Source organism: Muntiacus reevesi, chromosome 18 (assembly GCF_963930625.1).
Source record: "Muntiacus reevesi chromosome 18, mMunRee1.1, whole genome shotgun sequence".
NCBI classification, from domain to species: Eukaryota; Metazoa; Chordata; class Mammalia; order Artiodactyla; family Cervidae; genus Muntiacus; species Muntiacus reevesi.
In genome coordinates, this window is record NC_089266.1 from 53,979,882 (window position 1) to 54,123,638 (window position 143,757).

At 44.3% G+C, this 143,757-nt stretch overlaps 2 protein-coding genes, 1 long non-coding RNA gene, 1 other non-coding gene and 1 pseudogene across 6 annotated transcripts; 3 read left to right on the forward strand and 2 right to left on the reverse strand.

The window, feature by feature from the left end:
- The first annotated feature begins 18,616 nt into the window (after positions 1–18,616).
- On the forward strand, positions 18,617–30,328 carry LOC136149293 (uncharacterized). Its single transcript, XR_010659655.1, has 3 exons — positions 18,617–20,544; positions 20,662–20,882; positions 30,207–30,328. It is a non-coding gene; the product is annotated as an uncharacterized lncRNA (long non-coding RNA).
- Positions 30,326–53,949, reverse strand: DGKE (diacylglycerol kinase epsilon). Of its 2 annotated transcripts, XM_065909454.1 has the most exons (12): positions 53,763–53,949; positions 52,879–53,355; positions 45,105–45,264; positions 43,403–43,522; positions 41,135–41,278; positions 40,739–40,896; positions 40,316–40,367; positions 36,497–36,610; positions 35,407–35,478; positions 31,637–31,764; positions 31,301–31,412; positions 30,326–30,924 (listed from the first exon to the last, which is right to left on the reverse strand). In XM_065909454.1, the coding sequence occupies exons 2-12, from the start codon at positions 53,331–53,333 to the stop codon at positions 30,745–30,747; spliced, it is 1,695 nt and encodes a 564-aa protein (XP_065765526.1). In that variant the 5' UTR covers positions 53,334–53,355; positions 53,763–53,949; the 3' UTR covers positions 30,326–30,744. The 2 variants fall into 2 exon arrangements, with proteins under 2 accessions (XP_065765526.1, XP_065765527.1); XM_065909455.1 differs by lacking the exon at positions 31,301–31,412 and having other exon boundaries at positions 30,790–30,924.
- A 12,583-nt stretch (positions 53,950–66,532) lies between these two features.
- On the forward strand, positions 66,533–97,229 carry C18H17orf67 (chromosome 18 C17orf67 homolog). Of its 2 annotated transcripts, none has more exons than XM_065910771.1 (4): positions 66,533–66,620; positions 67,538–67,638; positions 93,645–93,782; positions 96,814–97,229. In XM_065910771.1, exons 1-3 carry the CDS (start codon positions 66,566–66,568, stop codon positions 93,759–93,761), a joined length of 273 nt encoding a protein of 90 aa, XP_065766843.1. In that variant the 5' UTR covers positions 66,533–66,565; the 3' UTR covers positions 93,762–93,782; positions 96,814–97,229. The 2 variants fall into 2 exon arrangements, with proteins under 2 accessions (XP_065766843.1, XP_065766844.1); XM_065910772.1 differs by having other exon boundaries at positions 96,817–97,229.
- LOC136149413 (sorting nexin-7-like) lies at positions 80,941–93,604 on the reverse strand (annotated as a pseudogene).
- Positions 97,230–117,496: 20,267 nt separating the features above from the next.
- On the forward strand, positions 117,497–117,569 carry TRNAF-GAA (transfer RNA phenylalanine (anticodon GAA)). The gene has a single exon. It is a non-coding gene; the product is annotated as a tRNA-Phe (tRNA).
- Positions 117,570–143,757: the final 26,188 nt, after the last annotated feature.

Below are 143,757 nucleotides of genomic sequence, written 5' to 3' on the forward strand. Positions count from 1 at the left end.
TTGATTGGGTCATTTATTTTTCTGGAATTGAGCTGCAGGAGTTGCTTGTATATTTTTGAGATTAGTTCTTTGTCCGTTGCTTCATTTGCTGTTATATTCTCCCATTCTGAAGGCTGTCTTTTCATCTTGCTTATAGTTTCCTTTGTTGTGAAGAAGCTTTTAATTTTAATTGGGTCCCACTTGTTTATTTTTGCTTTTATTTCCAGTATTCTGGGAGGTGGGTCATAGAGGATCCTGCTGTGATTTATGTCGGAGAGTGTTTTTCCTATGTTTTCCTCTAGGAGTTTAATAGTTTCTGGTCTTACCTTTAGATCTTTAATCCATTTTGAATTTATTTTTGTGTGTGGTGTTAGAAAGTGTTCTAGTTTCATTCTTTTACAAGTGATTGACCAGTTTTCCCAGCACCACTTGTTAAAGAGATTGTCTTTTTTCCATTGTATATTCTTGCCTCCTTTGTCAAAGATAAGGTGTCCATAGGTGCATGAATTTATCTCTGGGCTTTCTATTCTGTTCCATTGATCTATATTTCTGTCTTTGTGCCAGTACCATACTGTCTTGGTGACTGTGGCTTTGTAGTAGAGTCTGAAGTCAGGCAGGTTGGTTCCTCCAGTTCCATTCTTTCTCAAGATTGCTTTGGCTATTTGAGGTTTTTTGTATTTCCATACAAATTGTGAAATTATTTGTTCTAGTTCTGTGAAAAATACCGTTGGTAGCCTGATAGTGATTGCATTGAATCTATAGATTGCTTTGGATAGTATACTCATTTTCACTATATTGATTCTTCTGATCCATGAACACGGTATATTTCTCCATCTATTTGTGTCCTCTTTGATTTCTTTCATGAGTGTCTTATAGTTTTCTATATATAAGTCTTTTGTTTCTTTAGGTAAATATATTCCTAAGTATTTTATTTTTTTCATTGCAATGGTGAATGGAATTGTTTCCTTAATTTCTCTTTCTGTTTTCTTATTGTTAGTGTATAGGAATGCAAGGGATTTCTGTGTGTTAATTTTATATCCTGCAACTTTACTATATTCATTGATTAGCTCTAGTAATTTTCTGGTGGAGTCTTTAGGGTTTTCTATGTAGAGGATTATATCATCTGCAAACAGTGAGAGTTTTACTTCTCCTTTTCCAATCTGGATTCCTTTTATTTCTTTTTCTGCTCTGATTGCTGTGGCCAAAACTTCCAAAACTATGTTGAATAGTAGTGGTGAGAGTGGGCACCCTTGTCTTGTTCCTGACTTTAGGGGAAATGCTTTCAGTGTTTCACTGTTGAGGATAATGCTTGCTGAGGGTTTGTCATATATAGCTTTTATTATGTTGAGGTATATTCCTTCTATTCCTGCTTTCTGGAGGGTTTTTTTTTTTATCATAAATGGATGTTGAATTTTGTCAAAGGCTTTCTCTACATCTGTTGAGATAATCATATGGTTTTTATTTTTCAATTTGTTAATGTGGTGTATTACATTGATTGATTTGCAGATATTGAAGAATCCTTGCATCCCTGGGATAAAGCCCACTTGGTCATGATGTATGATCTTTTTAATATGTTGTTGGATTCTGTTTGTTAGAATTTTGTTGAGGATTTCTGCATCTATGTTCATCAGTGATACTGGCCTGTAGTTTTCTTTTTTTGTGGCATCTTTGTCAGGTTTTGGTATTAGGGTGATGGTGGCCTCATAGAATGAGTTTGGAAGTTTACCTTCCTCTGCAATTTTCTGGAAGAGTTTGAGTAGGATAGGTGTTAGTTCTTTTCTAAATTTTTGGTAGAATTCAGCTGTGAAGCTGTCTGGTCCTGGACTTTTGTTTGTTGGAAGATTTCTGATTACAGTTTGAATTTCCGTGCTTGTGATGGTTCTGTTAGGATTTTCTATTTCTTCCTGGTTCAATTTTGGAAGGTTGTACTTATCTAAGAATTTGTCCATTTCTTCCAAGTTGTCCATTTTATTTGCATATAGTTTCTGATAATAGTCTCTTATGATCCTTTTTATTTCTGTGCTGTCTGTTGTGATCTCTCTATTTTCATTTCTAACTTTGTTGATTTGATTTTCTCCCTTTGTTTCTTGATGAGTCTGGCTAATGGTTTGCCAATTTTATTTATCTTCTCAAAGAACCAGCTTTTGGTATTGTTGATTTTTGCTATGGTCTCTTTTGTTTCTTTTGCATTTATTTCTGCCCTAGTTTTTAAGATTTCTTTCCCTCTACTAACCCTGGGGTGCTTCATTTCTTCCTTCTCTAGTTGCTTTAGGTGTAGATTTAGGTTATTTATTTGACTTTTTTCTTGTTTCTTGAGGTAAGCCTGTATTGCTATGAACCTTACCCTTACACTGTTTTTACAGTGTCCCATTGGTTTTGGGTTGTTGTGTTTTCATTTTCATTCGTTTCTATGCATATTTTGATTTCTTTTTTTATTTCTTCTATGATTTGTTGGTTATTCAGCAGCGTGTTGTTCAGCCTCCATATGTTGAAATTTTTAATAGTTTTTCTCTTGTAATTGACATCTAATCTTACTGCATTGTGATCAGAAAAGATGCTTGGAATGATTTCATTTTTTTGAATTTACCAAGGCTAGACTTATGGCTCAGGATGTGATCTATCCTGGAGAAGGTTCTGTGTGCGTTTGAGAAAAAGGTGAAATTCATTGTTCTGGGGTGAAATGTCCTAGATATCAACTAGGTCTAACTGGTCTATTGTATCATTTAAAGTTTGTGTTTCCTTGTTAATTTTCTGATTAGTTGATCTATCCATAGGTGTGAGTGAGGTTTTAAAGTCTCCCACTATTATTGTGTTAATTGTTAATTGCCCCTTTCATACTTGTTAGCATTTGTCTTACATATTGTGGTGCTCCTATGTTGGGTGCATATATATTTATGATTGTTATATCTTCTTCTTGAATTGATCCTTTGATCATTATGTAGTGTCCATCTTTGTCTCTTTTTACAGCCTTAGTTTTAAAGTCTATTTTATCTGATATGAATATTGCTACTCCTGCTTTCTTTTGGTCTTTATTTGCATGGAATATCTTTTTCCAGCCCTTCACTTTCAGTCTGCATGTGTCCCTTGTTTTGAGGTGGATCTCTTGTAGACAACGTATATAGGGGTCTTGTTTTTGTATCCATTCAGCCAGTCTTTGTCTTTTGGTCGGGGCATTCAACCCACTTACATTTAAGGTAATCATTGATAAGTATGGTCCCGTTGCCATTTACTTTGTTGTTTTGGGTTTGAATTTATACACCCTTTCTGTGTTTCCTGTCTAGAGAAGATCTTTAGCATTTGTTGGAGAGCTGGTTTGGTGGTGCTGAATTCTCTCAGCTTTTGCTTGTCTGTAAAGCTTTTGAATTCTCCTTCATATCTGAATGAGATCCTTGCTGGGTACAGTAATCTGGGCTGTAGGTTATTTTCTTTCATCACTTTAAGTATGTCCTGCCATTCCCTTCTGGCCTGAAGAGTTTCTATTGAAAGATCAGTTGTTATCCTTATGGGAATCCCCTTGTGTGTCATTTGTTGTTTCTCCCTTGCTGCTTTTAATGTTTGTTTTTTGTTAATTTGATTAATATTGTGTCTTGGGGTGTTTCGCCTTGGGTTTATCCTGTTTGGGACTCTCTGGGTTTCTTGGACTTGGGTGATTATTTCCTTCCCCATTTTAGGGAAGTTTTCAACTATTATCTCCTCAAGTATTTTCTCATGGTCTTTCTTTTTGTCTTCTTCTTCTGGGACTCCTATGATTCAAATGTTGGGGCATTTCACGTTGTCCCAGAGGTCTCTGAGGTTGTCATCATTTCTTTTAATTCTTTTTTCCTCTCGGTTTCATTTATTTCTACCATTCTATCTTCAACCTCACTTATCCTATCTTCTGCCTCCGTTATTCTACTGTTGGTTCCCTCCAGAGTGTTTTTGATCTCATTTATTGCATTATTCATTATATATTGACTCTTTTTTATTTCTTCTAAGTCCTTGTTAAACCTTTCTTTCATCTTCTTGATCCTTGTCTCCAGGCTCCTTATCTGTAATTCCAATTTGCTTTCAAGATTTTGAATCATTTTCACTATAATTATTCGAAATTCTTTTTCAGGTAGACCCCTATCTCCTCCTCTTTTGTTTGGTTTGGTGTGCATTTTTCATGTTCCTTGTGCATTTTTCATGTTCCTTTACCTACTGAGTGTTTCTCTGCCTTTTCATCTGTTTATATTGCTGTGTTTGTTGTGGCCTTTCTGTATTCTGACAGTTGGTGGTTCCTCTTTATTGTGGAGGTTCCTCACTGTGGGTGGGGTTGGACCGGTGGCTTGTCAAGGTTTTCTGGTTAGGGAAGCTTGTGTCGGTGTTCTGGTGGGCGGAGCTGGATTTCTTCTCTCTGGAGTGCCATGAAGTGTCCAGTAATAAGTTTTGAGATGTCAGTGTACTTGGTGTGACTTTGGGCAGCCTGTATATTGAAGCTCAGGGCCATGTTCCTGTGTTGCTGGAGAATTTGCGTGGTATGTCTTGCTCTGGAGCTTGTTGGCCCTTGGGTGGTGGTTGGTTTCAGTGTAGGTATGGAGGCTTTTGATGAGCTCCTATCGGTTAATGTTCCCTGGAGTCAGGAGTTCTCTGGTGTTCTCAGGATTTGGAATTAAGCCTCCTGCCTCTGGTTTTCAGTCTTATTCTTACAGTAGCCTCAAGACTTCTCCATCTATACAGCACCGATGATAAAACATCTAGGTTAATGATGAAAAGTTTCTCCACAATGAGGGACACCTGGAGACGTACCCAGAGTTACATGGAGAAGAGAAGAGAAGAGGGAGGAGGGAGATAGAGGCGACCAGGAGGAGAAGAGGGGGAATCAAAAGGGGAGAGCAAGCTAACCAGTCATCACTTCCCTATGTGCTCTCCACAGTCTGGATCCCTCAGAGAGGTTCACAGAGTTACACAGGAAAGAGAAGAGGGACGAAGGAGACCGAGGTGGCCAGGAGGAGAAAAGGGGGGATCAAAAGGAGAGAGAAAGATCCAGCCAGTAATCAGTTCCCTAAGTATTCTCCACAGCCTGGAACACACAGAGATTCACAGAATTGGGTAGAGAAGACAAGGGGGAGGGAGGAGATAGAGGCGACCTGGTGGAGAAAAAGGAGAGTCAAAAGGGGGAGAGAGTAATCAGGCCAGTGACCCTGCTCCCAAGTAAAAATGGGTACTGAAGATTGGGTTCTTAAAGGTACAAAGTTGATAACATATACCGAAAAGCAAAGATTAAAAATCTTGAGTAGAGGTTAGATTCTCAAAAATACAATATTAAAAAAAAAAAAACCCGAAAAAAACAAAAAGACAAAAACAAACAAAAAACACCACAAAGGCACAGAAATTATAAAATATATATATATGAAGTTTGCTTTAAAAATAGGGTCTTTCTTTTTTTTAATTTTTTTTTGCAAGGTAATAGTAGGTTATAAAAATGAAAATTAAAGGACTAATGGGGACTTAAAAATAACAAAAAAATTAAAAAATAATTTATTTTTATTTTTTTTAATTAAAAGAATGATAATAGTAAAAATACATCTAAGACTTTCTCTGGAGCTGTTGTGGACAGTGTGGGCTCAGTTCATTTTCAGATAGTTCTTTGGTTCAGCTTGTACTTCTCATGGTCTATAGGCCCCTTCCTATGTGGTTGGTGGTAACTACAGGGTTTTAATCTATTGCACCTGTACCTTCCAAAGTGGTTCCCTCTGTTTATTTTAACTGCTTCTGTTTTCTGGTCTCTTCAGTGTCTAACTTCCACCCTTACATAAGGGGTGCAGTGGTAGTCACTTTTTCTTTTTTTTTTTTTTTTAGGCTAGCTTGTTCAGTCGTGCTGTGGGGAGGGAGGAATACTACAAACAAATATCACCGGCGTATGTGGGCCATGCTCACAGTGTCTGGGCCACACTGGCTTTGCCCCCACTCACGGTGTGTGAGCTTTCCCAGTCTACACTGCTCAGGCTCCAGGTTGCTCTGCCGGGAACTGTCTGATGCAGGCTCTGGTTTACATGCACTTCCCAGGTCTAAGCCACTCAGGTTCAGGTTCTCGGGTACTCCGCAAAGGCGCAGACTTGGTTGGGCCTGCCTTTTGTGCCCGTCCCAGGTTCAAGCCGCTCAGGTGACCAGATCCTTATCGCGCATAGTCGCCCCCAGTTGAAGGCTGTGACTTCTCCCCTCCCTCGTCCCAGCCTTTCAGTTTTCTGGGTGTACAACCGTAGCGCCTTCTTCTGGGAAGCTGATCTCTGGTTGCGACCCTCCCGGCGGATGGCGGATGTTGACCGTCCAGAATCCCAGGAAGTCTTGGTTAGCAACGAAGCCTGCTTGCAGTTTGGTGTAGGATGCCTCTCTGGGTCCACGATTGCCCCCTTCTGGCTCTGGCTGCCCTTGCCTGCCCCAGTCCGCTAGCTCTGCTCAGTCCTTTGTCCTGTGAGCCTGCCTGGCGATGTCTTAGGTTAGGGCTTTTTGCGGGATCGCGGGATAGCTATCCTACAGCCTGGGTTGCTATCTCAAGCTAGTTCCCTCAGATTGCCCTCAGGGCATTCAGGCCTGGTCCTTATCCTAAGCAATGCCACCCGCTCCTCCCTGTCCCTCCCCCTCTTACTAGTGGGGGATGCGAGCATCTGGGCTGTTGCACCGCTAGCAGTTGCTGTCAGGCACTTAATCTGTGGGTTTTAATTATTTATTTATTTTTCCTCCCGGTTATTTTGCCCTCTGAGATTCCAGGGCTCGCCACAGATCCACCGGAGAGAGTGTTTCCTGGTGTTTGAAAACTTCTCTCTTTTCAAAGAGTCCCTTCCCAGGACGAATCTCTGTCCCTACCTCTTTTGTCTCTCTTTTTATCTTTTATATTTTGTCCTACCTCCTTTTGAAGACAATGGGCTGCTTTTCTGGGTGCCTGATGTCCTCTGCCAGCATTCAGAAGTTGTTCTGTGGAATTTGCTTCATGCACAAATGTTCTTTTGATGAACTTGTGGGGGAGAAAGTGGTTTCCTCATCCTGTTGCTCTGCCATCTTAGGACCGCCCTCTACGTTTATTTCTTTGTTTGCTTTTCCTACTGATCTTTTCCCCTTGCAGTTAATCTTTAATGTATATAAATCCTCTTCATCTACCTCTATTTAACTTTGCATATGTATTTTTTCTTTCCTTTCCTCTCAACTTATTTGTTAGTTTTATTTTCACTGCTTTATTCTCCACTTGACACCTTGCTTTAGTTTTGTTTTCCACTTTGTGCTTTAGTTAGTTTTGTTCTGGTAGACATAATTTTGGTTTGCTTTTTTTTGCTGGGTCAATCCATTGTACTTTATTTTCGTTGGGCTGTTTTGATTTTTCTCGTAGGTGTATATGTATGTGTTTATGTTCAGTCACACCTTTTATTGTTGTTATAAACCTCTGCCTTTATGTTGGGCTTTTGCAGTTCTGTGGAGTTTTCCTTTTTTCCCCTCTTTTCTTCTTCCATTTTTTTTCTTTTTATATTTTTAGTTTTTTAAACCTATATTTTTCCTACATTTGTTCCTTTGTTTGCTTTTCCTACTGATCTTTTCCTCTTGCAGTTAATCTTTAATGTATATAAATCTTCTTCATCTACCTCTATTTAACTTTGCGTATCTATTCTTCCTTTCTTTTCTTTCTCTCCTTTCCTCTCAATGTACTTGTTAGTTTCATTTTCATTGCTTTATTCCCCACGTGGCACCTTGCTTTAGTTTTGTTTTCCAGTTTGTGCTTAAGTTAGTTTTGTTCTGGTAGACATAATTTTTGGTTTCCATTTTTTGCTGGGTCAGTCTATTGTACTTTATATTTGTTGGGTTGTTTTGATTTTTCTTATGGGTGTATATGTATATGTGTATATTCAGTCACACTTTTATTGTTATAAACCTCTGCATCTACGTTGGGTTTATGCAGTTCTATAGAGTTTTCCTTCTTTCCCCCTTTTTTCTTTCTTTCCATTTTTTTTCTTTTCTCTTTTTTATAATTTTAACTTTTAATTTTTTAAACCTATCATATTTTTTCTACATTTATTCCTTTGTTTGCCTTTCCTACTGATCTTTTCCCCTTGCAGTTAATCTTTAATTTATATAAATTTTATTTATCTACCCCTGTTTAACTTTGCATATGTATTTTTTCTTTCCTTTCCTCTCAACATATTTGTTAGTTTTGTCTTCATTGCTTTATTCCCCACTTGGCACCTTGCTTTAGTTTTGTTTTCCACTTTGTGCTTTAGTTAGTTTTGTTCTTAACTGGTAAATATGATTTTTTATTTCCTTTGTTCACCAGGCCAATGTATTGTACTTTGTTTCCATTGGATTACTTTAACTTTGCCCATGGGTGTCTATGTATATGTGTATATTTAATTATTTTAATTATCATTTGCCTGATTTTGTAACTGCCATTTGTCTGGAGTTCATCTTTGGTTGGGCTTCCCTGGTGGCTCAGAGGTTAAAGCGTCTGCCTGCAATGTGGGAGACCCAGGTTCGATCCCTGGGTCGGGAAGGTCCTCTGGAGAAGGAAGTGGTAACCCACTCCAGTATTCTTGCTTGAAGAATCCCACGGACGGAGGAGCCTGGTAGGCTACCAGTCCACGGGGTAGCAAAGAGTCGGACACGACTGAGCGACTTCACTTTCATCTTTGGTTTCTCATTTTTGGATATTTGTTTTAACCTCACTTAATGTCATAACAAACCACTTGTGGAATCCTCGTTTCTGACCAGAGATCAAGCCCTGAGCCTTTGGAATGGGAGCACTGACTCCAAACCCTAGACTACCAGAGAACTAACGCTAGGGAATATCAGATAGTGAGAACTCACACAAAGGAAACCACTTGAATATAAGACCTGGCATCACCCAACCACCAGTAGCACCCTGTGCAGGATGCCTCATCTAAACAACAAACAAAACAAAAATACAAACCAAATCATCAGCCGACAGGACTACTACCTCACTCAGGCTTGCCCATCAGAGGAAAAACAAACAAACAAACAAAAACTCAGCACACATCTCATCCTATACGAAGCTTACACAAACCACTGGGCCAACCGTGAAAGAGAAAGTGAAGTTGCTCAGTCGTGTCCAACTCTGCGACCCCATGGACGGTAGCCTACCAGGTTGCGCGGTCCATGGGATTTTCCAGGCAAGAATACTGGAGTGGGCTGCCATTTCCTTCTCCAGGGGATCTTCCCAACCCAGGGATCGAACCTGGGTCTCCTGCATTGCAGACAGACGCTTTACTGTCTGAGCCACTAGGAGGGCAGAGAAGAAAAAATTCAACCTTGAAACCTGGGAAAAAGAGACCTCAACAAGAGACCTCAAAAAAAAAAAAAAAAAAAGAGAGAGAGACCTCAAGTTAAAAGGCAGAGAAATACTACACAAATGAAGGAACAAACTAGAAACACAGAAGTCCAAATAAATGAAGAGGAAATAGGCAATCTACCTGAAAAAGAATTGAGAATAATGATAGTGAAGATGATCAAAAACCTTGAGAACAAAGTGGAGAAAATGCAAGAATCAATTGACATAGACCTAGAAGAATTAAAGGATAAACATAAACAGACAACCACCACAATTACTGAAATTAAAAATACTCTAGAAGGAATCAATAGCAGAATATCTGAAGCAGAAGAACCAATCTGTGAACTGGAAGATAAAATGGTGGAAATAACTTCTGAAGAGCAGAATAAAGTAAAAACAATGAAAAGAACTGAGCTGAGGATAGTCTCAGAGGCCTCTGGTATGATATCAAACACACCAGCATTCGAATCATAGGGGTCCCAGAAGAACAGGAAAAAAAAGGGTATGAGAAGATTTTTGAAGAGATTGTAGTTGAAAATTTCTCCAACATGGAAAAGGAAATAGTCAGGTTCAAGAGGCACAAACAGTCCCATACAGGATAAACCAAAGGAGAAATGTACCAAGACACATACTAATCAAAGTAACAAAGACTAAGCACAAAGAATATTAAAAGTAGGATGGGAGAAGCAACAAGTAACATACAAGGGAAACCACATACACTTAACTGCTGATCTTTCAGCAGAAACTCTGCAGGCCAGAAGGGAATGGCAGGACATATTTAAAGTACTGGGAGGGAAAAATCTACAACCAAGATTACTGTACCCGGCAAGGATCTCATTCAAAATTGATGGAGAAATAAAAAGCTTTTCAGACAAACAAAACTTAAGAGAATTCAGCACCACCAAACCAGCTTTACAACAAATGTTAAATGGAATACAAGAGAAGAAAAAAGAACTACAAAATCAACCCCAAACAATTAAGAAAATGGCAGTAGGAACATATATATCCATAATTACTTTAAATGTAAATAGATTATATGCTCCAACCAAAAGACACAGACTGGCTGAATGGATACAAAAACAAGACACACATATATGCTGTCTACAGGAAACCTACTTCAAACCTAAAGACATATATAGACTTAGAGGACGGAAAAAATATTCCATGCAAATGCGAAGCAAAAGAAAGCTGGAGTAGTAGTCCTCATATCAGACAAAATAGACCTTAAGATAAAGAAGAGTACAAGAGATAAGGAAAGACACTACATAATGATCAAGGGACCAATCCAAGAGGAAGACATAACATCATGAATATCTATGCACCCAACATAGGAGCACCTCAATACATAAGACAAACACCAAAAGACAAAAGGAGAAATTGACAGTAACACAATGATAGTAGGAGACTTTAACACCCCACTCACACCAATGGACAGATCATCAAAACAAAGTAAAGAAACACAAGTCTTAAATGATACAGTAAATGAGATGGATCTCATTGATATCTTCAGGACATTCCATCCAAATGCAGAAGAATACACCTTCTTCTCAAGTGCACATGGAACATTCTCCAGGATAGACCACATCTTGGGTCACAAATCAAACCTCAGTAAAAAATGGTATCAAACATCTTCTCTGACCGCAACACTATGAGACTAGATATGAATTACAAGAAAAAAATTGTAAGAAACACAAACACATGGAGATTAAACAACATGCTTCTAAATAACCAACAGGTTACTGAAGAAATCAAAAGGGAAATAAAAAAATTTTAGAAACAAATGACAATGAAAACACCACAACTCAAAACCTATGGGATGCAGCAAAAGCAGTTCTAAGAGGGAAGTTTATAGCAATATAATCCTACCTCAAGAAACAAGAAAAACATCAAATAGACAACCTAACTTTACACCTGAAACAACTGGAGAAAAAAGAACAAAAACCCCCAAAATTAGTAGAAGGAAAGAAATCATAAAGATCCGAGCAGAAATATTATGAAAAAGAAATGAAAGAAACAGTAGTAAAGGTGAATAAAACCAAAAGCTGGTTCTTTGAGAAGATGAACAAAATTGACAAACTTTTAGCCAGACTCATCAAGGAAAAAAGAAGAATCAAGTCAACAAAATTAGAAATGAAAAAGGAAGGTTACAACAGACAGTGCAGAAATATGAAAGATTATAAGAGACTATTATGAACAAATATATGGCAATAAAATGGATAACCTGGAAGAAATGGACAGATTCTTATAGAAGTTCAATCTTCCAAGACTGAACCAGGAAGAAATAGAAATTATGAACAACCCAATTACAAGCACTGAAATTGAAGCTGTGATCAAAAATCTCCCTAAAAACAAAAGCCCAGGGCCAGATGGGTTCACAGGAGAATTCTATCAAACATTTAGAGAACAGCTAATGCCTATCCTTCTAAAACTCTTTCAGAAAATTGCAGAGGAAGGAACACTTCCAAACTCATTCTACAAGGCCACCATCACCCTGATACCAAAACCAAAGATAACACAAAAAATGAAAACTGCAGGCCAATATCACTGATGAACATAGATGCAAAAAATCGTCAACAAAATGTTAGCAAACTGAATTCAGCAACACATAAAAAAGCTCGTACACCGTAGTCAAATTGAGTTTATTTCAGGAATGAAAGGATTCTTCAATATATGCAAATTAATCAATGTGATACACCATATTGACAAATTCAGATTGAAAGATAAAACCATGTGATCATCTCAATAGATGCAGAAAAAGCCTTTGGCAAAATTCAGCACCCATTTATGATTAAAATTCTTGAAAAACTCTGCATAGAAGGAACCTACCTCAACATAGTAAAGGCCATATATGATAAGCCTACAGCAAAGATTATTCTCAATGATGAAAAACTGAAAGCATTCCCCCTAAGATTAGGAACAAGGCAAGAGTGTCCACTTTCATCACTATTATTCAACATAGTTCTGGAAGTCCTAGCTCCAGCCATTACAGAAGAAAAAGAAATAAAAGGAATCCAGATTGGACAAGAAGAAGTAAAGCTCTCACTGTTTGAAGATGACATGATACTGTACATAGAAAACTATAAAGATAGTATCAAAAAATTATTAGAGCTAACCAGTGAATTTAGCAAAATTGCAGGATATGAAATCAATACACAGAAATCACTTGCATCTCTATATACTAACAATGAAAAATCAGAGAAATTAAGGAATCAATCCCATTCACCACTGCAACAAAAAGAATTAAATATCTAGGAATAAACTTATCTAAGTAGACAAAAAATTATAAGACACTGATGAAAGAAATCAAAGATGATTTCGAGAGATATACCATGTTCCTGGGTAGGAAGAATCAATATTGTGAAAATGACTATACTACCAAATGCAATCTACAGATTCAGTGCAATCCCTATCAAATTACCAATGGCATTTTTCACAGAACTAGAACAAAAAATTTCACAATTCATATGGAAACACAAAAGACCCCAAATAGCCAAAGCAGTCTTGAAACAGAAGAATGGAGCTGGAAGAATCAACCTTCCTGATTTCAGATTATACTACAGAGTGGCAATCAACAAGACAGTATGGTACTGGCACAGAAACAGAAATATAGACCAATGGAACAAGATAAAGAACCCAGAAATAAACCCATGTGCCTATGGGTACCTTATTTTTGACAAAGGAGGAAGAAATATACAGTGAGGCCAAGACCCTATTCAATAAATGGTGCTGGGAAAACTGGAGAGCTACGTGTAAAAGAATGAAATTAGAACACTTCCTAACTTCATACACAAAGATAAATTCAAAATGGATTAAAGACCTAAGTGTAAGACCAGAAACTATAAAACTCTTAGAGGAAAACATCGGCAGAACACTTGATGATGTAAATCAAAGCAAGATCCTCTATGACCCACCTCCTAGAGTAATGGAAATAAAAACAGAAGTAAACAAGCGGGACCTGAGTAAACTTAAAAGCTTTTGCACAGCAAAGGAGACTGTAAGCAAGGTGAAAAGACAATCTTCAGAATGAGAGAAAGTAATAGCAAATGAAACAACTGACAAAGGATTAATTTACAAAATATACAAACAACTTGTACAACTCAATGCCAGAAAAACAAACAAGCCAATCAAAAAGTGGGGAAAAGACCTAAGCAGACATTTCTCCAAAAAAGACATACAGATGGCTAGCAAACACATGAAAAGATGCTCAGCATCACTCATTATTAGAGAAATGCAAATCAAAACCTCAATGAGATATCACCTCACACTGATCAGAATGGCCATCATCCAAAAGTCTACAAACAATAAATGCTGGAGGGTGTGGAGAAAAGGGAACGCTCTTGCACTGTTGATGGGAATGTAAATTGATACAGCCGTATGAAAGATGGTATGGAGATTCCTTAAAAAACTAGGAATAAAACCACCATATGACCCAGCAATCCCACTCCTAGGCATATACCCTGAGGAAACCAAAATTGAAAAAGATACATGTATCCCATTGTTCATTGCAGCGCTATTTATAGTAGCTAGAACATGGAAGCAACCTAGATGTCCATTGACAGATGAATGGATAAGAAGTGGTGGTATATATATACAATGGAATATTACTCAGCCATAAAAAGGAACACATTTGAGTCAGTTCTGATGAGGTGGATGAACCTAGAATCTATTATACAGAGTGAAGTGAGTCAGAAAGAGAAAGATAAATATCGTATTCTAATGCACATATATAGAATCTAGAAAAATGGTACTGAAGAATTTACAGGGCAGCAGTGGAGAAACAGACATACAGAATAGACTTGTGGACATGGAGAGAGAGGAGGAGAGGGTGAGATGTATGGGAAGAGTAACATGGAAGCTTACATTACCATATGTAAATAGATAGCCACCGGGATTTTGCTGTATGGCTCAGGAAACAAACAGGGGCTCTGTATCTACCTAGAGGGGTGGGATGGGGAGGGAGGTTTTAAAGGGAAGGGATATATGTATACCTATGACTGATTCATGTTGAGGTTTGACAAAAAACAACAAAATTCTGTAAAGCAATTATCCTTCAAAAAAAAGAATAGAAACATTTTCATCTTACATACCAAGTTATCCCAAGGAAGGGAAATTCCAGGATTGGCTGACTCAGTGACTTAACATTGTAGTCACTGGGTCTTTCCACCTTCTCAGTGGTCTTGCCATTCTTGCCCTGTGAGTTTTGTCCTCAGTTTTGTTAACTTCCTGGTTAGAAAATGACTGCGGTGGTAGCAGGCATCCCACCATCTGTTTGTGTCTGTATCTCTTTTTAAGAGCCAGGGAGTCTTTTCTAGAAGCAGATCTCCCCCTTAAGATTGATTGGCCAGAACTGGGTCATATGTCCACCTATAACTGCCAAGAGAATGGGATTCCATGTTGGTTATCCCTGAGCTGGGGTGGGGTCACCTTCTCTGAGTACTTGGTTATTCTTTGGGGCACAAAGATGAAAAAGGGAAATGGGATCTACAGCTGTCAGCTGTACATGTGTCCTGGTTATCTACTGCTACGTAAAAGCACAAAAACTTAGAGATGAAAACAATACCAGTTTTGCTCTGGACGCTGTGACTTGCATAAGGTTTGGTTGAAACAGCTCATTTCTGCTTCACTTGGCATCTGTGGTGGTGGCTTGAAGGCTGGGCTATAATTGTCTTCAGGCTGACTCACTCACAACATCCGACAGTTAATGCTAGGAGGCCTTTCCTGGCAGCAGGTGGATTTTCTCTGTGTAGGACTGAAAAAAGGGCTGAGTTCCAAGGGCAAGTGTCTCAACAACCAGGCAAAAGTCATATCACCTTTTATGCCCCATTTTGGCTGCTTTCTCTTCAGTGGAAGCAAGTCACTAAGGTCAGACCATGTAAGTGGAATTCGACTTCAATTTTTGATGGGAGGAGAAGCAAGGAGTTTGTACATCATAATGTGTATTATCTGATTAAACCCTTCAGGCAGCCCTGTGAAGTAGGTTCCATTCTTTTTTATGGATGAGAAGACAGGTTCACCTTAGAACCTTGAAAACATTATGCCAAGGAAGAACAAGCCAGCACAAAAGGACAAATAGTGTATGGATTCCGCTTCAGTGAAGTACTTAGAATACGCACGTTCATAGAGACAAAAAGCAGAACAGAGTTGACTAGATACTGGAAGAAGTGAGAAATAGGGAGCCATTGTTTCATGGGTTTGGAGTTTTTGTTTGGAATGGTGAAGAGGCTCTGGAGATGAGTAGTGGTGATAGTTGCATTATGTTTGTGAGTATACTTTGTTGTTGTTCAGTTCGACTCCATTGACTGCAGCACGCCAGGCTTCCCTGTCCTTTGCTGTCTCCTGGAGTTGGCTCAGATTCATGTTCATCGAGTCAGTGATGTTACCTAACTATCTCATTCTCTGCCACTCTCTTCTTTTTCCTTCAATCTTTCCCAGCCTCAGGGTCTTTTCCATTGAGTCAGCTCTTCGCATTAGGTGACCAAAGTATTGGAGCTTCAGTTTCAGCATTAGTCCTTTCAATGAGTATTCAGGGTTGATTTCGTTTAATCAGCTCTCGAGTTGATTTCCTTGAGAGTCCAGGAGACTCTCAAGAGTCTTCTCCAGCATCACATTTCAAAGGCATCAATTCTTTGGCGCTCAGCCTTCGAAAAACCATAGCTTTGACTAGACAAACCTTTGTCAGCAAAGTGATATCTCTGGTTTCTAATACACTGTCTAAATTTGTCATAGCTTTTCTCCCAAGGAGCTGGCATCTTAATTTCATGGCTGCTGTCCCTGTTCACAGTGATTTTGGAGCCCAAGAAAATAAAATCAGTCATTGCTTCTACTCTTTCCCCATCTGTTTGCCATGACGTGATGGGACCAGATGCCATGATCTTAGTTTTGTAAATGTTGAGTTTTAGGTCAGCTTTTTCACTCTTCTCCTTCGCCCTCATCCAGAGTTTCTTTAGTTCCTCTTCACTTTCTGCTGTTAGAGTATATCATCTCCATATCTGAGGTTGTTGATATTTCTCCCTACAATCTTGATTCCAGCTTGTGATTCATCCAACTTGGCATTTCTCATGATGTACTCTGCATATATGTTAAATAAATAGGGTAACAATATACAGCCTTGACGTACACCTTTCTTGGTTTTGAATCAGTCCATTGTTGTATCTGGTTCTAACTGTTGCTTCTTTTTTTTTTTTTTCCTTTTGGAATTGGAGTGATTTATTTAAAATAAACAAAAAGTATTAAGATGTGTGGATCTCTCCTCATTTGTCGCATTTCTACACAAATATTTCAGGCTGCACTTCAGCAATTTTATGAAGTGGTTCCAAATACTACTGCTTAAAAATGCAGTCACAGTCCTACACACCTACTGGGTTATTTTGATGTAACACAAGTAATGAGATGGGTCAGATACTTCACAATTTCTTTGTTGCTAAGCACACACTTTCTTTGGTCCTTGTCAGCCCTGGCAGAAATTTTTTTTTTTCATTTATTTTTATTAGTTGGAGGCTAATTACTTTACAATATTGTAGTGGTTTTTGTTATACATTGACATGAATCAGCCATGGATTTACATGTATTCCCCATCCCGATCCCTGCTCCCACCTCGCTCTCTACCCGATCCCTCTGGGTCTTCCCAGTGCACCAGGCCCGAGCACTTGTCTCATGCATCCAACCTGGGCTGGCGATCTGTTTCACCCTAGATAATATACATGTTTCGATGCTGTTCTCTCGAAACATCCCACCCTCGCCTTCTCCCACAGAGTCCAAAAGTCTGTTCTGTACATCTGTGTCTCTTTTTCTGTTTTGCATATAGGGTTATCATTACCATCTTTCTAAATTCCATATATATGTGTTAGTATGCTGTAATGTTCTTTATCTTTCTGGCTTACTTCACTCTGTATGATGGGCTCCAGTTTCATCCATCTCATTAGAACTGATTCAAATGAATTCTTTTTAATGGCTGAGTAATATTCCACGGTGTATATGTACCACAGCTTCCTTATCCATTCGTCTGCTGATGGGCATCTAGGTTGCTCCCATGTCCTGGCTATTATAAACAGTGCTGTGATGAACATTGGGGTGCACGTGTCTCTTTCAGATCTGGTTTCCTCGGTGTGTATGCCCAGAAGTGGGATTACTGGGTCATATGGCAGTTCTGTTTCCAGTCTTTTAAGAAATCTCCACACTGTTCTCCATAGCGGCTGTACTAGTTTGCATTCCCACCAACAGTGTAAGAGGGTTCCCTTTTCTCCACACCCTCTCCAGCATTTATCGTTTGTAGACTTTTGGATAGCAGCCATCCTGACTGGCGTGTAATGGTACCTCATTGTGGTTTTGATTTGCATTTCTCTGATAATGAGTGATGTTGAGCATTTTTCATGTGTTAACCATCTGTATGTCTTCTTTGGAGAAATGTCTGTTTAGTTCTTTGGCCCAGTTTTTGATTGGGTCATTTATTTTTCTGGAATTGAGCTTCAGGAGTTGCTTGTATATTTTTGAGATTAATCCTTTGTCTATTGCTTCGTTTGCTATTATTTTCTGCCAATCTGAGGGCTGTCTTTTCACCTTGCTTATAGTTTCCTTTGTTGTGCAAAAGCTTTTAAGTTTCATTAGGTCCCATTTGTTTATTTTTGCTTTTATTTCCAATATTCTGGGAGGTGGGTCATAGAGGATCCTGCTGTGATTTATGTCAGAGAGTGTTTTGCCTATGTTCTCCTCTAGGAGTTTTATAGTTTCTGGTCTTACATTTAGATCTTTAATCCATTTTGAGTTTATTTTTGTGTATGGTGTTAGAAAGTGTTCTAGTTTCATTCTTTTACAAGTGGTTGACCAGTTTTCCCAGCACCACTTGTTAAAGAGGTAGTCTTTTTTCCATTGTATATCCTTGCCTCCTTTGTCGTAGATTAACTGTTGCTTCTTGACCTGCATACAGGCTTCTCAGGAGGCAGGTAAGGTGGTCTGGTATTCTCATCTCTTGAAGAATTTTCCAGTTTGTTGTGATCCACATAGTCAAAGGTTTTAGTGTAGTCAATGAAGCAGAAGTAGATGTTTTTCTGGAATTCACTAGCTTTTACTATAATCCAACAGGTGTTGGCAATTTGATCTCTGGTTCCTCTGCCTCTTCTAAATCCAGGTTGTACATCTGGAAGTTCCCCGGTTCACATACTGCTAAGCCTAACTTGAAGGATTTTGAGCAGCTTACTCACTTAGAAAATTGAAATTATTATCTGCTCTGCCTTGTCAGTTGGGTTTTGTGAGGAATAAAGAAAATACTTCATATAAAATTGCATTATAAATGATCAAATGCTCTACAAATGTAAGTTATCATACTCCTTGATTCCAGACCGTATGGTTCTTAGTTAATATATTCCAGTTTACTTACTTTCTTACCACTCTTCAAATAACAGGTTCTTACTAGTCTTATTTCTTCCCCCTGCTGTCCGGGTGTTTCACTGGTCCAGGGTCTATTGCCATTACCTGAATCATGTTCACAAGCTTTGGTGTCAGATCCAAAAGGTCACTGCTGCTCTTACCAAATTAAAGCAAGCCTCTTGCATTATTTTAGAGCTTATTTTTTTTCTAAGGAACAGGAACTGACTGCAGCTCAGCCGCTCCTTTCCCAAAGGAAGAAAGCAAGTTATTTAAAACAGTGCTTCTTAAATCACTTGTAGTGAAATAACAGTTGTTTTGTTTCTTTTTAAAAATTTCCAATACACTATAAATATTAATAAGTACAGTCAAGAGACAAGAAGGGAGAGCTCTGAGACCCTGCGATGATAGCAGAGCCCAAGAGGAAGAAGAAATATTCCTCTTTTTTCCTGGTTAGGATTCAGCCTTTGAAAAGCCACGGAGTCTTTGTTGACTACAGCCCTCCCAACTTCCTTCGCCCCCCACCCGCCCCCAATAAAAGTGTGTTCCTTGTCTTCCTCATGGTTGTAGACCTTGAGTTGCAATTCTCTACTGATTGTGTATAAATGTATCTTTGCTGGAGAACTATCTGGTAGTTCAGTTTTAGATCAACAGCATCATTTATCAATATTTTAATAAACTATAATAGAAAAATGGCATAAAGAGACGTGCACAATAAAGGACATGATTTTATTAGGATTAGATCCGATAGCCAGCTGTCAAAATAGCTATACAAATTTAAACTCTTACTCTCAGTTTCTGCACTGATTTCCTGGTAGATTGAAAGAAAATAGTCTAAAATAGTCTGTGGGTGAAAATTTGAGGAGGACAGATTTTAAAGGTTACAAAAGGGACTTCCCTGGTGGTGTAGTGTGTATGAATCCTCCTGTCAGTGCAGGGGACATGGGTTTGATCCCTGGTCCAGGAAGGTTTCACATTAAGCTCAGGTACCATGACTGCAGAGCCCACGTAGTATATCCACACACCTGGAGCCTGTGCTCTGCATCGGGAGAAGCCACCACAACGAGAGGCCGGAGCACCACCACCGAGAGTACTGCTTGCTGCATCTGGAGAAAGCTCAAGCGAAGCAATGAAGACCCAGTGCAGCCAAAGATAAGTAAATAAAACAAAATTCTTTTAAAAGTAAGATTACAAGAGCATTTTGTGAAAATGAAGCCCAGTGGAAAATCTGATTGCTTGCTGGTTGGTGGATGGGCTTCCTGGGTCCAATCAACTGCAAGGGAGGAATTGTGACATGTCTAAACATGGCCGTAGCAGTGGGAACATTTTCCCCTCTTGACTCTTCAGCTGGTCTAGTAACTAAATTGATAAAAGATTAACAGAAAAAACAGATAAAGATTAACAGAAAAACACAAAATTATGTGCATATGGGGCCTAGTAAAGATATGGAGTCCCAAAGACAGTTGGGTAATTGAAGCTTCTGTAACATGCTAAGCTAAGGGAAGAGGCAGAGGTCGGGGTACAACGGGGAGGAAGGCCATTTGTAGGAAGGCAGAGGAGATGCTTGAAAAACAAATGTCCTGTTACGCTAAGTTTCTTAGGTAATAAGGTATAAATCTGCTAATTGCTCTCTTTTTGGTACAGGCTCCTTTCCAACGTAAATTTAGGCAACTGAGGCGGATGTAGGGGCTTCCCAGGTGGCACTAGTGGTAAAGAACCTGCCAGCAAAGGAGACATAAGAGATGCGAGTTTGATCCCTGGGTTGGGAAGATCCCCTGGAGGAGGAAATGGCAACCCACTCCAGTATTCTTGTCTGAAAAAAATATTGTGGACAGAGGAGCCTGGTGGGCTGCAGTCCATGGAGTCGTGAAGAGTTGGACCCCACTGAAGTGACTTAGCATGCATGCACAGGAAAGGTAAAGAAATTTTCTTGAATCTATTGGCTTTTTGACTACTGTTAGCCCAAACTAAAACTCATGCTAAAGTGGCATATATGGGATACACACCCTGTTCCTGTTCTTGGTCCTTGGCAGAGCTTTGGCTGGAGCATTTCCCAGAGAACGGAGCCTGAGATGTATGCAGCCTGAGATGTACGCAGCCATGCTCCACGAGCGCACACGGGATCCAGGAGCCCACATGGGCCCCGCGAGCACACAGCACTGCAGTTTGCCTGGGTTGCTGAGTGCAGCCCCTCAGCAACTTCATATGTTCAAATACTGCTGGGCCCCCACCTGTGCTGGAAACTGGAGGCTGAGTAAGTATTCCATAATTCATATGCAAATACTCACCAGTTTGAATGCAAAGATGACCGGGGTGAGCAACCTGTCATCAAGAAGCTCAGTGTACACAGATTTCTCTTAGATGACTTTACCTCTGTCTGCTCACATGTAATACAAAATTTTTATTTTCTAGTTCCCACAAATTAAATTTCTACCTATAGGCAACATGTAGCCCTTTCAGCTCCTTTAAAATCTCTTAATTCCTTCCATGTGTATCATCCTTGTTTCTTTGTTTGGGGGAGTCCCTTTGAGGACTGTGCCCAGCACAATGGTGAAAGTGAAAGTCGCTCAGTCGTGTCTGACTCTTTGTGACCCCATGGACTGTACAGCTCATGGAATTCTCCAGGCCAGAATACTGGAGTGGGCAGCCGTTCCCTTCTCCAGGGGATCTTCCCAACCCAGGGATTGAACCCAGGTCTCCCACATTGCAGGCGGATTCTTTACCAGTTGAGCCACGAGGGAAGCCCTAGCACAATGGTATATCTGCCTATACTCAACTTTTAAAAAATAATTACATTTATTAATTTTTGGCTGTGCTGGGTCTTCAGTGTTGTGTGAGAGCTTTCTCTAGTTGCAGAGAATAGGGTCACTCTCTGGTTGTGGTGTGCAGGTTTCTCACGGCTGTGGCTTCTCTTGTTGCAGAACACAGGCTCAAGGCCCACAGACTTCACTAGTTGGCGCTTGTGGGCTTGGTAGTTATGGCTACTGGGCTCGATAGTGGTGATGCATGGGCTCAGCTGTTCTGCTGCATGTGGGATCTTCCTAGATCGGGGATTGAACCTGTGTCTCCTGAATTGGTAGGCAGAGTTCTTTTTTTATAACCGAACTAAAAGGGAAGTCCCTATATTCAACTTTTTTAATACTGTTGGTTGTGATGTTGATGATGAAAAAGCAGCAGGGATGAGGACCTGGGATTAACATCCAGCCCTGAGTTATTAATCTGTAAAATGAAGTTCATAGTGTCTACCTCACAAAATTGTGTATTATGAGATAAGAGTAAATAAAAGCCTATGGCACAATACTCAAGTGCCCAAGCTGTAATTTCAGAAGTCAAAACATGAGGAGTTCTTTGGCAGTCCAGGGGTTATGATAGGGTAGAATAGGATAGTTATAAAGACAGTTGTAGAAGTCCCAGTAGGGGACTATAGATAGAGAAACCCAGGAAGCTTTGGGAGACCATTCTATGTTAATGATCTCTCAAGAAAGCTATCAGAACATCATGGAACAAAGCAGGCTTGCTTAACTATAAAGCCATAAATAAAAGCACAAGATATGCCCTGGGACATTAGGTGAGAGGAAAATGTCACCACCCTTCTGATTTAATAAGCACTATGGCTGGGACTTCCCAGGAGGTACAGTGGTAAAGAATCCACCTGCCAAGGCAGGAGACGCAACAGACATGGGTTCAGTCTCTGGGTTGGGAAGATCCCTTGTAGTAGGAAGTGGCAACCCACTTCAGTGTTCTTGCCTGGGAAATTCCATGGACAGAGGAGCCTGGTGGGCTACAGTCCAGGGGGTCTCAAAGAGTTAGACACAACTGAGTGCACACTCACCAACATGATAATCCTAGTTTGACCTCATAGGGTCAGACACTTTTCTGCCCAATTCGAAGGAAGTGTTAGTGATGTAAAGCCTGATGTCTCCTCAGAAGAAGGTTGTCTTTTCGCCTCCCCTAATTTCCTTTGATTATAAAATTGAAGCCCACTTAATCCTTGGGGTAGAGCTCCGTCACCTGTCCACTTGCATCTCTTACAAGCGTCCTATATTAATAAACCTGAAAGTGTTAGTCTTTGTGACCCCATGGACTGTAACCTGCCAGGCTCCTCTGTCCATGGAATTCTCCAGGCAAGAATACTGGGGTGGGTAGCCATTCCCTTCTCCAGGGGATCTTCCCGACCCAGAGACTGAATGTGGGTTTCCTGCATTGCAGGCAGATTCTTTACTGTCTGAGCCACCATGGAAGCCCTGCTTCTTGCCTGTCACTTTGCCTCTTGCTGAATTCCTACTGCTCTGAGACACAAAAAACCTAGGCCTCAGTAAGTCCAGACACCAGTTAAGTTCAGTTGCTCAGACATGTGCAACTCTTTGAGACCCCACGGCCTGCAGTACGCCAGGCCTCCCTGTGTTTCGCCAACGCCCAGAGCTTGCTCAAACTCACGTCCATCGAGTCGGTGATGCCATCCAACCATTTCATCCTGTCGTCCCCTTCTCCTCCTGCCCTCAATCTTTCCCAGCATCAGAGTCTTTTCCAGTGGGTCTGCTCTCTGCATCAGGTGGCCAAAGTATTGGAGTTTTAGCTTCAGCATCAGTCCTTCCAATGAATATTCAGAACTGATTTCCTTTAGGTTTGATCTCTCCTTGCTGTCCAAGGGACTCTCAAGAGTCCTATCCAATATCACCATTCAAAAGCATCAGTTCTTCAGCACTCAGCTTTCTTTATGGTACAACTCTTACATCCATACACCACTACTGGAAAAACCATGGCTTTGACTAGACGGACCTTTGTTGGTAATGTCCTGCTTTTTAATATGCTGTCTAGATTGGTCATAGCTTTTCTTTCAAGGAGCAAGCGTCTTTTAATTTTATGGCTACAGTCACCATATGCAGTGATTTTGGAGCCCCCCAAAATAAAGTCTCCCACTGTTTCCATTGTTCCCCATCTATTTGTCATGAAGTGATGGGACCGGATGCCATGATCTTTGTTTTTTGAATGTTGAGTTTTAAGTCATCTTTTTCACTCTCCTCTTCCATTTAATCAAGAGGCTTTTTAGTTCCTCTTCGCTTTCTGCCACAAAGGTGGTGTCACTTAATCAAGAGGCTTTTTAGTTCCTCTTCGCTTTTCTGCCACAAAGGTGGTGTCATATCAGAGGTTATTGATATTTCTCCTGACAATCTTGATTCCAGATTGTGCTTCATCCAGTTTGGAATTTCACATGATGTATGTGCTCTGCATATAAGTTAAATAAGCAGGGTGACAGTATAGAGCCGTGATGTACTCTTCCCCATTTGGAACCAGTCCATTGTTCCATCACAACAGGTATGTGATTCTAATTAAAAGACTGTAGGGGACTTCCCTGGTGGTCCAGTGGTTAAGAATTTGCCATCCAATGCAGGGGCCTATGGGTTTGAACCCTGGTCGCGGAACTGAGATCCCACATGCGTTGGGGCAACTAAGCCTGTGGGCCATGACTACTGAGCCTGAGAGGCACACCCAGAGAGCCCAGATACCAAGATCCCTCATGCTGCAACTAAGACCGGACACAGCCGGAAAAAAAAGACAAGACCGTGGGTTCATGGCCTGAGCAGTTTTGGCTGGGTCCCAGTCCTGGCCACATGGGTTCAAGTCCAAATCTGGGGTGCACGGCTTGTCTGGACTTGCTGCTTTCACTGCCATGGCCTGGATTCAATCCCTGGTTGTGAAACTGGGATCCTACAAGCTGGGTGATACAGCTGGAAGTTAATAAAAGAAGGTGAAAACGTGGAATTGTCAGGGGCTAGTTTCTTAACAGAGAGGCTTCCTTATGAACTTCTGTTAAGTATAATGGAACTCATGTTTAAAATCATTGATCCAGAAAATGTGCATTATGATTGGCATTGTTAAGAAAAAAGGCACATGAGCAATGAGTTTTAAGTTATTTTAAAAAAACTGTAAAAATGGAATTTTTGTAAAGATGACTGCTTCAGCTGGACTGTAGACTCTCCTTCCTCTAATGAAATGAATAAAAAATGTTATTTGCCATAAAATGTCATGTGAAAGCCAGATCACAGTTATTAAACAATAAAGCTTTATAAAAATTCAAATGGGGACTTCCCTGGTGGTCCAATGGTTAAGACTTTATTTCCAGTGCAGGGGGCCCAGAGTCCATCCCTGGTTGGGGTGCAGGCAAAAAAAAAAAAAAATCAAATGGAAGGAAGTGCAAATTTCTGCCAGGTATATGATACCTTCACTTTTCCCCCTATTAAAATCATAAGTCAGTGGGAGGCTACAGTTGCCTCCCATTAGTTGGGAGCATAATTAGTTGCCAACCCATATTTTATTATTTTTTTTAACTTTTTATTTTGTACTGGGATATAGCCGATGAACCATGCTGTGATAGCTTCAGGTGAATAGCTGAGGACTCAGCCATACATACACTTGTATCCATTCCCCCCACCCCGGAGCCTCCCTCCCACCCAGGCTGCCACATAACATTGAGCAGAGTTCTGTGCGCTACACAATAGGTCCCTGGCCAACCCATTATTTTAAAATTGTGGTTAATATAAGGCCCACGAGTTCTGCACTCACTGGGCCTGCTGCCCTGTGGTCAGCGCTCTAGTCTGTACAGTTCCACCACCCCCACTTTCGTCACCTGCCTCTCTCCTCTAAGCAGCTGAATCTGCAACCTCTGTGTTGGCATATCTCCCACTTCCACAGCGGCCTCATGCAGAATAAGTAAGTTGCCTCATGTTAAACAGTGGCAGAGGCTGAGTTTTCAACCTAGACACTGCAAATAAATTATCTTCTTCCACTGTATCAGCTGAAAATGAGACGACTTCACCTCATTTATTTGGCTTCCTTTACTGCTCTGCTCTGCCCTGTCAGTCTGTATGTACCTTTTCTTCCATTCAAGTGGATCCGACCCTGGACTTGTCACACACTGTAACTCTGCCCTGCTGTGCAAGTGCCATCTTCTGTGAAACTAACTCAGACCTGGTTTTCTCATTGTTGTATCAAAAAACAACACAGAATCAGACTTTTCAAACACTATGCTTTACATTTTATTAAAAAACAAGCAAACATCTTCAACATCAAATGCTTTAATTCACGTTTCTCTGTCAAGCATTGACCACATTACAGACCCAACACAACGAAAGCAGTTAACACAGGGTGACTCATGATAGGGACGCAGTACGGAGGCCAAGGGGGCAGAAAGTGCGCAGGACCAGCTGGCTGCTTGAGCTGCTCGTCCTTGACGCTGTGGTTCAGTAGAGCCAGTTCAGGCCGTTCACCTGCAGTCATCAGGGCCAGGGATCCGGCTGCTCTAAACTTGCATAAAACAGAATTAAAGTCAGGGTTCCCATTTATGCTGGGCTCATTCAAGTTGATCAAATTGGAGAGAAAGCGTGCCAGAACGGGAGTGCTAAGAACAAGTGTTCTCAGGAGCCGTCGTCACCCAGGTACACAAAGTGCCCTTCCTTACTGTAGGAATCTGTTCAGACAGCCCGGGCTCCTCATCTGATCAGGAAGGCCCTCTGCCTGGACAGCGGCAGAGCAAGAGGGAAAGCAACCTAACTTTCTAGCTCTCTTCCACGTTTTCGGTCAGTCATCAAAAAACCCCACGAGATGGCGACTTCCTGTAGTTTACCTTCTAAAGCGCATTCTGCTTTGACATTTCCCTTTAGCGGTGAAGTGGCTTGGGGGATGTTTGCAGAGACTGAGGAAGTGTCCTAGGTCTACCATCAGCAGTACACTTAAATTTATAGCCTTTAGGTGACATTTTCTGCAGACATTTCTGTAGACGACTAACCTTAATAAGTTTTGTGAACGTCCATATTAGAGGGTGACTTTTTGATTCTTTCTCCTGAACCGAAGAATATACCTTTTTGAAACCTGTGAGCCTCATGTACTGACTGTACTGTCAGGGCCATGAAGGTAAATGTGTGTGTATTTACAAAACTAAAATGAATTAAATACACGACCATCTCTATACTTTACTAAAATTAGAAGGACGAGGAACAGAGGCTAAGTCAGTGCTTTACTATTCAACAAAATGCCTTCAAAATGTGAGAAGTAGCCAAGTGGCCATATTCCAACAGCAACTAGACATCCAAAATACTTTTTAATGTAAAAATCAGTAGAAAATTAACCAGGTGACAAAATCATTATAATGGCTTACAAACTCTTTGAAAGAATATTGGAATTTTTTTTTTTTGAAAAAAGGAAGTGCTTTATCTACTGAAATCCGATCTAAAGCAGCACCTCAGCATGGGGAGAAAGCAGGGGCCCTCCAGGGGTCCATTCCACTGGCCCCGAAGCACCGCCTGTCCTCCAAGACTCCACGGATCACAGCCCCAAACCCACACAGCTCCACAGGAAAACCTGGGGCTACCAACTTTTATGTAATACAGCTTATCAATTTGGATAGGATATGAAGACGTTTTTCAGAGTTCCTTTAAAGGAAAAACAATTTAAGAATATCCAATTAATTCAAATTTTCTGCATGGTATCTTATCAGGCAAAAGCCCCAGGTGAACACAGGAGGTACAGATGAGTAACTTTAACGTTTCAGTTGCATAAGAAGCACCACGGGTGCAGACGTCCCTTATCTCCAGAGACCCTGCTTCCTGAAGTCAAGGGCTGGTTGCTGGGCTCAGGCAGCCACACTGTCAGCCAGCTCCCATGGTGATTCTGATACTACAGACAGCCTGCAGAGCGAATTCTGAGGAACCGGAGACAAGCCTCCAAGGGAAAATCTGAGAAAGGCAGGGATATACTTTTACAAGGCAAAACCAAAACAACCTCTTCTGTCTTGTTGCTGAGAATAGACCTTCATTCAGATTGAGATAGAGTAACAACACTACTTTTTCTTTTTAAATTTCTAGAAATTTTTAATAAATCTACCTATGTTCCTATCCCAAATTAGGTATAATTTCTTTAAAAAAGTCTGAATATAAAGTGCTGGTTCTTGTTTCAGTATTATCAGCTTGAGGGAAAACCACATAAAATTATCACCCATTCTGTTGACCTTTTCGGCTGAACAAGTACAAATTACGTATTCGGATCCACGTGTATCTGTAAATTAATATCACCTTTAAATTTTTTGGTCAGTGCAAATTTAAAATTCCATAATATACATTAAGTACAATTTTACTTTATATTACAAATGCACACTATTTTTCTTTTGACATGCTGGTAGTATTCATTTTTACAGCAAAAAGGACTGTTTACAATTTCTGAGTCACAGTATATTTTCCAACTCTAGGTAGGCAAACATATTTCAAAAAGCAAATACTACATGTTTTTGACACATCCTAAAAAAATAAAAATAAATAATTTTGACTATAAAATTTTATAAACATTAGCTACAGTAAGGGTTCACAGTTAATAGCTGCAGAAAACTTAAAACACCTTTAGCATCATGTAATCTTACCATTAGACAACTTGTATGTTACAACATAAGTCAGTTTGATTTCCACTAAACAAACAAACAAAAAAAATTAAACTGAAAATTCTCATCATCTACTTATGGGATCCCTAAGAGCTGCCAGGCATTCAGTATTTAAGCTACTAAGCAAGGAGCTAGGAACTGTATTAGAACAATAAAAGGAGAAATCTGAAAACAGACATGAAGACAAGCTTTAATTCACATATTTCTTCCTGAGAATTTAGAAGTTACTATTTTTTTTTAATCAGAATAGTTTAAAATGGAACAGAAAAATTCTATGGCAAATCATTTTTTGTAAAGTGTGGACTCTGGTAGTGTCAACAATTGCTACCCTAATATGTAACTTGCAAACATGAATCTTATAAATTGTATTTATTTAAAACAAGGTACATGCCTATACTTTTATTTGAAATGCTGGGTAAATGTGCCTAAAAAGTTAAAGAATTTTTCTAAAATAGGTTTTATGATATGATATTCTGAAGTAACTTTCCTAAAAAAGTTAAGTCTGAATGAGTGAATAAGGTTAACAGATAAACTTCGTGAAGGTCAAATTTCAGTGGATTATGAAAATGAAAGACCAATTTTTTTTTAGTAAATAAGGGTGTTTTATATGACTCTGTTTTAAATCCAATGTAACATTATAGCTAGAATACAGTTTTAAAAATAAAAAAAAAACTATATAGTTATTTTGATTATTTTAATTCTGATACCCCCTAATAACTATTTACTTTGATTATTCTATAATTAGCACTATGAATTATAGATAAAATATAGCCTAAAGCAAAGTGAATCTAACAGTAGATTTGTAAAATGTGATATCGGTAACAATTTTGATCACGAATTAAAGAATGATGCTCATTATACTCAAAACATGACCAGCCCATCTGCAGACTCTCCCACCACCACCACAGGTAACTACTGTGAATGGTGTTTGAATAAGGTGAAAACAGATCTTCTCACAAAATCTTACAATACTAGAATTTAGCTGCTCACATTGAGATCTGGAAGAGACTACTTTAAGCAAAATAAAAGCATTCTAATGTAACTGACTACTACTGTATACATTTCTTAGTTATTCCTTCAGAACATGGCCTGGGCCTGAAGGTGACTGAAATTTAAGTTTCTGGCAACTCATAATAGACAACACAATTCATAAACAGATCTTTAAGGGGAGCTAATGGTGTTTGGTGGAAGATACATTCTGATTCTTCAGAGATTAATGGCATAAAAGACACCAAATCCACAAATGGGCCATCTGTCCTAAAAATACCAGGCTGGAGGCCCCCTGGGGCAGCCTCGCTGTGGAACCTGAGGGAGCAGGTTGGGGAGCAGCAGAAGTACACCCTTGGAATATTTCTGAAGAATGAGAATATCCAGATAATATATCTATCAGAAGAATTAAATTAGGGTTTTAATTATTACTTAGGCTACATTTCTATCTGCGAGTAGCAGAATTTATGATCAATTTAACTTATTAAATAAAGTAACATATTGTAAACACTAAACACAGGTATACCACAGTGAAGAAAATAAATAAGTAAAAAAAATATATCTCTCATTTTAAAATAAATACATAAACATTTTAGCAGAGGATTCTATATCCATTTCCCCAAGGGAAAATTCTGTTAAGTACTCTTGTATTTCAAAATACTGCAAGACCACCAAATTTTTAAAATGTTATCAATCAATACTGAACTTGTTTTGAGCAATTAACCTGACTGGTAAATTTTCCTTAGTACATTTTGTTTGAATTGTTGACACTGTGTTTTAATCAAGAGAAGTTGGTGAACAGTCCGATTTGAAACTTCTAACTTTTTTTGTTTTTGACTGCCACCCGGCAGGTGGGATCTTAGTTCCCTGACCTGGGATTGAGCCCCATACCCTCTGCAGTGGAAGCATGTTGTCCTAACCACTAGAATGCCAGGGAAGTCCTGAAACTTGTAACTTTCAATGCAAAGTGCTCTGAATGTTGATCTTTATAATTCCCCTAGGTGGTTCCCTTTCAGCTATACTGGAGTGTAACAAGATGGCAGATTTCAGCTCAACTCGGTCAGTAACAGTTAACCAAACAATAGGAGACTGAAAGTGTCCTTAAAGTAAAATTTAAAACAAAAAAATCTGAGTGTTGCCTTCCTTTTACATTTCTCCTTTTAGGGTTTCCTGGAGATAGATATTTATGTGTCTACTTGGTGCTGGGCTGCAAGAAGTCTTAAGAGGCGTGCTGCAGGAGGATGCCCAGCATGAACCATGCTGGTTTGACACCAACCATCTCCTTTCAAAAAAAGCAAGTCATTTTTAAATGTTACAGTGTCATCACATTAAACATTAAAATGGCAATGATTTTCCACCCACACCTTGCTGGATATACGTGTCCAATCCACTGTGTGGTTCAAGAATAAGGAATGGGAGGGAGCGCACATGTCAGCGAGCCTACCCTCAGACACAGAGCCTTTGTGGAACGTTCTGTGACTTTTAGCTAGTGCTGTATGGTCAAAGTATTTGCTGCAGAAAGACCAGGCATTTGTAAACAACCGGAGGTCTGGCTGTTTTTGGAATGCTATTTACATAAATGTATACCCACTCTACTATTGATGAAATGAAGACTAAGCTAGTTGACAGAGTTCTATTTTGGATGAATGGGTATCTGGTTGTTTGCGAGGATTCTACACTAAGTCCTCACATCCTCCTCCATCTACTCAGTTTCCTTTGTATCCTCTTGGTCTGAAGTACTAGAGACGTCGTCATCCGTTTGTTCTCCAGAGAAATACAACATCAGTGCGTGTGTCTTGTGGGTTATGGTGACAGTGCAGGGCCCCTGGGCCCACGGCTCCCCATCTACCTGCATTGGCATCATCGAGCACTTCAAGATCAGCTAGAATTATGGGTAAAAATGAGAAAACAGTTAGTCCCCAGAAAGCTCAGAAAAATCTTCGTTAATAATGTCTTGAGTCCTTTAACCCTTCTTAGGGACATTTCTTAGCATTTCACTCTTAGAAAATTAATCTGAAATATATTTTATTCTTTAATTGTTTAAGGGATTCCTTTTCACTGAACACTTCACTTCTTCAACTGGACTGAGGGCCATGTTTCCTGTCTTTCCCCATCCTACTCAGCCCTGGTAGAGAAGGACTGATAGCATGGGTTGTAAACAACATGTTGGTTTAGGGAAAGCTATAGTGTATTATCTTCTAAACCTCAATGGCTTAGAAATGGGACAAATTAGTCCATTGTAGCAATATTTCACCTACTCGCACTGTATGTGCTTGTCCTATTCGAAAAGGATTCGCCAGTTTCACTTGAATCTGAGCGCAGTGGAAAGACCCATATACTCCAACAACTTCCAATAAACCGTCATCATGCCTAAAATTGGACAAAGGAAATATGGATTATGTGATGCGGTAAAATAAAACCATCCACAATAGGACAATTACTTTTCAGCATAGGTGGACCATCAACTTATTAACTATTGATATTAATGAGGTATACAAAAAAGAAAATCCGTGGTAAAAATGTTAAAAGTCTACAAAGAACAGACTGCTTTAAATAAACCAGTGACATAAAAAACCACTTGCAAATGTACATACCTGGCTAGAGGGTAGGTCTCGTCTCCCATCCCTTCCCACAGTCTGCAGCCGCCACCCCAGTAGCCGATATTCAGAACGATAATGCCTTCCAAATTCGGCAGTTCTACTCGCTCACCATCCAGCTCTAGCTTTAAAGAAATACAAGGAGTAAGTGACTTTAGGGCGCACTACTTTCAGACACAGCCACTCAGAATCCTGTCCACTTTCACATACATGTGAGAGCTGGTAGGAAGACTGCTTCCTACCCAGGTAATCTAGCCTTTCTCATTTGTTCCATGTTTGTTGTAATAAATGAATCAACAGTGAATTTTTTAAAATCAAAGATATCCTTTTTCTTACATCCCATTAGTTTTTTCAGGCTTTATCTAACTTGCTGTTTTAATAGCATCTCACACTGCCAACCCTTCCTCTTCCCCTGAAATATTCTCTTCCTTTGCTTTCTGGGAACCAGACTACTTCTCTGGGCGCCCCTCTGCCACTGCTGAGAGCTCCACTCCCAACCTCACACTGAAGGCATTTCACACAGCTATGTACTGGGCTTCCTTCTCTTCTCTACATACTCTGGATTGAAACCTGAACCACTTCTGTCTTGCTAATTGCCATCTCTGTGCTGACGGCTCTATTTTTTGTTGGTGCAGAAAAGTGTACGGGGTTAGATCTGTATATCCAACTGCCCACAAAACGTTTCCCACTGACTGTGGCTCCTAAAGCTCTCATGCACAAAGCTGAGTTAAGCACCTTCTCTGCCATCTGCTTTGCCAGAAAGGGTGGCAGCAGTGGTCCTCACCCGCACTGCCTCACTGGAAGCCTGGAGATCACCTCTGACCTTTGTCTCCACCTCCACACCGATCAAGCGCTGCTTCCGCGTCCCCGGCCCTCGCCGACACTCCTGGCTGCTTCTCTGGCTCTGCTATCCCCTGACTTGCCTCCCAGAGGCTGCTGGATTGACGCTTATCTCACTACGTCCTTCAGTGGCCGGGCTGTGTGCACCATGAACCCAAGTGCCTTAACGGTTTCTCTGTCACCTTGGCCTCTGCCTAGTTCTCCAGCCTTAGCTCTTGTCTCTGTCTCTCCTGCAGGCCACACTCCAGCCTGCACACACTCAAATATGCTATGTTCTCTCCTGCCTCTGGGCCTTTGCCCATGTTGTTCTTAGCACAGAATAATTTTTAACTCCTTCATTTAGCTAAGTTTTAATTTGCAGATGACACTTTGTAACATCTTCCAGAAAGACTTCCTAGTCAGTCACTTTCCCTAAACAGTTTCCAATCTGTGAGTTATGTTTAGTTCAGTTTCAGTTCAGTCACTCAGTCATGTCCGACTCTTTGCGACTCCATGACTGCACCACGCCAGGCTTCCCTGTTCATCAGCAACTCCTGGAGCTTGATCACACTCAAGTCCAACGAGTCGGTGATGCCATCCAACCATCTCATCCTCTGTTGTCCCCTTCTCCTCCTGCACTCAATCTTTCCCAGCATCAGGGTCTTTTCCAATGAGTCGATTTTTCACACCAAGTGGAGAAAGTATTGGAGTTTCAGCTTCAGCATCAGTCCTTCCAATGAATATTCAGTATTGATTTCCTTTAGAATGGACTGGTTGGATCTCCCTGCTGTCCAAGGGACTTTCAAGAGTCTTCTCCAACACCACAGTTCAAAAGCATCAATTCTTCAGTGCTCAGCTTTCTTTGTGGGCCAACATCCATACATGACATGGAAAAACCATAGTTTTGACTAGATGGACCTTTGTTGGCAAAGGAATGTCTCTGCTTTTTAATATGCTGTCTAGGTTGGTCACAGCTTTTCTTCCAAGGAGCAAGCATCTTTTAATTTCATGGCTGCAGTCACCATCTGCAGTGATTTTGGAACCCCCAAAAATAAAGTCTCTGTTTCCACTATTTCCCCATCTATTTGCCATTAAGTGATGGAACAGGATGCCATGATCTTAGTTTTCTGAATGCTGAGTTTTAAGCCAACTTTTTCACTCTCCTCCTTCACTTTTATCAAAAGGCTTTAGTTCTTCTTCGCTTTCTGCCATAAGTGGGGTGTCATTTGCATATCTGAGGTTACTGCTATTTCTTGCAGGAATCTTGAGTCCAGCTTGTGCTTCATCCAGTTTGGCATTTTGCATGAGGTATTCTGCATATAAGGTAAATAAATAGAGTGACAATATACAGCCTTGATGTACTCCTTTCCCGATTTGAAACTAGTCTGTTTTTTGTCCAGTTCTAATTGTTGCTTCTTGACCTGCATACAGATTTCTCAGGAGGCAGGTAAGGTGGTCTGGTGTTCCCATCTCGAATAATTTTCCACAGTTTTGTTGTGATCCACACAGTTAAAGGCTCTCACATAGTCAATAAAGCAGAAGTAGATGTTTTCCTGGAACTCTCTTGCTTTTTCTAGGATTCAATGGATGTTGGCAATTTGATCTCTGCTTCTTCTGCCTTTTCTAAATCCAGCCTGAACATCTGGAAGTTCATGATTCATATACTGTTGAAGCCTGGCTTGGAGAATTTTAAGCATTACTTTGCTAGCATGTGAGATGAGTGCAATTGTGCGGTAGTCTGAACATTCTTTGGCATTGCCTTTCTTTGGGATTGGAATGAAAACGGACCTTTTCCAGTCCTATGGTCACTGCTGAGTTTTCCAAATTTGCTGGCATACTGAGTGCAGCACTTTCATAGCATCATCTTTTAGGGTTTGAAAAAGTTCAATTGGAATTCCATCACCTCCACTAATTTTGTTCGCAGTGATGCATTGTAAGGCTCACTTGAATTCACATTCCAGGATGTTTGGCTCTAGATGAGTGATCACACCACTGTGGTTATCTGGGTCATTAAGATCTTTTTTGTATAGTTCTTCTGTGTGTTTAATTCCTCCAAGACTGCGTATTTTTCTTACATTATTTCTTATGCCATATTAGTGTGGTTTAAATGTTTTTCTTCTCTCCAGACTGCAAACTCAGTGACAGTGAGAGATTTGTCACTGTATGTCTAGTACCTAGAACGCTGCCTGGCATTTAATGGGTGGTTTCACAGGTGATTTTTGTATAAACAGACAACTAGACAAAAAAATGTGCTACCTTATACGCTTCACTCTACCCAAGTAATACAAGTCCAGGAAAAAGAAAATACGATACAGCAGAAGGGAACATCCTTCCCGGCCAGCCTCACCACTCCCCCTGTGCTGTGAGCTCAGAGCCCGTCCAGCTGCAGCAGCTTTCCGGGCTGAGCGTGCAGTCAGGCTCCTCCCCTAGCTCACTTCCGACTCTCTCCCTGAGCTGTTTGCTGTTTGGCTCTTTCCTTACTTTGTTTGGCCATGTTGCACGGCACAGAACAGATGCATCACAACCACAACAGGAATTAAACTTTGGGCTCCATCTTCCTGAGAGTCCATGACTCAGGCACCGCTGTCATAGGGCTTCACACTAGTCATTGCGCATGAGCAGACGCTGTTCAGTGTAAGAGTCAAACGGACTCTGGAGTTACATAAACCTGGGTTCAAATGCTGGTTACCTGTATCCTTGGGCATTCTGTGAACCTGGGCAAGTTATTTAATTTCAAACAGCTTCACGAGTGATGGGAACACAGTAGTATCTGCCTTACAGGCTGTGGTGAAAATTTAGTGGGAAAATGTGTATAAAGCACTTAGAAGTATCTGGTACACAGTAAATACTCCATATATGTTATATCGAAATATGTTAATAGAAAATTCAGCATTTTTGTTTAAAAAAAGTTCATAGTCCAGAGACCACCTAAAAGTTTAAAAGCTTACCTCAACTTTTTTATTCAAATCTTTACATTCTTGCACTAAACAATCTTTGGTTCCATAAAATAAGTAAACAGCCTATGAGAAATGGACAGAAAATATGATATTACAGCAATCTAACAAGCCTTGTAAGCTAGAAAAAGACACTGAACCAAAGCTCCCTGATGTGATGACTGAGTCGTGTATCTAAAGAGTGGACTAGAGACTGATGGGAGGAGGCACCATTATTACTACAGAGTTCAGCCCATTTTTTCAGGGGAGTGTAGGATTAGGTGGTTTGTGCTTAAATGGTGTTTTCTCCCAGTTTATTCCAAAAGCTACACCTTATAAAGAAAATTTCACCTTTTCCTAGTACTTAACATTACTTAATGAAAGTAATACAGGCAAATGTAGCAAACATTTTATAATCACTGTTGAATATAGAAAGGTTGATGGAAGCATTGAGATGCTAATTACTATACTGTATAAACAGCAATACTATTGCCTTGGTAACTATATTAATAAAAGGGAGCTATTTGTAAATTTCAAATATTTGTAAAACAGAATCAGGAACAGATAATTGTAAAACAGAATCAGCATCTATTTGTCACATCCTGTTGCTCAATCACCAAGTCATTAAAAAAAAATTCCAAGACAAATGCTCCACCAAAGGAATCAATTATACTAGAAACCAGAGATGATCTCAGTTAAAACTGTGGTTAAACAAACTGCTCCTTTTTTTACCTCATTTGCCGTTTAGTTTTTTCAGGCCTATGGAATCTATTTTTCCACTAATGACTTCATCAAAAATTTATCCTGCCTAAATTTATTTCCAATTCTAGTTGCCATTTAAGTAAGATAAGCTATCATATATTCCATTTAGTATGCTCTAAAACATTGCAACTCTGAGTTAAAAAATTTTGTCATGGTTATAAAATACTTTAATAAAATACATTTAAAGATCTAATTTGACAGTCTTACACAAAACGGAGCAGGTAAATGTTTCCGTAAGTTAGTTCTATCTCAATCTAGTTGAAAGAGTGCTAGGTATAATTGAACTATTGATTTTTACTGTACCTTAGGTGATAAGCAGGAAATGTTATTTTATCCAACACACCTTATTAAGAATTCTGCTAGAAAACAGAGATGGGGCCTTCTCACGATGAGCGTGAAAATTGAGGGCCATGAGAGCATCAGGTCCAATAGAAAAATAGTTGTTCATTGTGAATTCCTGTGGAAAAGGGTAAACAACAGATTAGGCTTCCATCCATGCCTGTCATTTAATAAATGTATAAATCTTAGTCTTTATGATCTTTATGAAAATTGAGTCATTTACTTTTTGCATAAGCTATTTTATGCTATTCAGTGATGTTCCAGAGATAAAGCTTCAGTTTAAAGGCTGATTCTTTAAGACAAAATTTCACTTTGCATTTCTGGTTAATATGCTACATCTAAACAGCTCTACTCTACACCTAGGCTTCCCCATCGTGTGTTCTCATTATACTTGCTTGTTCCTTCCAGCACTTCTCAGGATCTCAGCCTTGTCAGTCTCCATTAGGCTATTGGTCCCTGCTCAATTTTTCTTACTTCCCAAGCCAGCCTGGGTTCCAAGTCAAGCTGCACTTGGTCTTCTCCCTGAGCAATAGCTTGCACTTCTGACTTCTTGTTCACTGGGTCACAGACTAAAGGTTGACATGCCCCAAATATTAACGCATTTTCTTCCTATTCAAACCTGAAACCCTACTTTTCTTATTTTGGTTAATGTCATTTTCACACATGCTGTCATAAAAACTAGAAATCTTGTAGTAAAGTTTTTTTCCCTGCTTCCCCTAATAGCAATCAGTTGCCAAGTCTTGATCAATACTACTTCTAAAATGTCTCTGAAGAGGGAACATGCTGAGTCATGGTGAGGAAGGTGCTGAGTTATGGTGAGAAAGTATGTAGTCCTCCTTCTAAAATTCCCTTTGTTTTGTCATGGTGCAGGTTTCTTACCTATTTTCACATTATCTCCAGTATTTTTTTTTTTAATTATTTTCTTTCTTGTTTTTATATATCATTAATTTTAAGTTGGGGTTTAGCAGCTTTACAATGTTATATTAGTTTCCGCTGTACGACCAAGTGAACCAGCTGTATGTATGCACACAGCCCCTCTCTCTCGGACATCTCTCCCCATTGCCACTCCCCCACCCCACCCATCTAGGTCACCACAGAGCACCAAACTGAGCTCCCTGTATTGCACAGACACTTCCCACTGCCTAGCTATTTTACACATGGTAGTGTGTATACACGTCAGTACTAATCTCTCAGATCACCCCACCCTCTCCTCCCCTTGTGCCCACAGCACATGTCTGTCTGTCTCTATGTCTGTATCGCTACTCCTGACTTGCAAATCAGGATTTGCAAGGTTCATCAGTACCATTTTTATAGATTCTACATATATGCATTAATATACAATATTTGTTTTTCTCTCTCTGACTTACTTCACTATGTATGACAGACTCTAGGGCCATTCACATCTCTACAAATGACCCAATATTATTCCTTTTTATGGCTGAGTATAGAAAGAGTGCCTGAAGAACTATGGATGGAGGTTCGTAACATTGTACAGGAAGCGGTGATCAAAAGCATCCCAAGAAGAAATGCAAAAAGGTAAAATGGCATTTTTATCTTCTCTGAGGAGGCCTTGCAAATAGCTGAAAAAATAAGAGAAGTGGAAGGCAAAGGAGAAATATACCCATTTGAATGCAGAGTTCCAAAGAAGAGCAAGGAGAGATAAGAAAGCCTTCCTCAGTGATCAATGCAAAGAAATAGAGGAAAACAATAGAATGAGAAAGACTAGAGATCTTTTCAGAAAATTAGAGATACCAAAGGAACATTTCATGCAAAGATGGGCACAATAAAGGACAGAAAAGGTGTGGACCTAATAGAAGCAGAAGATATTAAGAAGAGGTGGCAATAATACACAGAAGAACTGTACAAAAAAGATCTTAATGACCCAGATAAACACGATCGTGTGATCACTCACCTAGAGCCAGACATCCTGGAATGTGAAGTCAAGTGGGCCTTAGGAAGCATCACTATGAACAAAGCTAGTGGAGATGATGGGATTCCAGCTAAACTATTTCAAATCCTAAAAGAGGATGCTGTGAAAGTGCTACACTCAATATGCCAGCAAATTTGGAAAACTCAGCAGTGACCACAGGACTGGTAAAGGTTTGTTTTCATTTCAATCCCAAAGAAAGACAGCACCAAAGAATGTTTAAACTACCACACAATTGCACTCACATCACACACTAGCAAAGTAATGCTTAAAATTCTCCAAGCCAGGCTTCAACAGTACATGAACCCTGAACTTCCAGATGTTCAAGCTGGATTTAGAAAAAGCAGAAGCAGCAGAGATCAAACTGCCAACATCCACTGGATCATAGAAAAAGCAAGAGAATTCCAGAAAAACATCTACTTCTGCTTCATTGACTATACTAAAGCCTTTAACTGTGTGGATCACAACACACTGTGGAAAATTCTTCACGAGATGGGAATACCAGACCATCTTACCTGCCTCCTGAGAAATCTGTATGCAGGTCAAGAAGCAACAGTTAGAACTGGACATGGAACAACAGACTGGTTCAAAATTTGGAAAGGAGTACGTCAAGGCTGTATATTGTCACCCTGTTTATTTAACTTATACTCAGAGTACATCATGCAAAATGCCGAACTCTATGAAGCACAAGCTGGAATCAAGACTGCAGGGAGAAACATCAATAATCTCAGATATGCAGATGACCACATTCTAATGGCAGAAATCGAAGAGGAACTACCGAGCCTCTTGATGAAGGTGAAATAATAGAGTGAAAACGTTGGCTTAAAACTCAACATTCAGAAAACTAAGATCATGGCATTCGGTCTTATCACGTCATGGCAGATAGATGGGGAAACATGGAAACAGTGACAGACTTTATTTTTGTCGTCTCCACAAAATCACTGCAGATGGTGACTGCAGCCATGAAATTCAAAGATGCTTACTCCTTGGAAGAAAAGCTATGACCAACCTAGAAGCATATTAAAAAGCAGAGATATTACTTTGTCGACAAAGGTCAGTATAGTCAAAGCTATGGTTTTTTCAGTAGTCCTGTATGGATGTGAGAGTTGGACCATAAAGAAAGCTGAGCACCAAAGAATTGATGCTTTTGAACTATGGTGTTGGAGAACACTCTTGAGAGCCCCTTGGACTGCAAGGATATCAAATCGGTCAATCCTAAAGGAAATCAGTCCTGAATATTCATTGGAAGGACCGATGCTGAAGCTGAAGCTCCAATACTTTGGCCACCTGCTGCGAAGAACTGACTCACTGGAAAAGACCCTGATGCTGGGAAAGATTGAAGGTAGGAGGAGAAGGGGATGAGAGGATGAGATTGTTGGATGGCATCACTGACTCAATGGACATGAATTTGAGTAGGCTCTGGGAATTGGTGATAGACAGGGAAACATGGTGTACTGCAGTCCATGGGGTCACAGAGTTGGACACGACTGAGCGACTGAACTGAAATAATGTTCCACTGTACACATTTACCACATCTTCTTTATCTATGCATCTGTCGCTGGACATTTAGGTTGCTTTCATGTAAATAGTGCTGTAATGAACACTGGCATGTATCTTTCCTAATTATGATTTTCTGCAAGGAAGACAATACAGATGGCGAAGAGGCACAAGAAAAGATGCTTAACATCACTAATTATTAGAGAAATGCAGACCAAAACTACAATGAGGTATCATCTCCCACTGGAAAGAATGACCATCATCATAAAATCTACAAACAATAAATGCTGGGGAGGGTGTGGAGAAAAGGGAACCCTCTTGCACTGTTGGTAGGAATGTAAACTGATACAGCCACTATGGAGAACAGTATGAAGGTTCCTTAAAAAACTGAAAACATACCTTGGGTTTTCTTAAGTTGTAGTATCCTTTATTTGTTACTTGAACTTTCCATCTAAAAAACAAAAGTTAAAAAAAATCAGTAATTACTAACATATTGTCAGTTAATTATAATTATTACCAATCAACTCTGGATGCCTGGTAGATAAGGTTCTTCTATTAAAATAGCTTTTGGGAAGTAAATACATTTAAATTACCATGTAAATCTTGAGAGGAGTACTCAGCCTAATGTATGACCTAACTTATGATTTACATAACAACACAGTATACAGCAATAAAATAAAACACCAGTGTCCATAAGTACAACTGACATAGTCTTTTACATTTAAACTACATTTAACTTTATAACTACACAAGTCTTCATTTATAATTCAAGTAATATTCCCAAAGCTCAAGAAATCACTTTTGAGGGTAAGTATAACTTACCTATCTAGTTTAATTCCATCTGCTTCCATCACGTTTCTTAAGACTTGTGCAACTGGGATTTCTCCTGCATAACCTGTACCCCACCCCAAGGTATTGGATAGATCATTGCCTGTTCCCAGAGGCAAGACTGCAACTTGTGGAATGTATTTCTCTTGTCCCTACAATACAGAAGATTATTTTAGATTTTTCTCTTCAGACTATTTGGAGGGTAATAATATTTGGTAAAATTTAAAGCCAAAGCAATAAAGATACAAATAATAACTGCTCAATTACAATATTCAAAGCTGGCAAGATCTTCTAATATTCACCTGCATAATAAAAAATATAACCACAAATACTGTGTAACTTTCTTGGAAGTGTTTCTGTGAAAGGCAAGGAGATCTTAAGGATGGATACCTTAATCTTCATTTCGTCAAGGGCATCCAGGACCCAGCCAACAGTCCCATCCCCTCCACAGACAAGGACTCGAGCTGAGTCATAGGGAAGAAGAGTACAAAGTTGTAAGGCTTTGATGGGGGGAGTTTTAGTAACATCAAAAACCTGTAACGTGAAAGAAAAGGAAAAAATTATTTTACCCAACACTGTCACCCACCTGTGAGGATACTTTCCCTCTAGATGAGGACCTAGATGTGCTTAAGTAACAATGCTGGCATTTATCTTTATGCTGGGCAGTATACCAGACTATAGTCACTGTGGCTCATCCTGAGTGAAGTGAGTGAAAGTTGCTCAGTCGTGTCCGACTCTTTGCGATCCCATGGACTATACAGTCTATGGAATTCTCCAGGCCAGAATACTGGAGTGGGTAGCCTTTCCCTTCTCCAGGGGATCTCCCCAACCCAAGGATTGAACCCAGGTCTCCCATATGGCTGGCGGATTCTTTACCAGCTGAGCTACAAGGGAAGCCCTAATGCTGCCCCTGAAAACACGAGTAAACAGCATTCTACTGGAAATGGAGACACAGGAAGGTTAAATAACTTGCCCATGCTTCCTCCGATAATTAAGTGCTGACATAGAAATCGAATCCTATATTCTATCCACTATACAATACTGCCACCTTTATGTTCACATAAAACCAGGCTGTGCTAAGTTCACTTTAACTAGTGCTTCCTATTCTATATGAGATTTAAAAAATCCATTACTAGTGCTAAAGTTAGTACACATTTCTGAAAAACAATTTTGCAATGAGTAAAATGACATAAAGATGAAAGGATCCATGATACCTATAATTCTATAAATGATCTAGGAAAATATTTCAAAAGATGAAAAACCTTGTGTATAAAGATATTCAGTTTAGCATTATTTATAATCATACAACTGTAGAGACAAACTCGACTTCCATCAACAGGAGACTGTATAAATAATGGATACATCCACTTGATGATTTCTTAGTCATCACATATATAATTATGAGGACTAGGTTGCAACATGGGAGAATATACTTTTAGGTAAATGCAAACTTAGATTACTTTTAAAGAAATGCCAACATATAAATGTATGCACAATTCATGAAAAGAACACAGACAAATGAAAACAACTTTGTGTATTTGTGTAGAGGTACTCAGGTGGTTTTCTCTTTTTATTTTTAAATTTTATTTATTTTGGCCTTGCTGCAAGGCTTGTGTGATCTTAGGTCCCCAACCAAGGATTGAGCCCCAGGCCATGGCAGTGAAAGTGCTAAGTCCTAACCACTGAACTCCCAGGGAACTTCCCTTTCTCTTTCCTTTAAAAATTATTTTTATATTTTCTTAAGTTGTATAATGTTGAAAGGGAAAATTACAAATTAGAAAGAATGATTGCTGCACAATGGGTTGTTTAGTTTTTCAAAGTAAAAGTTGCTAGCATGTCATCTCAGTCTCAATGGCGTGAACCTTTTATTCTTACTTTTAAAATTGAGGTATAACTTACATATAATAAAATTCACTGATTTAAAGTGAACAATTAACTGACTTTTAGGAAGTTTAGTGAGCTGTGCATTATTCAATTTAGAACATTTTCGCTACTCCAATAAGATTTCCCAATGTCCATGTGCAGTCACTCCTAATTTCCAGCCCTAGTCTTAGGCAATCACTGATATACTCTCTGGTTCTATAGATTTACCCTTTCTGAACACATTGTATAAAAGGAATCATACAATATTGATCCCCTGCATTGTGCTTCTTTCACTCAGCCTGTTTTTGAGGTTCATTTAATTTGTAGTATGTGTGTACTGGCATTCCTTTTTATCACTGAATATTCCATTCATATGGGTACGTCACATTTTGTTTCATCCAGCCACTGACTAATGGGCAATAGTGTATTTTCACTTTTGGGCTATCATGAAAAATGCTGCTATGAACATCTGCATAAACGTATTTGTGGGATATATGTTTTCATTTCTGTTGGGTAGATTCCTAGAAGTGCTATGTGGTATGGGAAATTTAAGTTTGAATTTTTAAGAAACTGTCCAAGTATTTGCTAAAGTTACTGCACCATTTACATCCCCACCATGAGAATCCCTCTTTATCCACAAATTCAGATGGCTCGATGCTATTTTCATAATTATTATTCTTCCCTATAGCCAGGTGATTACTGGCTTAAAGCATTAACAACCATTACAATTTAGGGAAAATGTAAAACTAAAAATGAAAAGATTACTACAGAAAGAAAGGTCTCCTCTTTGGTTACCTGGACGGGATTTAGAAGGATCCTGAATTCTCCCAGCAATCCTTCTCCCATGTTAGTTCCACTACGAGAGTTGGCCAGAATTATTAATGGAGTCCATTGCTTTCCAAGTTTAGAGGCTAGCTAAAAAAATTAATGTGAGTTACAAAGACCTTAATATCTCAAAGACAGTTTTTCATTTCTTATTAACAACAGTGCTGTAAATCTGCTGAGAGAAAAATCAACTATCCCAATCAGTACAATATAAAATTCAAAGAATTCTAAGAATGGAAAGAGATGAACTAATTTAATTTCTGCTTAATATATTAATTTAAATCTCTTCTACATTATTCTAGATAAGTTATCCAGTATACACTTGGGTACTCATGTAAGAAGGAACTCACTTAACAAGGAATTCCACTGCTAAATCAAATTACTAGAAAGTTTTGACTTAAATTGAGTTAAAAATCTGTCTTTCAGTAACTTTCTACTTTTGATTCCTGAAGTAAGGAATAATCTCATTTGTTTTTCCATATAACTGTTGTGTTCAATCACCTGAAGCATTATAACATTTATTAGTCGTGCCTCTCAGGCAACACATTTCAGTCCTTCACAGAAGGGACATTGATCTTCTCTGCTCTTTTAACCCTGACTGTGCTTTTCTGGATGTACTCTAATTTTCAACCTTCTTAATTTTTTTGAATGGTGTATTCAGAAATATATTCAAGAATCCAGATTTGTACAAAGCCCTAAATCAAATTAAATTCATGTTTCTCTAATCTAACCAGTTCTTTCCTCTCCCCTTCTTCTTGTGGGTATAAACATTAATGAAGATGTTCCCTGGTTTTACTTAGCGATCCTCAATCTCCTATGATGTCAGACTGAATTCAGATACATAAGGGGTTGTGCATTTTTTAAAAGAAGTATCACAATAGCATTAAACATAATGTTTTTAAATTTTAAAATGTCTATTTTGGACTTCCCTGGTGGGAATGTTCACTATTATTTGTGGGAGGATCTAATGTGCAAAGTAAATTCTTATCTTCAGGCACCCTATATGAGGTTCCAAAGGAAAACATTCTTCAGAACAATGTGTGAGGAAAATCTGTTTTCTTTTTACTGACAATAATCATGAGTCCCAAACCTGGCTGTTCATCAGTCATCTGAAAACTTAAAACAAATACAGATTCCTGGGACTTATGGCTACCTGCTCCAGTATTCCTCCCTGGAAAATCCCACTGACAGAGGAGCCTGGAGGGCTACAGTCCCTGGGGTCACAAAGAGCTGGACACCACTGAGTGACTAACATTTTCACTTTCACAATATGGGGTGGTGGTTTAGTCGCTAAGTTATGTCCAACTCTTGCAACCCCATGGACTGTAGCCTGCCAGGCTCCTCTATTCATGGGATTCTCCATGGAAATGGGTTGCCATTTCCTTCTCCAGGGGATCTTCCCGACCTGGGAATCGAACTCGGGTCTCCTGCACTATAGGAAGATTCTTTACCAACTGAGCTATGAGGGAAGCCCAAAATATAACACATCCCCATTTCTCTTTAGACCTGAAAGAACTCAAGTGCCAAAGTTCATGGCACATCTTTAGGAAATTGGTAGGGTATTATGGTTTACCATAATGATTCTTTGCACACACACAGTTCTCAGTGTTTTACACTGACTTAAATAACTTTGTGGAAATCAACTATGTAAAGAAAAATAAACTCTGATTACCATTTCATAATCTGTTTTTTTGTCTTTACGCATATGATTAATGGAGGTTAAATAACTTGGTGGAACGATGAGGTTTTTGAATTCTCCAAAATCACACTTTTCATTCCTTAAGTTATTTTTCATACACTCATCATGTACTGTTTTCTGACACCAAACGCACCTGAGGGAAGGAAAAAAACAGATAATTAACTGGAAACTATAATCACACTAATCTGCAAACCAATCATTTTTGTCAAAAAAACAAATTGTAATCTTATCACCAATGAAAAAGTTGGCAAATAAAAATTTATAATGGCTTTCTACACAGTGAAAATAGAGCAATAAACTTTGAATAAACTTGTTTAACAGTAGTTCTTAAAGCGTGGTCTGGGGAAGATCATTTCAGGGGCTCTGAGGTTGAAACCATTTTAATAGTAATATAAGATGTTATTTCACCTTCATATCTATCAAAAGCATCCAGTAGAATTTTCTGGAAGCTTTGTGATACGTGCCAAGCTGAATGTAGAAAGAGATACAAGCCTCTAGCTGACTTCTACACCAAAGCAATGTACCAAAAATATAAAACGATGCCACTTTTCTCTATTTTCACAAAATATTTTGTTACCAGTATTATTTTTAAAGTGAATATTTTAACCGTTTCTCAGTTTTAATTTATAATGTGGTAAATATCAGTAGATGTAATTCACATAAGCAAAGCTGGTCTGGAATAATGGTTCTATGTACCATGTATTTGGGCTTTGGCTGGAACAGGGTAATTAGGCCTAAAGACCTGCAGCTTAAACATCCCACTGGTCCCAGTACTTGAAGGGTTTCTCAAGGTCCAGTTTGAAAACCTCCTGATTTATAACCATCTGTGAACACTTCAGCAAAGATAGCAAAACAGTCAGTTTCTTATTGGTAGTTAATATGAAACTAATCTATATGTTTACATCTAAATTACAGGCAGAGACATTTATGTTCAAATTTGTCTCTGTGTTTAAATCATATTTGAAACGAGAATAGTGCTGGCAAAGGTTTTAGGTTTCTATTATTAACCTGCTAAGTATTTAATCCACTCACGGATAAGGCAGATCTGACTGTACAGACAAGAGCAGGCCAACAGAAAACAATGGCTATAACTAAATAAATTTTAAAAAAAAGAGGATACAAACTCTTCCACCCCAAGGTCATCTCTCTTGGAGTTCTATTTTAAGGTTGTTTTTTTCCGGTTGGATGTTCAGTTTTGTCAAGTAATTACTGCTATTAATTCAAGAATCCTAATTACTGCTGAAATTATAATTATCTGCATGATCTGTTAAAGGGAAAATGTAAAATAACTTGCAGCATAGACTTTGTTAACACTTGCTTTCAACCTAAGCTTGAGAAATTACAATTTGGCTTATGTAGCCAAAGTATGTTACCTCCACCTACAGCTCTACGATACACTTTAAACTAGTGTATTGTTATTGAAAATAATCTGAAAGGAAACCCCACTGAATTATTTCACGGTTTCCTCTGGCAAGAAAAGTGGGACTGAGGAAGGAGAAGAACACTCACTTTTTACTCTACGTTCTTCTGTATTGTTTGAGTTTCTAAACATCAGTATATATTCATAAACTACTTGAATAAATTTTTAAAAGTGTATTTTAGGTGATATTGGCTTGAAAGTGATAGTGTTAGTCACTCAGTCGTGTCTGACACTTTGCAACCCCATGGTCTGTAGCCTGTCAGATTCCTCTGGCCATGGAATTCTCCAGGTAAGAATACTCTAGTTGGTAGCCATTCCCTTCTCCAGGGGATCTTCCTGACCCAGGGGTCAAACCCACATCTCCTGCATTGCAGGTGGATTCTATACCGCTGACCCACTGGAAGCCCAAATTAAACTAGTATCTGCAACAAAGCACAAACCAAATTAAGGAATAATTCACCATATCAGTGGAGGAGTTTTGATTTTAAGAAGACTTCTCGATTTTGAAGAGAGAATAAAATTTTCTGGTATGGGAGGCACTGCATGCAAGTGTGTATTCTAGAATCTAGATCTTCCCAACCCAGCAATTAAACCCAGGTCTCCTGCATTGCAGGCAGATTCTTTCCTGTCTGAGCCACCAGGGAAGCCTGTTATGCTTGAGAATTTAGAAAATATAGAAGGACATAAAAGTCATCTAGAGATAGTTACTCTTAACTTTTTGATATATTTAATCTCAATTTTATAGTCCTCATAACAATGTATATATGTCTGGAGGTACTTTTCCTCAGAAATTGTATCATGAATTCTATCTTAGGCCATTAAGTATTTTTTTAAAAAAACATGGCTTGTAAAGATGTATCACATCACATGGACATAACATAATTCACTTAATCCTCCCCCCTCTAAAAAATTTAGATAGTTTTTCTAAGTATAAACAACATGATGCACAACCTTAAACATAAATGAGGTTATTTCCCTGGAATCTTTAAAAGTCAAATTACTGAATCAAAGGGCATGCATTTTCCTAAGTTTCTTGAGATGTCTGCCCAGAATGCTTGATACCAGCAAACAAAGGTGTCCATCATATTTAATACTTGCTCAACACTTTTCCTTGATAATTTGAGTGGAAAAGTACTTTGTTGTTTCAATTTGGAGATCTTTGATCACTAGATGAAGCTGAATATTTTTCTGCCTTCTTTTGTGAACTGATTCATAGCCCATCTTTTACTAGGTTTTAATAACTGCACACACTGTTAGTTACATAGGATATCAACTTCTTTTCTGTCATAGTTCCTGCAAATATTTCAGTTTTCTCTTAAATTTACTATTTAATGTACTTAAGTTTATTTTTTGCTAGACAGATCTATATTCCCATGGTGGTTTATTTAAATGCTTTCAAGCTTTGAAGACCTTTACCTTTCCAAATTAGATAAATATTCGCCTATAGCTATCTTCCCCCTCACAATTCAGCTTTAATCCAGTGCTTCTTAACCTTCTGGGGCTACAGATTCCACTGAGAATCTCATGAAAGTGTTAGGCTTCCTGGAACCTTATCTATGAACTAACAATTCCTGCTTCAATCCGTTTGGAGTTTATTTTGGTACAGAGTGTGATATGAAGAGTTAACTTTTTTCCCCTAAAAGAGCACTTGTCCAAGCACGACTGATGAAGTTATCTTTCCTATCCTACTGATTTGTGACACCTTTATCATTCACTAAATTCTCATAAATTTCAGAAAAGACTGTTTTAACCAAGATGATGGCTATTATCAGCCTTTACTCTGTATAAGTAAAGCCAACATACTCACTCCTTCAGCAGCACTCTATTTTTCCTGAGAAATACCATAATCAAAATCGAGACCTGTTCTCTTTATATATTTTGCGCCTGGTGTTTTACTTGATCTAGATTTCAAATCTGATAGGAAAATAAGACATTAATAGCAATATTTTGATATTTTAGTTTTAGTAGTCATGTTTTTGAGTGATTGTTTATGATCTTTATTCTTTCCCCAAATCTCTATTTTGAAAAAATTTAAACTCTTACACAGAAGGAAAAAGAATAGAAAAATGAATACCTTCAAACCAGCCCTTAGCTCTGATTCTTAATTGACATTTTTCTCCCATATTTTCTTTCTTTCAAAATAAACTCATGGAAAGAAAATTGTGGACATTATGAAATTTCACCTTTCAATACTTCATTAAATATTTCCAAAAATACAAGGGTAGTCTCCTTGCTTTTTCCAGTGTTTTGCATTAGAAATTTTTTTTTTAACAGCAACACAGGTAAGCCTACCACCCATATTCCAGCATTAGTAACTTACTGTAATTACTTTGCTTCATTTCTGTCTATCCATTTCATGCGTGCTTAGTCACTCAGTCATGCCTGACACTTTGCGAACCCATGTACTGTAGCCTGTCAGGCTCCTCTGCCCATGGGATTCTCCAGGCAAGAATACTGGAATGGGTTGCTAGTCCCTTCTCCAGGGGATCTTTCTAACCCAGGGATCAAACCCGGGGTCTCCTGCATTGCAGGTGGATTCTTTACCTGGGAAGGCTCTTTTTTTTTTTTTTTTTTTTTGGTGCATAAAAGTAAATTGCAGACATTAGAATATCTCCTAAATACCTCAGCAAGCTGATGAAATCTACAAATACGTACAGTTTCTGAGTTCTGACAAGTAAATATAATCATGTAACTTGTTCTTATGAACACATAGAACATTACCCTATGAGCCATTTTTGTGCAGAAATATGACTGCTTTATTTTAAAAAAAAAGTTCACAAGGGAAAAAAAAAAAAACACTTGCTGGCAACACTGCTTATTATTTTCTCTAAAGTTGCCTGTTAGTAACTTTACCAAAAGGTACCAGCTCTCTCAGTATGCTGGAAGAGGCAACAGAATTATATGTGAAACTGAGATGGTCACCTAAGAAATTCATGTTAGAATGGGGTTCAAACTACAAACATATCTGCCTCCTAATTTTGGGAATATGTTTTATTGGAATACAGATCCTCATTCATTTATGTACTGTCTCTTGCTAGTTTTGTACTATGATGGATGGTACAGTGAATTAATTATGACACACCAAACGCTCTGCAAAGCCTGAAATACTTAGCTTTGGCTCTTTATAGAAAAAGTCTGCCCACCTCTGCTCCAGAAGATAACTTGGTATCTTTGTTTCACATAATTAATGAAATGAATAAACACATACCAATAGAACATAAAATCAAAAAGTTAAGATCAAAGCCTAAAGTTGCCAACATTGCCTTCTAAGAGTCAGAAGTTCTGTATTAATAATCACAGTGGGTATGTATGTGGGGTGGGGTGTAGTGAAGAAAAGGATATAAATAAAAGTGCTTTATAAATAAAAATATAAACCAAAAAGTTTTCTTAATAAGAGACAGAGCACAGTTTTATTCAATAATGTAATGAATACTTAAAAAAGAGAACCCAACTTCCTATTTTAGTCAGACGAGAGGTTAGAAGGAAGAAAAGCAGCGTGGGGTGAAGAGATGAGGATACTAGGTGCAACACACTCTGCCATGGGTGGGGTGGAAGCAGGAAAACACAAAAAAGAAAGAAGGCTACAGGGAAAATAGGATCCAACACAGTGCCTGGCACAAAATAGATGATTAATATGTGAAAATTATAAATAATGACAATATAATAATAAATAATGACAATGGGACTAAATTAAAAGTCCTTTGTCACTTATTCTATAGTGTTTAACTGGGTTGCAGGCTTTAAAATCAGTTATCACATGGCCCTTTGAAATTCTATCTAGCTGAGTAGTCTTCATGGTTTACTTGAAATCTTGGACTTCCTAAGAATGTGAGGCAGACACAGAAGGAGCCCTCCCCAGGGCTGGATAAAATCCAAAGGAGAACAGTCTGGTCTGTGTTTAAAGGTTATAAATATTTAGTTTCTTTATCTGAAATATCTCATTCCTGCAGAAGGTCACAGCAGACGGTAATCCTACATAAAATGATCAGCTAAAATAAATCAGAGCATTGTAGAACACATACTATTAATACTTCAGGTCACTGCTCTTTTCTTCTGGGAATAATAAACATTTCCTAAATTGTACAGAAACCATTTTTACCACGGGTTAAGGGTTCTAGCATGCTAGGAAGAGACTGCTCAGTAACCCGGAGAACAAGCTAAGGAGGAAAAGGAGATCTTTAAGGACAGAGGCTTGTGTTTAAGAAGTACATAAATATAGCAGTAATTCTTAAACTTTACAATCACCTGCAGGGCCTGTTAAAGCGAAGATTCTTGGTTCCCAGCCCAAGTTTCTGATTCAGTGGGTCTGGGGTGAGGCTAACATTGCCAGGAAAAATAGAAGATGCTCAGTTAAATCTGGATTGTAGGTAAACAACAAATAATTTTTTGGTCTAAGTATGTCTTAAATAATGCAAATATTTTTATTTCATTTTGTGTTAGATGCAAATATCTGGTTTTTATTCTGTGTGCTAATCTAACTCTGTGTTAGAATTTGCGTTTCTAACAAGTTTCTGAGTGATACTGATGCTGCTAGTCTGGGGACCTTACTTCGAGAACCACTGATACACAGGATATTATGTCATCATTAAGAAGGAAAAATTAGGGCCAGGGATAAGTGGATTAGGGAAGGATTCCTGGAGGAAAGGGCACAAGATAGTCATTAAGGATGCCAAGAAGCTAGCCAGGAGGAGGATACTTCAGCCGTGAGGAAAAGAAGGGTAAAATGAAAAATTGACATTTAAAGGAAACCACAACCAGCCTGATGCTGCTGGTGCACAAAGCTTAATGCAGACAGTGGGAGGTAAGACTAAAAGGGCAGGAACGGTCCAGAGAGCACAAGGACCCTATATACCATGTTAAGCACCTGGAGTTTACACTGAAAGACCATCACTGTAAGTGATGGGGGTTATGGAAGGGTTTTAAACAGAGCAGAGACCCCTCAGATATGTATTTCTAGAAAGATCACTTAATTGGAGAATCAGAGCACTGTGATGATTTGTTAAGGAGTAACTGAAATGCAGTTAAGATATTTACAGACGTCATTTTAATCTAATTCTGCACAGACAAAAAGAAGGGAAGGAAATAAAACAATACTTAATTCATGTCTTCTTTTAAACCAATCCCAATTCACTAAGAGTAAAGTTTAACTAAGAAGAGAATTATGAAAGATTTTTTAAAAGATACTGGTAACTGAGCTCTCACTGAAGCCAAAAGGACACCTAAATTTGAAAGATCCCAAGGAAAAATGGTTATAAAACTGTAGTTGTTGAAAGTATCTTTTTAAAGTCTAAATCTGATGTGTAATATGTTTTAAAATGAGATTTAAAAATAATTGTTGATATAACAGTGCTCATGTTAATTTTAAAAAAGGACTTTTAAAAACGAAATACAAACAAAAAAGTAACCTGCTATCTTATGCCAGTTTTCTATTTCTGTTCTTAAACATGGTTAGGGGCTTTTCAACCTGTCAGAAACAAAATACAACACAATGAAGATGTCCAGACTTAAGGCAGAGACAAGACTGTACTAGGGGTTAGAAATTCTGGAGGCCAATTCTATTTTACCACTGAGTAAAATTCTCTATCAAATTCTCTCAAATGTAAAATGAATTAGCACAGATAATCTGCAGAGAAGCATCCCCTTTTATTACCAATGTCTAACACGAGCAAAGAACACCTTCACCTATTTTCAGACAATATTTAAGTACACAAATGTGTATTTAAAAGCTATTAAAATATTCTTGGCTTAATCAAAGTCGCTTGGCTAAGATGCCAAAGGTCCTGAAAGACCATCTGGCAAAAGGATTATTCCTTTAAGTGTTCTTTTGGAATGTGCACTATAGCACCAAGCCTATACTAAAAAGATACCTAAAGTGCTGCCCTGGAATGACACCTGTTTTCATTGTACATTCATAATACAAAACCCAGGATGAATCAGTTTTGCAATTTTAGGGAAAAATTAACTGGTCCATATTTCATTTTTCTTTATGCAAAATGGAGCTAATCAATAATTAACAAAAGTTAAAATATAACATACATTGGCCATAAAGTCTGCAGCACTTAGAGACCTCTGGATGAAAGTTAAGAGCCAAGTTTTATTAGTCAAAAAGGGTAGGTTGGCTAAGGAGTGTGGGCCAGAAGCACTCGACAAATAACTACTGCAAAGCTGCCTCGTTCTACCATTCCAGGGCTATATATTAACTTGTTTCCTCTAAGTGGGCAGCTGAGGTCTTTTGTGGCGATCAAAGCAGGCTGCTGACACCCACTCTTTGAAAAGCTTGACTCCCTCCAAGCACTGTGGAGCAATGAGGACCCACTGAAGCCGTACCTGTAATCGCAGAGCTTGGGCTGGTTGCCGCACTGTTGCTTGCAAACTACACAGTAACTGCACAGGGGGACGTTTCCCCGGATCCAGTGGTGGGGCATGGCGTCCAAGGCCTTGCTGTCACTCTTGAGCATGATCTCCTTGCAGGGGAAGCGCTTGTCGGCCTTCTTGAGGCAGCCCTCGTCCACGCGCAGCCCACAGCAGTCGCAGAAGGCGCCCTGCAGGATGTGCTGCGCGCACACACAGCAGTAGGTGGGCTGGCTGAACAGGTCCGTGTCGCGCCAGCCGTGCTTGCTCTTGCGGAAGATGTCCCTGCGGTGCAGCTGCCGGCGCGACCGCTGGACGCTGCACCACAAGGTGATGAGCACGGGCAGCAGCACCGAGCACAGCGTCCACAGGACCAGGTGCCCGTCCGCAAACGGGCTGGCGGGGGGCGCCGGCCGCTCCTGGCCTTCCATCTCCTCCAAGGACGGCGTCTGACTGGGAGAGAAGCGGGCGGGTCCCCCACGGGCTCGCTGTCCCCCTGCCGCCCCTCTCCCTGTCTGTCCAAGTGGCCCCGCTCGCCCCGCCTTGCCCACGGCCGGACCCCGGAGCCTCAGGGTCGCCGATCAGCCTCGCCGAGGGGGCGGCGCCCGGGGCCGTCACGCTCCCCTCCCCCGCCCAGTCCACGCCAGGCCGCGGGGAGGGGAGCGACCCCACTGTGGAGGCCGCTCCTCACGAAGGCGGCGCGGCGCCCCAAGCTGGGGCGCCGTGGCGCACGGGCCTCGCCCGCAGCCGTTAACCCAGGCCCGGCTCACGCGCACCTCGGGGGCTCAGGGCCCCACGAGCCCGCCCACCGCGCGGCCTCAGCGACTAGGGTGCCCTCCCCGCCCGCGCGCCCGGCCTACCTCGTGTGGGGCTGGGGGTTCGGCTCCGGGGCCCAGGCCTCGGGCCTTGCTGTCGCCCTCGCGTAGCCGCGAGGCCCGCCCGGCGTGCGGACTCCGCGGGAGAGGCCGGCGCCGCCGCGGCCGCGGGTTATGGGGCGGGGCCTCAGCCGGAGCCCCTGGGCTACAAGGAGGTGTGAGGCGCGATCGCAAGGCCGCGGGGCCTGACGGGGCGGCGCCTCGACAAGGGGAGGGGTTAGATCGGGGGGCGGGGCCTCGGCAGGAGCACTGGGGCTGCGAGGAGATGGGAGGCGAGGCGGCGGGGCCGGCCGGGGCGGGGCCGGTCGAGGCGGGGCCTCGGGGATGGGGCGTGGCTATATCGGGGGCGGGGCCTCGGGGGAGCGCCCGGTCTGCGAGGAGGTGTGAGGCGAGGCCGCGGGGCCTGAAGGGGCGGGGCCTCGCGGACAGGGAGGGGCCTGGCGGGCAGGGTGGGGCTAGATCGAGGGCGGGTGTGTGGGCGGGGGTTAGGGAGGACAGTGGACGGAGGAACAGTAGAGGGGGCGTTCGAAGTCTCCGAGCCTGTGATCACAGGGAGTTCTGACATGAATATTTTGTTTACGCAGTATACGTTTTTCTATGACCTGTAGCCTCACCCCTCCTCACTATCAGAAGAAGGTGGAACCTGGCACAGTTCTGAACACGGAAAGGGAGAAAAGTGGCAGTTTTGAGTGTGTTATGTACTGATTGAAGGGGACAATCCAAGTCAAAAATTGACGGCTGTTGCCTGCGCTCTTACTAGTTACTTATTAGACACACACTGGCCGCGGGCTCACTCTGTGCCAAGCACTGGGCGAGGAGCTCCAGCTCTTGGAGTGTCGGCACTGTTGAAACCTGCCTAACAAGAAGAATTTGGTAGCCTTGTTTAATGACTTACAGCACCGTAGCTTCCATCTTTGCACTTAGCAGGGGCCATGCTAAACTTATCATGCCCATTTTACAGATGAGGAAGGCCGAGGTACAGAGAGGTTGAGAAATATGTTTGATGTCATAAACTCAGTGTTGGGCCTGAGATCACCTTAACTTCGTCATTGAAATTCACTTCAGTTCAGTCGCTCAGTCCTGTCCGACTCTTTGCGACCCCATGAACTGCAGCAAGCCAGGCCTCCCTGTCCATCACCAACTGCTGGAACCCATCCAAACTCATGTCATTGAGTTGGTGATGCCATCCAACCATCTCATCCTCTGTCATCCCCTTCTCCTCCTGCCCTCAATCTTTCCCAGCATCAGGGTCTTTTCCAATGAGTCGGCTCTTCGCATCAGGTGGCCAAAGTATTGGAGTTTCAGCTTCAGCATCAGTCCTTCCAATGAACACCCAGGACTGATCTCCTTTAGGATGGGCTGGTTGGATCTCCTTGCAGTCCAAGGTACTCTCGAGTCTTCTCCAAAACCACAGTTCAAAACCATCAATTCTTCGGCTTTCAGTTTTCTTTATAGTCCAACTCTTACATGCATACACGACCAATGGAAAAACCATAGCCTTGACTAGATGGACCTTTTTTGGCAAAGTAATGTCTCTGCTTTTTAATATGCTGTCTAGGTTGGTCCTAACTTTCCTTCCAAGGAGTAAGTGTCTTTTAATTTCATGGCTGCAATCACCATCTGCAGTGATTTTGGAGCCCCCCAAAGTAAAGTCAGCCACTGTTTCCACTGTTTCCCCATCTGTTGCCATCTGTTTTCACTGTTGCCATGAAGTGATGGGACTGGATGCCATGATCTTAGTTTTCTGAATGTTGAGTTTTAAGCCAACTTTTTCACTCTCCTCTTTCACTTCCATTAAGAGGCTCTTTAGTTTGTCTTCACTTTCTGCCGTAAGGGAGGTGTCATCTGCATATCTGAGGTTATCAATATTTCTCCTGGCAATCTTGATTCCAGCTTGTGCTTCATCCAGCCCAGCCTTTCTCATGATGTACTCTGCATATAAGTTAAATAAGCAGGGTGACAATATACGGCCTTGATGTACTCCTTTTCCTATTTGGAACCAGTCTGTTGTTCCAGGTCCAGTTCTAACTGTTGCTTCCTGACCTGCATACAGGTTACTCAAGAGGCAGGTCAGGTGGTCTGGTATTGAAGTTAGCTTCAATCTATACGATCAAAGGGGCTTCCCTGGTGGCTCAGTGGCTTCTCGTTGTGGAGCACAAGCTCTGGGGCACGCAGGCTTCAGTACTCGTGTCACATGGGCTCGGTTGCCCTGTGGCATGCGGGATCTTCCTGGATCAAAGAATGAATTGGTGTCCCTTGGATTGCGAGGTGAATTCTTAACCAGTGGACCACGAGGGAAACCCAAGGTGTGACCTTTGACCACCTCCATTGTCATCATCTAAAAATGTGGGTTCCCAGGTCTTCATCAGATCCCTGGATCAGAATTGTACTGGAGTTAGGAGTCGACCTTCTTAACAAGCTCCCCAGATAATTCTTTTATTTATTTATTCAAACTTTTGTTTGGTTTAAATTGTGAAATGTATATAACACACATACAAAAGATTTTTATAAAACATATGCACAGTTAAAAAAATAATAAGCACATGTATACCTGCCATGTAGGTCACTGTATTGAACATTAAGAGCCTTTCCTATGCCCACCTGATGGCTATGCCTCCTCCCCCATCAGGAAACTGTCATCCCATTTTCTGTGTTCTCCATTCCTTGCTTTTCTTTATAGTTTTACCCTTGCTGAAGCTGTCTCTACACAATATACTTTTGTTTAGTAAAACAAGCCCAAGCCTGGCGCTGTCAGGAAGTAGGAGCGAGGCCGGTAATACATGAGGGCTCCCAGGATGACAAGATATACTGAGCAGGGGCCGGGTCAGAATCTGGGCTCAGTTTCCACCCTGAGAAGATCCCACCTGGAGAAACCAGTGGCGGTGGGCTTGGGAAGATTGTTCAGCACCGTGGGGGTCAGCTGGGCCGGGCTGTAGTTTGAATATCTGGAAAAATATGGCTGCGGAAGGGGATGCCCTCTAGGTTTGCTTCTCAGCTCAGTAAAACTTCCTTCGAGGTCTTAGAAGAAGGTCCAGATAAGGAATGAGTATCTTTAGCTGATCCAGGCCATATACATGGTCATTAAGATAAACAAGGTACAGATAGTCTGTCCCAGGCTCACCCAGCTGCCTGTCCTCAGCGTGTCTCCGTATCGTGATGCCGACCTGCACCGCCTGTCCCCCGTGTCAGAACACAGAGGTCGCCTTGGGATCCTCTTCACCGCCATCCTGTTTGCATCTTCTGTTTCCTGGGTCCTGTGACTTCCCCTTTCTTGGTGATTCTCTAGGTTTTGTGGAGCACATCCTTCAGTAGGTTTGAGAGCAAAGCTACCTGGGAAGCATATTTTTGAGTCCTTGCATGTTTACACATGTCTTTATTCCTCCTTCTATACCTCATTGTTTATCTGCATGTACAGGTCCAAGTTGGAGGAACGTTCCTTCACACCACTGAAGACAGTGCTCCATTTCTGCTTTCTCTCACTGTTGCTGTAGAAATGTCAGTGTTGCTGATGGGCTCTCCTGGCGTCTCAGGAGGTAAAGAATCCGCCTGCCATGGCAGAAGACACCGGTTCAGTCCCTGGGTCGGGAAGATCCCCTGGAGAAAGGAATGGCTACCCACTCCAGTATTCTTGCCTGGAGAATTCCACGGACAGAGGAGCCTGGCGGGCTACAGTCCATGGGGTCGCAAAGAACCAGACACAACTGCACAACTAAACCACACCATTAAAGAGATGTGTGATGTTCTTCCTGATCCCTAGGATGTGACTTGTTTTTGCTTTCCTGAAGCTTGTAGAATCCTCTCTTTTTCTTCAGTGTTCTGAAATTTCCCAAAGATGTGCCTTGGCGTGCATCTGTTTTCATCTGTTTTGCGATTTGCCCAGCCCTTTCAGTCTGGAAGTGTGTGTCCCTCAGTGCTGGAACTACTTTGTTGATTTCCTCCTCTTTGCTGTCTGTGTTCTTTTTGAAACTTCTGTAATCTGGATGTTGGACCTCCTAGACTGTTCTCTGTCTCTCTCTTTTTTTGTCAATAGACTTTATTTTTTAGATCGGTTTTAGATTCACAGCAAAATGGAGCAGAAAATGCAGAAGATTCCCTTATATCCCCTGTTGCCCCACATGCACACCCTCCCTCATCATCAACATTCCCCAGCAGAGTGGTGCGTTTGTTGCAATCGATAAACCTACTTGGACATCGCATCATCACTCAAAGTCCACCGTTTGCAGTAGAGTTCACTGCCGGTGCTGTGCATCCGCTGGGTTTGGACAAATGTATGATGACATGCATCCACTATTATAGTGCCAACGCAGGACAGTTTCACTGCCCTACAAATCCTCTAGGTTCTTCCTGTTTCTTTCTCCCTGGTTCCTCACCCCTGGTAACCACTGATCCTTTTCCTGTTTCCATAGTTTTGCCTTTTCCAGAATGTACTATAGTTGGAATCCTAGGATATGTAGCCTTTTCAGGTTGGCTTCTTTCATGTAGTAATGTGCATTTAAGTTTCCTCTGTGTCTTTTCGTGGTTTGATAGCTTATTCCTTTTTAGTGCTAAGTAATAGCACTTTAAATTTAGGGCTAAGTAATTGTTTGGATGTGATCTTATAGTTTATTTACCCTGTAGCCTACTGAAGCGCATCTCGGTAGCTTCTAGGCTTTGACAGTTATGAGTGAAGCTCCTAGAGATATCTGAATGCAGGTTTTTGTGTGGGCATAAATTCACAACTCCTTTGGATAAAAGTCCTCTCTTTAATATTCTAAAAGACTTCCATAGCTTTATACTTGAATCTTTTTATTTAGTTTTTAATTTCTAAGAACTTTTTTGTTGATTTTTTCAATGAATGTTCCTTTCCTACAGCATCCTATTCACACCTCCTGGGAGCAAAATTTTTCTCTCATCTCTCCAAGGATACTGTGTGTGAGTGCTTCCACCTCTTTTTGCATTGTCTGTGATTACCCCATGTTGCTTTCTCCTGGAGCTTCTTTTGTCTTCATCTTCCACATGAGAGTCTTTCTCAGACGTCTGATGACCCTCCTGGTGAGTCTTTGGCATCTTAAGGTTTGAGAACCATGACTAGAGTGTCTCTTTATCCCTCAAGCTTGTCATCCCAACTGAAATCCCACAGAGAAAAAGAGCACATATTTCAGTAATTTCTTTCTCCAGGAGAATTGGAGCTTTTCTGTCCTAGTTACAGGCCTTGCCCTTTCCTGAATGAAATATGACAGTGTCCTTAGAGGTGGTTTCACGAGTTAGTCAGTCCACGCTCCATCCCTCGTGTGTTTATTTGTATTGTCTTACATTCCTATGCCTTTGCCAGGGCCGCGGTCGTTCCTGTTTAGTTAGGCTGGAGAGGAGCTGGCACCGGCAGCCAGGGACCTGGTGAGACCTTGGCTGTCTTTACCTGCTGGGCAGATGTAAGTTGAAGCTGATGTCCTGGCCCAGAGCAGATATTACAGCCTGCTTGGAAAGGGCCCGTCCAAGGCCACTGTGTTGCTGCTTCACAGAGGAAGGCACGTGTTTCTGCAGCAGTACTGAGGTTGTGAGAAGAGAAACCCAGGACGTGGGCTGCAGAGACAGCGGGGGAGAGGTGGGAGATGGAGAAAGCACCTCACACTTAAAAGGCTCCAGATCTTTTCTAAGTAAAGATGTACTTTTATTTCAACAATATATAAAATGAACTTAATACGTATTTGGTTAATCTCAGTATCATTTGGTCCTTAAATTTCTTTACAGCCTTTCTGCTATGTGTCTGAGAATGAGGAAGTTATACAAATATAAATGAGTGACTTCACAGAGAAGGAAGAATAACAGTAACAACAGTAAAACAGTGGTTTCCAGGTATTAGTTACATCTGTCAAGTACTTTACACATTCTTTCTCTTTAAAGTCTCAACACACGTTAGGAGGTAAGTTTTATTATAATTATTATTCCTGTTTTAAGATAATGAGCAGACAGTGACTTGGATAGTAAGGAATGTGCCCAGGGTCACAAAGCTTCAGTGTAACACAGGCAGTGTTTTGGAGCCAGGGTTCAAGCTCAGGTCTATGGAGGACTTCACAGCTCATAGTCTGGACCATTGTACCACTCAGCCCACACAATAGGTATTCAATCATTTTTGAATGAAGCCCTGGCAACCCCCAGTTATTAACTTGAACCCCAAAGCAACCATATTTGCTCATGCTGACCATCCCAGTACATCCCTGACTGATTTTATTTTCTTGGGCTCTAAAATCTCTACAGACAGTGACTGCAGCCACAAGATTAAAAGATATTGCTTCTTGGAAGGATAGCTATGACAAACCTAGACAGCATGTTAAAAATCAGAGACATCACTTTTCTGACAAAGGTGCATACAATCAAACCTATGATTTTTCCAGTAGTCATGTGTGGAGGTGAGAGTTGGACCATAAAGAAGGCTGAGCACCAAAGAATTGTTGCTTTTGAGTTGTGATGCTGGAGAACACTCGTCAGGGTCTCTTGGACAGCAAGATCAAACCAATCAATCCAAAATGAAATCAACCCTGCATATTCATTGGAAGGACTGATGCTGAAGCTGAAGCTCCAGTACTTTGGCCACCTGATGTGAAGAGCTGACTTACTGGAAAAGACCCTGATGCTGGGAAAGATTGAAGGCAGGAGCAGAGGGCAGCAGAGGATAAGATAGGTTAGAGAGCATCACTCAGGCAATGCACATGAATTTGAGCAAACTTCAGAAGGCAGTGAAGGACAGAGGAGCCTGGTGTGCTACAGTCCATGGGGTTGAAAAGGGTCGGACACGACTTAGCGACCGAACAACAACAGCATCAGTTATCTGTTAACAGAGTAATGCTACATAACAAACTGCTCCCAGCCTGTTTGTGCCAACTTCCTGACTCAGGGATCAAACCCGTGCCTCTTATATGTCTCCTGCTTTGGCAGGTGAGTTCTTTACCACTAGCGCCACCTGGGAAGCCCGCTCCCTAATTCTGTGACTTGAAGTAACAATCATTCCCTGGTGGCTCAGACCGGAAAGAATCCGCCTGCAATGAGGAGATCTGGGTTTGATCCCTGGGTTGGGAAGATCCCCTGGAGGAGGACATGGCAACCCACTCCAGTATTCTTGCCCAGAGAATGCCATGGACGGAGGAGCCTGGCGGGCTGCAGTCCATGGGTCACAAAGAGTCAGACACGGCTGAGTAACTCAACACAGCACAGTCTCCAGAGCCTGCAGATTGTTCGGAGGCTCTGCTACAGGCGGTGGTAGCTGGACGGCCGCTGAGCGATGCTGGGCTGGGCTGGGTGGCTCTGCTGTCAGCCGCACATCGGGGCAGACACTTTCCATGTGAGTTAATTCTGACACCAAGCTTGAAGGGTGGCAGCTGTCTGGGGAAAGCTCTTTTTGTAGCAATGACTACAAAATACAAGAGGGCACACCGAACTACACAAACACATTTCCTGCCTCTCTTTGCGCCATGTCAGCTACCCTCCCACTGTCCAGAGCCCGTCACCTGGCTGGGCCCGAAGTTATATGGGACAGGACTGCAGAGTCATATGGTAAAGAGCACAGATGTGCAGTGGCGATGGTGAAGAACTGGTGCGAATAATTCAGTCTACCTACATCTGCTCACACAGTGTGCCTGTAAATTAACGTGTGGCTGGGTACACATGCAGTTTATGGAGGTACTTTATGAATAGTGTACAAGAATTATATGTACATGGCGAAAATATAGAGTTTGTAGTCTAGTGGGAAAGAGAGAAAAAGGAAAGAAAAACAGAGAAGAAAGAAAAAGAAAACAACTACGAAAGGAAATGTTAGTATTTATTTAAATGGCTCTGGGCCTGAAGAACGTGGACACATTATAATTCTCTTGGGACTGGTTTAGCAGCTTTCTATAGTTAAAAAAAGAAAATTTGTTCTTTTGTTTCTAAAGTTTCTTTAACTCACAGCATTTGAAATCACAGTCTTATCCTATTGAAAGAGTATGCAGTGTGGTTAATTTGAGAGCTTGATGGTGTTGGCTTTATCACCGATCCTTAAACTTTGAAGAATTTCTTTTTAAAAGAGATGGGAGGGCTTTCCTGATGACTCAGTGGGGGAATCGACCTGCCAATGCAGGAGACATAGGTTCGCTCAATCCCTGGTCTGGGAAGATCCCACATGCCACGGAGCAACTAGGCCTACGCGCCACAACTATTTAGCTTGTGCTCTGGAGCCCAGAAACCCCTACTACTGAAGCCCATGCACCTTAGAGCCTGTGCTCTGCAACAAGAGAGGCCGTCACAATGAGAAGCCCTCGCATCACAACTAGAGAAAGCCCACAGAGCAACTAAGACCCAGCACAGCCAAAAATAAGTAAATAAAAATTTATTTAAAAAAGAGAGAAAGGAAACCGATACAAATGAAAATGTTAGTTATGTCAGGGTGCTGTGAATATGGGTAGCAGTATTCTTTCTTTAGGGGTTCCCTGGTGGTTCAGATGGTAAGGAGTCTGCCTGCAATGTGGGAGACCCAGGTTCAATCCCTGGGTTGGGAAGATCTCCTGGAGGAGGAGATGGCAACCCACTCCAGTATTCTTGCCTGGAGAAACCCATGGACAGAGGAGCCTGGCTGGTTACAGTCCTCGGGGTCACAAAGAGTCAGACACGACTGAGTGACTAACCCTTTCCTTTTCCTATTCTTCCTTTATATATTCTTCAGTCAGTTCAGTCGCTCAGTCGTGTCCGACTCTTTGCAACCCCATGGACTGCAGCACGTCAGGCTTCCCTGTCCATCACCAACTTCCGGAGCTTGCTCAAACTCATGTCCATTGAGTCGGTGATGCCATCCAACCACCTCATCCTCTGTCACTCCCTTCTCCTCCGCCTTCAGTCTTTCCCAGCACCAGGGCCTTTTCCAATGAGTCAGCTCTTCACATCAGGTGGCCAAAGGATTGGAGTTTCAGCTTCAGCATCAGTCCTTCTAATGAGCACCCAGGACTGATCTTTAGGATGGACTGGTTGGATCTCCTGCAGTCCCAGGGACTGTCAAGAGTCTTCTCCAACATCACAGTTCAAAAGCATCAATTCTTTGGCGCTCAGCCTTCTTTATGGTCCAATTCTCACATTCATAGATGACTACTGGAAAAACCATTCTTAAATGTGGTCATGCCTCAGTATCTGCTGAGGGCCTTCAGATCAGTTAAAAAGGTAGGAAACAGCCCGAGGCTCTGCAGCGCCATCTCTCTCCACCTCCCACGGCTTCTCTGGTGTTGTTGGCAACTTACGGAACAAGGAACCTTGAGTGTCTTTCCCTTGACCTTGGTTGTCCCAGGTTCTTCTCTCTACTCTGCCACCTTGTGGGTTTTTGGGGAACTGCGCCTTCTGCTGTGAGACCTGGTGACACCTAACTGATGCTCCCAGTCTCCCTGGAAATGGTCACAGGCAAATAGAAGGAGATTCTCCCCACCAGAATGACACTCACAAGATTATCTTGCTCTTTCAGTTTTGCCATTGTTCCCTTTTGTGAGATGATATCCCCAGAGCCCCACCTGAAAGGCGTTTGAATGACCTGCCAGTATCACACCTGGGGGGCTTTTCACCTGAGGCCGTGAAGCAGTATCCCAGGGTGGGATACAGCCTTTCTCCAGTAGCACTTCTGTCCACTCAAGGTTCCCTTTTCTTTCTATTTTTTTAAAATTATAAAAGTAATACAAGCTTACGTAGAGTTTACAATCCAGTGGAGGAGACGGATTTTAAAAAGTAAACAAAGACATTTACCCGTTTACAGGGAGTGCCGTGAGGTGGACAGTCATGGTGGTCGGGGCAGGGAACCTTCACTATGCAGGTTGGACAGGCTTGTTTGTGCAAGAGAAATTACAAACTGATACCTGAAGATTGAGAAAAATCCAAGAGCAGGCAAGAAGAGCACGTGCAAAGGTCCTGGGTGGGAGAGAGCTTGTTAAGTTGAAAGTAACGAAGTGTGGCTAGATTGGCATGTGCTGGAGGGGTGTGCGTGGAGTGGGTTTGGAAAGGATCACAGTCCCCGATAACACAGAGCCCTGTAGTGCATCGTAGGGATTCTCATTCTGTTCTGAGCACAGTGGGGAGATAAAGAAGGATTATTAAGCAGGGAAGTATGAGGCCCGATTTATATTTTGTGTTTCTGTTTTAAGACTATCATTATTGCTACATGCAGAATGGTTTGAAGCAAATAGGGAGGGAATTTGGGAGACCTCTTGGGAGACTGGTACAGGCAGCTGGGTGAGAGGTAACAGTAGCTTAGATTCTGGTGGTGGCAAGAGAGATTGAAGAATCTAGACCTATGCTGGTGGTGGCAAGAGAGATGGAAGAAAGCAGGCCCATGTGGCTTCTGAGCACTTGAAATGTGCAGGTGTTAAAGATGTGGTACAAAAAAAACCTAAAAGAATGTGAAATATCTCACTATTACTTTATCTTGATTACTTGTTGAAATAATATTTTGGATATTTCATGTTAAATAAGTATAATTAAAAATTATCTTTTTTTTTTACTATAAAAATGTAGCTACTGGAAAAATGTAAATTATGTATTAGTAGCTTGCACCTATGAGTCACATTGTGATTTTATTGGACAGTGCTGATAAAGACAATAGTTGCCAAATTGAAAAGTACTTTTATAGTAAATTTACATTGGATACATAGAAATTTCTAGCTAGATATAAACTTTTTTTTTGACGCACAGAAGATGTTTATTTGGTATAACAATGCAGCTAATGTTTGTTCGAACCACAAAGAGTAAAAAGAATAAAAGGCTTGACAATGCACATAAAAAACCAAGGTGTTTAGTGTGACAAAAATAGTGCTCCTAAAATTTCTCAATAATTGCAGTTATTGAAAACTGTATGAAAACAAGGATGTTAATAGCAACAGAGTACATAAAACCAAACATATAATATTGAGCAAATTAACATATGAGGCGACTTTGCTAACAATGCATGGTTTCTTCCCCCCTGTTTATACTGTGTTCAGACTACCTTTATACCAACAGAATGGGCAGAACACTTCGGTTTAACATCAGTTACACACCATTAGCATTAACCTATGCTATAAAACCTATCGGACATTAGCATAAACATTAGCATTAGCATAAACTTGGACCACTACCGATAGGAGGATGTTTTCTTTTGAGTGGGCAAAGTAACCACACAAACATCAGATCCCTTCTCTGAATTGAGAATTTTATCCCAATCATTGCCATCTATCATCCACACATGTATTTCATAATATATTTAAAATTTTATGTAATATATATTTGGTGATTTTTGGATTTAAAAAGACTAGCTTATTGAGATTTTATTATCTTTAAAAAAATACACTTCAGTGTGGAGTGAGGCTGCTTATAGTAGGACTGATAGCATATTGCAGAGCAACATGGGGGCATAATGGGAAGAGTGCTGGGCTTTAGAGTCAGAAGAATTTGGCTGGACTTCTGCATAACGTGTGAATTTGGACATTATTTCACCTCTCTGAACCTGACTTCCTTTTCTATAAAATGAAGATGAGCTATGCAGCTCATCCCGTAGCCTACACCCTACGTGACTGCTGCTGCTGCTAAGTCGCTTCAGTCGTGTCCGACTCTGTGTGACCCCATAGATGGCAGCCCACCAGGCTCCCCCGTCCCTGGGATTCTCCAGGCAAGAACACTGGAGTGGGTTGCCATTTCCTTCTCCAATGCTTGAAAGTGAAAAGTGGAAGTGAAGTCGCTCAGTCGTGTCCGACTCTTTGCGACTCCATGGACTGCAGCCTACCAGGCTCCTCCGTCCATGGGATTTTCCAGACAAGAGTACTGGAGTGGGGTGCCATTGCCTTCTCTGACCCTACATGGTAGGTATTGTTATTTCTTTTGTTCAGGAGAAGAAACTGAAGTTCAGAAAGGGTAAGTGGGGGCTTCCCTGGTGGTCCAGTGGGTAAGAATCTGCCTGCCAGTGCAGGGGACATGGTTCGAATCCGGGTCCTGGAAGATCCCACATCCTGCAGAGCAACGAGACCCCCTCCTCTCCCTGCCGACCCCCCCCCACCCCCCAACAAACACAACTACTGAGCCCGGCCCGCGAATGGCAGCTACTGAAGCTCTCTCATCTAGACAGCATGCTCTGCAGCAAAGAAGCCACTGCAGTCACTGCAATGAGAAGCCCGCGCACTGCAACTAAAGAAAGCCCAAACGGAGAAAGGAAAACCCAGCATAGCTGCAAGTAACGAAACTTTCTCTTTAAAATAAGAGAGAGGATAAGTGATTGATGGAAGGTTACACTGCTAGAAAGACATAAACCCCAGGCGTGAACCCTGGTCAATCTGGCTCCAAGGTCAGCTGAAAAAAATTTCCCCTTCTTCAGGCTCCTGGCTAATTTCCATGCCCACCTCTGAAATTCTTGGGGAGGTCAAATTAGATTGGTGAATGGGCTTTGGGAAAATGTCATAAAATATGCAAATGGAAGAGATGATGCAACCTCAGTGAAACAACAGGAGCATAAACAGAAGCTACAGATAAACACAAGCTACTCCAAGACGTCTATGTATCTGTTTAAATGAAATGGTTGTTGCATGCTGCTTGGTCAAATTCAAGCTCTGAAAGTCATATGACAGAGGGATAATTTCCTTCCTCAGGATGAAAATTTATAGGAATTCAGAAGAAAATATTTTGGTGATCATAGTAAAAACTTCGAGTCAGATGAGTTTTGCATCATGCTGTGAGTGCTGTGAGTCAAAGCGCAGTATTTGGGCCGGATGTGGCTTCCTTCAAGTAGGCTGGCTCTCTGTGGGGGGATTCATTCTGCGACAGGCAGAGAGCGGACCGGCAGGATGAAGGGGTTCTTTGTGCTTGTGCTGTCTCTCACCTTGCTGATTTTCTTCTCAGGTGAGCATTAACTCCCGAAACCTATGTCTATGCTGACAAGATACGCTGGAATAAAGCTATTTTATATTTTTAAAGTATTTTTTCAGAATTTCAAATAATATGTATACATAATAATTCAATGCTTCTTTATTTTTTGCTTGAGTAGGCTCCCAGAATTGCTATCATAAGGGATAAATTTTTTTTTTAATTTTTAAATGCATTTGAATACTACTTCTCAAAAATGCTGGTCAATCTTAAAATTTGACATATATTTTTTTCACTTTTTTTTTGGCTGTGCCGCCTGGCTTGTGGGATCTTAGCCCCCCCGACCAGGGATTGAACCTGGCGTTCCCTGCAGTAAAAGTGGGAGTCCTAACCACTGAACCACCAGGGAATTCCCTTGATATACTTTTATTATAATAATACCTTTTAGAGTTTGTGTGTGATTATCAAAACTTGATTTACTTTAATTATAATATTATCTGTTTTGAGGGATCATGCATGCGTATCAAGTTTAACAGAATCTTCTTGTCATGGGAGAACCTTCCAGTAACAATTTAAACTTGATTTAGTGTGTTGAGGCTTTGAAAGAATCTCCCCAAAGCAACCCTGAGGGATAAGAAACACACTGGCCAGAGACCTGAAGAAAATGTGTTTAAAGAAACATATCCATTAAAGTAATGGCCACTTTTAGAGGACTGGGTCATCGCAGTAAGTAAATAAGTTTTAGTTACGCAGGCTTAGCCATCTTAGGAACAGTTAAAGATTCCTCTCTGAGCCTTTGGGAGAGAAAGCCCAGCCCCCTGAGACAGGTCCCTGTGAAAGAACTTTTGTGTGCCGACCCAAATTGGACTTGCAAATGCTTGGCCTTGGACGGCGAGATGGCGCGTGGATGGGGGTGCCTGAGAGTCCCCGTGGTCCCTTCCTGACTTTTTCAGGGGCCTCTCCGATTCTGACGGAAAAGCAGGCCAAGCAGCTCCTGAGATCCCGGCGCCAGGACAGGCCAAGCAAACCCGGGTTCCCCGATGAGCCCATGCGGGTGAGTTCCAGGCGGGCTCTGGGCTGTCTGGAGGGAGAGGGAGGTGGTAGGACTGCTTGTTCATTGTGAAACCAAACGAGGTGGTCCTCCGAGCCCAGGGAGGGTGTTAGATGGAGACTCTATAGAGTGTCCGGTGCAGGGTGATCACCTTCTCCTCACGCCATTCTCTTCCAGCTCACCAGCCCCACTCCCCTGCTGTTCACACAGGCTTTAAATGGAAACAGTGCAGCCCCCGCTGGGGGTCCCAAGTGGGCTGTCGGGCGGCTCCTCTGAACGGGATGCTCGGGAGCTGTGCCCCGAGGCTGGTGTCAATCCTGTCTTCTCCCTCTTGCCCTGGGCCCCGGGCAGCCTGGCCCAGCAACCCCGACCAGTGATGATGCTCTGTCTGGGCAAGGCAGGACCTCTGTCCTGCTGCCACCAGCTTCTGCCCTCACCCCATGCCTCTGATTCAGGCTGGGGCCTTGGCTCTGCCCGGTAGGTCCGTGGTGTCCGCCTCATTTTTCTGAACCAGGAGCCCCGCCCCTGCCTTCATTTTGTGACTTGTGCTGGGTGCTACAAGACCACGCCACCCTGGCTTGTCTTGCCTTCCCATGACAGAAGAGCTGACATTCCTGGTCTTTTTATCCCACTCAGGTGAAGGTAAGAGTTTCCCAGGTGCCTCAGTGGTAAAGAATCTGCCTGTTAAGGCAGGAGACGCTGGTTTCATCCCTGGTTCGGGAACATCCCCTGGAGAAGGAAATGGCAACCCACTCCAGTGTTCTTGCCTGGAGAATCCCATGGACGGAGGAGCCTGGTGGGCTATAGTCGCAAAGAACTAGACACGACTTAGCAACTAAACAAATCTTTCCTGGTGGCTCAGACAGTAAAGCGTCTGCCCGCAACGCGGGAGACCTGGGTTCAATCCCTAGGTCGGGAAGATCCTCTGGAGAAGGAAATGACAACCCACTCCAGTACTCTTGTCTGGAAAATCCCGTGGACGGAGGAGCATGGTAGCCTACAGTCCATGCAGTTGCAAAGAGTTGGACACGACTGAGCGACTTCACTTTGAAGATGGTCCCTCACGTTTCTCAGTACTCTTGACTTCAGTGTTCTTGACTGTAAAAAGGGGGTAACAAATAGTACTACTCATATTACTATCATATCATTGTTATAAATAATAGCGTAAAGCAACTCCTTTGTGAGAAGAGAAGAAGGTAATTCATACTAAGGCACTTAGAAGAGTACTCAGCAAGCAGGAAGACTCCTCTGAGTACGAAGCACTGGGACGGGGTGCAGCAAGGCTGCAGATGGTCCTCCGGGTTTCTGCTCCCCGCGGGTGGCAGACACAGGGGAGCCAGCAAAGCGCTGTTTCCGAGAGTCACTTAGAAACCAGGCGAGGGATCCAGACTGTGAAGTGGGGACGTGGCTTTTTTCTTTCTGGCAGAAGCCAGAGGTGGCTGGAGTCTCTGGTGCAGGGGGACGGGGCTGGCGGGGGGCAGACGCGGGAGCAGGGACGGTGCGGGGATGCTGGACTTTTGCGTTCAGCAGAGGACAGTCAGAGGATGATTCGAGTGGGGGAGTGCAGACTCGGGCTTTAAACAGACAGCATTCAGAAGAGGCCCAGGACTGAAGTCCGAGTCCCCAGGCACTCAGAGGTGGGCATAAGCAGCAGACCCCTAGCGGCTCAGGAGGAATGTGAGGGGATGGGGGGAACCCGGGCAGGGGGCCACGGGAGCCCAGGGGACAGGGCTTGGGAAGGGGCGGGGTGGAGGGTGACGCAGCCGATGGGGAGCAGGGTGTCTGGCTCCAGGGTCCCTGGGGGGCCCCAGTTGGTTCTTTGTGCTTGTGGGGTGTTGTCTGGAGGGGCCGTTCCGGAGGCTCTTCCTCGTGGGCCCCGGAGGCTGGGGGAGGCCGGTCACGGGGCTGGTTCAAGGCCCCTGCAGGTGGCCTGGGAGACAGACGTTTTCTCCGCCAGCGTCTGCCCTGAGCTCTGGCTGTGGAAGGGTGGCCCTGCGGGGATTGGAGGCGGTTTAGGCAGCAGGTGGGCAGGGCGGTAAGGCTCTGCTTCCTGCCTCCGGCTTCCTTCCTCCGCCTGTGCCAGCTGCCCACCATGCTCGACTCTGCCCTCAGACACGGCTTGTTGTGGTCCTTCCATGCCCAGAAGGTCCCAGAGCTCCTTCTCTGACTGTTTCCCTCTTCCCAGCTCCTGATCATCACCAGTCTTCATCTGTGACAACCCTCCGCTTGCCTCCGGCTTTGCTGTTTTCTGGAATATCTGGCTCTGGGGTTTTGTTAATTTGATATTCTTTCATAGGTTTGACCACTGACCGGGCTTCCCAGGGGGCGCTAGTGGTAAAAAAAACTTGCCTGCCAATGCAAGAAATAGAAAAGACTTGTGTCCATCCCTGGGTCGGGAAGATCCCCTGGAGGAGGGCATGGCAACCCTCTTCAGTATCCTTGCCTGGAGAATTCCTTGGACAGAGGAGCCTGGCGGGCTATAGTCCATAGGATTGCAAAGAGCTGGACACGACTGCAGTGACTTAGCACGCGCGCACGCACCAGTGACTCATCTTAACTCCTTGAACCTGCCTGATCTAGTTTCTGTGATTCTGTCTCCACTCACCCACCATTTCCTACACATCCGTGTGTGGTACAGTCCTGTGTGTCCCTCACCAAGACACTGACCTGTGTCTAGAATCCTTAGCCACTCAGTCAAATTTAGAAAGGTGCCTGTTGTGACTTATGGTTGAAATATGTACATACATAAATATGCAATAAAGCATTTGGTAGTTAGTTTACACCAATAGTTCTCACGCATGGGTGATTTTGCTCCCCTACCTCGGGGACATTTGTCGATGTCTGGAGACTTCTTGGGTTGTCTCAGCTGCTGGGAGGAGGGTTTACTATTGGCATCTAACAGGTTACGGGCAAGGCTGCTGCTGAATATCCTCCAGTGCACAGAGAAGCTCCCACAACAAAACTCATCTGGCCTGAACTGTAATAGAGCCGAGAGTGAGGAAGCCTGGCTACAGTGCTGAACAACCTCTTCCTCTTTCACTGTGTGTGTCTTTCTGAGTGTCTCTAACACTCACTCACAATTACCTCCACCCACGCACGGTCCTGGCTGAACCAACAGTTTCCGGAATCACATTTTTTTTTCCTTAGGAGCGTGTTTCTTCACCTTGGCTATGTGCTGGAATCAAATGGGGAGGTTAAAAATATGACACCTGGGACCCCTCAGGTGGCCCGAGGTGTGACATCGGCATCAGGGAGGGGGAGCGGGTAGAGGCCCCCAGATGGCATCAATGTGCAGCTGAAGCCCAGAACCACCAGCCTGGGCCTTCTCCTGGGAGGCCTGCCACGGGTAACCGTGGGGAGCACGTTTAGAAAGCAGTTGAGTATTGAACTGTGGTCTGGAGAGTAGGTGGCTTAGTTGTTTAGATGTAGGTAAGAGAGAGAGAGTGTGTGTGAGAGGGTTGAGTGGTTGAGTAGAGGGCCCTCCATGCTGACCAAGAGGGGCTCCAAGTTACACTCTACATCCGTGGTGCCCTGCCCAGCACTGGACCTGAGGCTGTAGACTAGATGTTCTTCTTTCATTTGAGAACCGTGTGTCCATGGTATGGATAAGGATGAGCCAGAGTCTTCCAGCCTGACTCCAGTTATCTAATGAGGTTATCTGGCACACGGGGTCTGAGAAGAGGGCCTCAAGTTCTAACCTGAAAGAGGAGGGAGGCTGGGAAGGCTTCCTGGAAGAGGCACCACTGAGCTGAGGCTTGAAGGAAGTGGAGTTTGCAGACCAGTGCGTGGGTCGGCGAGGTGAGACGAGAGGGCCCCCCAGTGTGATTCCAGGCTATATTCTGTGCAGACTGCTTCTGGACTATGGCCTTTCGACTGGGGGTGAGTCCTTTCCTTTTCCTGGAAGAGCAGTTTTCTCTGTAAAATGCAGAGTTTGGCCCAGAGTCTGGCTAAAATGTTCATCCCAGGCTTCCTAATCTAGAATCTGGAGAGAGTGTCAGGGCGACCAGGTTCTTGGTGCCAGGCAGTGACTGACAGGAAGAGCCCACTGCCAGACCTGGACTTGGCAAGGGCCAGAGGGGTTATTTGGAGCCCCTGGAGGGGCTCATGTCAGGGTCTCCCTCAAACACCAGGCCCCCCGAGCTGGCCCTGCTGCTGTGCCCAGCCTCCTGCACTTGCTGCCTGACTTGGTCCCCCCTTGTGTCCCGCGGTTGACTTTTCCTTTCAAGGGATTTACTGAGGGCACGATGAACAATACCAACCACCTGTTGTGTAAAAAGAGGCAACTCACCCCCTTTTTAAAAAATTACAGTATTTTTTAGTTGAAGTATAGTTGGTTTACAATGTTAATTCGTGCTGTGAAGCAAAGTCAGTCAGTTGTATATACATGCATATATATATTCTTCTTTCCATATCATTTTCCATTATGGCTTATCACAGAATATTGAATATAGTTCCGTGTGCTATACAGTTAGTTGCCTTACCATTTCGATTCACCCCTTTCAGCTGAGCAACTGGTGGATGTCACCACCGTCTTAGCCGCCATCGCTGTCGAATGTGGGCCCTGGGTCCAGTGACCTCTTTGTCAGCAGGTCACCAGGAGGCCATGAGATGCGCCTCTGGCCGCATAAACCACACCTCGTGGCTCTTTACCTTTTGCCGAGACCACTTTCTACCCTCCTTCTTTCTTTGTGCAAGCCATCTACTTACATGTTCCTTTGTTAGGGATGGAGACACTGTTCTGTGTTCAGGGTGGTAGCAATTGTGTGTGTGAGAGAGAGTTTGTGTACGATTGTTATGTGTTTAGGGTATATATGTACTCAAGGGTGTGTATGTATGAAGATATGTGTGTGTGTGTGACTATACGTGTATATGTGTGAGAGAGTTTGTGTATGACTGTGTGTATAGGATATAAATGTATGTGAGGGTGTGTATATGTGAAGGTATGTGTGTGTGAGGGTTTGTGTATGACTGTGTGTATAAGATAATATGTATGTGTGGAGGCATGTGTGTGTGTATAACCATATGTGTGTGTATGTGAGGGTTTGTGTATGACTGTGTAATGAGGAAGTGTATGTATGTGAGTGTGTGTGTGCATGAGGGTATGTGTGTGTGTGGGTGTGTTTTGGAAAAGGCATCGCAGGATAATGTTTTTCAGACAGTCTGGATTCCAGTTTCCTCTCTTTTGACCTAGAGTGTCTAGGATACACGGGATGACAGGCGATGAGCACAGACAGCCTCTCGGGGCCAGGTTGGGAGGCACGGGCTGTCCTAGCGGAGTGGACTTTCATTCTGGACTCGGTGGAAGCCACAAGGGGGTTGAAGCGGGGCAGGGTTAGAGCTGGCGTGCAGGAGCCACTTAGAGGCTTAGGACACAGCCTCTTGAACTCTGGCCTTCAGGTCCCATTATCCATGGGACATGGGACATTATGTTTTTGGACATGTTATGGCACCTCCTTGCCACGGTAAACTGGAGATGGGCAGGTCGGCTGGGACAGATGAGCAGCGTGGGTCTGTCCTCGGGAGCTGAGCCTGGAGACTCATGTGCTCAAAATTACCGAGAGATGGCCGGCGGGTTATTTCATTTTGCTTCTCCTGTCTGAGGGACTGTGCACAAGAGAACCCTTTCAGAGAGAAGAGAGGCCACCGATGAGAGGAAACGGATGGTGCTTTGGGGAGGGACCAAGAATTCAGAATGAAAGCAAATAGGGAGATTTGCAGTCATCTCTCCTCGGGAGTGTCTATGAAGCAATGTTTGTATTCTTGACACTTGGCTTAAATATTGGCAGGTGTTGTTGGCTTCTGTGGGATGATAGGTGTTTTGGAAGCAGGTTCAGACAAGCTTTGCCCACACATCCTGGGGGCTGGGCGACTTTGATAGCCTATATCCTGCCAACTCAAGGCAACAGCCACCCTTTCCTGACTGTGTGGTGGGAAGGACAGAATAGCGCCTTTGAAAAGATCACTGGTGCGCCCTCCTTGTGGGGAGCCTGGCTTCTGCCTCAGAGGAGTGGGAACCCCTTGCAGGCACCCTTGATGGAGGAAGATGAGGACCTAGGGAGAGAGGAAGAGACCCGGCTCTGGGGAGGAAGCCAGAAGTGTTCTGAGTGTCTGGAGGCAGCCAGGGAAGAAGGGTGTGAAAGTCCCAGAGGCGGGGATGGGGAGAGGGGTCGGGGTGGGGTGGTGGGGAGGTCAGAGAGGCCCGCCTCTGACAGAGTTCCTGTGGCAGGAAATAGCCAACACATTCATTTTACGACAGGGACTTGGTGTTGAGTTTGAACCTGGGGGAGTGGCAGAGGGCAGGTCTGTACCATGCAGGGTGAAGGCAGCTGACGGAAGGGGAAGGCATGCACTCGGATCTGGAAGCTGGAGTGATGGGGGAAACGCGACCCCCAGATCTTCAGAGAAGCGGGGGAATTGGGTTCTAGATGTCACAGGAAGGCGACAGGCCCTCCTGGAGGGCTAGGATCCACATGGGGACAATCCCCCCGGGGACATCTGGGTGTTCGCTGAGTTCACTTACTCTGCTCTAGGATTTAGGACTGAAGTGTATGAAGACATCATGCTGGAAGTCTCCAGATCCTCAGGTAGGGGAAACAGCCTGAGAAACTGAAGGAGACAGGGCTGTGTGGAAAGAAAGGCTGGGCTCGGGGTGCGAGGGGAGAAGCTGGAGAAAGATAGTCCTGAGCTTTCCCTGGAGTGTGTCAGCCGTCACGACTGCGCTCCTGCCAACGGTCAGGGTTTGGGGGCTGAACCCTCAGAACTCCAAGAGTGGTCCCCAGCCCGGCTGGTGGGCTTCGCTTGGGAGCCCACCAGGCACGCAGAGCCTCAGGCTCCTCCCCACACATGAAGGCGGGCCTGAGCTGCAGGCTGGGGGCCCCAGGGGCACGTCTAAGTGCGAGAAGTGCTGCCCTGGAGGGGCGGCCCTTAGCTTCTACTCCCAGCCTGCGGGCTGGGAGCAAGCCAGCGCTTGTTTTGTTTTGACACAAGGATCCCTCTTGCTTCCCTCTGGGCTCTCTGCTCGAGTGGATTCCTGTTTTCCAGGACACCTGGCCCCTGGCTTCTCTCTCTCCTCTGTGGTTTCTGCTGCTCAGCCACAGTCTCCTTTGCTGGGTTCTTAGCCCTCGACAGTCCTTTAAACGTCGGAGCATTCCAGCTCTCTGCCTCTTATAGTCCCCTAGTTGAAGCATCACCTCTGTGCCGATGGCCGCACACTCCTAAGTCCAGCCTGGGCTCTCTCCACGAGCTCCCTCACACAACTGTCCGCTGGGCTGTTTGCACTGGAACATCTAGCCTGCAGCTCAGACCTAACCACTCCCTGCCCTTGCCTTCCCCCTTGGGGTAAGGGGGGCGGCTGTCTCCTCCTAGTTGTGTGAGCCTGAAATCCAGCGTCTGACCACTTCTCACCTCCCCGGCCACCACCCGAGCCCTTAGAGTGGACCGAGCAACATCCTTTCTGGACCCCTTGGCTTCTGTTCTCAGCAGAGCGGCGAGAGTCAGTTCTTAAACGCGTAAGCCAGACCCCTTTTTCCTCCTGCTTAAATCCTTCCAGTGACTTCCTGCCTTGCTCCAAAAACTGCCATGGCCCGACAGTGGCCTGCGAGGCCCTAGAGGTCTGTCGCCTCCCTCTGTTCCCGCCTTGACCTCCGCCTGTGTCTCATCGCTCTCCCCGCCCCACACCTGCAGTCACGCTGGCCTCATCCCGTGCTTTGGACACGTCAGGCTTGTCTGCCCCTTCACTGCTGTAGTTTAGGCTAGGGGGAAAGCAGGCTTGCCTTTATTTCGTGACTTGCTTTTTTTTTTTCACTCAGTAAAACTTCTTGTTCTAGTTCATTTTAAATTGAAGCGTAGGATAAATGTACTATACTATGGTCTGGGTGTTTGTGTCCTCCCCTCCCCTCCATTCATATACTGAAATCTGAACTCCCAAGTGACAGTATCCGGGGATGGGGACTTTGGGTGGTACTCAGGTCATAAGGGCTCTGCTCTCATGGATTGTAAATGGGATTAGTGTCCTTATGAAAGAGGCCCCAGGAAATCTCCCCAGACACGTCTGCCATGTGAGGATGCGAGGAGATGTCTGTGGCCTGCCAGGCAGCCCACGTCCGCCTCTGCTTCCACCCTGATCTGTGATCTTCCACCTCCTGGGCAGGAAGAAGTCAATTTCTGTGGTTGGTGAGCTGCCCAGTCTGTGGTATTTCAGGTTATAGAGTGTGAATGGACTAAGACATATTACAACTTACTTATTTTATTTAACTCTTCCTGGAACAATGGGCATTATAGTTATTTCTGATCATGATATCCTTGTACACGGGTATGTTTTGCCAACTTCAATGATAAGAAATGAAACTTCTGAGTAAGAGGGTTTATGTACTTGCAATTGAAATGGGTACTGCCAAACTGCCTTACCAACTCCCATTAGTACTGTGTATAAAAATACCTAGTTCCTTGTATTCTTGGCAACACTTGTTCTTATCAGACTTTGCATGCACAACATTTAAAATGGGAATAAATAAGGTTTTAAAAGGAAGGTCAACCACATACTTTTTTATCTGTATATGCTTACTTATTGGAAAAGACTCTGATGCTGGGAAAGATTGAAGGCAGGAGGAAAAGGGGACGACAGAGGATGAGATGGTTGGATGGCATCACCCACTCGACGGACATGAGTTTGAGTAAACTCCAGAAGTTGGTGATGGGCAAGGAGGCCTGGCATGCTGCAGTCCATGGGGTTGCAAAGAGTCAGACACGACTGAGCTACTGAATTGACTGACTGACAGCTTTATACTCTTTTATCTGTATGTGTTTATGGAGACAAGTTACCTAACAATAATGATATGATTTTCTCCATAATAAAATTTGGGGCAAATTAATACTTTTATTTTCATGCTTGGTCTACTGCTTAGTATTTATGAGCGTGTGCGTGCTAAGTCGCTTCAGTCGTGTCTGACTCTTTGTGACCCTATGAACTGCAACCCGCCAGGCTCCTCTGTCCATGGGATTCTCCAGGCAAGAATACTGGAGTGGGTGGCCATGCCCTCCTCCAGGGGATCTTCCCAACCCTGGGATGCAACATGAGTCTCTTACGTCTCCTGCATTGGCAGGCGGGTTCTTTATCACTAGGGCCCCCTGGGAAACCCACTACTTTAGTATACTAGTTTATATTAGTTTCTTAAGGCTACCATGACAAAATACCACACACTGGATTGTGTGAAACAATAGAAATTTATTCTTTCACAGTTTGGGAGGCTAGAAGTTTGAGATTAAGGCTAGAAGTTTGAAATCAATGGCAAGGTTGGTTCCTTCTGGGAGCTTGCAGGGAGAGCCTGTGCTGTCTTCTCCCCCAGCTGCTGGTGCTGGCTGGCCATTCCTGGCATTTCTTGGCTAGCAGATGCATCACTCCGATCTCTGCATCTGCCTTTACACGGCCTTCTTCCCTCTGTGTCCTCATGCCCAGATACCCTTCTTCTAAGGCTCCTTGTCATTGGATTTAGGGACTACCCTACTCCAGTATGACCTCATTTTCAAGTAAGGTCACATTCACAGGATTCAGGTGGACATTCAATTTTGAAGGACTCTATTCAACCCAGGACACTCAGTTTTTTATTTTTAATAAACATGTGCATCAGTTCAGTTCAGGTCAGTTGCTCAGTTGTGTCTGACTCTTTGTGACCCCATGGACTGCAGCACGCCAGGCCTCCCTGTCCATCACCAACTCCTGGAGTTTACTCAAACTCATGTCCATCGAATCAGTGATGCCATCCAACCATCTCATCCTCTGTCGTCCCCTTCTCCTCCTGCCTTCAGTCTTTCTCAGCATCAGGGTCTTTTCCAATGAGTTAGTTCTTTACATCAGGTGGCCAAAGTATAGGTGTTTCAGCTTCAACATCAGTCCTTCCAATGAACACCCAAGACTGATTTTCTTTAGGATGGACTGGTTGGACCTCCTTGCAGTCCAAGGGTTTCTCAAGAGTCTTCTCCAACACCACTGTTCAAAATCATCAATTCTTCAGTGCTCAGCTTTCTTTACAGTCCAACACTCACATCAATACATGACTTCTGGAAAAACCATAGCTTTGACTATACAGACCTTTGTCGGCACAGTAATGTCTGCTTTTTAATATGCTGTCTAGGTTGGTCATTGCTTTTCTTCCAAGGAGCAAGTCTTTTAATTTCTTGGCTGCAGACACCAACTGCAGTGATTTTGGAGCCCAAGAAAATAGTCTGTCACTGTTTCCATTGCTTCCCCATCTATTTGCCGTGAAGTGATGGGACCAGATGCCATGATCTTCATTTTTTGAATGTTGAGTTTTAAGCCAACTTTTTCACTCTCCTCCTTCACTTTCATCAAGAGGCTCTTTAGTTCTTCTTCACTTTCTGCCATAAGGGTGGTGTCATCTGTATATCTGAGGTTATTGATATTTCTCCCAGCAATCTTGATTCCAGCTTGTGCTCCATCCAGCCCAGCATTTCTCATAATGTAGTCTGCATATAAGTTAAATAAGCAGGGTGACAATATGCAGCCTTGATGTACTCCTTTCCCAATTTGGAACCAGTCTGTTGTTCTATGTTCAGTTCTAATTGTTGCTTCTTGACCTGCATACAAATTTCTTAGGAGGCAGGTAAGGTAGTCTGGTATTCCCATCTCTTTAAGGGATTTCCACAGTTTGTTGTGATCCACACAATCAAAGGCTTCGGCATAGTCAATAAAGCAGATACAGATGTTTTTCTGGAACTCTCTTGCTTCTTCGATAATCCAGCAGATGTTGGCAATTTGATCTCTGATTCCTTGATTTTTCTAAATCCAGCTTGACGATCTGGAAGTTCACAGTTCATGTATTGTTGAAGCCTGGCTTGGAAAATTTTGAGCATTATTTTGCTAGTGTGTGAGATGAGTGCAATTGAGTGGTAGTTTGAAAATTCTTTGGCATTGCCTTTCTTTGGGATTGGAATGAAAACTGACCTTTTGCAGTCCTGTGGCCATGGCTGAGTTTTCCAGATTTGCTGGCATATTTAGTGCAGCACTTTCACAGCATCATCTTTTAGGATTTGAAATAGTTCAGCTGGAATTGCATTGCTTCCACTAGCTTCGTTTGTAGTGATGCTTCCTAAGGCCCACTTGACTTCACATTCCAGGATGTCTGGCTCTAGGTGAGTGATCATACCATCATGGTTATCTGGTTTATGAAGATCTTTTTTGTATCGTTCTTCTGTGTATTCTTGCCACCTCTTCTTAATATCTTCTACTTCTGTTAGGTCCATGCCATTTCTGTCCTTTATTGACCCCATCTTTGCATGAACTGTTCCCTTGGTGTCTCTAATTTTCTTGAAGAGATCTCTAGTCTTTCCCATTCTATTGTTTTCCTCTATTTCTTTTCATTGATCGCTAAGGAAGTCTTTCTTATTTCTCCTTGCCATTCTTTGGAACTCTGCATTCAAATGGGTATATCTTTCCTTTTCTCCTTTGCATAGTTTTCACCAAAAACAGCAAAGGAGAGGGGTTAAGAGTAGGGCTGCAGAGTGCCAAGTCTGAATCCCAGCTCACCACTTTTTGGTTATCACATCCTGGCCAGGTTGCTTAAACTCTGTCTCAGTCTTATTTTTAGATATAAAGGTATGATGAGCAAACTTATCTCAGAGATTTATTGTGAGAGAAAACATGCAAAGCACAGCGCCTGACAGCTGTGACATTGGCTCTCATTCTTCTTGTTTTTTACAAAACAGCAGTTGAATAAATAAATACTTTTAAAAATATATCAAAACAAAAACCTCTTTGGCTCCTTACTACTTACAGGGTAAAAGCCAAGTATCTTGGCCTGAGAGACAGATCAGATGCAAGGCACCATTTTGTCCCATTTCCTGCTGTTCTTTCAAATCCATTTATGCTCCAAGCAGCCTGGAACTTCTCAGTGTTTTTCAAAGAGGCTTTCCTCTCCTTGGTCTCAACATCTTTTCACAAATGATTCCCTTTGCTGGCAGTGCTGTTTTCCATTATTTCTGCCTGGTACCCTCCTCTTCATTCTCAAAGTCACTTTCTCTATCTCCCCTGGATTGGTCCTATCCTTATAGTTCTCAATCACAAAATAATACTATATATTTACATAGGTTCATCTATATGGATGTAAATTTCTAGAAAAAGCTCTAGAATTTTGATCAGTTGACTTTTAATTGTGTCATCTCATTAAGGAGGCTAAGATTGCAGGATATAATCTAGGGAACTTTATATTTTATATTTGAATTTTAAACAATAACAATATGTTCATGTGCTACTTGTATAATTACAAATAAAATTTAAGCCATTTGTATTTATTACAGCAAACTTGTAAACCAAGAAAGAATCAAAAGAAGAGTTAAAAACCAGATGTAGTCTTATTCTCTCTCCTCAAAGGTAGCATTGCCATTTTTGGGGATGTATTTCTTTTTGTTGTTTTTGTGTGTATTTTAAAAAAGTATAGTCATATTCTTCTCTACAATTTTGTATCGTGATTTTTCTCTTAATATTATAATATATACATTTCTTCATACTATTATAACTCTTTATAACCATAATGATAGTAAATTACCCTCTTTTGTTTGATCATTTCCACTATCTTTTAAAATCTAATTTTTCATATTAAATTTTTTTACTAAAACTGAGTCTTTACAATATATTTAAAATGACATATTCCACAGACAAATATTTAAGAGAAGACTTCTTTATGTATAATTTTTGGCAATAAATTTAAGAACATATTTAAAACTAAGCTAAATATTTATATGTATACATAAATATGTATATATATATATATGTTTATATGTATATATAAATATAGCCAAGTTGGAAGTGGAAGTGAAAGTCACTCAGTCATGTCTGACTCCGCGGTCCCATGGACTGTCCATGGAATTCTCCAGGCCAGAATACTGAAGTGGGTTGCCTTTCCCTTCTCCAGGGGATCTTCCCAACCCAGGGATTGAACCCAGGTCTGCCACATTGCAGGCAGATTCTTCACCAGCTGAACCACAAAGGAAGCCCAAGAATACTGGAGTGGGTAACCTATCCCTTCTCTAGGGGATCTTCCCAACCCAGAAATCAAACCGAAGTTTCCTGCATTGCAGGCAGATTCTTTACCAACTGAGCTATCAAGGAAACCCATCCAAATTGGATATATATCCAAATTCATATCAATGATCTGAAACACCTGAGTTTTAAGTTGTTGGTTTTCCAGATAGTGTGAAACACTTTTCATCCATTTTAGAAAGGACCCAGGCCATCTAGAAAGAATAACTTTGTTTAACAGACACTGTTTCCCAAAGATAGCTTAGAAGTCGTCAATGCAATTGCAGTTTATCTTTAGAAGCTTCTTCCAAGTGGGTATCTGTCCGTGATGTAAGGAAGGATTCCCATGTAGCAAGGCACTAAGTAATGGAAAGACACCATCAGGACATCGAGACACCATCGGGAGATCAATGGTAATTCACTTTCACTGTCCATCACAGGGAATGTTCTCCTCAGCCATGTTGGTGAACGCTGACTTGATAGCATTTTGCATTGTTTAGTTTCCATCTTTCCCAATCTGCTTTCAGGGTTTTATTAGTGTACTTCACTTTATCTTCCAGTTTTCCAGTCTCTTCTGTAAACAGATCAGTATTTGCCTTTTTGGAGGTCAAAGCTTCAACTTTGGAATCCAATTCTGCCTGTATCTGGTCTCTTCGTTTCATGACACCATTAACATTTCACTATAAAGCACATACTCATATACACAGGAAGCAGGGCCTCTGAGAGGCCGGACATCTGTTTTCAGAGGCCGTACAGAATTTGTCAATGCAGCTGGCAACACCTTTTAGAGTATCAGCCAGATCTCCTTCTGATGCTGACCACAGAATAGGAATTGGGTCATATTCTTTCATTTCATCAAAATATTCCCTTTCTATCTTGCAAATTCTCTGAGATATTTTAATCTATCAAATTCATTTTCTGGCTGAATATTTCAACAAAGTTATTCATTTCCATGGACTCCTCGGGGTGACTTTTAACTCCTCTCATTGATAATGCAGCTGCTCTGTCTGCCCCATCCTGCTGAGTAATCTAGGCCTTTGCTTCTTGCGAGAAGAGAGTTCCCAAACTTGTGCAATAGGAAAAACTTTAAAGTCCTCATTAAATGTTAGAGTTGGATGATCAGCAACTCGGTTCAAAAATTTGTGCAATGCCTTCCTGGCTATCTCAGTGACGTCACCGTTAAAGCATTCCACCATTCCTTTCACTATAAACTTTTCTGGTAATGGTGGGATAATCAGAGTAGGTTGTGCTTCTTCAAGTTTTTCTTTCAAAGAAAACTTTGATAGTGTCTCCTAACTTCGAATTCACTGGAGTCAAATTCTCCATGAGATGTCTTAGTAATAATCCTGTAAATAATAAAAGTTTCAATTGTAGTAACATGGCTTTTAGGTTCATTAACTGTAATGAAAAGGAGTGTGCCTTAAATTTAATTTTTATTTTATATTGGAATATAGTCTATTTACAATGTTGTATTAGTTTCAGGTATACAGCAAAGTGATTCAGTTATACATATATCTATTTGTTTTCCGTTTATTTTCTCATATAGGTTATGGCAGAATATTGAGTAGAGTTCCTTGTGCCACACAGTAGGTCCTTGTTGATTATCTATTTTACATATAATAGCAAGTATATGCTAATCCCAAGTTCCTAATTTATCCCTCCCTGAATTTTCCCCTTTGGTAATCATAAGCATGCTTTCAAAGTCTGTGAATCAATTTCTGTTTTGTAAATAAGTTCACTTGTATTATCTTTTTAGATTCTACATGTAAGCCATATCATATGATATATGCCTCTGTCTGACCTACTTCACTTAGTATGATAATCTCTAGGCCCATCCATGTTGCTGCAAATGGCATTATTTCATTCCTTTTTATGGCTGAGTAATATTGCATTATACACATGTACTACCTCTTCTTTATCCATTCATCTGTCGAACATTTAGGTTGCTTCCATGTCTTGGTTATTATAAATGAACCACAGGGTGGATATATCTTTTATAATTATGGTTTTCTCCAGACATGTGCTCAGGAGTGGGATTGCTGGGTCATATGCTGGTAGCTCTATTTTAGTTTTTCAAGGAACCTCTATATTGTTCTCCATACTGGTGATACCAGTTTACATGGCCACCTACAGTGTAGAAGGGCTCCTTCTTCCACTGTTTTTTCTATGATAAACAACAGTCTAAAAGTTTGTTCTTATACTATTTTTAACATTTTGAATTAGTTGCTAAGGACATATTGCCAGAAAATAAATGACTGGGTCCAAGTATATGAATATTTTTAAAGCTTTTAGTATATATTTCCACATTGCTTTCTAAAAGTTTTAAAAGATAATTCATGTTCTTGTCCTCCAAGAGTGTTTTAGTGGAGGTTTTAAGGTAAAATACAAGGGGAGCATGATTATGGTATCTTAAATTGTAGGTCAGTTGGCCATTTCTGGGGCGGGAGGAGTGGATGCAGTCAGGGAAGATGAGGGATCAAAACTGACTCGCGGGTATCTGTGTGGACGCGTGGGTGCTATTCAATGGCCCTGGAAACCTAGGAGGAGGAGCAGGTTATCTTGTGTACTTGTTTCTTCTGCTTTTGCCTACCTGATTAACTCTACTCATTTGCAGAGATTCACCTGAAATGATGCCTTTTTAAAGAGGATTTCCTGATGTCCCCATCCTCCCACCATGAATTAAAGCATCCCTCTGGCCTAGCACTCGCAGCATAAACTTGCTATTTCTGACTTAAAAAAACAAAAAACAACCAACCTCTATTTCTTACTAGACTGCTCTAAACTGCTTGAGCAGATGGACTATTTGTTTCACTTCTGGGCCCCCAGCACCAAGCAGAGTTTGACATTTACTAAATGCTCATGATACTTATTTCCTTTCCTCTCTCTGCTTCTCTCCAGGGGAGAAATGTTGTAGGATGTAACTCTACCATAGAACCTGGAGGTTATTTCAAAGACATCTTCCCCATGGCCTTGCTTAAATTCATTAAATTTCTCTTAGTCATTCCAAATTTTAGGGAAGAAATTATTGCCAACTGCTGGGGTGAACCATGGAAATTCTCTAAAAAGATGACATCTGAGCTAAAATTATGTCCTTTTTGATTGTATTCGTAAGCACTTGTGTGCCCTGGGAATATGCTTTCCATTTTGGCCTGTGTTCCTTAAGGAATGTTCTTGTTGGGCAAGTATAAATCATATTAGCTTTATTGTAAATAGTCTTTGTAAAATATGCTTTCTTATTTGGCGCCTTGACAGATGTATGTAGTGACTCCGTTACCCCTTCGCGCCTTGTGATCTCAAAAACCAGTGCAGAGCGACCGAGAGGCAAATTGTGTGCATAAATGATTTGCCTTCTTTTAGGACTGAGCTTTCTGGTGGCCCTGAGTAGTTAAGTTCTGACTGTATGATTACCTTGCTTTTACTAATGAGCAAAATACTTCATCCAAATGTCAATGGATCTTTAATTCCATGCAAATGTCATGGGAAGAAGTTTGCCTTCTTGGAAAAAGATCCCACCTTGATAGATTAACTGTCTAGTTTATGATTCTCAGCTAAGCTCAGGTTCCAGTGGGTTTTTAATTTCATTATCACACCTCTCCTGTGCCATTATAAAGGACCTCTTCCAATTTCTGCTCTAATTACTGAGAAATTATTTGCTTAAACCATTACGGTTGGCATTGGACATGGAAAACAGATAGTGGTTTTTGTTTGCTTTAATTTTTTTTCCCCGTGAAGAAAGAAATTAAAAAAAAAAATGAAAACTTATTTTCCATCTACCCCTTCTTTCTTGATCCAGGAACATTTGAGATTATCATTAGTGCTGGGCCATTTCTAACCTAGCCAACACAATTGTTGAATTTGTGGTTTTCAGCAGATTTTCAGTTTGGCTTTTCATCTTTGACTAATGATTGCTTTTAGGCCTTTGTGGCATATTCATTTCCCTAACATTTTAAATAAATAGTGAAATGTCATGGAAACCAGAGCTTGTTTCTTTCTCTCTCTATGTGTGTGTCTGTATTGTTTTTCTTCAACAATGATTTCAGCCTCTATTTAGAAGTGTGAAATATATATATATATTTCACTCTTGGATGCTTTTTATGTTCATTTGACCTGGGCCATTATAATGGGCAGATTGACACAGATACCCAAGAACCTCCCAAAGAGTAGTTAGTGAGATTATGGAGAAAGAACAGTCATTTCACTTACTCATTCCCTTGTTTGTACATTTCTCCTGTGTGTTTTACTGAGGTCCACTATGTGTCAAGAAGTAAGTCATATACTAGGTATGTCTTGGTCACTCGTCAAAAAGCCAGACAGGTATTTGGCTGAGAGGGACAAGGATTAAATGAGTAAGGATGCCAATGAGCATATAATTAAAAGAGGTGCAAAAATGCTGTTTTTCAGTGGTGACATTCTTTTGTATCACCACCAATCTCATTGGAAAAGTCTTTTTGGAAGCACTCAGATTCATGGTTGCAAATGTAAGTTTCCCAAAGTTCTAACTTCCCCTTGAAAGCTCAGATTTCACCATTTAGTAACAAGCGCTGTCAGTTGTTCTCCTGGAAGTGACAAGCTCAGTGCATTAGTTTTTGGAAAGACGCCTGCCAAACAGGCACATGAAACACACCTAGTCAACCCTTGACACCTCCAGTCCCCCGGTGCCTTCTCTTGAGAAAATGGTTGCGCTTTGTCGGGCGGCGGAAGTGCTGCTTGCGTACTTCCTGTTGGTCACTTCCCACGGCTTCTCCAGGGCGTGCTTCCGTGATACTGGCATGCTAAGAGTGCTTTACTTTTATTATTTATTTTAGCTGTGAGTGTGTGGTGGACGACACTGTGACCACCAGGATCGCTGGTGCCTTTGTCTGCAGAGGCGTCAGTTTCACCCACAGTGAGGGAGCTTCCCAAGTGGCTCAGTGGTAAAGAATTCGCCTGCCAATGCAGGAGATGAGGGAGACGTGGGTTTGATCCCTCGGTCGGAAAGATCCCCTGGAGTAGGAAATGGCAACCCACTTCCGTATTCTTATTTGGAAAATGCCATGGACAGAGGAGCCTGGTGGGCTACAGTCCATGGGGTCACAAAGAGTTGGACATGACGGAGTGGCTGAGCACACATGCACGTGCACAGTGAGAAGGCCAATGCCTTAATATTGTTCAAAAAGTCGTTTTGCCATCGTGGACCCCCGAGGGGAGCACAGATCATGCTCTGAGGACCGCGCCTTTAGCCTTTTATTCAACAAACATTTATTGAAAGTTTCCTGTGGACCAGTTCCTGGGAGAGATGCTCTAGCCACAACTTCAGGGCATGCTCAGGTCTTCATATCAAATAGCAACCAAAATTAACTGAGGGCTTAGTCAAGGGTTTTTTACAAAGGTGTGGCAGGATGAAGGGGAACTGACAAGAAATGATAAAGACTGCAGAGCTGAGGCTCCCGAGGCAGGAGGGTGGAAGGGAAGAGTGTGGTTCCCAGACCCGGAGGGGCAGACCTCTAGAAGCTGGGTCGTCAGGGGAGCAATGCAGATGACCTGCCGGGAGTCCTCGGGAGGCACAGGGGGAGTCCGTATGGACCCCACCTTTCGCCTCCTGCCTCCAGCCCTCTGTTGGCACCTCCTCCTCCAAACCCAACTGGGAGCTGCAGGACAGAAGCGTCTGTGCTGCAGTTCATCTAGGTCAGCCTGTTAGTGCCAAGGGCCAGGAGAAGGAAGGGAGAGAATGGGTTTATTTATTTATTTATGGTCGCACTGTGCAACATGAGAGATCTTAGTTCTCTGATCACGGATGGACACTGCACCCCCTGCATTGGAATCAAGAGCGTTAACCCCTGGACGGCCAGGGAAGTCTTGAGAATGGGTTTAGAAAGGAAAATGCAGATGACGTATTTGGCACAGAGCTTCATTCGTATCATTTTGTTTAATCCTGGAAAACGCAGTAAAGTAAGTGCCAGTGCAACCTCATTGCAGATGGGCAAATCGAGGCTGGACATGTGGTGGCTGAATGGTAAATTGGTAAATGGTAAAATGGTAAATTGCCTGCTAATACAGGAAATGCAGGTTTGATTCCTGGGTCTGGCGATCCCCTGGAGAAGGAAATGGCAACTCACTCTAGTATTCTTGCCTGGGAAATCCCAAGGACAGAAGAACCTGGTGGGCTACAGTCCATGGGTTTGCAGAAGAGTTGGACACGACTTAGTGACTGATATGGAAAGCAGCGGTCGTGGTAAGGTCTTGATTGGAACTAGCCCTTGGTCCAGACCCAGGCCTGACTCTCTTAGCCCCTCCACCACATGCCTGGCCAACAGGCAGGCAACTGGACAGCAATGTGGGTTTCCTTCAGGGAGCTGTCATACAGAACAGCTGAATAAGTAAAGCTGTGTGCTGAAAAGTCCTTGTTCCTCATTTGCAAGACTCACGATGCCTTCCTGTTCCTCCCAGTGACTATTCCTCTGGCCAAAGATTCCGCAGACAGGGCAAGACAGGGCAGGGCTGAGCCCCAAACTCACAAACGTGTCCAGCAAGCTGCTGGGGAGTCCTTGTTGGGTCCCACAAGGAGTCCTCCCAGCAACCACCTCCTCCCTGGCTGTCCCAGAGACTCTTCACCCAGGACACAGAGTACATCTTGATGATTTAAATGAAAGCAATAACATAATCAAAACAATTTCACACTGCCTGAGTCCTGGGGGAAAGGAAAAACATTACAGGAAAATTGGACACCTCGTAATTCATTCCTTTGCACAGTCATTAAATTAAAAAAAATTATATCTAAAATAGGATATAGACTTCCTAGAAGATTTTCTTGAAACTTAAAAACTCACAGTTCTAAACTGAATTGTCTGTTAAAGCTTTATCAATGCCATTGGAGGGTTTTCATGATTTAGGATTTTTAGATCTGTACCTGCCAAAATTATCTTCTACAGATATTACCACCTATGTGTATAAGGCGAAATGCCACTTCTCTGATTTAATGGCCTGCAGCGTTGGGCTATCTATATGTGCTCATATGGACTGTTTCATGCATACTTTGCAGTGATTCCCATCCCATAATTTCAGCACCAAGCCTTATTTCAGGGCAATGTTGACAACATATATCCATCAAATTGAAAGTCAGTTCTCTCTCTTTCAAAAGGAAACATCAAGTCCATGTGCCAACACATGAGCCAACATACACAGCACCTCCACTAAAAAGTCTGATGAGGCCAATTAAATCCCCACTCTCAGGGAGAGGTCACTGCTAAGCTGAGTGACCTGTGCTGGGGGCAGTCCAGAGAGCTGCAGTGCCACAGAGAACCTAAGAAGCTGCCTGGAGGAAGTAACATCTAAGCTGAGGGCTGAAAAATCAGATCGGGATGAGATAGAGAGTTGGACTATAAAGAAAGCTGAGCGCCGAAGAATTATTGCTTTTGAACTGTGGTGTTGGAGAAGACTCTTGGAGATCCAACCAGTCCATCCTAAAGGAAATCAGTCCTGAATATTCATTGGAAGGACTGATGCTGACGCTGAAACTCCAATATTTTGGCTACCTCATGTGAAGAGTTGACTCATTGGAAAAGACCCTGATGCTGGGAAAGACTGAAGGCAGGAGGAGAAGGGGACAACAGAGGATGAGACGGTTGGATGGCATCACCGACGTGGCAGACATGAGTTTGAATAAACTCTGGGAGTAGGTGATGGACAGGGAGGCCTGGTGTGCTGCAGTCCATGGGGTCACAGAGAGTCAGACACGACTGAGAGACTGAACTAAACTGAGGAAAGACAGAAGGCACAGGGTGTTCTGGGCAGAGAGAATAGCCTAAAATCAGAGAGCAGAGCAAGCACAGCCCACCCAGGGGAAGATGGAGCACAAAGCTTGCGTGGGGTGATGGTGATAGAAGAGGCTCAGGAAGAGGGTGAGGAAGGATCCCCAGCAACCCTGCAAACCACCTCAAGGAATTTTCCTTAGCCCAGTGGAAGCCATTCAAGTATTTTAAGAGAGGAAGCAATTGCATATACATTTTTTAAAAAGTCACTTTGCAACAGAATGAAGAGATAGACAAAACCAAACCAAACCAACAGCAGGGATTTCTCACTCTCTTCTTTATAACTTTTAATTTGTACATAATTTCAAAACAGTAAAATGTGTCACCTGTGATAAAAAAAAAAAAACAATAAAGCCATTTTCATTATTCAGATTTTAAAAACCTACCTTGGCAAAAGACCTGAACAAATACTTCACCAAAGAACATGGATTGAAAAACAAGCATCGGAAAAGATGCTTGTATCATATGGCGTCAGGGAAATGCAAATTAAACAGTGAGATACCACTGTATGCCTGTTGGAATGGCCGAAACCCAGAACACTGGTGTGATTAAATGCTGGCGAGGATGTAGGACAACAGGGACTCTCGTTCACTGCTGGTGGGAATGCAAAGTGGTGCAGCCACTTTCAAAGACAATCTAGTGGTTTCTTACATAACTAAGCATCCTCTTAACATATGACCCAGAAATCATGCTTCTTGGTATTTACTCAAATGAGTTGTAAACTTATGTTCAATACAAAGACATGCACATAGATGTTTATCACAGGTTTATTCATAATTGTCAACACTTGGAAGCAACCAAGATGCCCTTCAGTAGGTAAATGGATAAATTGTGGTATATGTAGAAAATGAAATATTATTGAGCTCTAAAAAGAAATGGGCTATTAAATCATGAAAAAATATGGAGGAAACTTAAATGCATATTTCTAAGTAAAAAATGCTAATCTGGAAAGGCTACACACAGTATGACTCCAATGATAAGATATTCTGGAAAAGGTAAATGTTGTTGTTATTTAGTTGCTAACTTGTGTCTGACTCTTTGGGACCCCATGAACAGTAGCACACCAGACTTCCCTGTCCTTCACTATCTCCCAGAATTTGCTCAAACTTCTGTCCTTCACTATCTCCCAGAATTTGCCCAAACTCATGTCCATCGAGTTGGTGATGACATCCTCATCATCCCCTTCTCCTTCTGCCTTCAGTCTTTCCCAGCATCCGGGTCTTCTCTAATGAGTCAGCTCTTCCCATCAGGTGGCCAAAATATTGGACCTTCAGCTTCAGTATCAGTTCTTCCAATGAATATTCAGGGTTGATTTCATTTCAGGTTGACTGGTTTGATCTCCTTGCAGTCCAAGGGACTCTCAAGCATCTTCTCCAACACCATAGTTCAAAAGCATAAATTCTTCAGTGCTCAGCTTTCTTTATTGTCCAACTCTCACATCAATACATGACTACTGGAAAAACCATAGCCTTGATTAGATGGACCTTTGGCAAAATGATGTCTCTGCTTTTGAATATGCTGTCTAGGTTTGTCATAGCTTCTCTTCCAAGGAGCGAGTGTCTTTTAATTTCATGGCTGCAGTCACCATCTGCAGTGATTTTGGAGCCCAAGAAAATAAAGTCTGTCACTGTTTCCATTTTTGCCCCGTCTATTTGCTATGAAATGATGGGACTGGATACCATGATCCTAGGTTTTTGAATGTTGAGCTTTAAGCCAACTTTTTCACATCCTCTTCCACCTTCATCAAAAGGCTCTTTAGCTCCTCTTTGTTTTCTGCTGTTAAAGTGGTTGTTGTTGCTCAGTTGCTCAGTCATGTCCGACTCTTTGCAAACACATGGACTACAGCACACCAGGCTTCTTGGTCCTTCACCATCTTCTGCAGCTTGCTCAAACTCATGTCCATCGAGTCAGTGATGCCATCCAACCATCTCATCCTCTGTCGTCCCCTTCTCCTCCTGCCTTTAATCTTTCCCAGCATCAGGGTCTTTTCCAATGAGTCAACTCTTCGCATCAGGTGGCCAAAGTATTGGAGCTTCAGCTTAAGTATCAGTCCTTCTAATGAATATTCAGTATTGATTTCCTTTAGGATTGATTAGTTTGATCTCATTGCTGTCCAATGGACTTCAAGAGTCTTCTCCAACACCACATTTCCAAAGCATCAATTCTTTGGCACTCAGCTTTCTTTATGGTCCACCTTTTACATCCATACACAACTACTGGAAAAATCATAGCTTTGACTATATGTCCTTTTATTGGCAAAGTAATTCTCTGCTTTTGAATATTCTGTCTAGGTTGGTCATAGCATTTCTTCCAGGGAGCAAGCGTCTTTTAATTTCATGACTGAAGTCACCATCTGCAGTGATTTTGAAGCCCAAGAGAAAAAAGTTTGTCACTGTTTCCATTGTTTCCCCATCTATCTGCCATGAAGTAATGGGACCCAACCCCATGATCTTAGTTTTCTGAATGTTGAGTTTTAAGTCAACGTTTTCACTCTCCTCTTTCACTTTCATCAAGAGCCTCTTTAGTTCCTCTTCACTTTCTGCCATAAGGGTGGTGTCATCTGCATATCTGAGGTTATTGATATTTCTCCCGGCAATCTTGATTCCAGCCTGTGCTTCTTCCAGCCCAGCGTATCTCATGATGTACTCTGCATATAAGTTAAATAGGCGGGGTGACAATATACAGCCTTGACATACTCCTTTCCCAATTTTGAACCAGTCAGTTGTTTTATGTCTGGTTCTAACTGTTGCTTCTTGACCTGCACACAGATTTCTCAGGAGGCAGGTAAGGTAACCTGATAATGCCATCTCTTTAAGAATTTTACACCATTTGTTATTTATGATCCACACAGTCAAAGGCTTTACTGTAGTTAAAGAAGCAGAAGTAGATGTTTTTCTACTTCTAAGGTAAACCTATGAGACAGTAGAAATATCGATTTTTGCCAGGGGTTAGAGGGGAGGGAGGGATGAACAGGCACAACATGAAAGAATTATAGGGCAATGAAAGTATTCTGTATGACAGTCTAATGATGGATATGTGTCATTATGCATGTGTCTAAACCCACAGAATGTACAACACCAAGAGTGACCCCAGCATAAACTCTGGGTGATGACACAGTGTTGATGTAGGTTCATCTCTTGTAACAGATGCACCTCTCTGTGGCAGGTTTTGATAATAGGGGAGGTTGTGCATCTGTGGGGTATATGGGAAATCACTGTATTTTTTGCTTCATTTTCCTGTGAAACTAAAACTTCTCTGAAAAAATGTCTATTAAAAAGAAAAGAGAAAGAAAAAACAAAGAAGTGAAAAGCAGAGTCCCCGCTGCCTCCCCAGGCCCTCCCCCTGGAGTTGAGCAGAGAGGAAGAAGGTGAGGTAAGAGGCAGGGAGAGCTCCCCAGATGCCGGGGCGGGGACCGCTCAGGAGGGCCGGGGACTGCGGCTGCGCAGAGGCGATGGGGGCGGGATCTGGGAGCACCTCCTAGACCTGGGGCTTGACTGGCTGGTGGGGTTGGAGGGTAGGGCAGAGGAGGAGATCCAGGAGCACGCTGAAGCTCTGCCTCACCAGTCACGTAGGGTGATGCTGGTCACAGAGACGGGCAGCATCGAACAACCAGCCAACACGCAGAGCCAGTCACATTTCATGGAGATGAATCCACACTACATGTGGTCCTTTGTGACTGGCTTTTTAAACTTAACAGAGTATTTTTGAGGTTCATCCAGCTTGCAGCATGCGTCATTCCTTCTAATGGCCTTATAGTACTTCCATTGTATGCGGATATGTTATATTTTATTTATCCATTCATCAGTTGATGGACATTTGGGTTGTTTCTACTTTTTGACTGTGATGAACAATGCTGCTGTGAAAATCTGTGGACACACTTCTGTGTGAACATATCCTTTCATTTTTCCCATTGCTTGCTTGTATACTAACTCTGTGTTAAGAAGTTGCCAGGCTGTTTTCACAAAATGCCCCTAGATCCCCAGTAACATTTTTTTTTTTTGGCTTTAAAACTTATTTTGTTTGATAATAGTATATCAGCTCCAACTTTCTTATATTTATCTTTTACCTTTTGAAAAAGATGATTTTATCACAAATGTGTGCTGCCATAACTAGTATATTATTAAGTTATGCATGCTTTCAGCTTGATTAAAATGATGTCACACTATAAACATTGTCTTCTTGGAGTTGCTCTTTTCACTCATGCTATTTCTAAGACTCATCTATGTTTTTGTATGTTATTATAATTACATTTTCACTGCTATGTAATATTCTACTTTGTGACCCTACCATAATTTATTTACCCATCCTCCTATCAATGGATATTTGAAATGTTCCCACATTTCCAGTATTTTTCTGCTACAAATATATTGCTACTGTAAACATTCTTATCTTTCTTGTTCTCAAAGTGACCGGTGACAGTCACAACTGGATACTTGTTAGAAATGCTTCCCTGGTGGCTCAGATGGTAAAGCGTCTGCCTGCAGTGTGGGAGACCTGGGTTTGATCCCTGGGTTGGGAAGATCCCCTGGAGAAGGAAATGGCAACCCACTCCAATACTCTTGCCTGGAAAATTCCATGGACTGAGGAGCCTGGTAGGCTACAGTCCATGGGGTTGAAAAGAGTCGGACACGACTGAGCGACTTCACTTTCATCCCAGACTCACTGAATCAGAAACTCTGCGGGTGGGGCCCAGAAATCTGTAGGTTTTAAAAATTTTATTTTTATTTATTTATTTTGGCTTTAGTAGCAGTATGTGGGATATGTTTCAGTGGTAGCACGTGCGATCTAGTTCCCTGACCCGGGATGGAGACCCCTGCACTGGGAGCGTGGAGTCATAGCCACTGGACCACTAGAGAGGTCCCAATCTGTAGGTTTTAACATGCCCTCTAGGGGGCTTCTGATGACTGATGAAATTTGAGAATCGTTGCTCTAGGGTATAAAAAAGAGTGGCATTTCAGGATTCTAGGCAAAAGGTTGTTTTCCAAAGTGGTTGTTCCATGTAACTCTCCATCATCAGTGTCTATGAGCCCCCACGGACACACCCCCTTTCAGCACTTACGGTTGCTGGCGCTTTCTCCTCCCTGGCTGTGCTGCCGTTATCTCCGAAGCATAGTTGTACCCCGCGCAGGGGCGGCTTGGCCGTCACCATGGATAAAAGCTTCTCTCTGAAGTGTGTGTTTGTTTTACAGGAGTACATGCACCATCTGCTCCTCCTGGAACACCGTGCCGAGGAGCAGTTCCTGGAGCACTGGCTGAACCCACACTGCAAACCCCACTGCGACAGGAACCTGGTCCATCCCATCTAAGAGGCTCGGGACCAGCCTCTGGTATGTTCCCTCTCCCAGGCCTTCTGTTTCAGGGAGACAGCAGTGAGCAATGCAGGCAGGACTCCGGGGGCCTTTGAGAACATGACGCTGCAGGTACCAGCAGGTCAGCTAGTTACGGGTTGGAGGGTGGGAGGGTCGAGGTGTGGGAGGAGGGTGGGGACCAGGTGGAGAGGCTCACTGGGGACACGCAGGGGGCCTGACTCCTGCTGAGCCACCTGGAGACCCCAAACAGGGGAGGGGTGAGACCCCAAACAGGGGAGGGGTGAGATCCCAAACAGGGGAGGTGTGAGATCCCAAACAGGGGAGTGGTGAGACCCCACACAGGGGAGGGGTGAGACCCCAAACTGGGGAGGGGTGAGATCCCAAACAGGGGAGGGGTGAGACCCCAAACAGGGGAGGGGTGAGACCTCAAACAGGGGAGGGGTGAGACCTCGTTTGCCACCCAGAAAGAGTCCATCTGGGATACAAAACGAGAAGTGTGGCTTGTTGAGACTTGGGTCTTTCCAGGGGGGCGTCAACATCCATGGGCTTGACGGGTGACATCACAAGGTCACCACTGTCACCAGGATCAGAAACTTATTTTTTTGCTCCATCTTAGTTCCCTGACCAAGGATCACACCCAGGTCCCAGGGGTGGGAACACCGAGTCCTAACCACTAGACTGCCAGCGCCTTCTTTACTGCCTCCGCACCTTCCAGTCTGGGCCCCTGCCCAGCCAGCCCAGTCTGCCCTCCTCCCTCGGCTCTGCCGTTTCAGTGCCCCTGAGCTGGACGGCTCAGCCTTCTCGGGACACCTGAGCCCTGCACCTCTGTTCCTGCGAGGGGCTGCTGCAGGTTCCCTCACTGTCCATCCATGTCCATGTCCTCGCTCCCTTCCAATTCTTGCCAGATAACACAGCAAAACCCCTTCAGAAGTGAAGCTGGGTGAGTTTCATTTCTCCTCTGTCACGTGGATGGAGTAAGCAGGACAGAATACACAACTTGACACTCGATCAGCTGTGATTAACAGACGTCTTGTTCCCTTCTTGTTCATTCTGTGCCATTGTGAGTGGACACGTGAACACCCCCTTCAGAGGACTGCTCTTTGTAATTTTCAGGGTGCTGTTATACAAAACCTCTCATTTGGTCCTCTGAACATCCTTGGGTCATTGCAGGGCATGAGTTTTAATCCTGGGTTTTTTTTTTTTTTTCCTTTCTTAGTTTTGGTTGTGTTGGGTCTTTGCTGCGACATTCAGGCTTTCTCTAGTTGCAACGAGCAGGGTCTATTCGTTCCGGTGGGCGGGCTTCTCACTGCAGAGGCTTCTCTTGTTGCGGAGCACAGGTACTAGGCACACGGGCTTCAGGAGTGGCGGTACTCAGGCTGAGTAGCTATGGCTTCTGGGCTCTAGAGCATGGGTTCGGTGGTTGTGGCACATGGGCTTACTGGCTCTGCAGAGTGTGAAATCTTCCCGGCCGTTTGTTAAACCCGTGTCCCCTGCACTGGCAGGGGGGTCTTATCCCCTGGACCACCAGGGAAGTCCTTAATCCTGTTTTATAGGGGATTTAACTGAGTGTGATTAGGCAACTAACGCATGCCAGCCCGTGGCTGATATGGCTGTCTTCTGACAGCCCCAGGTCCTGCACGCCTTCTGCAGGCTGTGCTGCTGGGACCTGTGTGTGTGTGTTTTGGGGGTAGATGGGGCACGGTCCTCCTGAACAGTGAGAGGAGCCTCTCCTGGGAATGGAACAGGAGTTCTGTGTTTGAGGTCTAGGGGCTCTGCTAACATCCAGCTTTAGTTCCTCCAGGCTCTGAGCTGGTTCCTTCCTCTGCCAGCACTTGTTCCTCCCCTGGCACCTAAGACCTTTGTCCTCCAGCATCAGAAGCCTTTGCTTGCGGAGTACATAAGCCCTCAGACCCTGGAACCTGGTGGGCTTGGGTTTGGCACTCTTGGGTTTCTGCTCTGTGACCCTGGACAAGTCCCCTACCCTCTCTGAGCCTCTGAGTTGGGGTGGTGATGATGTGTACAGAGCCAGGCACGTCGTGACTGACTCCACGAGCAGGGTCCGTTGTCACCTTCAGGGCAGGCCAGGTGAAAGGAGAGGCTTCCAGGTTGGCGAGCCTCAGGCAGCAGCCTCGCCTCCGGTGGTGGTGGGCTGGCTCCTGCAAAACAGAAGATTCCACGGGGGCCTCACTTCAGAAGACCAGGAAGCGGCTGGGGCCGGGGTGGGTATAGCATTCTGACTGTGACTCCACTTCGGAAAAAAATATTCCTCACTTCTCTCTCAGCTTCCTCATTTGTAACGCGTAAGGGTTGCCCCTCATATGGCTACTCAGAGCATTAAAAAAGTCAGGCATGGAAAACAGTCCTGCCCGGCACATGCTAGGAAGTGTTCAGGAAGTGACAATTTGGTAGCTGTTTCCCCTGCCCTCCTCCTCCCCACTTTTTCTTCTTTATCAACACATCATCACATTGACATTATTTTCTTTAAAAAAATTTTTTTTAAAAACCTTTTAATTTTATATTGGAGTACAGCCAGTTAACAATGTTGTGATAGTTTCAGGTGGATAGCAAAGGGTCTCAGCCATATATATACATGTATTCTTTCCTTCCCAAACTCCCCTCCTATCCAGGCCGCTCAGTAATGTTGAGCAGAGTTCCCTGTGCTATACAATAGGTCCTTGTTGGTTATCCATTTTAAACGCAGCAGTGTGTACCTGTGGAGCCAAAACCCCCTGACTATTCTTTCCCTACATCTTCCCCCCCTGGTAACCATAATTTCCTTCTCTAAACCTGTGACTCTATTTCTGTTTTGTAAACAAGTTCATTTGTATAATTTCCTTTTAGATTCTTCATATAAGGGATAGCATATGATATTTGTCTTTCTCTGTCTGACTTACTTCACTTTGTATGACAATCTCTAGGTCGATCCATGTTGCTGAAAATGGCATTATTTCATCTTTTTAGTGGCTGAGTAATATTCCATTGTATATACGTACCACATTCTTTACCATCATCATTATCATCATAACATTATCTTCTTGTTCTTTTCCAGCAGGTGTCTTGATGAGCAAAGGCCTGGATACTATTGAAACAAGATGGGGCTCCTTTCATTTTTTTTTCCAGTTGTGGAGTGGAGATCTCCAGGGCTTGTGAATTGTTGGCACAGCAAGATTGTGTTGGGGACTAACGGCAAATATTTATGCTGCTTCACTTTACTAACCTGAACAGCTCATTAAAACCAATCCCTTAAACTGTAGATCTTCCCTCCCTCCCTTTCAATGGTCCCTTCCTACCAGTTTGAAGGGTAAGTAGAAGGGGAATCTTTCCTGGGGCTGGTGGAGCTGGGACCTCTAGAGAAGGAGAGAGGTTAGTGGGAAAGCCTTGTTCAGCCCAGTGAAACACACCACTCAGGCTGCGGGGGTTTTGGTCATTGCTTTTTTTCCCTCTCTCCTTTTCTGCTCTAATAAATACTGGTGTTAAACCTACTTTCCATTGGTGTCTGTTTTCGTTTCCTAGAAGAAGAGAAGCAGAAAATTTCTCCCTTGTTTATCTTTGTGACTCTAGCATCAGAAAATTCACTCTTCTTAGAATAGTTGGATGGATGAAAACACGAACACCCAGCAGTTTTCCACATCTTTTTTGGTAAAGAGATTATTTGTCCAAGACCAGCTGTGGGAATATGGCCATAAGTTAGTGCTAGGTCCACACCCTGGTCTTGTAGCCAAGGGACATTTCTTGTGGGAAGTGGGTCACAGCTTCCTTTTGTCAGTGCCCCTTACCTGCTCACAACCCCCAGAATCAGAGATTGGACTAATAAAGACCAACAAAAGTAGAAACTGGGAAGGCAAGGGAAAGTGGACTGGGTGGTCCTACGGAGAATGTGGCATCCTCAGAAAGGATAAGGAGAGATGCTCGTCCACCCTGGGTTACAGAGGCGGGTCTGTGCCAAGGGAGCCCAGGAGGGCTTGTCCAGGAGACAGCTACTGAGCTTCTCAACAATGACCTATATTTATTTTATACCCACTAAAGTTCTGCCTAGTCACAGGTACGGTTTTTCCAGTAGTCATGTGCAGATGTGAGAGCTGGGCCATAAAGAAGGCTGAGTGCTGAATAATTAATGCGTTCAAACTGTGGTGCTGGAGAAGACTCTTATGAGTCCCTTGGACAGCAAGGAGATCAAACCAGTCCATCCTAAAGGAAATCAACCCTGAATATTCATTGGAAGTACTGATGCTGAAGCTGAAACTCCAATACTTTGGCCTCCTGATGCGAAGAGTCAACTCATTGGAAAAGACCCTGATGCTGGGAGGGATTGAGGGCAGGAGAAGGGGTGACAGGATGAGGTGGTTGGATGGCATCATTGACTCAATGGACATGAACTTGAGCAAACTGTGGGAGATAGTGAAGGACTGGGAAGTCTGGCGTGCTGTCGTCCATGGGGTGGCAAAGAGTTGGACACGACTGAGCGACTGAACGACAATGGGCTGGGCATGTGCATGCTCAGTTGAGTTCAACTCTGCGACCCCAAGGACTGCAGCTCACCAGGCTCCTTGGTCCATGGGATTTCCCATGTAAGAGTACTGGAGTGGGTTTCCATTTCCTACTCGAGAGGATCTTCCTGACCCAGGGATCAAACCCACACCTCTTGTGTCTCCTGCACTGGCAGCTGGCTTCTTTACCAACTCTGCCACCTGGGAATCCACGATGGGCTGAACCCCGCACAGAGATTTTTATATACATTCCTTCAACTGGTCATCACGCTGTAGACAAAATACATTGCCTGCATTTCAGTAAACAATGAATGTTGCCCACAATCAAGCCATCAACCACTGCAGCTAGCCCTGACCATGTGTCCTGAAGGGAATTCAGGACAGAGAAAAACAGGATCCTGGCCCTAGATAGTGGAGATGGCTATCGACGGAATAATTTCAATGTGTCCAGAGTTGCCACTTCCATAGATGGTAAGGTGGCGCTAGAGGTAAAGAATCTGCCTACCAATCCAGGAGATGTAAGAGACCAGAGTCTTGCCTGGAAAATCCCATGAACACAGAAGCCTGGCAGGCTACAGTCCATGGGAGTCTCAAGAGTCAGAGATGACTGAAGCGACTTAGCACGCGTAGATAGAAAAGCAGTAAATTCATTCATTTATTGAGTAATTCATTAATTCATTGAGTAAATTCACTGAGATGTCTGCCTTTTTGTGATTAGCAGTAATTTTTTTAATTTTTTTTTTCATTTATTTTTATTAGTGGGAGGCTAATTACTTTACAATATTGTAGTGGTTTTTGTCATACATTGACATGAATCAGCCATGGAGTTACACGTATTCCCCATCCCGATCCCCCCTCCCCCCTCCCTCTCCACCCGACTCCTCTGGGTCTTCCCAGTGCACCAGGCCCGAGCACTTGTCTCATGCATCCCACCTGGGCTGGTGATCTGTTTCACCATAGATACTATACATGCTGTTCTTTCGAAACATCCCACCCTCACCTTCTCCCACAGAGTCTAAAAGTCTGTTCTGTATATCTGTGTCTCTTTTTCTGTTTTGCATATAGGGTTATCATTACCATCTTTCTAAATTCCATATATATGCATTAGTATACTGTATTGGTCTTTATCTTTCTGGCTTACTTCACCCTGTATAATGGGCTCTAGTTTCGTCCATCTCATTAGAACTGATTCAAATGAATTCTTTTTAATGGCTGAGTAATATTCCATGATGTATATGTACTACAGTTTCCTTATCCATTCATCTGCTGATGGGCATCTAGGTCGCTTCCATGTCCTGGCTATTATAAACAGTGCTGCAATGAACATTGGGGTTCACGTGTCTCTTTCAGATCTGGTTTCCTTGGTGTGTATGCCCAGAAGTGGTATTGCTGGGTCATATGGCAGTTCTATTTCCAGTTTTTTAAGAAATCTCCACACTGTTCTCCATAGCGGCTGTACTAGTTTGCATTCCCACCAACAGTGTAAGAGGGTTCCCTTTTCTCCACACCCTCTCCAGCATTTATTGCTTGTAGACTTTTGGATAGCAGCCATCCTGACTGGGTTGTAATGGTACCTCATTGTGGTTTTGATAGTAGTAAATTTTTGATATTTGCCTACGAGTCTTCTATTATTTTTTGGTGGCACCATGTGGCTTGCAGGATCTTAGTTCCCCAAGTAGGGATTGAACCTGGGCCATGGGAGTGAAAGTGTTGAGTTCTAACCACTGGGAATTCCTTGTTTCCACCCCCACCCCCCCAGCAAAAAGTCCTGTATGTTGTGGCTTCTCCCCAAATCTGGGAGGCCGTGTCTCGGGCTATAGTCCTCAGTAAGGTCCCTGAATAAAACTTCACTTGAAACCTTTATACTTTTTTCTTCAGTTGACAACACCTACTCTGGGAAGTGGCTGTAGTGATTATTCCCACTTTATAGATGAGAAAACTGAGGTTTACAGAATTTAGGTGGCGTATTAATTTTCTATCTCTCTATAAAAGAAGACCATAACCTTTAACACAAATTTATTTTCTTACATTCTGTGGGTCAGAAGTCTAACCTGAGTGTCATGAGGTTGAAGTCAGAGTGTCAGTCTCTTTGGAGCCTCCAGGGGTGAATCTGTCTCCTTGCCTTTTCCAACTCTGGAGTCTGCCTGCATCTCTCATTTTGTGTCTTTTTTCCTCCATCTTCAAGGCCAGGAATAAGAAGCTCTTCTCTCACCATATCGTTCTGAGTGGTCCTCCTGCCTCACTCTTCCACTTTTAAGTAGCTTTGTGATTACACTGGACTCACTCACATAAGCCTGGACAACTTCCCTATCTTAAGGTCAGCTGATTAGCAACCTTGATTCCCCATCACCACCCAAGCTAACATACTTACAGGTTCCAGGGAATGAGATGTGGACATCTTGGAGGGAAGGCATTATTCTGCCTACCATAGGCTATTTGTTCAAGTCCCTGCAGAGCTGGAATCTGATCCTAGGAAGTCCCCCATTACTTTGAGCCCCCCAAACACTGCTCCTCTGCCCTTAACCTGAAATTCATCTGCCTTAAGTAGTCACGTCATTGTTCCACCTGAGCTTCTTGAGTACTCAGGATGTGTCTTTACTGGGACCCCACTGCACCCCATCTAGCAGGGGTGTCACTGAGCACCAGACCCGTTCTGTGGGTCTGATACTTAACTCGGGGGCTTGGATGGGGCACAGCGGCAGACAGAGCCATCCTGCGCAGGCCACCACTGCGCCTGGGTCTCGGGGTGTTTGCTAAGAAGTAGGAGCCACACGTGTGTGGGGGGCACAGAATGCAAGATAATTCCCCTGATGAATCCCAAAGATGAGAAGGAATGAAGCAGATTCACAGCAACGCAGACTCTGAGGGAGCCAAGGTCTCCTGTCCCATCAGAGAAAGAGGGGCCTCTTTGAGTTGCTAGGAACCTTAGACACGGCTCATGTCTCAGGGGTAGACGCTCCTCTTATGATCAGGGGGATTTCTTCCTTGGTCAGACGGACCCTGATTTTCAACCTCCTCCCTGGAGGCGCATTGGGGCACCCGGTCCCTGAGGCCACAGACGAAGGGGTTTGAGTTCTGGGTTCACAGTGAGTTCCCTCCAAAGTCAGCTCCCCTGCCTCACAGACAGAGGGTTCAGCAAACGGACTTGGGGCTTCTCTGGTGGTCCAGGGGCTAAGGGTCCACCTTGCAGTGCAGGGGACACAGGTTAGATCCCAGGTCCAGGAAGATCCCACGTGCCTTGGGGCAACTAAGCTCATGAGCCACAACTACTGACGCCCAAGTGCCTAGACCCCATGCTCCGATGCAACAAGAGAAGCCACCTCAATATGAAGCCTGCACGCCATGACTAGAGAGTAGTCCCCGCTCTCCACAACCAGCGAAGGCCCCAGCACAGCTACAAAAACCCAACACAGCCAGAAAGGAATAAACAAATAAAAATAAAATACTTACAAAAAGAAAGAAAACAGGCTTGGAGCCAGTTGTATAACTTCTCTGGGTCTCAACGGATCCATAAAATGGGAATAATAATAATAATAGCACCTAGTTCAAATGTTACTGTGATTATTCCCTTATTGAGTGAGTGTTCAGTTGTTCAGTCATGTCTGACTCTTTGCAAGCCTGTGGACCGTAGCCCATCAGGCTCCTCTGTCTATGGAATTGTCCAGGCAAGAATACTGGAGTGGGTTGCCATTTCCTCCTGTAGGAGATCTTCCTGACTCAGGGATTGAACCTGCATCTCCTGCTTGGCAGATGGATTCTTTACCACTGCGCCACCTGGGAAGCCCTTTCCTTTATCCAGTAGCACTCCATAAAAGTAGTCATTACTATTTAAAAAAAATTATTGGACATTGTTTTATTAATCAAGATAAATTCTTTCTATTTATGTACTGGGGCTTCCCTGGTGGCTCAGACGGTAAAGAATTTGCCTGCAATGCAGGAGACCTGGGTTCAAACCCTGGGCTGGGAAGATCCCCTGAAGAGGAGATTGGCAGCCCACTCCAGTGTCCTTGCCTGGAGAATTCCATGGACAGAGGGGCTTGGTGGGCTATAGTCCACGGGGTTGCAGAGTCAGACAGGACTGAGCGACTAACGCTATTTATGTATTAAAACTTCTTATTTAGGGAAGAGGTGGAGAGTGGTTGGGGGAATACAGGGTACAGAAAGGCTGCCCCCCTACTTGAGAAAAGTTGCTATCTTTACATTATTGAACCTTCACGTGTGTGAGCATGATCAATCTCAGCATTTATTTAGGCCACTTTCTAGCATTCATCATTACAACTTTATAATTTTCTTTGTAAAGATTATACATACTTTTTGCCAGCATTATTCCTAGGCACCTTGCAGGACTTTTAAAATTATAAGTGGAATTCTCTTAAAATTACATTTTCTCAGGAATTCCCCAGTGGTCCAATGGTTAGGACTCCGCACTTTCACTTCCAAGGGTGTGGCTTTGATCCCTGGTGGGTGAACTAAGATCCTGCCAGATGCCGCCAAAAAAAAAAAAAAATTACATTTTCTAGTTGGTTATTCTGCTGTATGTCAGAGTAATATTGATTTTTATATATTGTTTCCAGACACCTTTTTGATATCTCTTATTAATTCTAATAGTTTCGAGTTTTGAGAGGGTTACTATGTATGACCTTTGCTCCTCTACCAAGTTTAGAACAAATTGAGAAGTTAGGAGTCTGCAGGAGTCGGATAGTCAGAGGTACAAATTGTCACCTTAATTTTTCACAAAATTGTTTGGGAAATATGGATTAGGTTTGTGGCTACAGTAGGTTCTTTAATATCTTATTCCACAATTAAATGTACCCAGTTGCAGACAGAGCTGGAAAACAGCTGGTCTTGCTATTGTAGATATCACAGGGTGGGGGAGGAGAGGGTGAGAGGTTCCTATGGGCAGGCTGTTTCCCCAAGAGGGTAGAAAGGAGGGTGCTGGTCTCTGCAGGCCCAGTTCTTTCTCCAAACTTAATAAGTTGTTCTTCGGTGACAGGTGAGGGAGCAAAGAGAGCCCAGGGGTGCTGCTCTAATGGAGTTATCACCACGAAGAACCATCAACACAAACAAACAAGTGTCCCTCGAGTAGTGTAGGTTCCCTTGCATTTTCTGTGTAGAAAAGCTTATTGTTCAGGACAATACCACTTCTTCTGTTACAAGAGGTGTAACTCTTGTTAGTTTTTCCTGTCTTATCACTACATCTAGGACCTCTACAACAGTGCTGAACAGAGGTCTTCTTGCCTCCTATCTGTGTTCAAAGGGAGTAATATGATCACTATAGCCTTTTGGTAGAAGGCTATTTGGGGGCTATTTCTCTTCTGTTCTTAGTTTGAAAAAAAAAAGTTATAGAGGGGTGTTTACTTTTTTGAATGCACTTTTGCATGAATTGAAATGATCATACTATTTTTAATAATGTCAATGTGATAACAATTAGTAGCTTTTTAATTCCTTAAAGATCCTGATCTAATGCAACTTGTCAGGGAAGCCTTCTTATAGGGAAGGAAGGGTTGTAAAGTAATCAGTCAGACAAAGGAGATGGAGGTGGGGATGAAAGGGAGGAAAGGGGGAGGGCCAGAGTCGTTGCAGGCAGAAGCAGCAGAAAGTGCAAAGGCCCCAAGGAAGGAACCACTTTGTTCTAGGAGCTTCCTGAAGGCCAGTGTGGCCTCATTTCTGAGGAGCAAGAGATGTGTCTGCGCCGAGGAGGTAGGTAGGAAGTCTCCTCCAGTCCAGTTAAACTCCCCACCAAACCTGTCAACTCAGCTGATAGAAAGTAAGTCTTTGCCCCAGAGACTTATCGACTGATTAAAACTGATGTTTTTCTGTGCAGCTGCATTTGTGGTTTAAATCTATTTTTCTTTTAATTAAGCATCAGCCCTGGGTTTCCTCTCTCCTGGTCACATCAAAGTTCCTCTTCTTTTTGGTGGTTTAGTGGGCAGCAGAGAGCAGCGGCTTCAAAGTGTGGCCCTTGGGCCAGTAAAGAACTTGTCAGACAAGCAGACTCTCGGGTCCTGGGCTCAAGCCCTGTAGTCTGTGTTTCAGCAAGCCATCCAGGTAACTGGATGACTCAAGAGCTTAAGAACCACTGAGTTAGAGCTTCCTGATGTTGTGGAAAGAGCTCAAGACTGAGAGCTGGGAGGCCTGGGCTCTGGTTCTTTCTATTCATTTCTCCAGCAAACATGTTTTGAGCACCTACTGTGTGCTTCCTAACATTCTAAGCCCCAGAAATCCATAAATGAACAAGACAGACAAGTCTGAACTTTTTGAAAAAAGTTTAAAATTCAGACATATATAAACCACCGCTTTAACCATTATAAAGTATACAGTTTAGTGGCATGTAGTACATTGATGATGTTGTGCAACCATTATCACCATCCAGTTCTGGAACATTTTCTTACCCCAAAATGAGACTCTACGACCATTAGGCAGTCACTACCTGTTTGTTCCTCTCACCACCCCTTAGCAACCACCAGTCTGGTCTCCGACTCCATGGGTTTACCTATTCTCGACATTTCATGTAAACGGAATGATGCAATATGTGACTTTTTGTGGCTGGTGTTTTTCACCGAGTATATGTTTTTACAAGTCATCCATGCTGGTGCTTATGTCAGCTCTTGATTCCTTTTTATGGCTGAATAATATTCCACTGGATGGACAGACCGCATTTTGTTCACCCATTCATCAGCTGATGAGTCATCTGGGCGTTTCCAGTTTTCAGTTATTGCAAATAGCACCGCTATGAACATGCACGTATATGTTTTTGTTTGAGTCCCTGTTTTCCATTTCTTTTGGTATATACTTAGATGTAGAGTTGCAGGGTTGTATGGCAATTCTATGATTCAATTTTTGAGGAATCACCACCAAACTGTTTTCCATAGTGGCTGCACCATTTATACTACACCATTAACAACATATGAGGGTTTCAATTTCTCCACATCCTTGCCATCACTTACCTTCTGTTTTTTCCCCATTTAAAACATTTTTAATTGAGTTTTACTTTTTAGTGGATAGAGCTACTTTACACTCTTGTGTTACTTTCTGCTGTACAAGGAGGTGAATCAGCTATAACTATACATATGTCCCTTCCCTCTTGAATTTCTCGCCCACCCCCAACCCCCATCGCACCCATCCAGGTCATCACAGAGCACTGACTTGACTATAGCCTTCTCAGTACATGTGCAGAACTATCTTATGGTTTGATTTGCATTTTCCTAACAACTAATGAAGCACCTATTCATATGCTTATAGACCATTTGTATATATTTTTTTTGGAGAAATTTCTATTTAAGTCCTTTATTCATTTAAAGATTCAATTGCTTTTCTTTTTGCTGTTGTTGTTGCTTCTGGCTTGCAGGATCTCAGCTCCCCAATCAGGGATCAAACCCCAGGACACAGCCGTGAAAGCAGGAAGGTCCTGAGCACTGAACCACCAGGGAATTTCCTTATGTTTTTGCTGTTGAAGACTGATGTCTTTGTAGCAGCTAAGAGCAGCGCTCACTTTAGGTGGAATCTTGACAAGTTACCAAGCCTCCCCTGTCTCAGCTTCCTCTTCTGTAAAACGGGGATAATAATGGAGCCTACACGAAGGGAGAGTGTGAGATGAAATGAGCTACCGGGCACAGAGCTCTTGAAGCTCTGCTGGCACACGCGGCTTTGTGCCGTGTAACTGATAGCCTGCATTATACACGAGGTGAGACTAACAATAGTAACTGAACATGGAATTACCAGAGATGAATCGCTGCTGGGAAGAAGACGAAACAGTGATGCAACAGCGAGTGACTGGAAGGCTATTTTCGGTTGGGTGGACAAGGAAGGCTTTTCGGAGGAGGTGACACTTGAGCTGACACCGGAATGACAGGAAGGAGCCAGCCAAGGGAAGATGCATGTACAGGAAGAACGTCTCAGGCCGAGGGAGCGGTGGGGCTGGACGGGAACCAGGCGGCCAGCTCCAAGGACTCCCCGGGGCACCGCCAGGGCTGCCAGCGTGGGGGCTGGGCGTTCCCCGCCGGAGGGGCCTGCCTGATACCGAGAGCGCGCGGGGGCCTGGGCTCCGGAAGGCCGGAAACCGGGAGGCCAGGCCTCTGTGTATTAACTGGGAAACCGGGACAGCTCAGCCCGTTGGGAAGCGCCTCTGTTTCTCTTGCTTAATGTGGCGCTAATTATGTTTATCTTACCGGCTTGCTGTGACGCTCAGATGAGATAAATTCAGAGGTGGGAGGGGGGCACACTTTAGAAAATATTAATTACAGGCACGTGCAGTAGGGGGCGCTCAATTACAGTCAAGCTTAGGGCTTCCCAGGTGGCGCAGCGATAAAGAGCCCACCTGCAGATGCAGGAGCCATGGGTTCGGGAAGATTCCCCGGGGAAGGGAATGGCAACCCACCCAGTATTCTTGCCCAGAGAATTCCATGGACAGAGGAGCCTGGCGGGCTAAAGTCTATGGGGTCGCAGAGTTGGATACAACTGAGCGACTAACACACATACACACAAACACGCACACACGTTATCCCCTTGTATTGGCCCAGAAGAGCATGGGTGGGTTTGAAAATACCTTTTCATGGGTACAGTCCTGGGAAACATGACCTGTGCTTTTCTGCCTCAGTATGGTGGTTCTTGCAGTCCTTGTAACCTCCCTCCCGCCTTCACTGAAACTTCCTTCGAGGTTCATGAACCTTCTCTCAAGGCCCAGTCCAGCTGAGCTGTTGTTGAGCACCCCTCCCGCCCTGTGCCGGGGCTGGGGCTCTGAAGGTGAGTGGCATGCGTCCGCGACTTCCAGGCGGTTCAGTGCCGCCTTCTCCACGATGCTTCTTTCGAAGGACTGTGAGTTCCTGCCTGTGCCGCGGCAGCGATTTCTCCTCAGGGGATAAAAGACCTCGGGGAAAGAGCTGGGATTTGGAGCTCTGGTCTCCTCCTTACAAGTATCCAGGGTGCAGGCTGCCTCGCAGCGGCCAGAGTGCAGTGAAGCCACACTACGGGGACTGAACACCAGATCCACCACTCACTGGTGATTTAACCTCTCTAGGCCTCAGTTTCCTCATCTGTGAAATGGGGGTAATAGTACTTCACCGGCTTGCAGTAAAGATGCAGTCTAGTTAACTGGGAGATAGATACAGCACTAGATGACTGCTTGACAGGTATTATGTAAATATTTGCTTATTAAATAAAATCAGTAAAGAGAACTGTGATGTGGGCAAGCCACACAGCCCGAGCTTTAGTTTCCTAACCTGTCCATTGGGGTGACTGTGGCTCCGGTGGGGAAAATGTGTGCCCAGGGCCTCTCCTGCCTTTCAGCCCTGGGTCCTGCTGGGCCCCCGGCCGCCTTTCTCACAGCCATGCACGCCGCCGGGAGCAGCAGCAACAGGCCTTATCTGTAAGCCCAGAGCCCACACGGGGAAGCTTCTCGGGAGATGGATGCGCCGCGAAATCAGAGAAGAGGAGGATGGGGGCAGCGCGTGTGCGCGTCTGCGTGCGTCTCCCTGGGTGCGGCTGGCTGTGTCTGCGCCGGGGCAGCCGTGGGGGGACACAGCGAGGCCTCCCTGCAGCTGCGGGGAAGGAGCGGTCTCGCCCAGCCCGGGGCGAGGCTGGGGGGCGGGGAGCCCGGCTGCGAGGGCCCGGCCGGCCACTGGGGGTCAGTATGTCCCCGCCGCTGGCCGCTTTACCTGCTCGGGGCCGGCGCCCACTGACAGTTCCTGACAGTTTGCAACATCTCCTGCCCCAACGTTCAAAAAGAAAAAAAAAAAAAAAATTAATTAATGTATCTTTCTCCGTAGCAAAGAAGGGAGCCCAGACAACCGAAATAACAAGCCGACTCTCTTTGCTGGAAAACGCAGGAGGTGGTTAAACCGACCGGGCCTTCGCATTCCTGGGCTGAAGGAATTAAGAATCCAATTGTGGTTTCTGCTCTGGTTATCTTGGTGCCGGCGAGGGTGCCACGGGGCAAAATCTGCTGAATTCTCCCTTTTCTGTTTTCTTCCTCGGCGAGGAGGAGGGCGTTAATGCCGGCTGGCAGCTACATGAAACTGAGATGGATGGTAATGGGGTGTGTTAGCAAACAAGGGCAGGAAATAAAGTGTCATATTTTCTGGAGGGCCAACCGCTCCCCGGAGACAGTGTGGCAGCATTCTAGTGAGGAGACATTTTGAAGCAAAAAAAAAAAAAAAGAAAGAAAAGAAACAACCCTGCATAATCTTCTCTCTCTCTCTGTATGTGTCTCTGTCTCCTTCACTTTTTGGTGCCTCTCTGGTGAGACATAAATTCTGTCTTATCCCAGGGCTGGCGAACAGGCAAATAACTGGGCACCGAACAGAAAAAAAAAAAAAATCCCACACTCAGACTCCAGCTTCAATGTTTAGCTATTCCTTTGTCTCGGGTTGAGTCTGGAGATAAAGGAGACTTCAGGAGGTAGATGGACACTTCGCCACTTCAGAGCTGCCTGCCTGGAAGCCCGGTCCCTGTGTGATGGTGACCCCCCTCCTCAAGCCCACAGACCCCCAAGCTGTCCAATGCCCTGAAGCTGGGCCCTTACTGGTGCTTCTGCACCCTCAGCGGACACCCTTGGCCCCCTTGCTGCACCCTCCTCACCCTCCTTCTCTGTACCGTCTTGATTTCTCTGCAAGGACCCGAGGCTTCCACGGGCCTCGCGTCCCCGCCCGCGCTGGCCCTCGTGCGCACCCAACATCACAGCCTCTCTGACCAAGCTGCTCTTTGAAGACCTCGCTGCTCTCTCCGCCCTGGTAGTCCTGGCACCTGGCGCGGATGTCTGGTACATTCTCCCAGGTGCTCGATCCATGTTTGTGAGTGAAGAACTGGCAATGTCCTGAACTGCGTGCTAGAGATCATGGAACCAATATGTACTGAAGACATTCTCTGTCCTAAATGTTTTGCACACTTTCTCTCATACAGTCCTTGAGCCATCCCTGGGAGAAAGAAACTAGCACATCTGTTATCCTCAGCATTTCCATTTTATGGATTTGGAAGTTGAGCCTTGCAAGAGGAAACTGAGTTGTCCCCAGCCGTGGAACATGGCAACCTCAGAGCAGAGAGGTAACTGGGCATCAGGGCTTCAGGACCTCTGCCTCCTTGGATGGCCCAGCCCCTGGCTCCTGGTTCCACAGCATGGCACGTCGCACTAGCTAATTTGTTCTACAGTAGACACACTTGCTCCTCGGGGCTGGGGCCCTGCTTGCAGCTTCTCCATAGCCCTCAAGAGAGATGAGACCCAATCAGGGCAGGGGGCGGAGTCCTCCAAAAGCAGGATCCTGGGTTCGGCTTTGGTTTGGACTGAATGGATCCCCATGGGGCCCAACTCTTCTGAACTGTGAGGCCAGGCTGCCTGGATTCAGACTTCAACCCTGCCATTTACTAACAGGGCCCATCTCTCTGGGCCTTGGTTTGCTCATTTGCAAAAAAAAATAAGGGCATAATAGGAGCACCTACCTGTACACAGGCTGTGGGGATTGAATGAGGGGGTACATTTGTGTTGAGGATGTGTGTGTGTTCAGTTGCTCCGTCATGGTCTGACTCTTTGCAACCCTTTCAACTGTAGCCTGCCAGGCTCCTCTGTCCACGAGATTTTTCAGGCAAGAATACTGGAGTGAGTTGCCAGATTCTTCTCCAGGGGATCTTTCACACCCAGGGATCGAACTTGCCTCTCTTGGCAGGCGGGCTCTTTAGAGGGTGCTGGGCACTCACACCTGCTATGTGTTACTGGTTCTCATTTGAGACCCGGACACCAAATCTGCGTTATTTGCCGCCCCTTCTGATCTGCACACCTGTCCTTTTGGTGGTCATTAAATGTCTGTGGGCCTTATCATGATCTGTTTTCATTGAAAGGAGAGTCATTCCATTAAAAACAAACAATATGCCAACAAACTCGCGCCTTTGAGATCACAGGGGAGGGTGAACATTTGGCTTTCTGCCCGAGCCCCCGTTCACGTCGTGTATTCATATATAAATCAACAAGGGATGCCCATATAAGGTCTGGTATTCAACATATTCAGCGTATGGCTGCCTTGGGTGGACAAACGCTCACAATTAATGAAACCAGCCGGCTTCTCCGGATGGATATAAATACTCTAGGAAGAGAAACCCAAGACCAAAGGCTCAGGACACCCCGCGCTGGCGGCACCGGCTCAGGCTCTTCCTGTGTGTGGTGCAGCCTGACCCCATCCTCGGTCCTTCCTGAGGGCTGGGTGAACCCCCCACAGCCGCATTTTTGTCAGGCTTCCCAGGGGTGTCACCAGAGTCTGTGATCTCTAAAATCAGAACGCGTGCTGTTGAGTTTTCTTCAGAAAGGGCATTGACAGGCATGAGGGTGGGGTGCCCGGATAACTCTCATGGTTATCACTCCGTCTCCAAGTATTCACAGAGTACTGGCTATATCCCTGGGCACTGTGCCAGCTCGTTCAAGACCCTGAAACCAAGAAGGTGGGCGAATCACGTGGGGCTGGAGTGAAGAGGCTCCCAGGGCAGGGGGCACGCACAGAGGTGAGCCTGCACGGGTCGGAAGGCAGGGCACATGTGGCCTTGGTAGCCGTGTTAAGGATGTGAGGCTTCATTGCTACCCAACCAGGTTCCTTCTGCCCCGTGCACGATGAGCCAAAATGGCGAGACTTGCAGCAAAGAGCATTTATTCACAAGGCAGTCAAGTGAGGAGATGAGAGAACAGACCTTAAACCCACCACCCTGAAGGCAAGGGGCTCGGGGTGTTTATAGGATAATGAATAAAGAACCAGGGCAGTCTGAGACATGGCGAGTGGCGATTGGAATAAGGTGGAATAATGTGGTTCTGGTTTATCTAGGCCACAAGCCCCTGTGTGTTCTGAGGGTGGAGTTTTTGCATCCCTGATGTCAAAAGATCCCTGAGTGGACATACACATGCTCAGCTGAAGGGTTGGTGGTCCTATCTAGTCTTAACCAGTTCAGCTTGAATTAGGCACAGCAGGCTCCAAGTTTCTGGAAAAAAGTTGGGCAAACATCTTATTGGTTAGGTTATGTTCTAATGGGAGGACATACAAGTCTTCAAACAACTTTGATGAGTGAAGACAGGTGAGATGGATGGAAGCCACAGTTTCAGCCCTCCCTGATTATTCCTCAACATTGAAGAAGAGAGGCAACGATTGCTCCAGCTATTTCCTGCGGATAAGCGGCTTAGACCCAACAAGGGCTTGAGGGTGGAGAAGGCTTAAACAAGAGAGGACAGTCATTCTGGTAGTGTGACAAGGGATTCAGATTTCCTTTAGAAGGGTTTTACCTTACCAACATCACCACTGCCAAGCCACAGACAAAGATGATCACCCAAATTTCTTTCTCATAGCTTGCTTCCGTTAGAACTTGAGATCTGTTAGCGGTTCCCTTGCTGACTCAGAAAAGTCAAGGTTCAAATGAGCTTGGTCACAGTTTTTCTCCTGTAGCATGGTTTCCATATTCCGTTGTGTTCCTCATAAGGTCCAGTCCAGCAAGGATGGATCTGGCTTTCTGGATTTTTAATCTTCCAAGGTTTTAGCCCAACAGTTCATTGTTTCCTCCTTTAAGAGCTTCCTTCCGCAGTATATTCTTCTGGAATGGTTGCAGGCTTTTTTTCTCTTTGCAAGACTGGAACAGAGGAGATTGTAGTATACAAGCCTGCCCTCGTTTGTACTTTGTGTCCGTTTGTCCAGGTGCAAAGGCAACCCTTTTGCTGCGTTCCTTGTGAAAGCCCTCAGCTTGGCCCTTCTTTCCCCTGTGTTAGGGCAGCTGCCAGCAGAGTGGCCTGTCTAATTCTCTGTTGTCCCCTGAACCTGGTCTCTGCTATTAAAAACTGTAAAGGCAGTTTTGTAAAAGCTTACAAAACTTGTAAAAGCAAGCTAAGTCATGGGCATCCTTTAAGCCCCTCATTCACCAGAGTTACCCCCAGACCCTTGCTCAAAACCCATCAGCTCCCTCCCTCGAACAGGAACTAACATATACCTTTAGATCATATAGTTTGGACGCAAAGAAAGCCAGCTATAGGAAGGGAAAAGCGAAAGTTGTATGGAACCAGCTGAAACCAAGGTGGCCATGAATCTGACCTCCAACAGACCCCAAGTCTTACTCTCTGTTGATTTTACTACATTAGCATAAAAAATGACACCCCTCCTGGTGGCCATGACTCGCAGCCACAGATGAAAAAGGGATGACACCCCACTTTGGGGGAAGTCCTGCCTCTCTCTTAGGGAACTGATGAGCCAGCCTACCATAATTAGCCTCCCGCCTCTCCCACTGTTCTTACTCCCTGAAAGCAAATCCCTCTTGCTTAAGGTGAGAAGCTGATTTGTGAACCAAGTTCCTGCTTTTCCATCTCTGGGCATTGCATAAAGCTTGTGCTGCTCTCATCTTAGCTTCCGTTTTATTTTTGGCTGCATGAGCCTGAATGGAAACTGAAACTTCAGAACCTCAGAAAAAGAACAGAGTAGGGTCCATGTGATAGACAACACTTCTATCTCTTATTGTTTTTTCTGTATGTTAGGGGTCACTCTGACTGATAAGTCATATTAACTACCTTTAGATTCTCTGGGACTGCAGCTCTCTATGTACTGCCTATGGACTTTAAAGACCCTTTGCTGAAATTCCGAAGGATCTTCATTTGGCTTCTCTTTTACGTCCTGAACTTTATTAAGGCTTCTTTGTTTTGGTGCCCCTTGTCATAATCCTGCAAGAAATGCAATGTCTGTAGTGCTCAGCTTGTAGCCCAGCATTTCCATCCCAATCAGGATCCGCTGCTGGTACCTCTATGCTTGCTGCAGCCTATACCATATTGCCAAGGGTTTCCCTGTGAAGCCATCAGCCTCCTCCCTAGCTTTATCCAGCACCATTCTATGTTCTTCTGAAGTGAAGAGGGTATTTAGTGAGTTTTGATTATCTGTCCAGGTTGGGTTGTGGGCTGTCCACCCCACCCCCCCCCAAAAAATAAAAAAGCTTTCCCATTTTCTTTGGATCATCTCTAAAAGTTGTCATGTTGCTCTTCCAGTTAAATTACTTGGAAGTTAATCTGGGTCCACTCCCCTTTTTCAACCCCGTCAGCTGCCTAGTCTCAACATTTACACCCCTTCACCTAGTGGGGACTTGCCTTGATGGATCTTGCCCCATCTGAGTCTGGTAGCTCCCTGGTCACATGCAGTGCCCTAGAGGGTATGAGATGGGGGGACCATTCTTATTTCTCGACAGCCAGGTCTGAGGCTGTGGCTCAGACACTGGCCATGAAACAGCAGCAAAACCTTCCCGTGGGGGAGGAGGAACCGCTGGAGTGTTCAGCTGAATCAACAGCAGTTCAGACAAGTTTCCTTAGAATCAAGTGAAACCAATTTATTTGCTTTCTTTTCCTGTTGGACTATAAGGTTACATCTTCTTTGCACAGGTTTATTTTGATACAATAACACGACTGTCTATATGATGTTTCATCCCATTTTTCTTCCCATTTACAAAACAAATCTAGTTGCAGAGTTATACTGTAATTTAAGGGGTCATTTTTAGACCACCTTGCTCCTGAGTCTAAAGCATGTTGTGACCATGCAGTGTTCCAGAAGATTAATGCCATCTTTTTCTTTACCATGGATTCGTAATCAAAAGTCATTCAACTTGGAGAATACAGCCTAGAGAGCTGCAAGAGGAAACTGGATTAGCATTTCTCCTTGAAACTGAAGGGGCTTTGCTTCTAGGTGATAGCAGCAACAAAATCTTTCTAAGAGTTCTTGCTTATAGTCACCAAGAAGCTCAGTCTCCAATAGCCAATTCTTAACAGTTAGGACAGTCAGACATAGACAAACAAGAACCAAACAACAAAACCAAGAACTAGAGCCCTGGTTCTATAGAACCCTGGGTCTTTAACCCAGATATGGATTGCCTCAGTAGCAGTAACCTTTAATGTTGTCTGCCAACAGCCTGGCGGCTGGACCCCGACCCACCTTTTGGTGAGGATTGAGAAAACAATCTAGACATAGGTGCATTTCTTTAACAAAATTACTCTCCCAAAGAACATCTTCCAAACCTCGAGACCCCCAAACCCCCAAACCATCTCTTTGCTACAAAGCAAGCTAAGCACTGAAGGTCAGTGGCCCCTTGCCAGGAAATCTAAGGGATGGTCCCTGGAACAGATGGACCAGGCAGCTGCTTTTGATACAGGCAAGGGGCCAACAAAACACGGGCAGAATGTCTGTCTGGTCTTACCTTCTGGCTGGCTTGCCAAATGCTGGACTGCAGAGGTTTGTAGTAAAGGGAGAGTTTATTTGCAAGGCAGCCAAGCGAGGGGATGAGAGAACAGATCTCCAGTCTGCCTTCCTGAAGACAAGAGACCCAGGGTATTTGTGGGATAACAAACGGAGAAGCGGGGCGTCGTGAGGTGTGGGGGAGCAGGGGGAAAGGCGCTGCAGTGACCATGGTTGGGAGCGAGTGTGACTAGCTCACAGGCTTCTGCGTGTGCTAAGGGGGGACCTTCCAGGCCCCTGGTGTCAAAAGGTCACTGAGCTGAGGCTCACACACGCCTAGTTGAAGGGTGGGAGGTCCTGCCTAGTCTTAACCAGCTCGGCTTGAATTAGACGCAGCTGACTCCAAGTTCCTGGAAAGTAACTTGAGCAAACTTGATACTGCTTAGGCTACATATTATCGCTGAAGCTTCAATACTTTGACCACCTGATGCAAAGAGCTGACTCATTGGAAAAGACCCTGATGCTGGGAAAGAGTGAGGGTGGGGGCAGGACGACAGAGGATGAGATGGTTGGATGGCATCACGGACTCAATGGACAGGAGTTTGAGCAAACTCCAGGAGACAGTGAAGGACAGGGAGGCCTGGCATGCTGCAGTCCATGGGGCCACGAAGAGTCAGACACGACTGAGCGACTGAACTAGAACAAGGCTACATGTGCTTGGAGAGCACTGCAAGTCTTAAAACAATCTCAGTGAAGGCAGGAGAAATGAATTTAACCCATGGTTTCAGTGGCAAGGGCTATAGGGTGCAGCTGTAGGGTTTAAGCAAGGAAAATAAGCTAAAAAGATTTACATTAAAATTGATGCTTGTCACTGCATTGCGGATGGAAGGACTAGAGAGAAGCAAAGGTGACCCTGAGAGACTAATTATAAGACTCCATAGTTGGATGGGGGAGAGACGTGATGGGGGAGAGACGTGGGTGCCTGTGGAAGCGTGGGAGGGGTGGGGATGGAGAAGATCACTTCTACAAACATTTAGGTGGTAAAATTGATAGGGCTGGGTTTGGGGAGAAAGAGATCACAGAGGACTCCTGGGTTTTGAGTTTGAGCAAAGGAGTGGATGGTGGAAGAGAAATGGGTTTGGGGCAGAACAGATTGCCTGTTCTACTTGGACACGCTGAATGTGAGGTTCTGTTGAGACATCCAGGTAGGGAGGAGCTGGTAGGGTCTGGAATCTGGAGTGCAAGCAGATAATGATACAGACTGGGAGTCATCGGCCACGTAGGTGGGGTTTAAAGCCTTGGAATGGATGAGGTCGCCCAGACAAGTGAGCGGGTCAGGGCTGGAATGGGGAGAGTGAGCGGTGCTCAGGGAAGTGGAGGAGGCTACAGACAGTGAGGCGGGGCTCCCCTGCAGCTCATCTGGGATTTGTCTGGGTAACCAGTCTTAGATGGTAAACCATTTTTGGTACTACTATTGCTTTGGAGGGCTTCCCTGTTGGCTCAGGGGTAAAGACTTGGCATGCAATATAGGAGATATAGGTTTGATCCCTGGGTCAGGACAATCCTCTGGAGGAGGACCCACTTCACTTCCCATCCTTGCCAGGAATCCCGTGACAGAGGCGCCTGGTGGGCTATGGTCCATATGGTCACAAAGAGTCAGACAGCAGCTGAAGTGATAGCATGCGTGTGTTCCTTTGGAAGAAATAGCTGTGACATAGGCCCTTTCAACCACATGGTGAGAATTTACAGTCGTTTCTTAATCTTCTCGGGGACCCGCCTAAACTTTGTTGGGATCTTAAAGTCACAAGTCCTTTGCCACTGCTTTGCTTTGCTGAAATTCTTCCCACCTGATCTTGTTGGAGCAGAGACCTCTCTTGGGTGCTTGTTCTGTCTGTCTCTTGTGGTACTTCGCCCTAGGCAAGGTGGGATTCCAGATCTAGGAGAGGCTGGAGAGGGGTCCCCCTCTCAGCTGGTGGCCTGTCACTTGGGACTAACGAGTGGTAAAAGCTGCTTTGGGGGGAAGGGTATCTCTGGAAGAGCTGACCATTTAAATGCACGCTCCAGCCCTAGGCTTTCTCTTACTCTGTCTTTCCCAGCGTATTTGACGTCCTCTGCTGGTGGTGTGGGAGATGACTTTTAGATGGTAGATGGACAGGACGTGGTGTGTGCTAAGTCGCTCAGTTGTGTCCAACTCTTCGCGACCCCGTGGACTGTAGCCCACCAGGCTCCTCTGTCCGTGGGTGTTTCCAGGCAAGAATGGGGTTGCCGTTTCCTTCTCCAGGGGATCTTATTAAATAAGATAAAATCAGAGAGTGATCCATTTCTTTTCAAGCCCACTTATGGAAAGAAGAAAATCACAGGATGTTTTAATTTCTTACTAATCTTTCCTTTTACCAAAAAGTGAGCAGGCATGTGGGGCCAGACAGAACCTTCAGTCAACCCCACTGGTTAGTGTCATTTGCTTTATTTTCATTGATTTTTATCCCCCTTTCCCCCTTTTTACAGCCCACAATGCTGGTTTATTTTCACAGTCTAGTGCTATTCCTGTGGATTTCCAGTTCTCTACTTGGTGGGGTTATTTGTCACCTCAGGGCCTCCCTGGTGGTTCAGAAGGTAAAGAATCCTCTGGCAATGCAGGAGGTTTGATCTCTGGGTGGGGAAGATCCCCTGGAGAAGGAAATGGCAACCCACTCCAGCATTCTTGCCTGGAGAATCCCATGAGCCAAGCAGCCTGGTGGGCTACAGTCCATGGGGTTGCCAAGAATTGGACACGATTGAGCAACTAACTTTCAGCTAAGCTGGCTTATCCTGATTGCTGCAGTAACAATGTAAAAGAATCTCTGTGTGTGTGTGTGTGTGTGTGTGTGTGTGTGTGTGTGGCTGCCTGGGCTCTTCATTGTAGCATGTGAATTTCCCTGGTTGTGGCGTGAAGGTTCTTTAGTTGTAGCAGGCATGCTTACACCCCACTAAGATGTGAGGTCTTAGTTCCCCGACCAGGGACTGAACCCACATCCCCTGCATTGAAAGGCAGATTCTCAACCAGCAGACCACCAGAGAATACGTGTATCTGAATAATTTCACAGTTGGAGTGGCCGAAATAGCTCAGTTGGGAGAGCCTTAGACTGAAGATCTAGAGGTCCCTGGTTTGATCCCGGGTTTCGGCCATGTGTCCCTTTTTGGACTTCCCTCATAGCTCATCAGGCACCTCTGTCCATGGGATTTCCCAGGCAAGAATACTGGAGTGGGTAGTCATTTCCTTCTCCAGGGGATCTTCCCCATCCAGGAATTGAACCTGGGTTTCCTGTATTGCTGCAAAACCTCGGTTTGCAGGGGGCCTCCTGGGGTATAAGGTGCGGCTTAGGTCAGAGGGAAAAACAGGCTCTGGGCCCATCTGCTGGGCTAATTAATGCTGGAGACAGGATTCTCGTCTGCACATTGCTCTTGCCCTGGCGTGAATCAAAACCCTTCACTCTAGTTTCTCCAGCTCTAGCCCCTCCCCTCTGCCCAAGGACAGAACCCCTGCAAAGGCCCAGGGGAAAGATGGGAGGCCAGGCCCTGGCGTCCTTCTGCCTTCCAGTGAGGCCTCATGGTGAAGTTCCCGGGGCCAGGGCTCTCCTAGTGCATGCGTGGGGTCTGTCCTGCTTCCGTCAGGGACTTGGAGCTTCTTACTCCTGCAGATCTCTTCCTCCTTGGGATCCAGCCCCAAACATGCATACTCCTCTTGCTTGCCATGCCCTATCGGCTGCAGAAGATAAGTTTAGAAGCTATTCTTATTTCCAGGATATTTGAGGACATTTCAGGTTGCTTCCCTCATAGCCCAGTTGGTAAAGAATCCACCTGCAATGTAGGAGAGCCGGGTTCAGTTCCTGGGTGGGGAAGATCCCCTGGAGAAGGAAATGACTACCCACTCCAGTATTCTTGCCTGGAGAATCCCATGGACAGAGGAGCCTGATGGGCTACAGTCCACGGGGTCACAGGGAGTTGGACACGATTGAGCGATTAAACCACCACAGCTGGAACACAGTTATGATAAAACATCTGAAGGTGATAACCTACCTATGTGGCAGATTTCGAGAACGGTGGATGAGATTATAGGATTTTTTTAAGAGGCTGACCTAATTAGTGTGATGAGCTGTCCTGATTTTCCTGGGACTGTGTTTCTTGGATGTGGTGCTTTTAGTTTTAGAACGGAGGAAGTCCCGGGGAAACTGAGATGAGTTGGTCAGCCTGGTTTTAGTGAAACAAACTGATCATCTTCTCTCACTGGTCTTAATCAAAGTGGGGGCGGTGGCTGGTGCACTCATTAGAGTCTCCAGAGGCTTGGGGTCCAATGAGGGAGTCTGGGGGGTCTTTGTCAAACCTCCCCAACCCAGAGAAGTTTAACTCCCTCCCACCAGACAGATGAGGAAACTGGAGAGGAGGAGACTGACAGGTTTGTTCCCAGCGGCATGGGTTGTAAGTGGCAGATTGGAGAGCAGAACCACATCTCCTGACTGTCAGATCTGGTCAGGTTTCCCCCTCCTGGATCCCCTAATCCTGACGGAAATCAACTCTGAATATTCATTGGAAGGACTGATGCTGAAGCTGAAACTCCAATACTTTGGCCACCTGATTCGAATAACTGACTCATTGGAAAAGACCCTGATGCTGGGAAAGACTAAAGGCAGGAAGAAAAGGGGATGACAGAGGATGAGATGGTTGGATGGCATCACTGACTCAATGGACATGAGTTTGAGTAAGCTCCGGGAGTTGGTGATGTACAGGGAAGCCTGACGTGCTGCAGTCCATGGGTCACAAAGTCGGACACGACTGAGCAACTGAACTGAACTGGATTCCCAGCTAGAGCTCTTTGCTCTATTCTGCTGTTCCCTTCCCAGCCTGTTTGCTTTCAGATGCCTCTATAGTAACATTAAAACAATGAACAGTTAGATGGCATTTGTTAAGTGGGAGACATTGTCCTAAGAGCTTTCTATTAATATACTATATTAACCAGTACTCTAGATTAAATTAATGTGCAGTATAATAAACATGAACATTATATAACATATCAATTATAATTGGAGAAGGAAATGTCAGGAAGGAAACTCCAATATTCTTGTTGGGAAATCCCATGGACAGAGGAGCCTGGGGGGCTACAGTCCATGGGCTTGCAAGAGTTGGACATAACTTAGTGACTCAACCACCACCAATGCCATCAATTGTAATATATATATAAGTCATATAGAATATGTTAATATTATATTATAGTCTATAACTATAATATATAGTATATAACATAATATAATATATATTAATTATATAATATAAAAATAATATTAATTATTGATCCTTACACCAATCCTATGAGGCAGGTATTCTTATTATCTCCCTTTAACCCATGAGGAGATAGAGGAATTGCCCAAGGTCATCAATTAGTACTCGTGGCAGGGGCAGGATTTACAGCCCAGGCTGTCTGGCTCAAGAGGCCACGTGAATAACTGCCAAGCTCCATGGTGCTCTGTGCTACTGTCCTTTACCAAAGCAGCCCAGGAAAGGGCGATGGGGCCCAGAGGGTGGGTCACGTCTATGTGGAAAGGGTTTAGGTGTAGGCTTCGTGAGAGCTGAACTTGAATCTTGGTTCCAGCATTCGCTTGGAATGTCTGGGCTGTGCTTTAATAGGATAATAATAATAAAAATATCATATCTGTTTCTCATTTCTCGGCTAGGTCATCATAAAGATCACACACAAGTAAGTCTTGGGGACAGGATTCTGTGAAGAGTAAAGCACAAGACAGATATAGTTAGTTTTGGTAAAACGGCAGCAAAAGAGATGCTTGTTAAAGGCACGGTAATGATGGAAAAGCTCAGTGTGAAAAGGCAGTGGGGAGGACTTGGCAACCCACTCCAGTATTCTTGCTGGGAGCATCTCATGGACAGAGGAGCCTGGTGGGCGATAGTTCTTAGGGTCCCGAAGAGTCGGACACGACTGAAGTGACTTAGCACGCATGCACAGCTAATGACAAAAGTTTGGATCGAAAGTCTGGATGGTGGTAACATAACTGGTAAGCACTCAGTCCGTATGTTGAATGGACAAATGAGCGATAAGATCTGGAGATGAGAACCCTGAAAGCAATTGTGGGTTAAAGCATACAAGCCTGGTTTAAAAAGAAGAGAGAGAGAAAGGACAAAAAAAAGAGAAAGGAAAACTCTTACATCTTATTGTTATCAGCTGCACACAACAGGTGAGGAACCCGGGGCGTGGAGAGCCCAGCGACTTTCGGGGCATCCGCTGGCATCTCCTGGGATGCTCCCCAGCCCTGCCCTGCCCTGCAGCAGACGCTGGGCAGGGCCTTGACCTCTTGACCTCTCTGCACCTCCTCTTCCTTCTCTCACATGCAAGGTGGAGAGGCCTGGATGCGTGAACCCCGGGCCGAGTGATCAGCCCAGCCCCTGGCACCTGGGAATCCCTCGGTCAATATTAGCTATTATTATTAGTGGTGGAAACCGCTTTTTAAAGTGAGCCCACACTCGCCGCCTGGAAGGCGATTGTATTTCTCCACTGAGAGGAGGGAAATTGGTTGGTCAGTAGCTGGGAAGTTTCGCTCTGCTTGCAGGATCCCTGTGACCCTCTCTCGAGGCAGAGAAGAGTGTTTCGAGACCCCTTGCAGCTGCTTCTGGATCCCAGTCTCTCCTGTGCAGTTGAGTGTCTTTCTGCCCATCCTTTACCAGCTCGCCGCTTCAGGGAAGGGCTGCCAGATACAGGGATGAACTTTCCCCCGGATTCCTTCCTACCTCCCTTCAGAAGCGAAATGCCGCGGTGCTAACAAAGTGTCTTTCAAGTGACCAGAGGCCCAGACTGTGGGCCGCTGCCTGCTGGCCGGAGCACTGGCTTCCCCTGGTTCCGGGGGCAACGGCAGCCAGTCCCAGCCGCCCCCCATCCCCTCCCCTCCGTGTTATCTATGGGGATTGGGAAACATTATCAAAACAGGCCCCATCTGTTCCTGAAGTCGTGGAAGAATACTCGTATGATAAATTTACAGGGCACTGGAAGACCCTCTAATTTTCTGGGAAATGACAAGGCGTCTGTGGCCACCTTGTGTAAAATTTCCTCTTTTATCCCCAAGTTACATGCCCTGGACTATTTACTTGGAGTCTGAGGGTGTATTTACCATTCAGGCAACATCACAAGCCGTCAAAGAAATCTACTCAGAGTAGGATGTGTTGCGTGTCTTGCCTTTCTAAAAATGACACTCAGCTCTTTTTTTTTTTTTTTAATAAATCTTTTTAGGCGTTATGTTCACAGTGTAAACAGTTCAGGAAGGACGCGGGTAGGGAGTCAAAGTTCAAGTCAGGGCAGACGTCCTGAACAGAACCAAGACCCCATCCAGCAGCTCTGCCGAGACAGAAGCCGGTCAGATGTCGGATTCCCTCTGGGCGGTCTTCCTGAGCGGGTATTGCTCTATCGATCAGCTGCGGGAGCACCTCGAGTGTTCGCGGCCTGAGTGCGTCATTCTGAACCAAACCTGGGCAGCCACAGCGAGGAGAGGATTTGCCAGCAGCTGAAGGAATGCTTTGGGGGAGAGGTGGAAGGACATGGTTTTCCAAATTTAGAACTCACTCACATTTTGTGGGTTCTGACGCTAATATTGAACTTGAACATAAAGTCCTGGCAAGATCCAATTTCCTGATTCAAAACAAGCTGCTCAGGGAGCCCACTAAGGTGCCTGGGAAGTGCTCTTTCTCTTACAAGACAGTTTGTGGACTCAAGTGTGAAGGCGCCAGGACCACGATGATCCTGTTTCCCTTAAAATCCATGTGGTTTTTAGAGTGAAGCAGCTGTGGGGTGTGCAGAGGAGCAGAAAACACGGGGAAAAAAGCGCTTCTGAAGCTTTGCAAACCTGAGGACATTTGAAAATTGGTTTGAATCCTTCTGCCAGGTCTGGACAGCCCACGAATCTTGCAGACTTTGTTTTTGGTCTGATGACAGATCCTCAAGAGGAGCTGTTGGAGAACAGAGTAGGTGTGGGCTTCCCACACCCCAGGGGAAGAGCAGCCTCCCAGGGGCCCTGTTGCCCGTTTTTATCACAAGGCCCGTGCCCAGGAGTGGCTCTGTCTGGTCTCATACCCACTCCCTGGTGGGCTGGAAGGCAGACTGCTGCCTTCTAGTGACTTTGAGCTTGAGGTTCCCACAGCCTCCGGATTAGGACTGAGTGACCCCTTATGTCTCAGCCCCTATAAGTTCTCGGAATTCTCTTGCCAGCTTATCACCTCTTGGCTTCAGATCCCTCAGCAGCAGCTCTGCAAGCTGAGATTCAAGCCCACGGTCCTCAGTGGGCCCCCGGCCCCTCCTGGCCCACCTGCCCGCCTCTGTCCCCAGAGTCAGCTTCAGCCCCGCACACTTGACCCTCCCGCCCTGCGGAGCCACTTTTGTCGCCTCTAACTCACCACACCCGCTCTGGCTTCTTGTCCTCGCCCCTGTCCTGCTTGAAGTGTCCTCAGCTGATCTGTCTCTTCCAGGAGTCTTTCCTGGAGCCCAGCTCTCGCTGGACACCTTGAACTTGCCCTGCTGCCGAGCGCGCCGCTGGCTGTATCGTCTTCCCCCTTCCTGTGAGTCAGAGCGCTTATCTTCACCTGGTTCTGGGGAGCCGGCCGTCCCGGGGACGTGTCAGGGTCAGGAGTGAGGACTGGATGATCCCCCAGGGGTCCAGGCCGATCGCCGGGCTTTGGGGAAGTGGGGGGTTGCTGGAGGCAAACCAGTAAGGCAGTGGAAGGCCGTAGCATATAAGATCTACAGCGTCACCACATCCGTAACATTGACCCTGGGATCATGTTTCCCATTGAGAACTAGTAAAGGGGCTTAGGGCTTTATTCCCAGTGGCTCAAGGCTGTACTGAGATGACACTTAATAAACAATCATGGGGACAGGATCAAGAGGAAGAAAGTAAGAATCTGATTAAATTGTGAGGAAGGAGTCTGGATTCATGGAGGTTGTGAAACTGGGGATTTGTAAGATGGGGAATGCTTGTCTGTCTTTCCACTGAACTGTGAGTTCCTTGGGGGTGGGAGGTGTGGATTATTCATCTCCGGATGCCCAACGTCCAACTTAATACCTCGGGTATAGCACGCAGGGCTCAGTGAATACTTATTGGGTGTAAGGGTGGATGGATGGAGGGATGAAGGGAGGGATGAAAGGAAGGAAGGAGGGATGGATAGAAGGATGGATGGAAGGGAGAGTGGATGGATGGAAAGAGGGATGAATGAATGAACGGCTAGTTTTTCTAAGGAGGCAGACTGCAGTCATCTGCCCTAGATGCCTTTTCTTATCCTGCCCTGCTCCCTTCCTCAGCCGGCTACCTTGAACTCATCCTTCATAACACAGCATCTGGGGCTGAGGGAGAAGTACAAGCAAAGGCCTGGAAGTAAGAGGGAGCCAGGCCAGCTGGGAAACTGTAGGAAGGTGTGTGTGGTTGGAAAGCACATTTCGAAGGAGAGAGCAAGGTTGGGTGATACAGCTGGAGACTTTTAATCAGGGGTCAGACTCTTGAGAGTCCCTTGTACAGCAAGGAGATCAAACCAGTCAACCCTAAAGGAAATCAATCCTGAATATTCATTGGAAGGACTGAAGCTGAAGCTGAAGCTCCAGTACTTTGGCCACCGGATACAAAGAGCCGACTCAATGAAAATACCCCGATGCTGGGAAAGATTGAGGGCAGGAGGAGAGATGGTTGGATAGCATCACTGACTCAATGTACATTTGAACAAACTCTGGGAGGCTGTGAAGGACCAGGAAACCTGGTGTGCTGCAGTCCATGGGGTCACAGAGAGTCACTGGAGGGTGGTCTTTCTGAATTGTCAATTCTGCCTGCAGCACGGCAGGTAAAAGTCACTTTGTAGTTCGTGTATTTCTGAGCAACTGAACAGCAACAGGCTATAAAAGGACTCCATCTCTGGCCCTTTGCCTGAGAGCAGTGGGACCTGTTGAAGTGTTCTGTGCAACATCACGAACAATTGCATTCCACTTTTTTTGTCTACCTCACTTTTCAAACAATGCTTAGAACTTCCCTGCCAGGAACACCCTGGAGCAGAGCTGTGAGCCAGAGCAGGATCGAGTCAGCTCTGCTTCACCAGGAAGCACACCAGGCCTGGAGTCAGACGGCCTGAATTTCTTTAGATGCTCACTCTTTCGGTTGCCAGCTGAGTGGCACTGAGTCCCTTTCCCTTGTGCCTCAGTCTCCTCACCTGTGAAATGAATAAGATAGAATGTACCCAGGGCTCTCTTCATGGACATGTGGCTTGTGCAGTAACACAGGATTCCATCCTTACAAGGATCCTGGCCTTGGCTTAAGGCTGTGCTGCCACCGTATTGAAATTCTTCTTAATTTTTAAACAAAGAGGCCCATATTTTCATTTTGCACTGGGCCTCACAAATTATGCAGTTGGTTCTGAATCTACCTCACAGAGATGGCATGAGAATAAAATAAGATCCAGTATGTGAAAATTCTTTCCTGGGTTTTTATTGGCTCTGTGGCTCAGCTTGCGGGATCTTAGTTCCCCAACCAGGGAAGTCCTATGAAAGGTCTTAAAAGGCAATAAAACACTAAGCAAATCTTAGGTCTTACTGATATTATCCACAGCGATGTGATTATTCTGTTTATCCATCCTCCTGTGTGCCAGGTGCTGAGGACAAAGATGATCGAAACTAGTCACTCTCCTCAAGGAGCTCTGGGCTACTGAGTAAAGGGCAAAGCTGGAACTTGAACCCACGTCTTCAGTACGCAGTCTGGGGCTCCTCTACAGTAAGCCATTTGCTTCTCTGTTCTTTTAGAGCTTGAGTGCCCAAGCTATCTGCCCTGTCTTCATGGAGCCTGGAATAGCATTTTGTACATGCAAAGTGTTTTAGCCATTCAATCATATCAGACTCTTTGCCACCTCATGGACTGTAGCCCGCCAGGCTCCTCCATCTATGGAATTCTCTGGACAAGAATACTGGAGGGAGTAGTCATCCTCCTTTCCAGGGTATCTTCCCGACCCAGGCATCGAACCTGTGTCTCCTGCATTGACAGGTGAATTCTTTACCACTGAGCTGTCAAAGTGAAAGTGAAAGTCACTTAGTCGTGTCCAACTCTATGACCCCATGGACCATACAGTCCATGGAATTCTCTAGGCCAGAATACTGGGGTGGGTAGCCGTTCCCTTCTCCAGGGGATCTTCCCAACCCAGGGATGGAACCCAGGTCTCCCGCATTGCAGGCAGATTCTTTACCAGCTGAGTCACAAGAGAAGCCCAAGAATACTGGAGTGGGTAGCCTATCCCTTCTCTAGGGGATCTTCCCGGCCCAGGAATTGAACTGGGGTCTCCTGCATTGGCAGACAGATTCTTTATCACTGAGCCATCACGATGCCCAGTAAATGTTTATTCAATTAATAAATGCATTTGAGACAGTGACATGATTATGTTCCAAGCATCTTTGCTTAAATGTCCTTTAAGACTTCCTGTTACTTTCAGGATAAACCCCAAACCCCTTGTCTTGGCACAAGGGCCCCTGTGGTCTGGCTCCTTCCTCCGTCTCCAGCCTGCGCTGCTGATGGGCCTCCGGCCTCTGACGGACACTCCGGCTTCTTTCAGCCGCTCATGTCTGCCATGCTCTGCCTCCCCAGGACCTTGGCACTCGATGTACTTTACCCTTCTCTGTTGCCTGGTTACCCCAGCTCACAGGTCACGTTGCTTCCCAAGCTCGACTTTCTCGGAGAGGCTTTTGCTGAGCTCACCAACCAGACCCCCCTCCTCCGGACGGTCTCTCACCGCCCAGCAAGCTACCCCATGCTTCCTGCAGGCGCGACTGCGGATCTGAGTGGTTCTGTCAATGGCGGCCTATCTCGGGTGCCAGCCAACCGCATGTGGCTTTGTCCCCTGCAGTGTTCCCGGGGACTGGCGCGGTGCATGTCACAGCGTGGGTGCGCCGTGAAGTCTGGTGAGTGTGTGAAGAAGCACGTAGTGTTCGCGAAGTTCATGCCTGGGGGGTCTCTCCACCACCACAGGCCAGGGCCGTATGAGAACTACAGAAGAACGATGTCATGGGCCCCGCACACTGTCTGCACGACGTGTCCACTGCACGGATGCTGAGATCGAGGCTCAGGAAGGTTAAATGATGTCCCCAAGGTCTCCGGTCTTGCCAGCGGCAGTCTGGGCCCGAGGCCAGTACGGGTTAACGTGGACATCTGGGCTTTCCTTCACCACCTCCTGTAGCTCTTACATTTTCCCTGATCTGCCATTCCCCAACCAAGGGTCCTATAGGCCTGTGCTACATACATGTGAGCTGTGACATGTGACACACGGGACCAACGTGGGCCAGACTGTCACAGGTCCGGGGACCAGTCCTGGCTGTAGACTTAATCTAAGAGTTACCCTGAGCAAGTCAGACTTGCTCTGTGAGCCTCATATTCCCAGCTTCAAGGCTGAGGATTGGACCCCCACGGTCAGCGTCTCTCCAGGGCACTGACTCTAGACCCCTGCGGTCAGCGTCTCCTCCTGGCACTGACTCTGGACCCCCGCAGTCCTGTGGAGCTCTGCCCACTTTGGTGCCTGCTGGGCCCTCTGCCCGGAGCATCCTCCTCCATCTTCACGGGCCGGCTGGCTCCTGGGCACTAAAGTTTCAGCTTAAGTGTCACAGAGGGGCTTTGCCCACCCACCTGAGTCATGCTGGGGCCACGGCAGTCACTCCACTGCCTGGTTTGCTGCATTGCACTTGTCACCATTTGGAAAAAAAATTGTATATACGTGTGTGTGTGTGTGCTAAATCACTTCAGTGGTGTCCGACTCTTTGCAACCCTATGGACTGTAGCCCACCAGGCTCCTCTGTCCACGGGATTCTCCAGGCAAGAATACTGGAGTGGGTTGCCATTTCCTTCTCCAGGGGACCTTCCCGACCCATATATATATATATATATATATATTCACACACAGATATGCATTTTAATCTATTTGTAGTAAATATTAAAGTTCTCTCTCTCTCCGTATCTACCCATCTATGTATCTATCTGTCTGTCTGTGGTTGTTTCTTCGCTTGCGAGTCTCCTGTTACTCGGACGTGATGGGGAGCAGGGCAGCGGGCTGTCTCATTCATGGCTGCACTTTCAGCTCTTGAGAGGAACACAGTAAATATCGACTGAAAGCATGGGAGGGTCAGTTGAATGAGTGAGCGACTGGTTCTCAAGAGCACCAAGAGCAGGGGTGTAGCAGGGAGAGGAAGTCGGGCGCGATCAGGACCACTGTGGTCGGAAGCCCAGCACCCGCCCTGTAGCTCACGGAGTAGCGTGCACAGTACATGGTCATCAGAGTCATGGACTCATTTAACCAAACCGGTCACGGCGTCTGCCCTGGTGTGGCAATTATAGCGCTTGCAAAACCAGTAAGAATTATCCTGGAGAAGGTGTCCCAAACCCAAAACAGCCCAGATGAAAAAGGACCACCTCCTAACATGCCTCTAAACCCCCTTTCTCTTCCTTTTACCAGAGGATGTCAATGTCCCACTGCTGAGAGACGCAGCCTGTTTGAGTCTGACCATGTCATTTGGGGAGTTTGTATTCAAATTTTAGGGGCATATCCAAAGCTCTCAGACGCTTGTGTAAAATCTATAGCTCCCCAGGAGCGCTGAGTGTTCACATCTACTGTTTTAGGAGATGTTCCCCAACATGAAGAGCATACACTCTCTGCTCCACGTCTGCCCTCCCCCCACCCCCACCCCCTCCCCTCCCCCACTCTCCACCTTCCCCTCCCCCCACCCCCCATCCGGCTTTACCTTTTGCTACTTTAGAGCTGTGCAGGGACTGCAGAGAAATGGATTTTGTTTTACATCCTACAGCTGTTTGTTACAAAGCTGGAGAAACTCCACATTCTTAGAATAGTAAAATGGCTTTTCAGGCTAAGAGTATTTCTCATTTAGAATTTGAAAGTCTGGAGCCTGCTACTCGGTTGAGTTGACCTATCTCTGAAAAATAAGATAAAGAAGTAAACTGTGACGCTTCATCCTATGCCTGCCACGCCCACCTCCTTGAGAGTCTGAAATAGTTGTGGTCCTGACCTGCTTTCTGGACTCAGCTCTAAACCCAGAAAGGCCAGGGAACCCTAAGTGCTTAGATTGGAAAGTGCTTCCTGGGATGGGAGGAAGAGGCTTGAGAATTTATCACCTCTCTCTGCCTGTTCCTGGGCAGGCCCGCCATCCACCGCCCTAAGTAAGGAAGCAAGAAGCTACAAACTTTGCGAGAAGGCGATTTCGCAGTCTCCCAGGGAGCCCCTTTCATGGCCCAAGAGGCCTGTGCAGGCGGGAAGTCGCTGCTTGGGCGGACCCACGGTTCTTACGCTACATTACACTGTGTTGATCTGCACGAGTCGGGTTTTCCTGGATGGCACCTATTGTGGGCTATCCTGGGGCCAGGAAGGTAAATGAGCTGCCTTTAAAGGCACGTTTCAGAGGAAATCTGTCTTCCACTGTCTAATGGCCAGAGTATTCCTGCTGCTGGAGCCTTTGATGATTTCCTTGGTCGCCAAGGATGCCTGCCCCACAGCAGGGAGGCCGCCCGAGTTCCCCAGGATCCTGGGGATGGTCTCTGAGGCGAGGTTTAGATGAGGCACTCTGTGCTCTATCCTAATCCTTCACCCTCCTGGGGGCCAGGCTGAGAGTGTTCTTAATTTCGTTCTTTAATTGCTTTACTAACCTCCTGGCTCCATCTCATTCTTCATGCCTCTCTTTAGGATACCCCCGGCTGCTCCAGGCTGTTCTCAGCCCAGCGGAGATGGAAGGCACGTTCCCTTCTGTTCACTCTGACCAGGGTTGGCTGGTTCTCCTTCCTAGTTTTGAATGAAGCTGCCAGACCTGCAGCCCTGAGCTGCTGCAGCAGGTAGCAGACTGGCGATAGGAACTTATGAACGGGGATATTAATGAATGAATGGGGTAATGCATGACCGGGTACCCGACCAGACGTGTTGGCATTTGGGGTTTTTAGTTGCTTCCCTGTTTAGCAGTGGGTTTTCTGCCTCCCACTACCTGAGATCACAAAGCACATTTAGTAAGTAGAGAAGATGCCAGCAACCCAGGACAGGGAAGCCCCGTCTGGGAATCCGGGAAAGAGTTTGACCAAATTTTGGCTTCGGCACTCAGCCATGAACCGGGCAGGATCCCGGTGGGGAAGACAGAATGACCTCTTGTACTGGTGGCATCCGCTCCAAGGTGCTTTTACGACTCCATCTTTGGGACCCAGTAAACTCTCTGTCCTTGATTCTCTGAGCCCCCACCTCCGCCTCAAGGCTAAGGGAGCCAAACTGAGGAGGGTAGTGTTGAGTTCAAGGTCTTCTGAATTTGAAGTCAGCTCCCTTTCCTGGAATTCCTAAAGAGGGCTATGCTATAAATATGACGCCTGCATCTCTCTGTCCTCTCCCGACAAAGCAGGCCCTGGAGCTTGGAAGCCAGGCTTTCAGAAGGAAGTGTAATAACGTAAACTATGGGACTGGAGGGGTCAACACTGTTTTACAAAGGTCACGAGTAAGCAGTGAGTTTGGTTGTTGGTCATCCCAGGAACCAAATCCCGCTCCATATGGTAAAAAGGAATTTCAAGAACTACAAAAAAGCTTCTTTCTTCAATAGTTTCTATAACTCACATGATAACTCTCCCTCTCCAGCACATACCTTGCCCCTCCAGAGGGGACGCTAGAGCCTCTTGGGCATGACCATCCCCCAAGCCTCATGTGGGAGCACCAGGAATCTAGGGTTTCCAACACCCTCAAGAAATAAATGTCCACCTCAGCCCTCAGCTCTCAGACCGAATAACACCCCCAATGTCCCACAGTACCAACAGTGAACCAGCAAACTAGCAAGTCAAGGAGCTAGCTAAATGCGGTATCTACCTGCCCTCCATTAAGGGAGCTGATTACTCAGTGGTTCTCCTCATCTTTTTGCAGCTTGAAAAGCAAAATAAAATACCGTTGGATAAATCTTGAGTTTCTCTCTCTTGGAAGGTGCTTTAAACTCCTGCTCTTCCCCCATGCTGACTTCCTCTCTCCTCCAGGGAACAGGATGCTGCCCTCAGGCTATGATGCCCTTTCTTGAAGCTCACAGGAGCTCCTCATTTTAAATTTCAAGGTTATTGTTGAATTCTTCACTGTGGGAACTCTTTTCCATCTGAATTTTACCCTGCTTACCATACCTGATGGTGCCCAGGAAAAGGTGGCTTTGCCTAACAAACTAGCACACATCTTTTAATGGTGCCCTCATCATCTTTCCCTTTATGCCTTGGTCACCAGGAAGCTCAGTGACATTTTTTTTTTTTTTTTTGCTCAATTGCACTTGCTTTCCTTAGCTTAAGCTTTTTGATTCTGACTTGATTCTGGTTTACCCACCTGAGTTTTAATCATCCTCTACTATTGGTTGAAATTTGGCCTTCAAGTCCATGAGAATCCATGAGATGTTCAGAAAACTTGGGTGTGTGAGGGGATTCTTGATGAACTGTTGACAGAGGGAATTTGAAGGAGTCCTGTCATGTTGGGCAGAATCCTAAAGGAGAGAAGGCAAGTCAGAACCAGAAAGAGAAGTCAAGTCTTCGTCTTGCAGCAGGGCTGGAGCCTGCAGGGCGCGGTAGGGGAAGCCCAGAGTATGAAGTCCCTTTCAAGCGAAAGATTCAGAACTTGCTTATACACTCATTCATTTATTCCTTCTTCCATCCATCCATCCACTTATCATTCCATTTATTTTATTTTTTTAACTTTAAAAATTGTGTTTATCTATTTCTGGCTGTGCCAGGTCTTTGCTGTTGCACAGGCTTTTCTCTGGTTGTGGAGCTGCGGAGAGGGGGCTCCCCTCTAGTTGCGGTGTGCGGGCTTCTCCATGCGGCGGCTTCTCTCGCTGAGCACAGGCTGAGGGTGTGTCTCTGGAGCGCAATCTCAACAGTTGCAGCGCACAGCTTGTTGCTCCGAGGCACGTGGGGTCTTCCTGGAACAGGGATCAAACCCCTGTCACCTGCATCAGTGGGCAAATTCTTTACCTCTGAGCCACGAGGGAAGCTCCTCATTCCATTTATTAAGAATGTATTCCATTCTAGAGACTTTTGCAGGCACTGGAAACACAGTGAATAACTGAAAAATTTCTCTGTTCATATGGAACTTACATTTTGTGGAAGAAAAACAGTAGCAAAAAGTATGTGGAATATATCATGGGGAAACAAGACAGGAGTAGGAGGGTTAAAACTTTATGTAGGGCGGCCCAGGACAAAGGGTGGCATTGAAATTAATGGCAAATATATGCCAGAAAGCCCATTAGCATAGTGTCAGGTTTGAGCCACAAGAGTTGAGATGGTTCAGTCAATCTCTTCTAGGAGTAAAAGCGGTGCTACAGAAACAATAGATGTTATAAAGATATTTAGACCTCCCTGGTGGTCCAGTGGTTAAGAATTCACCTGTCAATGTAGGGAACATGGGTTTGATCACTGGTCTGGTTGCTCTGATAGACAGAGTGTCTGAAGAACTATGGACAGAGGTTCGTGACATTGTACAGGAGGCAGTGATCAAGACCATCCCCCAGAAAAAGAAATGCCAAAAGGCAAAATGGTTGTCTGAGAAGGCCTTACAAATAGTTGAGAAAAGAAGAGAAGCTAAAGGCAAAGGAGAAAAGGAAAGATATACCTGTCTGAATGCAGAGTTCCAAAGAATAACAAGGAGAGATAAGAAAGCCTTCCTCAGTGATCAGTGCAAAGAAATAGAGGAAAACAACAGAATGGGAAAGACTAGAGATTTCTTCAAGAAAGTTAGAGATACCAAGGGAACACTTCATGCAAAGATGTGTTTGCATGAAGGGCAGAATAAAGGACAGAATTTAGGATGGAATTGGTATGTACCTAACAGAAGTAGAAGATATTAAGAAAAGGTGGCAAGAATACACAGAAGATCTGTACAAAAAAGATCTTCATGATCCTGATAGCCACAATGGTGTGATCACTCACCTAGAGCCAGACATCTGGGAATGCAAAGTCAAGTGGACCTTAGGAAGCATTACTACAAATGAAGTTAGTGGAGGTGATGGAATTCCAGTTGAGCTACTTCAAGTCCTAAAAGATGATGCTGTTAAGTGCTTCACTCAACATGCTTGCAAATTTGGAAAACTCAGTAGTGGTCACAAGACTGGAAAAGGTCAGTTTTCATTCCAGTCCCAAAGAAAGGCAATGCCAAAGGATGTTCGAACTACCGCACAATTGCACTTATCTCACGCTCTAGCAAAGTAATGCTCAAAATTCTCCAAGCCAGGCTTCAACAGTATGTGAACTGTGAACTTCCAGATGTTCAAGATGGTTTTAGAAAAGGTAGAGGAACCAGAGATCAAATAGCCAGCATCTGTTGGATCATGGAGAAAGCAAGAGAGTTCCAGAAAAACATCTACTTCTGCTTTATTGATTACAACAAAGCCTTTGACTCTGTGGATCACAAGAAACTATGGAAAATTATTAAACAGATGGGAATACCAGACCACCTTACCTTCCTTCTGAGAAATCTCCATGCAGGTGAAGAAGCAACAGTTAGAACTGGATATGGAACAATGGACTGGTTCCAAATCGGGAAAGGAGTACGTCAAGGCTGGGTATTATCACCCTGCTTATTTAACTTATACACAGAGTACATCATGCAAAATGCCGGGCTGAATGAAGCCCAAGCTGAAATCAAGATTGCCAGGAGAAATATAAAAACCTCAGATATGCAGATAACACAACCCTTATGGCAGAAAACAAAGAGGAGCTAAAGAGTGTTTTGCTGAAAGTGAAAGATGAGAGTGAAAAAGCTGGCTTAAAATTCAACATTCGAAAAATGAAGATCATGGCATCCAGTCCCATCACTTCATGCAAATAGACAGGGAAACAATGGAAACAGTGACAGACTTTATTTTCTTGGGTTCCAAAATCAGATGGTGACTGCAGCCATGAATTTAAAAGACACTTGCTCCTTGGAAGAAAAGCTATGACAAATCTAGACAGCATATTAAAAAGCAGACTCATTACTTCACTGACAAAGGTCTGTATAGTGAAAGCTGTGTTTTTTCCAATGTATGTTTTTTCATGTATAGAAGTGAGAGTTGAACCATAAAGAAAGCTGAGTGCTGAAGAATTGATGCTTTTGAACTGTGGTGTTGGAGAAGACTCTTGAGAGCCCCTTGGACTGCAAGGAGATCCAACCAGTCCATCCTAAAGGAAATCAGTCCTGGGTCTTCATTGGAAGGACTGTTGCTGAAGCTGAAACTCCAGTATTTGGCCACCTGATGTGAAGAACTGACTCCTTGGAGAAGACCCTGATGCTGGGAAAGATTGAAGGCAGGAGGAGAAGGGGACAATGGGCACTTCAGCAGTGGCCCAGACCGATGGACAGGAGGACCTCCTGGGGCCAGAGCTGGGGAGAAAGGACCAGGGAGCTAGTCTGAAGGCATGTGACAAGGGGCCAGGTCCAGTGACACCCCTTACTCCCAGATTAATCCCTGTTCAAGTGAGAATGTTTTTACAGTGTTTCTGAACCTGTCCCACCATTGTTTGTTAGGGTTACATGGGAAAAATAACTTGTTTTTTTGCTTTTCTGTGGATCAAGAGGAGCCTTATCGAGGTGTGATGTAGGTCTTAGGTTTCTTGACTTCCAAGTCAGTGTCAGGATTGGATAAGACTATTGGAGTGTCTTCAGGATGGAGTGAGTGTATTTTGCATGTGGGAAAGGAATGAATATTTGTAACCAAAATGGCACAAGGAGGGCATTATCTGTAAAAATTCCCTCTCTCTCCTTTCTGTTCATCCCCATGGGGCACCTCTACTTGCCTGCCATTGACTTTAGGCTTTGTCATTCTGTTTTGGCAAACGAGATGCTACTGGATATGACATGAGCAGAGACTAGAATGGAGCTTGTGCTGCTGAGTTTGCTGTCCTGCTTCTGCTGTGGCCATGAGGAAAACATGACATGGGCCCAAGAAGATGGGAGTTATGCAGAGCTGCCCCAGGTGAGCACGGAGACCTGCAGTCTGAAGCAAAGCCACCCCCGCTGACCCTCAGGCATAGGGCGAGAAATACTTCCTGCTGTATGCCACTGTGGTATTTGTATTTGTTATGTAGCAGTAGCTGACTGAGACAACCCACAAGAGCAACCTGGAGCCCCATGGCTTCCTGAAATATGGGAATTGAAAAAATTAAATGCCTAAAGTTGGGAGTGAGTTTGAGTCAACAGAAGAGAGAGGTGATAGCATCTTTGGGACGAGCTGAGAAAGTTCTCCCTACTGCCTCGAGAATGTAGCAAGAGTGATGAGTCTTGGAAAGGTGGGGAGCTCTCCAGAAGCATGGGTCTCCCATGTTGGTCAAAGACAAGAAATAGAGTCTGTTGAGGTTGTAGGTGAGGTGAATGCGTTTATAGACTGAGGTTGCCCAGGAATTCTCAGTGTATATATACAGTGTACATACTTAATGTTTGATATATTTGTTGTACAGTAATTTTATGATAATTACATTTCTTAATATAGCTTTGTGGTGAAAGTGCTCCTCCTACATTCCAAAGATTACCAGGAGTCTGACCTTTTTTTTTTTTTTAAATCTTGTATTGTATGTATTTTGGGGAAGACATAGAGTAAAAATAAATAGATTAACCAGAAGTGCTGGGAATGGGGGTTGGTGGGGGGAGAGAGAAAAAAATGCCATTCAGAAATAGACTGTGAAACTAATTACCTAGATAAACCAATGTAAAGCATTTATTGTTTAAGACAGGGGTCATAAACTCGAGTGCCTTGGGGGCCAGGCAGGGGACACAGACACGTGGTGATACTTGTTTGTGTCAGGCTGGCTGGGCACTGTGGGGTGTGGGGTGTGTGTGTCCATTCAAAGGCGGCAGCTTATATGACTCGGTTCCCTCCAGTTGCTGTCATGCGGGAATGCAGCCTGGTGTGGCCACGTCTGCTGCATTTTCCTGAGAAGCAGAGCTGCCGTGTACGCTAGTGCAGGTTGTAGACTGCACAAGGTGCTCATAGGGTTCCTGGGGACTGAAGTACAGTCCAAGCTCTGCTTAACGAGCCGTGGCTAAGACACGTGGCTTGGAGAGTAGAGATGGGCTGGGCTTCAAGGCCCTCCTCTGCTTCAGCCTCCCTTTGTGTAGTGTTTGATCATATGTGCTGGCATGGGATGGAAGATCCGTTTCCCACTGTAAACCCCTCCTTATTCCTACTCCTGGCAGTCCATGCAAAGATGCCCTTCCTAGGCTCAGCTGATTAGATGCTCCTTCCCAGAACCTGGCGTTTTGCCTGAGTGACGACAGCACGGAAGTGGCGAGATGACATAGGCTGTGATCAGCTGTGCCTGAGCTGTAATTGACGTAGCGCCTTTAACAACTCTGAGCTGGGGACTTCTCTGGTGGTCCCAGTGGCTAAGACTCCACACTCTCAATGCAGGGGGCCTGATGTTCCATCTCTGGTCAGGGAACTAGATCCCACATGTTGCAGCTAAGACTTGGCACAGCCAAATAAATAGACATTTAAAAAAAAGTCCACAAAAAACCCTGAAGCTGCTAAGCAAAACTCACCAGAGGGTCTCCACCTACCTACTCAGGATTATGACATTCCAATGGCAGGAAAGGAACTCTGAAAATACTCACCTGTTCTTAATAAACCTTGCACAATGCATAGGAGGAAGACGCCCTGGAGAAGGGAAAGGCTACCCACTCCAGTATTCTGGCCTAGAGAATTCCATGGGCTGTATAGTCCATGGGGTCGCAAAGAGTTGGACACGATTGAACGACTTTCCTTTCACTTTCCATTTTCACTCCTTCATGACAGTTCGCTAAATTGTGTGTTTCATCACAGTAAGGTGTCTTTCCTGGGTATCACAGTATAGGACAGTGAAATCTCCTTTTCTCAAAGGGCTGGCGTTTGGTCCCAGTCCTGTGATCTTGGTCAAATTTTCATCATGCTGACCTTCAACTTCCTTGTCTATGAAATGGATATTTAGATGCTGGTCCTCTTTCCCTCCCAGGGATGTCGTTAGGATCAAATCCAATGAGATGATGGATCAGAGAGCACTTTGCAAGTTCCCACACATCATGTAAACATAAGGTATCACGGTATAGCTGCTGAGACAGGAGAATGGATGTGGCTGATGTTTTAAGCAGAGATGGGGGGATCTGGCATGGGGCAGGCCATTTGATGATTATCAAAGTGCCGAGAAAAGGACTTTGCAGTTCATTATCTACCCTGTCCCCTGCTGCAAACCTGAGCCTTTCCTATAATAATAAATAATTATAATGCATCTTGCCATTATTTTATCTGACCCTCACAACAGTCCAGTGGGGTAAGAATTGATATCCCATTTGCTCATGAGGAAACTGAGGCTCGTGGGCCTGAGGTTATGCAGCTGGGAGGGAGCAGAACTAGGGAGTGAGCTGGGGCTTCCCATTGCTGAAGGTCGAGTTCTCGGTGTTTCTTGACAGTTTCCTGGGACCATCAGAGGCCAACCTGGAGCTCAACAGCACCATCAGTGATAGTAAAGACTCTAGCACTCAAGAGATCCAGAGGGAATCACTGGAATTGACGACTTAGAACTGTGGTGCTGGAGAAGACTCTTGAGAGTAGATCAAACCAGTTCATCCTAAAGGAAATCAAACCTGGAATATCCATTGGAAGGACTGATGTTGAAGCTGAAGCTCCAATATTTTGGCTACCTGATGGGAGCATCTGACTCACTGGAAAGGACCCTGGTGCTGGGAAAGGTTGAGGACAGGAGGAGAAGGGGGACACAGAGGATGAGATGGTTGGATGGCATCATCAACTCAAGGACATGAGTCTGAGCAAACTCTGGGGGCTTATGAAGAACAGGGAAGCCTGGCATGCTGTAGTCCATGGGGTTGCAAACAGTTGGACATGACTTAGTGACTGAACAATAACAACTTAATGTCTGATGAGTTGAGGAGCTGCAGCCCAGAATCCTTCCTCTCCATCTCTGGAAACAACGGCATCCACCTCTGACTTTTGGGGAAACTGCCTTCTTCCCTATTCCCCGTAGGTCTGTATGAAGCTGCCTCTTCTTGCCTGAGAGGGGTATGTGATTTAATCTAGACCAGTGAGATACATGGTCTTCCCTGTAGGCTCAGCAGTAAAAAATTCACCTGCCAGTATAGGAGACCTGGGTTCAATCCCTGGTTTGGGAAGATCCCATGGAGAAGGAACTGGTAACCCACTCCAGTATTCTTGCCTGAAAAATCCCAGAAACAGAGGAGCCAGGCCAGCTGCAGTCCATGGGGTTGCGAAGATTCGGACCCAACTGAGTGATTAAACAAACCAACAACAAGGAGATACCTGCTCCCAGTATCTGAGTCTTGGAAGGTTACACACAGGGATGGAAGGAGGTTGTACCTGGGGCATCCAAGACCAAGCCAGGCAAAGCAATTCTCAGAATCACCCAGAAGGCTTGTTAAAATGCAAATTACTGGGCCTGCCCTCAGGGCATCTGATTCAGAAGGTCTAGGTAGGCCCTGAGATTTTGTGTTTCTAATGAGCTCCCCAGTGATGCTGCGGTTTAGAGGACCACAGTCAGAACTTCATGGCCAGGGGTGACTCTGCTCCCAAGGGACAGATGGCAGTATCTGGAGGCACTTTCGATTTTCATGAGTGGAGGGCTGCTACTAGCATCTAGAGGGTAGAGAGGTCAGGGAGGCTGCCAAACATCCTCCACTACGCAGGACAACCCCTAGAACAAGGGATTCTGCAGCTGCCAATGTCAACAGTGCTGAGATGGGAAAGCTTGCGTTGAGGAACCGTCCGCGGGCTCCTACACGGAGGTTCCAGAAACCTGGTTCCTGCTTCTGTCCAAGTTCTTCTCTGAGTCTGGGGGCAAGCCCAGTATCTTTCTAGTCAATATTTGTTACCAGCAATCAAAGATCTGATGGAGATGAAGTTTTAACTACTTTGGAGGAGTCAGGTGGGTGCTATGGAAGATCATGAGCTGGCTTCTGGGTTGTTGTTTAGTCGATAAGTCCTGTCAGCCTCTTTGTGACCCCATGGACTGCAGCACAGGCCTCCCTGTCCTTCACTATCTTCCCCGGGTATGGTCAAACTCATGTCCGTTGAGTCGGTGATGCCATCCAACCATCTCATCCTCTGTCGTCCCCTTCTCCTCTTGCCTTCAATGTTTCCCAGCATCAAGGTCTCTTCCAATGACTCATCTCTTAACATCAGGTGGCCAAAGTATTGGAGCTTCAGCTCAAGCATTAGTGCTTCCAGTGAATAATATTCAGGACTGATTTCCTTTAGGATGGACTGGTTGGATAATGACATATAAGCCACAGTCCTTTTTTCCTTCGCTCCCATGATTCTACCCTCCTCCTAGTGCACCAGTCTATTTTAAATAAATGCCACAATTTGTTTATCCATTTTCCTATTCTCGAAAAAGTCATTTCCTTTTATTTTTTGTTAGTAAATAATACCACAATGAATGCTTTTCCATATAAATGCTCATGCTTATATATAAGCATTTCTCTAAGATTCCTACCCAGGAGGGAAATTGCTGGATTATGCCAATGAGACATCTTCAGTTTTGCCATTGAAAGTGAAAGTGAAAGTTGTTCATTTGTGTCTGACTCTTGGCGACCCCATGGACTGGAGTCCATGAACTGTATAGTCCATGGGATTCTCCAGGCCAGAATACTGGAGTGGGTAGCCTTCCCCGTCTCCAGGGGATCTTCCCAACCCAGGGATTGAAGCCAGGTCTCCCACACTACCAACTGAGCCACTTTTGGCTTGCTTTATAAAGTACAACTTTTATCTTTCCTCTCAAATTTACTGAATGTTACTAAATTCCTTTTCAAAATTGTTGTATCAAGTCATCCCAACATGGTGGTGGGTGTATCAATGTCTTCCCACTTCTCTATCAACACTCTTTTTAGACAGATGTATTAATTTGTGCCATCTGTTGAATGACTCATTTTAATTTGCATTTTCTTGATCATTAAGGTGTTTGACCATATTTTCATATACTTACTGCTCACGGGGGATTATCTTTTTGGAAAGCACAATTCAAGTTCTTTGCCATTCCCCCTTTCTTTTTTCTTTCTTTCATTCTGTCTTTCTCTCTGTCCCTTTCTCCCTTCCTCCTTTCCTCCTGCCCTCTCTCCTTCCTTCCTTTCTTCTTTGTTCAACTTCTTAGAGATATGTAGGCTGATATGCTAAACTCTGGGTGCTAGTCATGTGAATTGGCTATCTATTCTGTGATTTGTCTTCTAACTTTGTTTGTGGTGTTATTTGTTGAATAGAGCTTTTGACTTTTGCTTCAGTGAAATGCATTAATCTTTTACTTTTTGGATTATTGCTTTTCCATGCTGCTTTAAGGATCTTTCCATATGCCAATTATTATAAAGATATTCTCCTCTATTTTCTCTTAAAAGCTATAAAGCTTTAAAAAAATTTAGTCCTTAATCCATCTGGAATTTATTTCTGTTTGCAGTGTGGGTCAAAAATCTCACTTTAATTTTTCCATGTGAGTAGCTAGTTGGCCTAGCACCAGTTATTAAGCAACTCAGCCTCTCCTCATTGAAGGATACTGTCACCAGTGCATGTAGACAGTTTCCATTTATGTGAGGGTCTGTTTTGGGTTCTTTGTTTTGTTCAAATTGGTCTATTTGTCAGTCTCTGCACAAATACCACATGGATTTAATTACTGTAAATCTGTAATATGTCTTGAAATGTGAAAGTGTGAATCTTTCCTGCTTGTCTTCCTCATAACTATCTTGTCTAATTCCAGTCCTTTACATTTTGCATATATAAAATGGTGTGCTGTGTGTACATATATATATATATATATATATATACATATACATATATATATATGTAAAATGCTTGCAGGCTGTGTAGGTGACTGGCCCAGAAGTGGAGCCCAGGAAATATTAATTTCCTGTCCTCCTCCTAAGGGTTCCTTGTTGTTACCACCAGGAATGTACATTTCTTGGCTTAGCTTCATTCAGCCCCTGACCTTGTGCCCTAAAGGAGACAACAGAATCTCTGTTCCGAATGCAGGGATCCACTTTGTTACAAGAAGTCTCCTGACACATATGACCCCAGCTACGGATACATAATAGCACCTAGTAAATATTTGCTGAAACTGAATGAAAATGCCTTCAAGAGACCAAGGCCCAAGTGGAGGGTCTGTCTGTGAAGCTCCCAGCAGCACCAGAAATAACACCGTGTTTATTCATTCAGCGTGTGTTTGTGTAGCTCCTACCCTGTTGCTGGTAAGCCAACGAGACATGGCCTCAGCCTTCACAGAGAGACATTCAATAAGCAATTACCCTGCAGAAAGTACTGTACGGGAGAAGAAGCTGGACTTTTAAGGGAGAATAATGTTATTGGAGGGCCAAGGGAGCCTTTCCTGAGGAGGTGACGTGTGTTCAGGATGGGCAGGGCCAAGTGAGGCCAAGAGGCAAGGGGATTGCTTCCCACGAGGAAGCGGCACGTGTGAGGGTCCCGAGGTGGAGAACACGAGACGTGCACGAGCGGTGCTCCTCGCTCTGCACGGCGCACCCGGGGCTGTTACGGACAGGCGGGTTCTGGGACGGGGCTGCACGCCTTCCTGAGTCTGCAGCCACCCCCAGGTCTGAGGCCGTGGCTCTCCTTCAGGGCAGCGTGGTGGCAGGGGAACCGAGTGGCTTGTGAGCGTGTGATGGAGCGAGGGGAGCAAGGCTGAGGGCGGGGAGCTGGGGCTGGAGGAGCAGGCAGGGACCAGGCCTGCAAGGTCTTGGAAGCCCCCTTCCAGATGTAAGTGGGGGAGTCCGCAGTCCGATGTGACAACTGATAAAACCTTTCTTAAAAGTTTTTTTTTTTTTTTTTAAATGCTCTGTTATGTTGCTGAGGATGGTAGCGGTTGAATCAGACATACTCATGGGAGTTTACAAGCCTGGGCTTGTCCTTGATGCCAGAGAACCCTAGGAACCAAGGGGTTGCTGAAGTGTTTAAACTCGAGGCTGGTAAACCGCACAGCCAGAAGTCCACCCCATCTCTGTCTCCCCTCCGGCTCCCCTCTCAGATCTGCGGCTGTGTTTACAAAGGAGGCCGTGCGGAGCTCTGAAAAGAGGAGCCTGGAGACTGAAGGGAGCGCTTGGCCCCCCTGCTCGCCCCTGGGGCATCTGTCTGACTTTAGGCACGCCCTTCACCTGCCTCAGCCTCAGTGTCCACATCTGTAAAATGGCGATGCACAAGCCTCCCCGGCAGAGCTCTTGGGAAGAGTGGAGGTAATATACGACAGTCACGGTCACTCAGCAAGTGAGAGATGCTTTTCCTGATTCCTATTCCCACGTCCTAAATTTTGGAAGAGCTTTCAACATGCTACCTTCTGCACAAAGTTCAAGGAGCCGAGACCAGCAGGACCTCCTTTATCTTGACAAGTCACTCCACTCGGGGAAAAGTCCCTTGTCTTATGAAAGCCAGTGGTATCTGGCGTTAGACATGCAAGATATAGGCCAAAAAAAAAAAAAGTGACTATTTTCTTTTTGAAAAGGGAAATTCTCCATAGGGGGAAAAAAATGATCTGCGTTCTCCTGCTAGGGTCTGAGCTGACCTTTCCTCCCTGTCTGTCTGTCTGTCTGTCTGTCTCTGTCTGTCTCTGTCTTCCCTGCTCAACAACAGGATGTCCCGCGTCTCCCCTCCTCTGGCTCCAAACAGCCCGGAGCCGCTCTGTCTGCTGCCGCGCTGCGCTCTGTTTAAAGGAACAGACACCCATTTCTCACAGAAGAACCGTTAGGTAAACAATAATATATTTTTTTAAGCCCAGAGAGTGGCTCAACATACTCTGTGTGGAGAGACTGTCTGAGGCATTCTCCAGCTAGTTTCAGGGCAAAGGGCTCCAGAGGAAAAGTGCTTCTTTCCCTTGCTTCTCCTTCCCTTCCTTCCATTCTCTTTTCTTTCCAGTCAAAGAGGACCCCAGGCCGAGAGGGACAGGGAGCCGGGCAGGCGGGAGCCTTGTCTGATGATCCCGGGAGGCTGCTCTCCCGGGGTTCCCCCCGGCACGCGTGGCAGGGGAGGGTGACTTTGGCTCACATGTATCTTGTCCCCTCAGCGTCCCTCTGCTCTCTGAGCACTTCCAGCCCTGAGCAGCGACCCCCCTGGGGTGACCTCACCCCCACACTCCTCAAGACACCCCGAGGTATGCATTTATCACCCTCACTTCCCAGATGAGGAAATCAAAGCCCAGGGGCTGAAGTAATTTGCCCAAGGTCACACAGAGCAAAGTTCAGGTCAGGACTCAAAGCCAGAACTCCAAAGCTCCCTTCTGAACCACCTCCAACATTGACCCCAGCTTTCTGAATGGCTTGATTTCAGCCCATAGCCCTGGAAGAGAGGAAAGAGCCCGTGTTCTAGATTTGGAGGGCAGGATCTGGAGGAATGAGCCACTCCAGGTTACAGGGGTAACACTGAGGTTTCTGGGGTCCTGACTCCAATACCCAGCGCTGGTAGTTTCAGAGAAGGAAACGTCCAAGAACAAGATGTGGTCAGTCACTTCATTACCTTCCATGCATGCTCCACTCAGAGGCTGCCCTCCACCCTCCGCCTTTCAGCCCTGTCTGCACAGCTGTGATCATGGAAGTCAATGGCTGTACACCCAGATTCCCATCTGTCCATTAACAGCTAAGAAATAATTACCAGAAAGCTAAAGCCACAGAACAGGTTCTCAAAGCAAGCAGAAAGAAAGGAATTTTGGCTTTTTCAAAATATAGCGACTGTTGGCTGGTGGGGACAAGTCAACAGGGAGGGCTGTTGGGCTGGGCTGGGTGTGGAAGGCCCCCGGCTTTGAGATGAGCTTGCTGACGTGGCTCCATGAGAGGTTCCTTCCTGGTTATTATGATCCTTGTTTCTCCATCTGCCACACCGGCACCACAGGGTCGTTCCGGGAAAGAAGGGGTTATGGAAGGCTTCTCTGTGCCTGGTTCTTCTATCCCCACGGCAACGCGGAGATGGGCCGCGTGATTACTTTTGCAATGAGGAAAGTGAGGCTCAGAGAAGTCTACCAGCTTGCCCGGGATTGGCTGGTTTCAAAATGGATGCTCTTCACCAAACCACTGAGCCACCCTGGGTAGTGAGTAGAATCGATTTGGGCTCAGTGGATCGGATTCATTTCCTTGATTCCTTGACTGTGAGGGGCAAGGAGCTTGTTAAAGATGGAAGCCCTGCCGGACACTTTTCGGGAGGCCAGGCCAAGGTGAAGTCAAGCCGGTTTCGGTACTTGGCACCCCAACTCCCACCCCCGTGAACTGAGACCCGCGGTGAAATTTGGTCGGCAGAATGGAGCTGAATGCTGTCCTCTTTGTCAATTATTTCCTAAGAAGACAGCGGATGACCAGGCT

Bases quoted from the DNA above. Each gene is read 5' to 3' on its own strand.
- DGKE (XM_065909454.1), bottom strand. From the start codon at position 53,333: ATGGAAGGCCAGGAGCGGCCGGCGCCCCCCGCCAGCCCGTTTGCGGAC. The intron at 36,611-40,315 runs GTATGTTTTCAG...CCTTTTCCACAG, and splicing joins ACAACTTAAGAAAACCCAAG to GAATTCACAATGAACAACTA. The intron at 30,925-31,300 runs GTAGGTGAAATA...CCATAATTCTAG, and splicing joins GACAAGCACATACAGTGCGA to CTGATCTTGAAGTGCTCGAT.
- C18H17orf67 (XM_065910771.1), top strand. From the start codon at position 66,566: ATGAAGGGGTTCTTTGTGCTTGTGCTGTCTCTCACCTTGCTGATTTTC. The intron at 66,621-67,537 runs GTGAGCATTAAC...TGACTTTTTCAG, and splicing joins CTTGCTGATTTTCTTCTCAG to GGGCCTCTCCGATTCTGACG. The intron at 67,639-93,644 runs GTGAGTTCCAGG...TTTGTTTTACAG, and splicing joins TCCCCGATGAGCCCATGCGG to GAGTACATGCACCATCTGCT.